This window comes from Pelecanus crispus, chromosome 3 (assembly GCF_030463565.1).
Source record: "Pelecanus crispus isolate bPelCri1 chromosome 3, bPelCri1.pri, whole genome shotgun sequence".
NCBI lineage: Eukaryota > Metazoa > Chordata > Aves > Pelecaniformes > Pelecanidae > Pelecanus > Pelecanus crispus.
In genome coordinates, this window is record NC_134645.1 from 98,992,732 (window position 1) to 99,095,037 (window position 102,306).

General features: G+C 40.2%; 1 protein-coding gene across 1 annotated transcript; it reads left to right on the forward strand.

Moving 5' to 3' along the window:
• The first annotated feature begins 24,720 nt into the window (after positions 1–24,720).
• On the forward strand, positions 24,721–101,803 carry COL9A1 (collagen type IX alpha 1 chain). The gene is made up of 38 exons (XM_075707572.1): positions 24,721–24,734; positions 25,049–25,122; positions 26,519–26,596; positions 26,737–26,869; positions 34,738–35,134; positions 43,849–43,926; positions 44,575–44,595; positions 45,749–45,823; positions 46,408–46,443; positions 46,554–46,616; positions 49,009–49,062; positions 49,673–49,708; positions 61,399–61,422; positions 61,734–61,787; positions 63,833–63,886; positions 65,564–65,596; positions 65,692–65,748; positions 66,461–66,514; positions 67,826–67,879; positions 70,246–70,299; positions 71,735–71,788; positions 72,476–72,529; positions 72,714–72,767; positions 72,905–72,958; positions 73,184–73,237; positions 74,349–74,393; positions 75,171–75,224; positions 75,330–75,383; positions 85,276–85,329; positions 86,093–86,164; positions 90,962–90,997; positions 91,105–91,149; positions 92,844–92,876; positions 94,634–94,780; positions 95,231–95,285; positions 97,346–97,534; positions 100,325–100,402; positions 101,619–101,803. The coding sequence occupies exons 1-38, from the start codon at positions 24,721–24,723 to the stop codon at positions 101,801–101,803; spliced, it is 2,760 nt and encodes a 919-aa protein (XP_075563687.1).
• Positions 101,804–102,306: the final 503 nt, after the last annotated feature.

Sequence of the window (102,306 nt, forward strand, 5' to 3'; positions counted from 1 at the left end):
GCTGTGTTGCAAAACTGAGCTCAGCCATAGAGCAGGTGGACAGATTGGGAGTTCTTGTATTCTTGTAACTCCTCTCTCAAAAGTCTCTGATGGTCATCTGTTCACATAAGGAAAGCTCTTGCCCATTCTTATTGTTTTACTTCATTTATTGATATTGATGGATAATCCTTTCTCCCTGAGTTTCACAGAAGCTGAAATAAGAAGGAAAGCAGCAAAAGACCAGGGGGTTAGTTCAGTTGTTTAGAGCATGGTGCTAATAACGCCAAGGTCACAGGCTCAATCCCTGCTCACTGCAGGGGGGGTTGGGCTCGATGATCTCTCAAGGTCCCTTCCAACCCAAAGCATTCTATGATTCTATGAAAATAGTTTGGAGGAACGCTTCTAATGAAAGCTGTGGAAACGCTACATTCAAAAATTAACAGATAATGTACAGGTGTTCAATGTCAATGTCCTTATATTGTAAGGATTGCATTGTTGAAAAGCTGCAACTGGACAACCATATTTTAGTGAAAGATAGACCATCCTGAATGGCCTTTCATCACAAAACCCCATCATCATGCAAACCACGCTAGGAAAAAGAGGCCATAATGAAACTCACATTTTCTGAAATCATTACAAACTAAATAGTCAAGAGAGAGAACGGATTTGAGGAAAGGATAAATCCTACAAGCAGAGGGGCTGTGTGAAAATATCCTGCTACTTCCGTGATTTTCAGTTCTTTCTCCATGAAGTAAATGAAAGGATGCTTTAGTTCCTGAGGCTGATTTTTTTTAAAGAGAATTAGTGGACAGAAAGATAAATATAGAGGAAAAAAAGATGGGGGAATAGGCCACAGGAGAGGAAGGCAAGAAGGAAGTAATACGTGCTGAGCACAGCTGAACTGAGGTGGAGTTTAAGAAAATGTGAAGGAAGTGGCTGGAAAGCTTTACAACGAACAGTCAGCATAAATTAAAATGGAAACAATGAAAACCAAAAATATCAAATGCCATTCCCACTGTCATGTGGGAGGCTGCTCTTTGTATTTACTCACACACAGTTGAATTTCTGTAGCCCTTGGACTCTGCCATTTTTCCAATACAACCCCATGTGGCATGCACCTTGTGCCCCAGAGCTGGAAGTGCCAGCTGCAAAGACTGTCATGGTTTAGCCCCAGCCAGCAACCAAGCACCACGCAGCCGCTCGCTCACTCCCCCTACCCCGATGGGATGGGGGAGAGAATCGGAGGAGTAAGAGTGAGAAACACTCCTGGGTTGAGATAAGAACAGTTTAATAATTGAAATGAAGTAAGATAGTAATGATAATAATAGCAATACAATAATGATAATGATAATAATAATAATATACAAAGCAAGTGATGCACAATGCAATTGCTCACCACCCGCCGACCGATACCCAGACAGTTCCCAAGCAGCAATTGCTGCTCCCCAGCCAACCCCCACCCCCAGTTTATATACTGAGCATGATGTCATATGGTATGGAATAGCCCTTTGGTCAGTTTGGATCAACTATTCTGGCTGTGCCCCCTCCCGGTTTCTTGTGTGCCTGGCAGAGCATGGGAAGCTGAAAAGTCCTTGACTAGCATAAGCAGTACTTAGCAACAACTAAAAACATCAGCGTGTTATCAACATTCTTCTCCTACTAAATCCAAAACACAGCACTATGCCTGCTACTAGGAAGAAAATTAACTCTATCCCAGCCGAAACCAGGACAGTGGGACTGCCTGCTCCTGCCTAGACCCAGCTTTTCCCATGGCACTGTGAGGTCAAGTCCAATACTGAGTCTGGAGGAAGGAAACAATCTGTGACAGAAGAAAGAGGAGAATCATTTGGGCAAGGGAGTGAGACCATGCAGTGAGACTATGTAGAAGGGGTAGAGAAAAATATGTGTAGTTAAAATCTGGATTAAGAGATGTTCCTCTTCAAGCATCTATGATCAAGTGAGACTGTGTGACCCATCAGAGCTGCTGAGAATGCTTTAGATTGGGGTTTGAAGTATAATAAAATGCTGTGTAAACAAATGCTTGTGATTAAAGCTAATCTAAACCCACGTAGTTTCTGAGGACATAATTCACTGATCTTCTCTATGTCATTCACTTGCTTCTGATGTATGAGAAACACCAGTGAATGTCTTAAATCATTTCTGCAGTAGCAGTAAACTACACTTAGCATCCTGCCATTTCTCCTCTCTACTTAACAGGTACACAGGCTATAGGAATTACAAGTTGCTAAAAAGGAGCTGACCTGGTCTTTCAGCAAGCAGTGTAGACATGATAACAATCAAAATGTTTGCTTCATCCATCTAATCCACTGTGTCCCAAGCTCACCACATCTCAGTTCATAGAGTTTATTCACTGTGGGAAGTCACAATTAAGCTTCATCACCCTTACTGTACTTGACAGAAGTGTTTTTCCTCCTCGGAGTCATGTTGTTGCTAGGCTGACTTTTGCTTGAGGTAGGTTTTATTACAAGATTACCAGACTTTTTAATGAGAAGTATCAGTATGTGTTTTAACTAAGTAGCCCAGTGCTGAGATTTATGCCGTAATTTTTTTTGGTAAAATTTGTCCAAAATTTTAATGAATCTCTTTATTCCTTTCTTTTTCAACTTAAAGATGTCTTCAGCAACTAGCTATAAGCTTTTAAGCTTTACCACTCTTGCCCTTTTTTTCCCAGTATTATATTTGGAAATCACTAACAAATTTACTCAATTACAATCTTTAGGTATCTCTGTTATAAATGTACTTCTAATACCAGTTTTAGAGTGACACTGATCCTCCCAGTTAGGCTTGGGGCACCCACAAGCAACTCCTGCCTCAGGGACCTTAAGCCTTAAACAGACATGATGGAGAAAAGAGGAGAAAACCTTATACAATGTAAAAGGGGAAGGATCTGGCTGTGAATAGAAAATGTCATACTTGTCCTTGGGGGTTTTTTGTCCTCTTTGGGGAATGGAAATTTTAACATATTATAAGGGCTTGAGCTGGAGGTAGAGGATTTAATAATGTGAAAATAAGAAACAGTTTTATTTTTGCATAGAGAAGGGGGATAAAAAGCAAGCACCATGAAGGAAGGGACAAAAGAGGAACGAGAGAGGATGAGGATGTTAGAGTGATCAATCTCTTAGCAGAGAGGAATGTGGAGAAAAACATCTCCTGTCTAGACTGGATGTAAAGTCTGGTGATATGGCTCCTGATCACCGGGGTGCAAAGCACATGCAAGAGCTCCTGTGGCAAAAGTGGGAAGAGGTAGTTTTCTCTGTCAGTGCAGAAGTGAAGGGTTGTGTGGAAACTGCTGCCTTTGGTGTGGGTGTGAGATGCTGCTCCCCTCCCCTGGCATGGTCTGACTGTGCAGCCTGGCCCTCCTTCATACCTGGCTTGCCCTGGCACAGTCACCCCGACTTCCCCGCCTTTGCTTGGGACGAGCTTCACAAGCGCTGCAGGCTGAAATGCTGAGGTTGTTTAGATACCCAGTGATGCGTATCCTGTGGTTGCAGTTGTTAAATACTATCTGGCACATGACTGTTTCTGAACCAAAGAATTGCTCAGATGTTTGAGGATTCAAGAGAGTCTACTCATACAGTGAAAATATATCCGAATTTAAGTAGATGACCATATAGCTAAAGACATTAAGCACAAACCCATACACTAACATTCAAATTGGTATTGGCAGCATTGTAGTTGCTTGTCAAAAGATAAAGATCATATCCTCCAAATGGATTCACTTTGGTCTCAGTTCAGCCAAAAAGTGTCCAATACAGCATCTGCAGTCAATACAGCACAGTAACATGATTTCCATTGACATCTTCCTTCTCTCCATCTCCACATCTACCAAAGTGATTTCACAAAAAAAATCCCAAGACCAACTGACAAAAAACCATTAAGAAAAAGACTATGAAAGTTAATAAAATAGCCTTCATAGAGGCAATACTGCATGCACTTCCTCTTTCAACCTCATCCTACTGGATCAAACAAACATTTATGGGAGAAGAGCTTTCCTCTTCCTTACCTGTCACCTTCCTTTTGCAATACGACTCCAGATCCTGTCTGATGCACAGGCACATGATAAAAGAACAAGAACAATGTGGCCACCCCTTAAAAACAGTTTTATGTTCACAAGTTACTAAGATATCTCCTGACATGTCCTTCAGTGTATTTTTCTGACTAACAATCTTTCAAATTATTCAGGAAGTTAGTGTCTTCAGTACAGAAGCCAGGAGTCCTTGTTTTAAGAAAATAGTAATTTGCATCTTCATAGCATTATTCAATTCGTCAACTTCTTCACAGCCTACATGGGCATGCTATGAATTTGCAAATTACTGTTCTCTTAACTCAAATTGTCAGGACTCTGGTCTTCTGTATTGGCTGTATTGTTGATGCATTGTCTGATCTTTGGTACAGTAATTTCCCTAAGTTTTTCTATCTGTAAAACCAAAATAAAATACATGTCCCTGACACATTATTTCACTGTTGTGGTTTGTTATTGCTTGTAAAATCCCTGCTGGGTCTTAGATGGCAACTGTTGGGTTAATGCTAGACACTGTTGCTTTTCTAGGCTCTTGGATTGTCAAAGGACTTACTGAGTCACCCTCTTCCATTGGATGGTTAATAGCAAAGAAATCAAATGTAATCCTTATCAAGTCAGGATTCAGACTTGCATGTTAATCACCCTTTTATAAAAAAAACTTTATAAAGTTTGTACATTCATTATACATTGTGTCTTTTCAGCTGGATGATTGAATTTGTAGCATTACAGTAAAGAGGGCACCTGATCTGAATAAGAACTTTTAATCAAGTCTAACTTCTAAATGAACATGTATTATACTCAGCATCTCATAATTCTCTCCTTACATTTCTGTTTGGGGCACAGACTGGAAGGACAATAGTTTTAACTGTAAGAAAGATGCTGATGGTGCTATTGATGATGTGTTCTGTTTTTGTTGTATTTGATGTCATCATCAGCTGATGGACTGAAAAACAGCTGTATAAACCCAACCCTGGCTGAAGGATACCAAATGCTTTCAGAACAGTGAGCCCATTTCAAGTCAGGTGGGATGTATATGAAAATTGCTAAAACCTTTGGATTAGTTTTCCATTTTTTATGACCTTTGCCCATTAACATAAAAGTGAACAGAGCAGTTTCATATTCCATAGCAGATGTTGCATTGCAGATGATTTGTTTTGTTACATTTTATTACTGGTAGAGAAGGTGGAAGTGATGTTGTAATGCTATTAGTTAAAAGCTGGTAAGCATCCCTTCTGGAAAGGCCCTGTGGAGTTTAATAGGCAAGCAATCAATAAAGAAGTATTTTATCAGGAAGTGGTAATCTACTGAAATTGATAGAGAATTATCTCTTATTTCTTAATGGATCTTAGCAAGGTCTGCACCACAGTTACTTCTTTCACTATTTTATATAAAAAATTTATAACCATTCTGATTAAAATTCATGCATTAGCTTACAAAGTAATGCAAGCTGGGGTCAGAATCATACAAACTATAAATTATATGTGGCTTCTTCATTTGATATCATTCTTTTTCTTCATTTTTCAATCTAGCTATAATATCTATATGCATAACAATAATGCTTAGTGTAGATACTGTTTTATCTGTTTACAATGTTATATAATTAATTTAAACGAAAAGTACCCACTGGAAATAGAGAATGTGACCTCCCATTATACAAATGTGGAAACTGAAGAGAGGGGGTTTAAATGAACTATCTGAAACAGTCAGAAAGTGTCAGTACCAGGAACAGAAGTCAAGCGTGCCTCAATTCTAATCTAGATTTAACCCGTTACAGCAATGGCAAAGTCCAGAGGGCTGGTAAAAGGCAAAACACTTTAAACAACATGAGCTGTAACCAGTGGAGTGGAAGCATATAGGATATCCTTTTTGACCTTTACGTTGGTTAACTGATTTTTTCTGCTTATAATGTTTTAGAATGTATTTTTTATAAACCCCTAGACCTAACCATTTGATACAATCAATACAGAAAGAATAAATATGCACTAAAAGTGGGTACTAATGATGCCCCATGATAAGCTACATCTGGAAGAGCATTTCAGTTGGCTTATATTCCTTCTCTCTTCCTGTTTTCTGTGGTATGTCTCTATTGCTTATTGTTAGCCTGCCCTTGCTAAAAAAACACCAAAAATAGCATGCATTTATGGCCACTGACTAATACTTTAATGTGGTTCTATGTGCATTGTTTATTTCAGCTGATGATTTCTGTTCAGATTAGTATTATAAAGTTTATTGAAGCATTTATTATTGAGACATCATTTCAAAATTCCAGCTGCCTGTGTTTGCCTGGGAGAAGTCACTTTTTATAAGGACAAGTAAAACCATCATTATTCTTTTTAGTTCTCATCTTCAGCATGATAAGTGTGGACAAGATGACTCTTATACAAGGGCTGGTCATTTTTTTAATGAAAATTTTGCAAAGCTGTTATTGTGTGGTCCAGGCTGAACAATAGCAAAGCATGTTTTTCCTTCTGTTCTGTGGGACATTTACCCAGTACCACTTCACGCATTCTGTTGTAGATGAAACCACATCATTTTATGAAATGCATAAATACTGATGATTCAGATAGATGTAATATTCGTAAACTCTAACTAGCCTTTAACCTGAAAACAGGCACTATTTCCCTTTGTGGTTTTCTTTGAGGAAGTCTTATATGTGCATGCTGAGGTGCAGGGGTTTCCATGGCAACTCTAGGTTTGCAGAATATTCAAGAAATTCCGCAAGTTAAAATTAGCTCAGATGGTCATGCATAGGTGATAAGGGCCTGGGGCTATGCAAGTTTGTGCAAATTGTTTTTGTGAAATTTAGTGGAGGATGTCACAATCCAAACCCGATGTATGGTATGTATCAATGGATACAGCCACAGTGGATCTGGAGTGAATACAGAGCGGTGGCAGACTTTAGGCATCTAAGATAAATGGAGTGGCATTTAAAATACATTTAAAAAGAAAACCTGACTTTGAAATGCATTAGAGAATGAGGAAAAGTTAATTCTGATTAATTAGCATTAATGGAAGTTAAATGGCTCAGGAGCCTTTTTGTTTTCATTAAGTTAAATTGTTCTTACAATCATGCCAGTTTATTTCTGAATATCTTTTCCTTGCCTGGACACTGTTCTCACCCATGGTCCATTGTAAGTTGACTCACTCCATAGCTGCAAAACTCCAAGTTTAAGAGAGACCTCAAAGAGGGCGTGGATTTGTGTCCCCCAGGTCTCCATTTAGAGTACAAATACAGCAGTACAGCAGGAGGCTTGAGATAACATTTCTGTTTTAATGAATCCCTCTTATAATACCGTGGGATCTGTGGCAACTGGAGCAACACTGTAGCTAACTTTTTCAATCTGGGACTGAGCTTGTCGTGTGTCCCAATAAAGATGATTATTTAAAGGTAGTACAATGGTGAAGCTATATTTTTGGAATAGAATAATTTGTGATTATATGCCTTTGTCTTACCTTGCATGATGTGTTGTGCATCTTGACACAGGACACAGTTTCATGTTTTGTGGACACAATATCCTGAGGAAATTAGAGGTAGTATGTTTGGGTGTTTCTCTAAAACAATTCAGGAGATATAAAAATAATTTAAAAGGCATAATCTTACTTCTACTACAGTCAGAAAAAGACTTAGATCTAAGCAAACGTGTTGTGTTTTGTCCAGTCACTGCTTTAGGAGATTAAAACCTACAGCATCAGTTATGTGTGACTACCTGCTTTTTATCTGAACTACATTTTTTAAAATTTATCTTTTATTTTATTACAATTTCAAGAAGAGTATGGGGTAAGTCATCCTTCCTTTCTGTTAATGAAAATGCTCTTTCATTAAATCAGCTAGTTGATTGAAGATGCTGACATTATTACAGAGGAGGAGATCCACAAAATGCTGGGAGGAGAGATATTTCTCATCCTGATTGCATTATTCTGATAATTTTGATAAAGCATGAACTCCAACAAAGTAGAGCTCTCTCAAAAATGTTTTTTTCTTCCACTGTGGTGACTTCTGTATTGCTTCAAAAATACATTCAGGGAACACTAGAATTATACAACTGACAATAAAGCCACCTAGAATTAAGGGGCCATCGTCAATATGGATGCCCTCTTCTGTGGCTGGATATTAAAAAGTTGCCTGCAGTCACAGGCTTGCCTATCATTTCCTATCAACCCAACAAGAAAGACCAACATCTCATTGTGAAGAAAACAAATTGTAGCAAAAGCTGTATCACGCTCACGAGCAGCTAGGCACTGAAAAACAAAGCCATGTTAAAACATAGGAAGAAAAAGCAAATAAGAAGAAAGGCAGCTACTAGTCAAATCAGTGGTGTAGCTTCACCTGCTTACACTGTACTATGCAGATCGATCTACCTCGGAGAGACTGTGCCTTATATAAGCTCAGAAAAGAACGAGAAAAATGATAAAGGTCCAGCAATGTCTCTCTGCACTGAAAGGAGACTGAAAATACTGGCACTGCATATTTTAGCAAGAGGACAAGGGTACATGACAAAAAATATTTCAAAAGCACACGTAAACGGGAGGTATGTCAGGACTTGTCTTGTTGCAATATGGTGAAGGAACAAGAAGACAATTCACTACTTAATTTCCCCCTTTCCAGCCCACCCAAGGGAAAGCAGCAACGCTGGAGTTGCTGCTTAACTTCTTACTCCCTGCCTGTAGGTTTCTCACGCTCTGTTGTGCGTGATAAGGAATTGTAACCAGGCAGACACTTGACAGTAGTGCATTGCCAATAGGGGTAGGTAGAGTTTTCCATCCTCTTAAAGTAACAAAGGAGCCAGGATAAATCCTCCTGCAGAAACAGGAGGAAACGGGGCATCAGTCCTGACCAAATCTCTGTCTGCTCCATTAGTTCTTTAGGATAGTGCAGCTACACACTGACATGCTGTTTCTACATCTTAAATATAAATTATAGCATTTTCTTCTGTCTTATTACATATTGTGCATATGGCATATGGAAACACACAATGCTATTTATTAGAAAGAAGTGGAAGGAGCTGCAGCAAAAAGCTGCATGTTGCAGCGAGTTCTTTGAGAAACAGCTGTTACTGGAGAAAATATGTAATTGTATTAGCTGTGCAAACGTGCAGTATTTTTTCAATTTTAAGTGCTCATTCTAAAACAAGATTGTTTTTGAGCAAAGTGTTATTTTCAGCAAACTGTATCTTGGCCAGATCTAAACTGATTTTCATCACCACATTCATATACTTTTCCTCTTTGAGGGCTATTTTGCTGAAAACCAATTTTCTAGCCAAGCAATTGCAGAACTGCAGCTATTTAAAAGCATACATATATCATATGTACATCTCTGCCCCGCCCCCCAGGATCCAAAATTGCTTTATCTAGTGCTACAGTGACCTCGGTCCAACAGCTAAAAATTTCTGGAAGCAATATATGGAAAAAAGAAGATCATAATGGGAGTGCTACAGCATCTGTCTGAAAATGATTACAGCTAGAATGTTGCTAGTCAAAATGAAGAAAAGCACAACTGGCCATTTTTTCCCCAAATACAGGTTTTTACAACACTAAACAGCAAATTGTCTTGTGGATACTGCCCTATAATAAGCCAAACTATTAAAGCTACAATTAATGACCCTTCACTAGTTGTATTAGGGGTTCTGAACATTGTAGATGTCAGAATGAGAATATCCAATGGAAAATGCATCAGATGCTATTTTAGAACATTTTACTTGAGACAGCCTGCTTGCTTTGGCAAACATAAGGATCTTTTCCTTGCCATATCATATACAGGAACCAAATGACAGACTAAATCCTAACAATTAGGACAATTAAATCTTTATCTTAAAGGGTGGTCTTAGGAGTATGCAAGCTATAGAGCTGCAAGGCAGTCATAAAGCAACCACCGTCTACATTAATAATAATAGTGACTGAAGATGAAATAGGATGTGACCTGTAGCAAGGAAAACGTGTGACATAGGGAAAGTTTCCATGGGAACACTGTAAAAAATTCTAAAATATCTCTGTGTTCAATGAGAAAAAATTTGGGCAGACATAAGCTTGTCTCACAGGGGAGTGAGACTTTGGTAGTTAACGGGCTCACTGAATAGGTGCTGCCCAAACCCTGTTACTATCACTGCTTACGTTCAACCTCGTTGTCTACTGTCTCTGTCTTTCCTCTAGCAGCTCTTACAGTGTCTGCTGTGCAAGCAGCAGGTAGGGCGCACACAGACCAAGCAGGCACACTGAAAGAGTCCATTACTTATTTAGGGGGCTTTCATACCCCATGTCAATCAGCTATTTCGAAATATATGTTCCTGGGCCAGATTCCAGCCTTGTCTACATCTTTGAAAATCAGGACTACTTCCATTGATTTCTGTGGACATCATGGGGACTAACTTGGGAAGAGAATAAGAGAGAGCAGTAGTAAAATGTCTAGCTGTATTCTTTGAAATGCATAAATCTGTATAAATGTTGTAAACTGGATTGGTTTTGCCAGAAACTGATATTTATTCACAGAGCAACTGCAGCAGAAAGACTTCAAAGAGCCTGAATACATATTTTCCTGGCTGAGCTTCAAGTGCTTTACGCTGTCTTCCTCTCATACTTATTGACTTTTATACTCTGGATGGTTTTCTGCTCCTTCCCAAGGTTTCCATGCTGTTCACCTGGGTCTCCTTCTACCCCCTAGCTATTCTTTCAATCTTTCTTGGCATCCTTCAGAGCCTCATTTTGGTCCCCATTGTTTTGTAGGCAACTCATGGACATTACTGTACTGCCCAAGATACTCTTCTAAGACAGTGACCCTAAAATATACAGAGGGGAAGTCTCCACTACAGTCCGGATAGCACACAAACTTCTTAAACTCAAGGTGTCCCACACAGAGTAAATACCCTTTTTTCAGGGCTCTGTTCCCTAGCATGAGTCACATCCTAGGGATCATCTTAATTTCTCTCTCTCTTACTTCTCCCATATTTGCGCTCTCACAAAAATCTAGTTTATTTCTCTAGAAAAAACTGTTCCCTTTAAATCTACCATCTCTTTATCTGACCATTCTTGTGATTCCACTCTTTCAATCTCCTAGTCTTTTTGGTACTAAAATTTACCCTTCTCATCACCATCTGTCCCAGCTGCATGTTTTGTTTTGAGAACACCAGCCCCTTTTGGAGTTACTTCCCCTGGCTGCTTATTGAACTGCATGTCAAGTTAAATCTCCTCCTTCTTCTCCAGGCTTTAAACAAGAAAAAACCCACAAACTCTCAAAAGTTATCACGTACTAAAATGAGTTGGTATAGCCACAGCCGAAGTCCCTCCTAGACAAGCTGTTCCTTGTGGGTAGAGTAGCTTCCATTGCATGTTGCAGTTGTCATTTAGATTTCGGCACCAAGGTTTTCAGGAAGATCTGCTGACTCTGGATATATCATCTGAAAATCTGAGGGCACTAATGGGGCCATACTGTCCCTGCCTGGCCTCCCCTCACCCTGCTTTAGCCCAGGACCCCATGTCAGACCCCTGGGGCCATTGGTCCCTGCCCCAGCAATGCCACAGCAGAGCCAGACCTTGCCCTGCTGCCCCAGGAGACCCCCAGGATGCTGCCAGCCCTCACGACTCCAGACAGATTCCTTCGAAGGCCATGCTCCCTAAACAGTGTCAAGTGGCTGTCCTCTCCAAATCAGATCTATTAAGTTGCAACCTATTAAACACTCAGCACCATCAATCTTTTTCTTCTTTTTTAATCTTAGCCTTTGGGAAAAGGAGTTGCATTTTATATGGTTTCTACAAAGCACTTAGCTTAAACAATAAGTGTAAAATTTGTTCTAGCCCTGACTGTTTAAAGAATAAGAGAAGATATGACTTTCCTCATTCCTGCTGGTACAGAGATGGGCAGATTCCCTAAAGGCAGGGCCCTGCTCTCTCTGGAGACCATAGTCCTCCCATCTACATCTGGCATTCAGCACTCTGGGCTCAGCACTGCAGCCCAAGGTCGCGGTCCAGCATTTAACACATAGCAGTTTCACTTCACTTCCATAAGTGTGTCCAGAGAAAAGGAATTATCAGCTGAATCATGTAATGTTCTGAGTTCTTTGGAACATCTGTTTTAAAGGTGACTGATAATCTTGTAAGGAAGAATGTCCATTGAATTTGCACAGCTGTCCGATGTTTTTGTACGGCTACACGTGTGAAGGATGGAGGTGTACTGGTGCTCAGGGGATTCACATGATATACCTACACTGCGCAGTATGAACACAAACTCATGTGTGATCCTATGTGCCAGCTGTCCGCTTTGTCCAGACCTCCACCATCTTTCTCAATGGTCGAAAAGTGACTTTCAGGAAATACTGGAGAAAACTTATAACCACACTAGTCCTGAGTGCATATTTACCTGCAGCGTAGATGTGCCAAGACGCCACTGGTTTGCTAGGTTGCCCCATATATCCTGCCTGCACTCGTGACGCTTACTGTGGGGCTGAAAGAATGGCCTAGGTCTTTCCCACAAGAGCCTGTGGCATCTTCCTGTAGCAACCAGCAAATCAGGTGGGTTTTGTGGTCAGCCTGAGCACAAAGCTGGCACAGGTCGTTTAAGTGCCTTGTAGCCTAAAAGACACAGGCAGCAACCCCCTGTCCCCTTCTGCAAGTCTAAGGCAAGAAAAGGCTTTGGAGCATCCCCTACTTTTGGTCTATTGTAGGGTGTGTGCTTCCTCTGTCTTCTGTCTTTGTTTCACTGAGATCCAACATAAAAATATGACAACCCTGAAGTATATTTGAAGGTAATTCTTGTTCTACAGCCAGTCCTAGTTCTCACAGCTGCTGCCTTATGCGTGATTTGATTTCACCAGTTCAGCTAAATCCATATTTACCCAACAGGAAAAATATTATGGATCACCATTTTAGAATGTTGGACATCCTTCAGCTATCAGCATGTTATTCCACTGAGTAAGTAATGATGAACCCAACATCCAAATAACCCTGACATTTAGTGTTGAGAGATTATGTAAATATTAGTAAATGCAGTTATAATTTAGTGAAGACAACCTAATTCTAGCTCCTTTTTACTACTTGTAACCACATGCCAGACTATAGCATTTGAATGTGCATACAGCATGGTATGTACTTATTAATTTTCTTGCCTGCAGCATTTACAGTATTTTCTTGGCCTTCTGCTATGAGATACAAATTTCTAGCCAAGTAATATTTTCTTCTTCTGAATGTCAGAGACTCCTAGATTATTACTGCTCTAGAGCATGTGATAATTTACAGACATTTCTACATTTGGCTTCTATCCATTTCAATATACCTGGTTTAAGAGAACACCCACAAAGAAAAAAAACTGCTAAAGCTGCAATTTCTCAACCTCGGTTGCAAAAAGGGAAAGATGTGGTCAGTAATGTATGATGACAGTCAGTTCATTCTTTTCTTTAGCTTTTTTACTGCTTTGTAATAGCTGGTTGAATAAATTTTTAGGATTAATTCAACAGACAGCATTGGTAAAGTCTAGAGGCTCTCTCTTACCTGACTGATGTGTTCCATCAAGCCTGTCTCAGTGTGCTTTCTTTCTTCAACACCAGTTTAATGTATTTGCACAAAATGTAGCACAGGATAATTCTCCCAGGCAATTCCCAGAGTAAATGCCAAGGTTATATAACTACTGAAACACCCAGCAAGTTTTTTAAAAGAAATATGGACCAGACTAAACAAAAGCTTTAAATGTGTGCATACCCAACATTTTAATTTTAGGGCTCTCCTCAGATGGAATTCAGGTCGTAGAATTAGTCACCTACACTTCCTACACAGAGCATAGGGAGAGGTAGGCATACCTTAAGGCCTACACCCCAAAAATAGGGAACCAACAGGAAATGGTAGGTACAGGAATGTGCTTAAAATCCTCACCTAGATCCCAAGCACCTGACTCAAGGCTTCAGGAAGTTTCCTCCCTGCCTCTGGGATCCAGAACATGGAGTCCACTCTGGAGACCAGGTCTTTGCACCTCATCTTTGAAAGAATAATCAGGGCACAACCTTTTCAAATCAACAATAATCAGGATGGTTACAGGTAATGGTACCGCCACACCTATTTGGTATGTAATAACAAACCAGGTTGCACACACGTCCAGCATATGTGAGATCAAGCTTCAATTTCTTCTTCCACCTGTTGGGACTGACTGAAGTCCTGCCATTCCAGGTGTGCTCCTGGCTACACCACCTGCAGAGAGCGACGCAAGATTCATCAGGTCAGGAGAGCATACAGTAAAGGAGCATGACTTAAACATAAGAATTTGGAAATAAACCCCCAAAGGAATGGATCTAGTTTCTGATAAGGCTGGGCAACAGCCATCAGTCCACAGCTCTTCATCCATCCATCCCAGCTCAGTCCATGATCACTCTCCTGGCTGTTGCAGTTGCATTTATTTTTAGGTGTTTTTACAGTTGCAGTAAGAGGATTATTGTGTTGCAAAGTGAATGAAAACTCTGCAGAATGCACAGTGTTAAGCAAATACACAAACAAGAATTCAGCTTATCAAAAATATGGGATCACAATGGGGAAGTTACCAAAATGTCTTTATGTAATTAAATGATATGTCATTGACATATGTATTACAAATTCTACCAAAGATGCAGAGAGTGCAGAAAAGACTGAAAGGTCATTTACATCAGATGAATAACAGGCAACATAACACAAGAATGTAAAGCTTATTAATATTTGATAAAACAAAGTGTTCTGATATTTTTGCAGCCAAGTTCTTTTTAAACAAGGTGTCTGTCTTGTAGGTAATGTTAGAGTGCTTGAAAACAAAAATTTAAAAATCCCATTTCTTGAATATCTGAGCAATATAACTGAAGATAGAAACAGCATTGCTGACTTTGGGTGTCTTAGCAAGCTACATACTACATAAAGATGAAAAACACCAATAACGCATTCACCTATGCATATTTACATCTGGCTTTATCAATATTAAACAGTACTAATACATCGTTAGGACTAATTTAATTTATAATCAATGAACAGCATAGCGTGAGAATCTGAGCATTGGTGATTGTAAAACTCCACCTGTTGGACAGAAAAGTCAGTTCACTAATCGTGTTGCCACAGACAGTTTATTTGTGCCCTCTTCACACTGGGAAAAGATTTCTCAATTTAGATAATTTCCTTCAAATGAAGCTCTGCTTTTCCTGGACTGGCTTATGCCAGTTCAGCAAGTGAAATACACTATGCTGATGAAAGCCCATTTATCTGGTATAATTGTATATATATACTAGGACTTTTGTAGTATAAAAATGTCACAAGAAATCCCACACTGTCATTATTATGCCAGGAAAGGCTTCTCCAATATAGACCTGAAGTCATCCTAAAAAAAAAGTTTCCTATAGGCGCATTAAACAGGATTACAGAGGAGGCTTAAAGACACAGATAGCCTGAAAATAGGAAAGTTCCTGAAAAAAGGTATTGAAATTTCACAGAACTGAAGAACACTGTGTGTCAAATTTGAGCTGCATTACCTTGAAAATTGCGTTCAGTGCCCTGGAGTGTTCTTCCCAATTACATCAAAGCTTCTGCAATACTCTGAGAAATGTCCTAGAGGTACAGGAGACAGCCTGAGTGACAGCATGTGTAGAAAACATTCTCACTTGCATTTATATGCTGATTGTGGCAAGCAGTGTTGCTGGCACTTCTTTGCTCCAGGACTGCTAACTAGTTCAGCTTGAATGCTGTAAATAAGCATATTTACAAACTATCCATGTGAGACAGTAATCGAATGGTGGAACAAGTTGTCCAAAGAGGCTGAGGAATCTCCATCCTTGGAGATAACCAGAACTTGACAGGTCTTCAGCCACCTGAGGTTAGCCCTGCTCTGGGCAGGGGGTTAAACTGGAGGAACTCCAGAAATCTCTGCAAAGCTGAACTAGTATATGGGTCTCTGTCACACTTTCAACAAATTCAGTATGCCTCAACACAAGCAGGATGTTTGTGCTTTTCAGTCCGGTACCTTAATTTTTTTAAGATTTGGCTCAAGAGAATTCATGCCTAAAATGGTCTTGCAAATTCTTACGACAAATCTAAATATTCTTAAGAATTCAAACATAACTATCTGTCTCAAATACTGTTCAGAATGCAGTACAAAACAGTGCTGTTCATATGTACCTGTGTTTTTCAGATGGGTTTACAAGGCCTTGAAAGATATTGGTTTAGCACTCCTGTAAAGTCCTCTGGTTATCCTCAAAATTGCTAGTGTCAGCGAAATAGCTGCTTGCTCATCCTTCCCCACTACCTGGTTTCATCCTTAGCCTGGAAAGGCCTTGGTTAGGGGAGACAAGGTAGTTCATTTTCCATGCCCAATTAGTCCTTGGTTTTCTTACAAGGCTTCCAGAAGGGAGAGTGATTTTGTGGTGGGATGCTTGTCTGCCAAGGGTTGGCCTGTGATCATTAACTCATTTCACACAGACTAGCAGACATGAGGTAGCAACAACTTTTGTTTGGCTCTGAGCAAGGAGCTGACCTAGAAGTGGCAGAAGTCCTCTCCCACTGTTAATCCTTTGCGCCACTGCCTTCCCCTTGAACATGTGTCTTTCCCTCTCAAGTATTTAAAGTATGCTGTAAATCTCTGCAGCAACTGGCTGCTTTCCAGCGAGGCTGCAGCATGCAATGCAGTCTGTATAATCCAGGAGAGATCGCAAATTTTGGGAAGAAATGTGTTTGATATTTCGGAGCATTTTAGTTAGTTTATTTTTATTCCTATTTTTTGTGCGCAGCTCCCATGGGTGGAGATGAGAATCCCATACATAGGAGACATTCCTGTTTGGTTTTCATGGTGAGTCACTTGACTCTTGATTTGTCAGCTGCAATATCAGCCACATTTCCATTATCACCTTCCTAACACTTTTGCAGGGTTTTTTTTTAATTGATGTTGGTTTTACAAAAAAGACCTTCCCTCAGAAAAATGATAGTTGGCTGCCTGTTATAAATGATACAGATTTCTCAATCCATAATTTATAAGGTCATAAGTTCTGGAAATTGACTGTAAAGTACTTAGTTTTAGGAAAGCATATGAACGTGGGTACCTTCTCAGCTGTAAGCAGAAGTGAGAAATCTTGAGGTATATTACAGTAAGTTTTATTGTTAAAAATGCACTGTTCAACTCTACATACAAAAATTTAACCAAAAGAGATCCAGAAAGTATAACTTCTTTGGATGATAAGACTTTTCGAGTTTGTTGTACAAGAAGCCCACTGGTGGCAAAAAACCCAAGGAATAAAAAAATGGTAGTACCAATGGGTGTCTTGGGCAATTCATCTATAGGATGTACAAAAATAAATGAGAAAGCAGCAAAACAAGTTCTGTGACATTTGCAGGAGTGAGTGACTAATTTACACATGACAACAGGAAATATCTAATTGTATCTGATAAGATACACTACAGAGCATTGCATCAGTAACATGGGAGACACAGAAACTTATGCTGCTAGATAATCAACACGGATTTATTCATAGGCATGCTGCATTCCTTCTTAAGTGAGCTGCAGTAAAACATTTACCAATCTTTTATAAAGCCAATCATTAAAAAATAAATCAAGATGGTAAACACTTTCTAGCTCAGCCTTTTTTTTTTTTTGTGGTTTTGTTTCTTAAGAAAAATTCTTCCCGTAGTTTTCCAGAAGAAATATCCCTCAGATATCACTGTAAGATATTTTTCTTTTCTGAATTCATGCAGTCTTGCCCGATGTTGCTCTTAAACTGTCTGAGCACTTGATTTTTCACATTCTTGCAGCACAAATAGCTACTTATAGCTATACAAAATAGATAGAAAGTAACTATCAAATCACTTGTTCCTGGTAGTGAAAGTCCTTCTCACATTCATTCTCAAGGGCAAGAGAGTGAGGAATGAGACCCAGCAGCTCTGAGTGCTAAGAAACGCAGGTACTGAGGTGTTCATAAGTTGTAGCAGCGGAAATTCTACTTGAACAAACAGAAAACTGCCACCACGGTAGTGGCTACACCCTGGTGCAGTCAGCTTGTGTGGTTCTGGAGTCTCTCTCCTTGGAGATACTCAGGTCCCAGCCTGGTAAGGCCCTAAGCAACCTGCTCGGACTCTGACGTATGAGTCTGCCTTGAGAGGAGGTTGGACCAGGTGACCTCCACAGGTCCTCCCTGGTCTAAATTTTTCTGTGCTTCTAGGCTTTTTGGATTCTCTTCTAACGTCCAGTCTGTGAGGTGATCTTTGAGAGTCCTCTCCATGTACAAGAACAAAACTTCCATCCCAGTATCTTGCATTTTGAAAAAATTAGGAAATGGCAGAAAGAAACTCCCTTCCTTCTCAGACGATGGCTGGCTTTGTTTTTAGGAGTGCTGCTAGGTCTAAGTCCTCTGAAATGTGTTCTGGTATTACAAGGGCAGTCTTTCCTTTTTAAATTTTCAGTATTGCAAGTCTTCTAAGTGTTAAAAGATAAGAACAGCTGTATCAGATCTGCTACAGCGTACTTTCTCTGGTCAAGGTATTAATAGCGGATGCCTAGAGAAGTGTATAGGAATAGAACAAGTACATAGGAACACTTCTCCTATGTATTTTCCCAGTCTGCAGTGATTTGTGGCCCGGGAACTTTGTGAGTTGGAGGTAGTCCCTGGTGGATTTTTCCTCCATTAGTCTGCCATGTCTCTTTTTGATCCCATACGACTTTTAGCATTCACAACGTTGAATGCTAAAAGTGGTGGAAAAGAATCCCACTGCTTGCCTACAAGTTGTATGGGGAATTACAATCTGTTGCTTGTTTTGAATACTCTGGCTTCCAGCTTCAGTTGATAATCTTAGTCCTTGTTCTGCAAGAGAGCAACAATTGTTCTTTATTCACTTTTTCCATGCTACTTAGACTTCTCTAGATCTCATTTTTTTCTCAGGGTTGAAGAATCCTCATCTATTTAATTGTTTTTCATACTGAAACCAGTTCAAACCTTTGATCATCCCTGCTGACCATGGTTTATACAGCAGCAGTTTGATGGTTTCTGCTTTGTTCACTATTGTTTTCCTAATTGCTCCTAACATGCAGTTTGCTTTTTGCCCACTACTGAGCACCGAGGTGTATTTTCATAGCTCTTCCTATTGCAGCTGGCAGATACCTTCCTAGAACAGTAGAAGCTACCATAACTTTAGGACTGTTTTTTCATTGCCAGCTATTTCCTCTTTATTTATATGGAATTCCACTTATTCTGTGAAATGCTTACTAGGTATTTTGAGACCTTCCCACATCTTTACACTCTCAGCTTTCAATTTTATTGCTCAGGTAACTTCCTTGTATCTGCAGATGTTACTTCCTCATTATTCACACTCCTTCCAGATCACACTTATGAATATTTTGAACAGTGCAGGCCTTTGCACAAATCTCTGTGGGACTTCGCTAATAAGCCACCTTCTGCTTTGAAAATGATCATTAAATCTACCCTTTGTTTTCTACTCTGTGGTTGTCACTTTGGCAGCACACTGCTCAGAAGCTGCCAGTTTTGGTGTAATGGTGGATTCGCTGAGAGAAAAGGGAAGGAATAATGTTAACAAATTTTTGTTGTGTTAGTTTTGTTAGTTTGAATGAACTTCTGGCCAGAACATTTTTAGCAACCCAGTAGCTCTGCTGAGCTCAATAACCAGGTGGAAGTGGAAGTGCAGAATCAGTGCAATGGAAATGTAGGCCTTGTTATAAATAATTAAATACTTACAAACTGTTAGAATTATACTTCACAGTATTTAATTACTGTGTTATTCTTACATATTTACGTCCTTTATGTTTCTCACAAGAGAGAAAATAACAAGTTTTAAATTTTGGCACAGTTCTTTTGATACAGAACATAACTTGCATGTTAAAATATATATTCTAAATGCCATAAATTCTGTATAGAGGCCTGAGTGTGCCAGCTTTCTGTGGTCCTGGGATCAGTCCTAACATCACTTTGTTGAAACTCACCTTTCATTATAAAACAAAGTGTCTGTCTAAGTCTCCCCATCTCAGAGCTGTTCAGCCAGTACTTGAATAAGCATGAACCTACACAGCGATGCCCTAAGTCTGCAAGAAGCCTGAAATGACTTGGTGAGAGCTGGGGGTCACCGTTCTAGAAAAAAAGCTGCTATAGAAACCTCATGGTCTTCAACAGTGTGAAATTTAGCTTTTTTCCCCAGCTGCCACTAAAATCAGAATAGAAGTTGCTCTTTTGTGGAAACGAGTACATGGGAACTTACTTCAGTTGCTGAGAATCAGCAAAATCAACACGATCAGTAGATGGACACAGATGTAAGTTAAGTGAAATCAGAATCCTAATTTCTGCCAAAACACAACTGTGTTCATTGCAATATTAGCGTAGTTCTGCTTGAAGTCTGCTTAACTTTTCTTTTGATTTTCTCTGCCGTTCCACTAGAAAATAAATTCTGCTGTATTAATTGGATAATTGGAATCACTGACTGTAACGTGGGGATAATCGCTGTCTGGCACCCCTGGAGACAAAGTACAAATCTTCTGACCTAGAAAGAAATGAAAATAGGAAAGATACCACAATCTAGACTTTCATCCAAAGGTAATGGAACTGCAAGCCTCATCCGAAGAAAGAACTGTTATGGCAAGGGGATGTGGAGCCATGGTGCAAGATTGTCTGGCCCCATTATCTCTGTGCTCCGAGAACACTCCAGAGGGATTTGTTGATTTGGAGACTACTTTGGCACAGCCTGGGTGTTCACAAACTTGCTGCAATGACATTACAGTGAGGTTCACCTGGAAAGATAATTGTGCTGAGGAGGTGAGAATCCAGCCCTATGTATTCCCAGGTTTCTTTGAGTGACCTCTCCTAGAAAGAAGGTGCTTGGTCTTTATAACAAATGACATCTGACAGCTTGGAAAGAAAAGCTGTTTTTCTTCCCATGCCAAAACTCATCAAATTTTGGACAGAAAAGTGCATTTTTATGATGAAGGTACGAATTTATTGAATAGTAAATTATTTGTTAAATTCCAATGATGTGTTGGAGCCTGACAAGGATTATAGTTCTGCTGTCAATTCAATTACTGTACACTTGTGGATGCTGGTTTAATTATTTGTTGCTGGTTTAATTAAAAGGCGCTTAAGTCGGTGCAAGTTTTGCCCCTGATGTCAATGAGATCAGTCACAGGTCCAAGTTGTCTTAACGCTTAGAGTGATTACTAAAGAGGAGATCTTTCAGAAACGCCACCACTCACAGCCACACGCAATTAATATTGACCCAGCAGAGCCAAACACAATGTAGCAACAAACTCATACAAGTTAAGTGAGTGGTATGCTCTTATCCTAGAGTCTGCTAAAACACAAACAGCACAGTGACCCTTGTGTTATAGGTGAGAATAAAGAATGCTGAAATGTATAAAGCAGATTTTTGTTATTGTAAACTGATCCGAGAATGTAGCCTTAAGAAGCTGAAGTTAAATGAAAAGACTGAAGGCACAATTTGGACAAGACTGCATAAGACAGAAGTAACTTTCCGGGACATATGAGATAAATAAGAAATGACCTCCCTCCAGTTTTCCCTGCTGCTCCTCTCCCCTCCAGCCATGCATGGAGGAGCAGGGCAGGGCTGGGGCACCAACCACCACTCCTTTGTGAGACCACTCAGGTGGGCAGAGGCCCCACTTAAAGCAAATTGGATTTTGGTTCCTCCAGTTTCCCAAGCCTGTTCCTGAGCCCTCAGTGCCTGCATATATGCTGCAAATACTTTTCAGAGGAAGAACAAACTTGCCTAGTCCCTCCTGCTTGAAAGTGCAAGCCAGTGACACTGAGCTACTTCGAGCCCACTCAAACAATAAATGTCAGGAGATGGCTTAATTTAGCCATCCTAAATTGCTGTCAGCCCAAGCTTGAACTGAGGAACCTTCTTTGTCACATTTAACGTCTCCTTCTGAGCCAAACATTGGTTTCTGTGGTTTGTGTTGGATTGCGCCTTCTGAAAGTCTAACTACATCCATCTCACTGCAACCTTTTTCGTCACTGAGAGCAAGCTTTATATCTGCAAGAGAAGCTGGGTCACCTGGATTTATTTGCTATTTCCCTCCAATCCAGCCGCAGTCTCACCAGACAGCTGTACGAACACATGTTCTCCAACACAAGCTACACAGAAGAACAGGAATATGGAATCAGATATTTGAGGAGAGGAATGTGCAGTCAGATGTGTAAGCAGACTTTAAAATGCTACATAGCTTGTCTTCAGGAGATACTATTTGAACAAAGTCACCATACCTTAGCTAAATAACAGAGATCTTTTGGAGAATCATGTTTTATGTTGTTTAATTAATCTACTTTGAACAGTTTAGCAGGTAGTGCTTAGGCAATGAATCCCCAAGCAAGTGGCTAACAGCTGTCACTGTGCACTGGGATTTGCTAAAAAACCCCTGTATTAGCCCAATTCATAAAAAGAGAAAAATACAAAGTGACCTAGAGACATATTAAAATACTCAGATCATCTCAATGTGAACACTAGTTGGATGGGGACTGTCTCTGTGACCCTCAGCAAGATATATATCTACTCCATCTATCTCAGTTTACATCTGTGTGAAACGGGAATAATATCGACTATGAATCAGCTACCACTACTTTTTCTGCTAACACTTGTCTCGCTCTTTGAAGATAAAGTGATAATTATTAGTACATTAGAACATCTCATCAGGAATTTCATCATAGATTGTGAGTTTTGTTTCAAGATGCAGACATCAAGATGCACACAGGACAATCAGAGCCTATAAGCATATTTTAAAGAGTTTAAAATACTCCAGGCATAAAATAAGTTCCACCCATGAGAATCGACAAAAGAAAACAGATTATAGATTGCTCAGAAACAGAGTATGTGTTCTCCCAGTTTCTCTGAACAAGGCTCCCCCTCTTCAGAGGGCACAATATGTGTGTCAATAACCCCAGACAGAAGCAATGGCAGACATCTTCACATCATGTGTCAAAACCAATTTGTTAATTCACTCAAAGGTGGTACCCCTTAGTTCCGTATCTAACTACTGGGATAGCTTTTTCTTCCTTCATGCTACCACAGATAGTTTGACAGTCAGTCAGACAGTCAGACAGTCAATCAGTCTCAAAGGCAAACTTAATGCCATAAATTATGTATATGATGAAAGAGATGGTTTGGCACCTGGCTATTTTCCATTCCTTCACAAACTTTCTGGTACTCCTTCTAAGCCCTGGGTGCTCTCACTTGTTCCTTCCCATGCCACATCATCCTTCCTTATAGCTTCAGGTGACTTCCAGGTCCCATTCTCCTTCCTGCTCCTTATAGACTCCTCTTGTGCCCTACAGATATCACTGCTTGACAGAACGGTAATATTTGCATGGTGGATAAGTGACTCAAGTGTATGGTGACTTGGGCAAACTGATTGTGAAATCAAATTAATATTTCTCCAACTTTTAATTTTCTTTATTGACAGTGGTTTCATGTGCCAATTCTGGCACAGATATCATATGTTCACCATCGTGATGCTGGACTGCAGGGCTCTGTGAGCGTACTTTTCTCTTGAAGGGGGGAAAAAGTGGTATTACCTAAGATCTGCTTGCTTAGGCATGAAAATGAGATATTATTTGCAGCAAACTGTTCATGTCTATGATCCATTCCTTCCCTTTCTAACAAAAGACATAGAAGTGTGAACAACATTGACACTGGAATTACCAATACTGGGAATGTGAGTTACAGTAAATTGGGATGAATGGGGTCATTCATTACTCAGTTATTGCTTCAGACTCTCAGCAGACAGCAGAGATCATTGCATTTGCTATATCCCGTACTGAAAAAAAAAAAAAAAACCCCTGGAAATTTAAACTACTTCAGAATATTAAGAATCTAGAGAAGATGAAACCTTACAAATGCGATGTATTAGTGCAAACTAGCATAGTTTTCCATACATACATGAATTTTGACTGTAGTAACTATTGGGACCTTCTGGCTGTTCACCTCTTTTCCTTGCAAACAGATTTTAGTCTCTCTCTCTCTCTTTACATTCATGTGAACAAATATGAATGTCTTTGTGTGTCCAAACATACGTAATAGTCTATGGAAAGTAAGTGCTTTATCAATGACAACTGAAGAACAGGAGTCTGCTTAGTAATGCCTTGTGTATTCCTTGAAAAGGTTCAAGTTTAAGCAATGAAAACCCTTTGAAATAATTGGTTTTATTCAGAAGAACCAACTGGGACATCACCAGCTATGCTTCTCCTGAGGCCACCCGATGAGCAAATCAGTGAGAAATAGAAATGCCTTCTTTATAGGACCGGGGTTCTCGTGTTTTCAAAGCTTTTAGTCTTAACACCATGTCAGGGCGACCAGCTTCCTCAGCTCCCCCTGGTACATGTTATTCTTTCATCTCCCTGGCTGAACAGCAGGCCCCACCATTCAGTGACTGGCACTGCTGAACTCACATTTTCTTAATCTCCCTGCCCTGATGCTGGCACAAGCAGCAGCCTTTTCTTTGCTCTCTGCGCTTCTTTATATTCAAGCAGCTCCAGAGATCCGCCCTCAGAGCCCACCAGGACACACATGTCTGTCCAGCCTCCACCTCCTTCCCTTCACAAGATTAAAACAGACCCAGAAGCTTGCGCCTCCCTCCCTGCTGGGTCCTGCGTGGGGCAGGAGGAGCTGTCTGCACCCATTGCCGCTCTCTTCTACAGGACTAATGAGAGGGAAGCAGAGAGTGTGACTATAGACACCACGTATTCACATGAGAGAAGCGAAGAAAGCCAGCAGTGAAGATGAAAAGCAACTGGTAAGAGAACAAGTGGGATTTAGAGAAATCTGTAAATAAGAGATTAGAACAGTTAAAGCTGTCCTTGCCAGATGCCGCCTTTGTTGTTTGGTTTTATGACAGCATTATATGAAGGAAATGGTAATAGCAAGAAGTTTATTGGCATGTTCTATTTTAAGGCAAAGATAAAAAGTTCTCATGTAAAGAAATTGTCTTGTCAAATCTGTTAGTAAATCCTTAACTCAGATTTTTATACATTTAATATGAGGAGAAAGTCAATCACAGAATCTGTCAGAAACTGTACATTCATACTGGAGTTTTCTTTCTGTTTGCAGGAAAATTACAGCTTTCTTTTACGTGTGTAGTTTTCTGTGGTCTTTCATCTCAGCCACCATCCAGCAACAATCAAGTAAGGAGACAGACTTTATCTGCATTTCATCTTTCTGTAATTTTGACTGTCAAGAGTTATTCTGAGCTTATTCAAAATTAAAATCCTTTCTAGCTAGTTGTCACAGAAAGGGAGAACTGTCTATATATATGTATGGATGTATGTATAAGAGAAAGAGGAGAAAAAGCAAGCACTGTGTGTGCTATTTTAAGCTCACTATTAGATATATATTTAAGGTAAGGATTAAAATCTGGATATAAGTGGTAGATACAAGACACAAACCTCTCTGCATCTTTCAGTGCTTCTAGTTAGATATTCTTCTGCGAGCTGTGGCAACAAACTGGTTCCACTTTATTTGCTGGGCATAAAGTGTAAATGGCTGGATGTCAGCCATATGTCTCATCAAATAATATAGAATGAGGCCATTTCCAAGGTGTAACATGTCAACCTGAATGTTCCCTTTAAGTCTATGTTGTCAGAAGGAAACCCACATTTATGGTTGAGCCCCTGCAGCACACAAGAGGCTCTCTGTAGGTTAGAAATGCATCTCCTTCCAACTTGCATGCTTCATTCTTCCCCATCCAGACTCTACTAACATTTTCCAGATTGACCTCATACTGGACTTGTACATGACTCTTAAACTCTTCAAATAAATGTTTATTTTTCCTTCCTCTTTCCTTAAATTAGGGGACTCTGGTAGGTTTTCATGCTCACTACAGGGCTTTTTGACAGATAATATTCTGAAAAACTAGATTTTAAAATTTGGTTTCCTCAGACTAATTTCTTCTACATTCTTGTTTGGGTCAACAAAAAAGGTCTGTAAGTTCTTCTTGCCCCCACCCTATATTTCGTGAATGATCATTCTTTGATCAAATGTGGCACAGAGGAAGGTGGGAACACCTGGAATACCAGAGAGGATGGAAAAGATGCCAACAGTTTCTTAACAACCTCTTTAGTTGGCATGAGGTTTGTTTAAGTTTCCTTGGGACTAGGGAGACTGTTGATTTAGGTAACTGGCTTTTTTTTCAAAGTTTGCTTAAACCACCAAAAGTTCCAACCCCAAAACTGCTTACACAGGCCTTCTTATGCTACAACTATTTCTCCATAGCTCTGCAAGAGAAGAATTATTACAACAGTCTCATTTAAAGGCTTTAAAAAAAAAAAAATCAAATAATCAGTCTACATTTTTCAAATCAATTATTTTAAATTTGGAGCTCTCTAAAAACAGATGTTTATTTTCTTTGACCTCTGACTTCACCAAGTACAGTTTAAATTGATTACTATATACATCTAATTATTATTAATATTTATAGCTCTATTTAATCCATAATATTCTTACAGTTGCTTCACTTAATTTTTTAAGGTGATCTAAGGCAATGTGCAGGCACATGGTTAATAAATCCACCCTTTTTTTCAGGACTACCAGTCATTCTGGGTGCCAGTCAGAGAACTGATCTCTGCCCAACAATCAGGATTGGCCAAGATGACTTACCAGGCAAGTAGCATCCCAACCTTTTCAGGAAAAAGCTGCTGTTCAGAAAATTTACCAGGTTTTATTCAGCTCTGTGACTCCACAATTCTCCAATTAAATTAAAACGAAAGTTACATTCTGGACATGTGTATTTTTTCTTGTAGGCTTTGACCTGATTTCTCAGTTCCAAATAGAAAAAGCTGCTTCCCAAGGAATTATCCAGAGAGTGGCGGGGTCTACTTCTCTACAAGTGGCTTATAAATTGGGACCCAATGTGGACTTCAGGATCCCAACCAGGTAATGCCTTTTGTTGTTTGACTTTAAAATATACATATTTTGCAATATTTAAGGGATAGATCTGCTCCCCAGCTAGATCACCTCATTTGCAAAGCTTTTGGAAGGGGAAAGCGGAGTTCAACTTTTTTTTTCATTGCCGCCACCAGTCCAGACTAATTCTGTAACAGCAATTTCAGGGACTTCCACTTTCCTCTACCAATGATATTGCTCAGGGTGCCTCATAGATTTGCCGATAGAAAGGGATTCACCTCTAGAAAGTGAAGCCAAAAGTTGTTGATGACTTGAAAAGAGGTAGGGAGGCGAAGTAGGAGAGTGAGGAAAGTTTTCTCAAAACATTGACACAAAGGGATGTTTCTGATCATGCAGTCCTCCCTGGCTTCTACCTTCGTAGCCACCAGGTTAAGCTAGTGTACAGCTTAACTGGTTGGTTACATTGGACTCATGACTACTTTCCATCCCAGGGGCAAATCAAGGCTGCTAGTGCATAAATGTGAATCCAACCACAGACGTAAATGGAATCTTCATTTCACTAAAAGCTGGAGATTCTCAGATTTTCAACTCACGCTTCTTAGCTCAGAAACAGTCTATCAAAGCTGTAATATTTTAATTTTTAAGAAAGTTTAGACTTATTGCTATAGATGGCTCTAGCGAGATATATGCTTGATATACACAAGTTATCCCTGATGAAGCCTGTACTAGCTGGGTTAATACACCATGGCATCTGAGCTGACTACTGCCACTGGGCTTGTTGGCTGGGTATGGTGCTGTAGTATCATGAATTTACCACATTCAGGACACTGACTGGTACTTCCAGTCCACACTGTGCTGTTACACTGCAATGCTACCTCATGGTATACCTGAAATTTGGCCTTGGCTCAAACTAAGAAGTCACCTGCACTTGAGGTGAGCATCTTGTCCAAGGAACGGGTTAAGGCTTGAGGCCTGACGGTGCTCTAGTGCATCAGTGTGCTGCTCCTCTGCCACTGAGCCTGATCTTGCTGCTCCATTGCAGTCTTATTTTAGAGAATGCCCCCCTCATGAAGCTGACTCGGAGTGAAGTTGGCAGTAAGTAGCTGAGGCTAACAGCACAGAAGAGGCACATCTTAGGCCGTTTCCAATATTTTTTTAAAAGAAAACAGAACTCTCCACATAATCCTTATAATGTGGCATGGTAGGTGGGTTTTACTGGTACGAATCTGGGATGATGAAATGCCTGAGAAGCATTACAGGAGTTAGCAAGTTATGCAGAGCACCTCAAGCAAGGCTGAGCATTTTTAATGGCATGGGCATAGCTCTGGCTGTCTCAGACCCAGGCATTACAGCAACCCTGAAGTCCTGCTGCATTTCCCTCTGGCCACCCCCCACCCCCCACCCCCCCACCCCCTTTATTCACACGTGGAGTATTTAACGATAATGTAAATATTTCCCTGGGGTACCAGCAGGCAGCAGCTGCATCCTGTGGCTGCAGTGTAGGGGAGAGGAGGGGAAAAGGAGGGAAGGGAAGGAAGGGAAGGGAAGGGAAGGGAAGGGAAGGGAAGGGAAGGGAAGGGAAGGGAAGGGAAGGGAAGGGAAGGGAAGGGAAGGGAAGGGAAGGGAAGGGAAGGGAAGGGAAGGGAAGGGAAGGGAAGGGAAGGGAAGGGAAGGGAAGGGAAGGGAAGGGAAGGGAAGGGAAGGGAAGGGAAGGGAAGGGAAGGGAAGGGAAGGGAAGGGAAGGGAAGGGAAGGGAAGGGAAGGGAAGGGAAGGGAAGGGAAGGGAAGGGAAGGGAAGGGGAGAGCCGCCCCCGGCCCGCGGAGCTGTCCGCGGGAGCGGTGCTGAAAGGCGGCCCCGCCGCGGGCCGCGGGGGGTGGCGGGGGCCGGCGTAGCTGTCGGCGGGCACACCGGGTTCGTGCCTCCATCGCTGTGAGCTCCTGCTTCGCCAAGGGATGGGGGAGGCAAAACTAGAGTGAGCTTGGCAAAAATACACCCGAGCGGGGCGGCTGACACAGGCATGACGGCACAAGTGCTATAGCAGCGCTGGGGGGGGACCCTCAATAAACACATGGGGCAACAGCAGGCTCCACGCCTGCTCTGCTGCGGAGATCTCCTCTCGCACCTTCGTTAATGGGCAGCCATATCAGTACCAGGTAACCTGATGGCCATGGTCAGTGTCTTCTCTTGCCTTATGAAATAGGGAGGGGTCACCCTAAGTAAGCCCGTTCCCTGGCGTAAGGCATTCAAGACTTTTGAGGAAGTGATGGAGAGATGGGTGCACGTGTAGAAATGGCAAGCAGGCCAGTTACAGTCTCAGCACAGAGGACTTGCCTGACTGTCACTGTTCAGTCAGTATTTATCAGGAACAACAAAATAATTTTTTAGACTAGCATATGATCATTATACTAACACAGACAAGCCCATGGTACAGTGGCTATGGCATGGGAATGAGAGCTCAGTTAGATACGCATGGCTCAGCGTATTTATTCAGTCTTTGCTGTAGCAATAGCTTATGCCTTGAAAAGCTTACATAGCCTCCTTAAAACGCTACTAAATTGTAGCTTGGTCTTTTTGCTGCTTAGCATACTTGCCAAGGTCCAGAAGTATATCCCAGAATGAACAGAAATGATTGCACACAAGTCTTGACTTAAGCTTCTCTCATCATCCACATAAATTCCCATCGGCCATCGCTTCTTCTAGTGTAAAATTTGCTGAAGAACCAACACAGTGTTCTTCGTGTAATAAGAACCTGTGAAATTGCCATGACTCATACTCATTGTCTTTGACACAGTGAACCTGTCATTTTTCCATTTAATCTATATCCCTGTTATACATGTCCACCAGTTAGTAAGTACAAAATTAATCCTGGTAATTTGGATAATAATTGTGCTGATTTTTAATTGCAAGCTTTTAAAAAAATATAATAGCACAAAGGAATATGTTCATGTTATATTTTCATGCGGGGGAGAAGGGCTAGCTATCTTTATGCACTGGATGAAATCTTAATCCTTTGACTTCACAAATGCAGCTGTCACATCACAAGGCCCCTGTGTCCACATGGATAAATTAATGCCAGGGAACATTCCAAGGCATTCACACTTGATCATCTATACTGTTAAAATATTATACAAGACCTTGGCATGGTTTGGGCCCAGACTAATTAGCACTCTTGAAACAATTCCTGGGTGTAGCTTGGCAGCTAGCATAGGCCATGCACCATTCCCAATACGCAGCTTGCATATAGTCATCATATTTTGGAAGTAAGCAGGTTTAAACTTTTTCATGCCAGCTGAACTTAGTATCAGAGAACAGTCCTGGGCATACTGAATTTAGTGCATGAAGGTAGCCTTCTAGAACTGTTACCTCTTTGCCTGCATCCTCATCTCAGTAGAAAGCAGAGCAATGTAAAAATGTAAGCTGCTTTTTGAACAGTGTTTATATTTGGGGTAGTGGTGTACTCGTGGACCACTTTAGCAGATGACATGACAAACACAGTATGGTAAGAAATTACAAAATGAAAATTGGAAGTTTATAAAGCTTTATCAGCAAGCTTGGAAGAGCCAGAGAATTTCATAGGCTGATTTCCTGATTTTTCCTTTGGGAATAATGCTTCTCTGTGAAGTAATGCTCCTCAGATGCTTATGCTTATGCTTGAAGGTCTGGCATTTCTACATCCAGCCACCAAAGTTCTTCAGGTCCTTTTCCTTTTGCATTAGAAGTAAGATACCTTACATAGTACCGCTCCATTGATATTGATGATGGCACTGTAATGGAAAAGACAAAATGCAGCTAAGAAGCTAATTAACTCGTAAGAGAAATAATTAGCTCAGAACTGGATGTTTCTGAGGAATAGAGACCAGCTGAGGGTAATGAGTCCTAGCAAATGGTTTCTGGCTAATGACTTAGGACAGTTGCTTTAAAAAATGCTTCACTAGATTTTATTGTTATTGGTTATTTGATGGCTGCCAGATAGTGCCTGCCAGGTCAGCAGTGATTCTAGGAGGCTTCAGAAGGTGCAGACACAAGTGTCTCCAGCTTGAGCAAAGGAACACCCACCCCTGGGTACATGATACTGCGTTATCATGAGGTTGGCCAGAGGAATTTCTACAGCCATGTCTACTGGATTGTACTAACATTTCTAAAATATTCATTTAGCAAGGAGTAAGTTATCTCAGTGGCCAATGGAGCCCCCCTAAGAAATTAACTCTTAAAGAAACAGGTTTAATAAAATAAGCAGTTATTTTGTAGTATTCAAATCAATACATAGTTAACCTTTTAAAATACGTGCTGCTATTGAATCCCGAAGTCAGTGGGACTACTTAGGGCTTCCACCACTCAGCCAGATGACTTATCCTCGTTCTGTTGATGCCTCGGTAGGACTTAGCCTGAAATCTTAAATCTTCCTGGTAAGCACTCAAGCTACAGGATTAATAAGACTCTTAGGTATTTATGAAAAAGATTAAAAGAAAACAGTATTGTTTCAGAACTTTGCTTAGATGAACCGCAAATGTTTCACACCACACAGCCCCCAACTGTTTTTAAAAAATTAAGCAAGGACTCAAATATCTGATAAAATACCTGATCTTGCACTTGATTCACACATAAAGCAGTTAATAATAGTCTGAGTACACAAGGAAAGCAGGATTAGACTGCTATCTTACAAACTGAAGGTACATAAATGAATTAAAAAATTAAAAAATTTAAAAAAATATCCAATGGTTTATATCCCTGGAAATTTTAAGTGGGTAGGAAATGGATCAGGACTGAATTTGGCCTGTGTGCTTGACATAATTTTGCATATTAATTCTTCATTTGCTCATCTGTCTGAGTCTAAATTTGAAAGTGCTTGATTTCCATTCTTAAATTAGTGGAATTGTAAACACGTATGTTAAAAATAATTTACGTAAATATTTTAAGTGCTTATATAGTTATCAGTGGTTCAAGAAGATTACAGAATCCAGCACTCTTCACTTTGCAGTGAGATGGAGGAATAACTTCTTTACAATTATTTATTTAAATATCATTCTAAATTTGCCCTAGTTTCCAAATATTTAGCTTTTTAAGCTACTGACTTATGTATGGTTTTTGCCTGTGTAAAGATCACAGGCTTTGGGAAAAACTGTGTACTGAAATACACTGATACCGCTAAAGCCAATGGAATTGCTTTTCATTACTGTTGGAGCGACTGAGATGAGAATCTGCCTCTGCTTTACTTGTAGAATTATAGGTATAAATCTCACACAGTAACAGTCCCCTGCAGAGTACCTTTCTGGCGATGGGTCATGCTGTGCTTCATTATGTTGGGTCGCATTACTGATACTGAGTCTTTAGTCTAAGGGCAGCAGTTCCTCTGATTGGTTATTAAAAGTTTTTTAAAATGTGAATATTTATCCATGTTTGTGCACTGACTTTTTATCTTTACTGTTCTATACACATTTCTTATAATTTAGTTTTCTTTTACAAATGCCAGAAGCTCTTCCACAATTTCTCTTCTTTGTATATCACTTGAAAAAGTCAACATATTTCTTTTCTATTTTAATTTCTGAAAAAGAAGGAGGATCCATATGATGGCTTGTAAAGGACTAATGCTATAGCTAAATATGATGCAAAGAATCCTTTTGCCAATCTGGTATAAACAGTCTTCTAATCGAAAAGAGTAACTACATTTTCTTACTAGTTTTCTTGTTCGCTTGGTTGGCTTTTTTTTTTTCCAGTATAGTTATATCAGCTGAGGTGGGGTGAGAATGTGTGTGATATTTTAACCAGTATTGCCATGACAGCAAAACTTATCAGTGCAGAGAAAGAATGAAAACCTCTCCTCAGCGGATCTGGGATTAGCAACGTCTCCTTTAGTTGCAGAGCTCAGCACATCAGATCCCCTAGAGTCACTGAACTTGATAGAGAGAAAGTGGAATATCACATGGAGGCTAGTTAAAAAATACCTAACTCTACCACCTTCAATAGGGTAGTAGTAAACCCAGCTCTTGTGCAAGAACAAACAGTGGGATTCAGGAAATGAAGAGATAAATGACTCAGATGAGCCAAGGTTTTAGCAGCAGACGACACTGAAATACTTTTTTAAGAGATATTATGGAGGCAGAAGGAGACAGAGGGCCATAAAAGATGTGTTGAACTGGATCAGGAGCTTAGCAAGAGACTAAAGTGTGTCTGGATAGGGAGAGGGAGTATGTTCCCGGAGCAGGAAAGAATATATAAATATATTGTGTACGCTAGAAGCCTAATAAAAGGATAGGGGACAGTAGCATACACTGGAAAGGGCTCAGAACAGGAGGAAAGGTACAATGTCCACGCATTGACATTTGCATTTAAGATGGCAAGACACAAACGGAAAAAAGAGAACACATGTTAGATAAAATGCTATCAGGCAAAGACAGCTGGGACTACTGCATCTGCAGTCAATAGAGACACAAGTCATAGCAAACCACAGGCAGTTTAAAGATAATGGCAAGGATCCCCCCTCTCCCGCCTTTGTATATCTCCACACTTTGTGTAATGAGATAATCTTCCAGCTAAACATTCCCCTTCCTCACACACCAGCTTTCAGGTGCATGTAAAGGCTCGTGGGGAAAGAGGAGACACACCAGCACTTTGGGTAGTTTATTACTAAGGTGAAGCTGCTGCTGCTGCTGCCAGGCTTGCCCTGGTCCTTGCTGAAATCTTGCTGAGGCTGTGCTGTCGCCTGCTGGAATAGGATTGCACTACAGCTTTGGACACCAACACCAAACTACAAACTGTGGAGACTTTATCTGGAAGTACTCTCTTACTAAATCAGTAGTCATCAAGCACACAGAATAAGAACTAATTTATTCAATTTCCCCATTTCTTCCCCCCCTTAGCTTAAAGCCTGAGGTTCACTAATGCTGGCCAAATTCCTGCTGAGCTAGGATTGACCTGCCACTCAAAAATAATCTTTGTTCAAAATGCCTACTTGCCTGAGAAGTTATTCTAACGAAAGCTGGTGACAAAATAGCTCTGCATGTCTCCATATTTAAGAAATTTATTCAAATACAACTTATTCTTAAATGTGGATACATGGCAAATAATGTATTGATGTCAACCGGATTATGACACTACAGTTTTATGATCCATAGAATATGAAAAGGCATATTTCTTAAATATTCTACCGGACTCACTGACACATTTGAGATAAAAAATGACATTACTCTTTTTCACAGTGACACAGCCAGTAGTACTTGTTTGTGTTTCCAAATCTCACGTTATAGGAGTTGCAAAAGAATGAAACATTTTATATGTGGCAAATCTGTTCCCTGCTACTTGTAATTTTGTAGTTTAATGTCACAGGACATAATACATTTTTACTGTGGGTTCTTACTAAGCATGTATTTGTCAATGAATGATTTGTTGAATGATTTCTGCTGAAGTGATAGCTCATACATTAACAAAGTGGTTATTGTCAGGCTGAACAAGGAAATGCATCTGCAGAAGACATTCCTATGTCTTCAAAACCAAATCAGATCTGCACTGACTACCTACCTGGTCAATTATAAAGTTGCACTATGTTGGTTGACTGATTTTGTAAGTTAAATAGTAGGAAATAGCATAATTTTAGGATATAATTTCTAAGTGTGAAGTACGAGTCTGTTGTTACTCCACCCATTACACTTAGAAAGGGTTATCATAAATATTGTACAATGTTGGAAGAACCCATGTTTCTGAACCAGTTCCTTTTGCCATTAGCAACACTAATGACTCAAAAGGCCATCCCATTTCCGGACTCCGCATGCAGAAGAGTGCTGATAAAAGCATGGTTGAAATATGGTTCCACTGAGTAACTGTTTCTCATTACTCTGTGGTGATATGTGGAGCTTTTCAGAACAAATACACAACAAATATATTGTATTTTGATCCTACACAGTGCCATATACTCCAATGGATTGCCTGATGAATATTCCTTCCTAACTACTTTTCGGATGACGGGGGCCACACTTCAGAAATACTGGACTATTTGGCAGATTCAGGATTCTTCAGGGAAAGAACAAGTTGGAGTGAATCTTAATGGTCAATTGAAAAGTGTTGAGTTTTCTTATAAAGGAGCAGATGGAAGTCTCCAAACTGCATCATTTTTGCATTTGCCTTTCTTGTTTGACTCCCAATGGCACAAGCTTATGATAAGTGTGGAAGCAAACAGTGTCACACTTTTTATTGACTGTATTAAAATAGAATCCTTAAACACAAAACCAAAAGGGAAAATCAGCGTTGATGGCTTTGCTGTGCTTGGAAAACTTAAAAATAATCCTGAAATTTCAGTTCCGGTAAGTTCCAAAATCTTTTATTACTGCAAGAAGTGTTTTATAGCATCTTTACACTTAATATTTTTTTGTGGAATGCATCTTCAAATGTTTTCTGGAAGCAGAAATGGCAGCAAAGAACAACTCCTTGGCAGGTAAGTACTAGCTTTGCTTTTTAAATTTTGCACATAAATATACTGTGTAAGGTCAGAGCTGACCAAGGTTATGTCTAAGTTTCAATAGTGAAATTTCTCAGACATCCACGCTTCTGTCACTGGATTCTGCTCTGTCTGGATGTGTCAGTTGGGTGTTCCTCTGCTTATGTCATATGTGGAGCTTGATCTAGAAGGAAGTCCCAGGATGTGGATTTGTGGGCTGCACCTCACACCAAAGACAGCAAAACATTCATTGAGCAAGAACTGGGACCCCTCTCTCATATGTGTGCACTGGCCATCAGCTAGAGATAATTAAATGTGTCTCTGGCAGAATAAATATTTTAAATCATTAATACAAAGGGAATGTCCCCTGTAAGGGAGACTGACAGCGGTCCTTTTTAATCTACTCTGATGTTCACACAGGAAATCATAGAATAGAATCATAGAATCATAGAATGCTTTGGGTTGGAAGGGACCCATGTTTAAATCTCAGCACTAAATCAGAGATTATCATGAGTACATTATACCCCAGGAGTTCTAATTGTTGTGCTCCTTGGTATGATCATGCTAACAGCCACTTTTTCTCTTTAATTAGCTTGAGTTTTTTGAAAAAGACTGACCTGGAGTAGACTGTGAACTCTTAAAGAAGGTTCTTGTTTATGAATCCTATGAGAGGGAAGTGTAGCATCAGAGACTAGATCCAATCCAAGCGAAGGGCCCAGCACAGCTGAGACATAAAGCCCACCCATCTCCACAATATCTTCTCCTGGCCAGCTCAGGACATCCCACCCCCATATCATGGCTGCTGTGAATCCCTTTGTTAGATACTTAACTTCCCCGGTGCATTGTAGTAGAGACCTGAACTCACTGCGGAGTGCTCCTTTATTCTGTGTAGCCAGGGTAGGCACCGAAATGCTTATTCTATATCCTGTTAGTGGACTTAATGCTGAAAATGTCCTCTTCATGCTACTACATAGCAAGCAGAGTTATTTTGATGGAGAAAATAACATTGGGGGTGACATATGGTAAGTACTGAATGCTTTTGTGTCCTTCGATGAAGCAAACTGGATATGAAAAACTTCAGGGATTTTATTGTTTGATTATTTGATTTAGTTTCTGAGACAAGCGATTAATATAAAACACATACAAAGTGACATACCTGTAATTTCTGACAGAAGAAAAATTGTAGCTGTCACATCTGCATTTTGCCTTTCAGACATCCACAAAAGTGTTTTCTCAGATAGTGTTTTTTCAGCTAATGAGTTATACTGCACTTTATGCTGAATAATGTAATGATTTGGTCCCACGGTGGCACTAAATGACATGTAAGACTTTGGGAAGGCTATTTCTGAATTCACTTTGCAGATTAAAAGGAAATAGTTTCAAAACACAATTGAAAAATTTGCAGAAAACATTGCAAATTTCCATATATTATCCTATTCCTTTTCCAAGGCTCCTCTTTAAGTGTGTTAGGAACATATGAATGGTAAGATACCCATACATATATACATGTGGTACTCATTTCAAAACAAGTTGAACAGCAAAAGAGAATCAGATACTTAATATATTGTAACCATTATCCACATCCGTATACTGAAGTTTTGCATCAACTTTGAAAAAAAAAGAGTGAAGTGAGATATATTCTTTTAACTATACTTCTTGTTGTTTGCAAAAAACGTGGCCACAAGATAACCAGCACTGTATAAACTTGAAGGGGAAATGTTGCAACAAAAGAAGCATCTCATGCTTCATCACCTCTGTATGTATAGGTTACTATATTGCACTGTATAGAAATCAGTTTTACTTGAAAAATCATGACAGAAAGCTGCCCCAGGTGTCTGAAAGTGGCTCTCTATTATGTTGCTATAGATACAGATTAGAAAATATCAATAGCTGAAAAGTTATATTAATTCTGTTGAAAACAAAAGTTAGTCTTCGAAACTGTAATTCAAAAGTAATCAGCTGGAGCTGATAATGTAATGATTAGCTGCATATGTGTCAGCTTTGCTAACTGGTCTGAGGGATACTGGTGGATGAACGGATGGATGAGATGATGAAAACATTATATATTCTATGCATGTTACTGGGATGAAAAAATTCTACCCCAATATCTTATTCCTCTTTGGAAAAGTATTTAGATTAAATGCACAGGGAGCTATAAGTATTAATGTAGTAGTATTACAACACCTAGTATACAGTGCTACAGGAAACCATGCCCTCAAGTTAGACACAGAGTCATTCCATTAAAAATAAGGAGGGTTCCTGATGCCTGTTGAAGTAATGTTTAGAAACGGCAGCCTACAAACGAGGAGAGAGATGTGATATGAAGGTCATCTTGGCAAGAACTTGGACTTCCCCTTCTCTGTTGGTGCTCTGGCTGACCTTTGGCTAGGATTAAAGAAGTCAGGAAAAGCAGCAGAGGAGATTGGGAATTTTATGCCCCTTCCTCTCCAGTCTGTGTTTTGCAGAGACTTGCTCTTGTCAGCAAGGTATACAAATGAGGAACACTGGTTACCCTGGGCTCTTCAGGCATCCAGTGGGGGAAGAGTGTCTAGCATTAAGTTCTGCCTCATCTATGTTTAAGCATGGACATACATCATTACACACTAGTGTGAAGTTACGTTAAGTACGGGACACTCCTCTTCAAGGATGAAAGGACAAAACGGAATTTTGATTTTTACAATTCACCAATTACCATGCAAAATATTTGTTTACACCTTTAGCATGTTTCTGGGAAGATTCAGTTATATTTAGTATATTTTATGAAAAAAAAAATCAAATCTTTGCATAAGGTAGGCCCTAAAACAGAAATATGATGCACATTTTTTGGCAAAAAGAATACTGAAGCACTGGAACAAATTATCAGGGAAAGAAGAAGGTAAGCATCATGTTACATTTTTAAACGAAGTTTGGATGTCTAAAAATACACTTTAATTCAGACAGAACTGTGAGTTTGACACAGGACACACTACATGGCCTGTGCTATGAAGCCAAAACTGACAATGGTAGTGGTCCAACCTGGTATTATAAAAATGTAGATTTAGGAAGACCATATTCTCTGAAATTATGATAAAGAAATTACACAATCTTAATGGACTAGTAATTTTAAAATGGCTGTTTATATTGCTCAAGTTTCTGTTTTAGCCTGTGCATTTAGTTTCTCTTTAAATTGAGTAAATAAATCTATGTTTGGGGATATTCTAGGCTTATCTTTTAACTTGCTTGACTATACTCAGTTTAAAGATCTCACCAGTGTTGGTTATTTAATATCTCAGGCACAATTTCTAATTTATTTCCAGGCATTGTTAAAGTATATTACTTCCAGTAGTATAATTTTTAAAGGACATAAATTATGTGTTTCCTATTCTTCTTGCTTGCAGTATTCTGTGAGTGCTCTATTTATCTTGCAGAATAGGTCAACTTCTTATAGGTGCACTGTAATACACGTCATTTTAAAAGAGATTCTTTATTGCTTGTTGTTACTATGATTGCCTAGGAGAGTAATAGATAAGAGTTCCATTAGAAACTACAGCTTGCCTTTGAGGCTTTACAAAGATTTATTCCAGGATTTCTAGAATGTTTTATGGAGGGCAAATTTTTATACAGGTTTACAGCTGCATTTTATCTTTTTTTTTAGATAAAAAAGAAAATAGTTCTTTTTATCTAAAAGTAATTCAAATAATCCACTATAAACTCTAAGCAATACAAGATATATCATCATTTCAAAACTGGAAAGGAACTTACTCACTAAATCACATGTTTGTTATAGAAAGGTAAGGGCATTCATTTCTTATTGCTCAAAGATTGACTGCTGTGAGATTATATAAATTGCCTTAGTTTCTGTGATTTCAGAGGTATTACCCTGATTTTCTCATAATCGACACTAAACACTTCGCTAGAAGTCACCCTTCATCATTATTTAATTGACATTTAATGCTATTAACTAGTTCAGGGCAGCTGCATGACTTGTAACATCTAAGAGGAAGCTCCTTATCAATATTTGCTGAACAGGGATTAATTTACTGCATAGAACAGATTGTGTGTGTGAATTGTAAAAAGTCACGTCTCGGGTCTTTTTCATCCTGTGAAATCTCATATTCAGAAGGCTGAACCCTTGCTATGGAAGGTCAAATAACACCAGAATTTGCTGTACTGTTCTAAGACTTTGAAAAAAGATGCAAGGGAAGTGAAGCTCTAAAAACCCATTACAGAGATGCAGAAAAATGGATAAAACACATTTAAAATAGCTCTAGAATGAGATATGTTTAAATAAGCGTGGCTTATTCTTGGTCACTTAAATGCACAAGGAGTTGATAGCAGGCTTCCCTTAGAACAAAGATAGATACCATGGACGAAAAATTGTAGAAAACCTTCGCCTGAAAATTGCTTAGGCGAGTTGTACTTCCCCTGAAGGGATGTCTTCCCCTGAATCATCCCCAAGGCAGCAATAGCCCAGCGGGGCACAGGGAGCCAGCTCTCCCAGAAGGGACCTGCAAACGTGCTCTGAATGTCACGGTTTTCCCTAAAGCCTACGGTACCGCTAAATGCTTCCCCGTGACTGACGCTGTACTGAAAATACTACCCTAGGTATATAGCTCTCATTTACATCTTACTTAACCATCATCTCTCTCATCTAAAGCACTAATGAGACAACTGAATTGCATAGCTGATTCTGAGATGTGCAAAGCTGTGGGCATTTGCAGGCATTTCCATAGAATTTAAGAGGACAAAACAGTGAAGAGACACAACTAGTCCAATTATACCTGTGCTGACTAAGAAATTAAGGTGAAACGGAAATCCTGTAGGAATCTTGGGAAATGGATGTCAGAAATATTGACCTATGGGTCTTAAACACCTATGGGTCTTAAAGGATTACATTTTAATAACTTTGCTCTATGATTACCTCTGATTTATCTGAGGTTCATTTCTGAGAACTTTGTACCTGTACTTTATCCTTAATAACACTTTGTATTGATATTGATAGAACATCTACATGAGACATCTTCAAAATAGTGGTGTCCTTTAAATCAGCTTAATATAATCAACAATATCATCGTGAAATACTGGCGAGGGAAAAGGTACCTTGACAGCAAGGCTAGGACATATTTGCCCTTCTCTCACCTCTCCTAAATCAATGGGAGTCCGGTCACACCTTTTACTACCTTGCCAACAGAAGAGCTTTATTTTTCATTTAAAAAAAAAAGTCAAACAGGTTTCATCTCAATTTTTGCTTTATATAGCCTCAAAACAGTAACAAATGCTCTAAGCAGAAGATTTACAGAGCAACCACAGTTTATTTTAAAAAAATAATGCTGCCTGACTAAGCAACTGTGAACTGAGAAATGTCAAATTAAAGCTGCATGTTCAAAATATTTCAACTCCTTTTAAATTCACATTATGGTACGGTGTTCTGTAAATAATGCTAAGCATTTTTTCTGCGTAGGATGCCTGCCTCATTTATTCAGGCTTTTTTGTGTGTGTCTTAAACTCATGAGAGTACCAGGCCTTATTTAATGCTCACCACTCAAATCCCATCTTGAATAAAACAAAGTGATCGGTTTTCTCTTTGGCCATTCAAGAGTGTTGGAAGAAAACATATGAGACACTAAAAGGATTTCCTGGCTCACTGAGTCAAGTTCCCACTGCAGCAAGCAATCACATCTTATAATTTCGTTAGTAAATTTATCTCTATTTTAATATTGATTAAGTTCAAAGTTGAAAAACTGGGTTCAAACTTTAAAAATGTACATGCATTTGCTGGTATTATTCTCTTAAGACACAGATATTGGCACTTGGACAGTCACGCATCAAAGTCTAACACAACCCAGTAATTAGCATTTTATCATCTCATATCTTTCTCACCTTGGTACAGAAGCCAAAACCCAGACAGACACACACACACAAAAAGACAAAAAAGAGGCAATGATTATGTACATAAAAAAACTCGAATGTGCTGATGCAGACATTGGCTGCTGGTGGTATGTCTTAAAAGTTGGTTTTTTGGTGTTTACAGATTTTGTACCATGTTATAAGCTGAAAGCACAGCTCAAGACTATTGATTTCAGTTACAGTTGTTACTGATCAGCCTTTTTGCATAATCTGTACCCAGATACTTCATTTCAGGCATCCAATTCCCTCCTCCCACCCGATGCAGAATGCTCTCTAATGTGGCTATTTTGATTTAAATAATTTGTCATCACTATATAAGAATTATGAAGCAAAAGCAGGTTCATTCAGTGGCATCTGTCTACCTTTTCCACAAAGCCATCCTTTCTTTTATTACCAACTTTTGCCCCATTTACTTCCAAACTTACAGTTTCTGCAGTATGGGAACCATTTCCATGGCCTTGTTCATTTCGTCTTGTGAATGAGGGAAGTGTTCTAAGGAAGTAAGTGTGGAATCACACAATTTCAGATTACGTACAGATGAAATTTGTACAGGCATCCTTAATTATGGTATTTCCTAACTACTGAATGGATGACTTCTTAATTTTAATATTATTTAATATAATTTTAATTTAATATTAGACAGACCAACTGAAAAAGTAGAAATTATGTCACTTAAAACCATGTCTATCAATTTAAATCAGAAATACATTATTATTTAAATCAGAGATAGATTATAAACTGCTTTAGAGCCAGTTATGGACCTCTTTCCCTCTGCAAGTGAGCTTCAGAGGTAAATAATGTAGAGACTTGGGACTCAGAATCGAGTTGTATGGTATGAAAAACATTATCAGACAGGTATAATTTGATCCCATTTTTATGCCTTTTTATAAATCCTCACCTTCAGATTCCAGATACCCTCTTATTTTTACTATTGTGTTGCTGCTTTGTAGTGCTAAATTATAGTATACATTCATTTATTTTATATGTATATTATGACATTCAGTTGTCTATTATTAAGGACTAGGAAAGGTTTAAAATGAGAATTGGATAAAGGAGGTAGAGAATTGACTCAGATAGCGGTGTCAGATAACAGGTAAAAGAAACAAGGGTACTGCCTCTTTTGTGCTCTAGTCTCAGCACTCTGGAAACTGTGATGATTGCACAGTAAACAGAACAGTAGAGATGTGATAGAGAGGATTTCAGGAGCGGCAGCACTGAAGTGAAGGTGAACGCAAAAAAAAAAAAAGCAACTTGTGGATATGTGCGTGTCTTGCAGAGATCTTAAAGGACTTCAGACTCAAAGCACTTACCAAAGCATTTATTAGCTCTAGCAGTCAGTATGCAACGAAGTCAATGTCAGGATGGTGGCAGGAGAGGAGAGCATCTCAGAATGACAGTCTGCCTTCTGCATCAGTTACGGGTTGGGATTGAAGAGAGCAATGAGATATCCCAGAGCAGGCACAGAAGGCAGCCAGGGAGCACCGAGCCATTATGTTGCGGGAGGGATGGTGAGGAGATACTTTAGCTCAACAGAGAAGGAAAGAAATAAGAAGGGAAAGCCCCCGGACACTCACTTTTATTTTCAGCTTCTCAGAAAAAAACAAATCAGAGTTGTCTTCACACCAGGGTTCTATGTTGTAATAAGAACAAAACCCCCCAAACTTTCTTTCCCCCAATTCCTCAGCCATCCATAATGAAAAGAAAGGAATAGGAGCCTCTGAATTTTATCATCAAACTGAGAAGTCTCTGGATAAACCACTCATTAGTGGTGCGTAAGACAAGCTGATACCATGTGTGATGGGAAGGGAAAACAATCCAAGACTTTAAAATCTAGATACAATAAATACGCACAATCTAATGTGCTTCTGGTACTTAAAATTCCACATGATGCATCACGTATCAACGGATATACCTCTGAAGCTGCATCTTTGAGCTATTCAGTAACTTGCAGCAGAGGGTATGTTTTTTAATCTATATAGCATATCAAGCGACTCTGGGTTGCAGTTTCTGAGGTTTGCCTTAATCCAGTGCCAAATACAAATGTCCAAAGAAGACGTGAAATTTCACAGATGTGCATTACCCAGCTGCAGACTGCTGCCAGCGTGCGTATAACCCTGCTTTCGGAACTTCTCACCCTTAGACCACGTTTCTGTCCTCAGCCCTACCATTCTTCACGGGCGCAAGTACCCACTTTAAAGGAAACCTTTTTGTGCGCCTCATAAAACCACCCCAATAGCGTACGGAAAAATGCGTCCTGTGCTTACGAGGAACACGCCACAAAAGCAGACCAGCCGGGTTAGCTCAGTTGGTTGGAACACGGCGCTAATAACGCCAAGGTCGCAGGTTCGATCCCCGCTCACTGCAGGGGCGGGGGGTTGGGCTCGATGATCTCTAAAGGTCCCTTCCGACCCAAAGCATTCTATGATTCTAAAATGACACACGACGGATCTCCCCTCCTCTTTAAATCCCTCGGCAGGTGTATGCCCCCTCTGTGAAAGACCCCCTCAGGTGGGGGCGGGGGGGCTGGGGGCCGGGCCGGCCCCTTGCCGTGTGCCGGGCTGGACGGCGGCGCCTGCGATACAGCCGCAGCTATTACCATTAAATACCTCCCTTTTCAAACACGACCGGTGTCCCTCCCGTTACACCCTCGGCCCCCCCGACCCGCACTAACGCGATCTTTCTCTCTTTTCCCAGTTCGAAATCCAGTGGATGGTGATTCACTGCGACCCGCTGCGACCCCAGCGCGAAGGCTGCGGCGAGCTGCCGGCCCGGGTGAGCCCCCGCCGCGCCACCGCCTCCCTGCCTGCTGCCGCCCGCAGCAGCCGCGTCGTTTGCCTCCCCCTTTCTAGCCCGGCATGCTTGCTTTTACCATATCCGCCTGGAATTTGGTGGCTTTAGAAATCCAGCCCCGCAGAGCAGCGGCAGCCTCATTTTAACCCTTCCGTGACTTACTTTCTTCCCCCCCCCCCGCCCCTACCCCCTGCTTGGGTGGGAGACCTCTGCGCGCTGCGCCTCGCAGCCGGGAGGGATTTTGGCAGCCGCCGCCGCCATAGCGGGCAGCCTGACGGCGGGACAGCGCCGGCGGGGGGGCGGGGAGGGGAGGCGAGGGTCGGTGCCCAAAGCGACAGCGGCAGGGCAAAGGGTTAAGGCGCTGCTGGCGCTCGGTCCTTCCCTTCCCAGCCTTCAGCCTTCCCCCAATCCCCGCGACCCTCCCCAAGGCGGTAGCAGGCAGCCGTGAGGGGCTTGCAGCGGGGCTCACCTTTCGGCTGCCCGCCCCAGCAGCCGCAGGCCGCTCTGCCACCGCCATGGCCCCGGCGCTGCGCCGCCTCCTGCCTCTGGGGCTTTTGCTGCAGGGTGTTTGCCTCTGCCTGGCTCAAGTAAGTTTATTCTGACTTTTGACTCTGTTTTTGTCCCTCGCAGATAAGCCAGACGGTAATCGAGGTAAGTGTGAGGGGAGAGACGGCGCTCCCTGCTGAGGGAAAGGGTGTGGGTGAAGAGAGGCTGAAGGCCGCTCCGTCACGCCCTGGCACCGACCCTCTGGAGGGTTTTATCATAGAATCATTTAGGTCGTCACCCCTTTTCTCCCCCGCAGTAGCTGTAGCTGACCCCGACATGGTGCTGGCAAAGGCGAGTTGACCGCAGGGCGGTGGGTGCCATGTTGTGTGTGCCTACATGGTGCTACCTGGTGGGCATTAGGCAGGCGCCCGGTGACATGGCGGGGCTTGAGCTCCCTCTACAACTACTGCTGGATGGATGATTACTGGCAAGACTGGTGTGAGGAGGAAAGATGTCCAGAGCAGCAGCGCTGTGGGGAGCGAGGGGCCAGGCTCAGGGCTCCAGCAGGGCCTGGGCCAGCCTCCTGACCACAGAGCACCGTTGTGGGGCCGCAGCCGGAGCACGCTCCGAGGAGAACAGAGCCCCCCATTATAGGTACGGAGACCTGTAAAAGCCTTTCTCCAGGTTTCCACAGGCTGGTGGTGCCTCCCGCCTCCCCCTCGGGAGCCTGGAGCTTTGAGAAAGTGCCTCTCCAGATGCTAATGTAATCCTGAGCAACCAGGGGAAACCACCGAGCCCGTCAGCGAAGTAGGGAAAGGGCTGTTTTAAAGTTTCTTTGCTAGCACGACCTCTTAGGAAGACTGTCTCCTTTGTGTTGGCTGAATAAGTCATTAGAGTAGCTTAGTGAATTTCAGCGTTTGATTCACAAAGATCACACTTTTTATTTCTGCCACCCTGTCATTCCTGTGCGGCGTTCAGATCCCGCTGGGTCGGGGAGCCGAGTCCCCTCCGCCTTGCCCTGCCCCTGCCAGCATTGCGGGGCGCAGGAGGGTGGCTGGGCCCGGGGAGGGGGGTTTAACACCTCATCCTCGTTCTGCCACGAGGGGAGCGTTGCCGGTCATTGCAGCGACAGCTAAGATGGGATATAGGGCCTGTGGGTCCTGACACGCGTGGAGGGAGGATGCAGCTCCTCATCACAGCTGTGCTCCCCTGACAAACCCATAGAAGCTGCCTCTTCTTGTGCTGGTCCCCCCAGACTGGCTCTCACAGGTTTGCCGGGATCTAATTCCTCCTTTTTTTGTTTCTTACTCCTTGTCAGAGAGGTCTCCCTGGTCCACCAGGCCCCCCGGGTCCGCCAGGGCCACCAGGAGTTCCTGGTATCGATGGCATCGATGTAAGTGTTTCCCATGCCGTGCCTAGGAAATAAGAAATGCCTGGAGATCTACCTGCATTGTCCTCGCTGTCAGCATTTGGCCCTGAGTAGTTTGAATTTGGCTGGAGGAATTGATGGGTCTCATACTCTGTAGCGGGCTGGGGCGAGGGGAGAAGGCGGCCTTTCAGATTATCTCTGATATGGAAAATACAGGATTATTTATTTTATGTAATCAGCATCATGTGCTATGATTATTTGCCTTAAATGGGGTGTAGGGATTTTATAATTCTAATCTCAAAAGGGATTATGTAGTATCACTAACAGAAAAAAACATTTTGAAAACACTGTTTTCACTAAAGCATGATAAGGATTTGTGGCGTTATTCCTGATAAGAGCTAGTATGTATTTTCCCCCAATTCCTGTCAGAAGTTTCTGTGATTATTTCTGTTAGTCTATAATAGAGATGACGTGGGTTTAATGTTAATTTCCTACAGTAAGAATCAGTTTGGGATTATTCCTGATAATCTGTAAATCAGTGTTTTTCATGAGGGACCATAAAAGGTGGCTGTAGCTCTGACAAGTACCTTCGTTTCGTATATTGTTAGGGGGAGAGAGGTCCGAACGGCCCCCCCGGTCCACCGGTAAGTGATTTCAGCTACTTTGCATTCGCTCCTGCAAGAGAAGAGGTTTTGGGTTTTGTTTCTGCTTCCCTCTCTGAAACATGCTGAACCGTCCCATTTAAATCCTGAAGGGTCCAGATGGGGATGCAGGCAAACCAGGATCCCCTGGCCTGCCTGGAGAGCCGGGAGCTGATGTGAGTACACTTGATTTTCTGGAATTTCCTCTCCTTTTTTTTTTTTTTTTTAAGGAAAATACTTGGTTTTAGTGTATTTCTGTAGAAGCATGACCTCCTTTTGAGGTCCCTGGCTTCCTCACAGCTGCCGGTGAGTGCCAGCGGTGCGCGGGGTGGGCAGAGGCGCTTTTCTCCAAGCTGAAGGGTGCTTTCTTGGAGGAGCACCGCCGGGCTGAGGGCGGCCGGGGCAGCAGCTGAGGAACAGCACCGGGGCCCTTGGGTGCCGGCCACCCCGCTCTGGAGAGGGCACTGGGCGGCGGCGGAGGCCATGCCGCCTCCTCGGGAAGCAGCCTGTGGTCAGCGCACCGCTCCCCGCGGGGCGAAGAGCACGGCAGCAAGGGCGAGAGGGGGGCCCGGACCCGGGCCCGGGCCGGGGCAGGAGGGTCCGCCGTGGCCCAGGGCACCGGCGGCGCCCCAGAGAGCGGGCAGGAGGGCTTGTGCTTGGTAATTTTAGGTCTCGTTGGCTTCTCTTTTCCTAAGCCGGAGAAAATGGGAAGAAAAAAAAAAATCATTTAGATCAGCCCCGTAGGCCTGATGTTAAAAGTGAACCATTCTCTTTTCACTAAATAGAAGCTTAAGAATAAATTTTAACTCGGTTTCTGAGGGAAAAACTGTGATTTCCATATAGCTGTTGCTCCGAACAAAAACCTCCCAGACTTCATCCCCTGCGGAGCCCGTACCTGCTAACTTATCTTCCTTTCTCTGTGGAAAATAATACAGAATAACAGCGTTTCCACTTCATCTTGTGTTGACGGCTGGTTAGGTTGTATCTCTTGAGTAAGTTAGCGGCAATAAAAACCACCTTCATACGTTTTTGGGAAACTCTTTCTATCTCTCCCAAGAGCAGTGTTTGAAAGCATTTCTTGCTATGAAGGAAGATTGTTGCATTAGTACTTAGATCTTGTGCCAGGAGGCAGGCAAGCTTATGTTTAACTTCAGTAAGTGGTAGAATACTTCTATAATTTAAAACATCACAAATAGAATTCTATACAACAAACTAGTATCTTAGAGAATATGGCAAATTATAGAAATGAAAAAGCCTAATATTAATTGAAGATTGCAACACTGTTAGAGGTTAATTTTTAATTTGCTTTTGAAAAGAGATTTAGTGGATGGAGCTGAAACAGTCTTTAGTTAAACTGTTGAAATTTCAGGTCTCTGGCTTGCCATGAGTGGTATCTCATACCACTTCATTTTTTCCTGAAAGCAGTACAGGACCACAACCCATTTGTACATGTCAAAAACCCATAAGCAGATTTTAAAAATCATTGGCTCTTACAATTTTCGCTTAAGGCATGGTTTTGTTTTCATTGCCAGAATTCATGGTAACACAGTCAGGTGAAACAGAACATTGTAAACTCAGCTCAGCTTTTGATATTTGTTTGCATATTCCCTAGTATTAGTGGATGAGTGAAACTGTAGTACTAGAATACTCTGTTCTGAAATGGTGAACCTTTTTTGTTTTCACTTGAAGACAAGACATGGGACCTTACTGTGCTCCTACTGTGCATTCAACTTTTAATTGGGGTTTTAGGTTTATAATACCTTCTTCCGTGTTTAATTGGTGAGGCAGTTCTGACTTTTTAAATCTTGTTTTTCTTTCACAAACTCTTTCAGTGTCAGGTTTAATAGACTGAGTAAAGGTACTGTACAGTAATTGCCTGTAATGATCACATAAGCTTTCGAAAGCAAATTATTAGAGAAAACATCCTTTGGGTGAACACTGAATTGCTGGAAGTGTACCAAAAAAGAAATGTCTTGGACAAACGTAAAAGCCAGGCTTTTCTTACGGGTATCTGGAAATTTCCAAGCCATATCAGTTGGTTAAAAATTTGGAAACAAAAGAAAGCAGAAGAACTCCAAATGAATTCATGGTTATATCATGATTGCTTTTTCATTTTAGTCAGGTAGACAAGTGTGGTTCAAAGACTAACCTCAAATCTAGCCTGGCAGCTTTGTTTTTTTTTTTTTTTTGGTCAATGAATGGTTTATTTGAAATGGTAAACACTGACAGTTTTTGTTTTTAACCTGAGCCATGAACTAAATTAATCAATCTCCCATTGAGAGGAAATAAGATCATGTGAGATCACGTGTTTAGTTTAATTGTGATTTAACGGAATAAATTATAAATTTTGAAGAACACATATCACAGGCGCTGATGTTTGTCACTAGAAGCTAGTATTTTGAACTTGGGCAGTTCTATCTGTACATGTCAATAGGCATTTGAATTGTAAGAATCCTGCAGTTACTTATCTCCTTTAATAGCTTCATTATTCTGTTTTAGAATGTTTTCTGTTGTGATTAAGAAAACCATATAACCTTTGCATTAACGTCGTATACATTGCTTCCAAAGGGATTCACAGGACCTGATGGCTCACATGGAGCCACAGGACCAAAAGGACAGAAGGTAAGAACACAATTATGCATGAAATTTTGGTTTGGTTTTTTTTTTAAAGCAGGTTTTTTTGTTTGTCTCTATGCAACTAATGAGGTGCTGCAGCCTTTCTTACAATATTAAAATGTCTATAGAATACGGACCCATTGGGGCCTTTTCACACAGTGCAAAGCAACTTCCATTCCCCCCAGCCAGCAGTAAGGAATGGTGGCATTACATTGATGACATTAAGGTTGAGCATCTTCAGTAATGGTGAGGCTCCTTCCATCTTGTAGTACTGTAACTATTTTATAGTAATACGCAGTGGGAACCCAAACAGTGAAACCTGACTTCATCAGCAATCAGACAAATGAAAGCTACATCAGAAGTCAGAGTAACCAGCATGTTTGAATTATTTTTTTTTGGGGGGGGAAGGCCTAAGGCTGTATCTTTTTAATATTAAGAAAGTCTTTCCTTTCTATCAAGTCTTACTGAAACCAGCATAGTGTTAATGAAGTGAGTAATACTTGCAGAATATGTCCACTAAATGATACCCTCCAAAAAGTGAGAGCATCTTCTTACGTGTTGTTTACAAAACTTTATGCTAATGCCTCTTGAAAAACTCAATTTTTATCTTTTAAAGGGTGAGCCAGGACTGCCAGGTGCTCGCGGACTTCCGGTAAGTAATATCTTTAGTATACGAAGAGGCTTTTTTAGATCTTAAGTATCAATATGAAGGATTCTTACCATTAAATGTAGTGAAGAAAAGCCAGAAACTATTTCTGAAGTTTCAAAGAACTCATAAGATATTATAGTAGTACATTAAGGAACCTTTTTGTCTTTATATCAAAGTGTGCAGATACTACTGAAAGGACATGTTTGGTTTGTATGCTGTAGAAAAGAAAGGAGCATGTGTGATATGGTCACAAGTTTTGGACGCATACTGGTGTTTTCCAGCTCTTTGTGAAAATGCTGTAGAGACCGAAGAGCCCATGTTTTATTTACATAGATTAGTCTACAGTTATTCCTGTTGCAGCTCCTTGCCATGTGTTTGAATGGGATCACTGAAGTGCAAATGCTGTATGGGACTTCCTGTGCTGTTCCATATGAAAATGACAAAATATAGAAGGGACACGTGAAGAGCACTGTTCCAGTTGGCATGCAGATGGATTTAACATCTGTCTTTGGGGGCAGAGAATAATTGTGAATTTTGGGAATTTTATAGGGTTGAAGAAGTGAATGATGGTCGGCATATAGAAACTTAGATTGTATAGGAAACCGGGAAAAACCTCAAGGAGAATGGGTAATGGAACAAGATGACTGGCATGAAATTGTAATAGGGCTGCACATGATTTAAATTTAATTAAAAATTAGATTAATTTTGGAGAAGTTATTGGAATTAAATAGAAGGGGCATTGTATTCTGATATAGCACTCCTTGCTGTGAAATTCTGTATCTTTGACTTATCTTTGTATTTTTGTCCCATTAACTTTCATTAAATTTATATTAAACAATCATTTTGATATTTGGCCACAGAGGAAATTATAATGTTATTCTTGAAGGTGTTACATTATAGACATGTTCAAACTTAAGATGAATCATTCTGTGTGGACATTTGCGTTTAATTTTCATGGATGCTTTTTCTTACCTGAAAATCTGGAAAATACGTAATACTTTTATAACAGCTGGTCAATCTGTAGACTCAATATATGAGCTAAATTTAGTCACAGAAAATACCAGAACTGAGGTAGCTTCTAGGTAGACTGAAAGCCCTCCATTTTGCTGTTAGGGGTTTGCAGTTTTTTTGCTTATTTTCATTTTTTCCTGTCAAGTAGATGGGGAAATAATTTCTGGGTTGTTTGCAATGCATTTTAAAATGTGTAGCTGGAATGAAGAGATAGATAGCTTAACTTTGTCAGATATGTTACTCAGATGATATGGGAAAAAAGTGTACATGAAAAGAACTACTATGGGAGAGGAAAAAATGGGGAATTAAAACTGAATTACTGAAATACTAGGTTAAAATACTGTACTATTCTAGCCTATCAGCTGAAATAAAAACTGGCTTGGGGAAAATATGCATGGTTTTACCTCACCATTAACAGTCTAATGTGAGAATGAATAATTTAGGAGCCTTCAGAAAAAGTGGGTATATAAAATATACATAAAGAGGGTTAATCTCGGCTTAGAAGTGGAGATGTTACTGTGGGAAAGCAGCAAACTGGACCAAATTGTCAAGGTAGAATGCTGATCCTGTTCAGAGCAGCACTTACCTGATGCAGGTCTTTTGTGACCATGTTTTGAGACTGTAAAAGCAATAAATCTGAAGAGATTTTGGACCATTGTTCAAAGTTTAGCTATTTTTGTTTGCCCTGAGACTTTCAGTCTTAAGGTGCTTACACTTCAGTGAACCTCAGCAGGGATTGCTTTGGAGTTGTTCTGCTTCTGCTTAATAAGCAGCCGGATCTTGTATTTAAAAGTGAATCTGCAGGAATATTTATAATGACGAAATGATAATTCTTAGTTATTTAAAGTAAAGAAAAGATGGATAAACTTAGTCACCTCATGTCATTACCCTTGTAATTATTAAGGTTAAGGTTAATCCTTAGACCTCACATTTTAGGAAGAAGCCTAGTGTTTGATTTTGTAGCTCCCTGGTTGTTAACCTGTATGTGCTGAATCCATATGGAAAGATTAATGCTCAGAATAAATCTCTTGGGAAAATTCCATTTATACAGCCTTTCCTTTTGATGAATGGCTTTAAGATGCTGAAGAAACAGAGCAGTTAGTGGAAGTTTCTCAAAATGGCCAACACCAGTCATCTCACCTTTAGTGAGTACTTAAGAATACTGAAACGTAATTAAAAAAAAGGGTAGAAGTGGTAGTGCTGGAGTGCGATGGTCTAATTCTCAGATTCAGAGACTTTTTGAGAAGCTGTTACCACAAGCATGAAGTGATGGGGCTGTTTAACCTTTGCAGGTCTTTGGTTTGATCCATGAGACCTTGTTTACTAGAAACATAGTGAGCACGCTTATGAGACTGCATACTGCTTACATGATCGAGTATTTATGTGTAATTATGCACTGCTTTTAATTCAGTCAGTGGCCTTTTGCAAGTGGAGTAGTCTCTGGATGGTTATCCAAAGACTTCATTTCTCACAAAAACCCCTTGCTTAAGTTGTTAAATTGCTTAGTGCAAACAGAAAGTTAGAAGCCTTGGCTACAACATTAATTAGTTTTAAATTATTATCACTGTTTTTCAAGCTCATCCAGTGGATTTATTGGCCAAGTTAGGACTTCAGGGTAACTGAAAGAAAGAATATTAAGTATCTAAAGTTTTATACACAGTACTTCCTTTTCTGCTTTTGTCACCTTTTCTTCCCCAGAATGTATCCTGGTATCTTCAGTTATCATCTTCTGTTCTCTCTTTCCTCTGTTTTTTCCTGCTTCATCATTTAGTTTTAATTTATTCTCCTTGTCTCATCTCTTTTGCGGATAGTCTCTCAAATGTCAGATTTACAAAATTAGTAGAATACTTATGATTAATTCAAGTACTTTACCATCAAATATGCTGATGTGTCTGATTTGGCCCTGGTAAATGGACCTGGGGCTGCTACATTCAGTGCATGTATTGCACCCTTCAGTCCATTCTCTTTGTTAAGTTCCCTCTAACTTTTCTATTAGCTGATATATTGCTAGTGTTTTACAGATCTGACATATGGGTAGAATTGTGTGTATTTCGTGATAGAGAAATTGAAAATATTTTAAGGTCTACTAAAGCACAGCTTCTGGCACAGGGTACACATACAAATACTGGTATGTGACTCTTCATGGTGGATTGCCATCCATTGCAACTCCATTGCAGGCCCGAGCTGACGATGTGGAGGTACTTACCCGATCTATGGGGTGAGTATCTCTGAGCCAGGTGATTACAGACTGTGGGTTACTGCCCACGCCCATGCACTGCCTGTGCTCCACGGGTCAGATAAGCACCTCCAAAGCAGGTGGCAGGCATCTGGGGATGTAAGGCCACGGCCCCAGGCTGCGTGGAGAGGCTTCTCCTTTAGGACACAGGCAGAGGCAGGAACATGGGCAGCAGGCTGGTATCATTAACTGCTCTGTGTAGGTCCCTACTGGCTGATTGCCCTGGAGCTCTCAACTCCCCAACTTGGTCTGCTTGCAGGGAGTTCATGGCCAGAAGGGTGGAGTAGCTTGGCGAGGGGGAAGCACGGATTGCTGGGGGACAGCCCCTGTTTCTGGGAGTCCTAATTAGGTGGGTGAGGAGATGCAATGGAGTGGGCAGGAGCGGGGGGATTGGCTTCTCCTGGGCCTGTGTGTGGGCTGGACACAGTAGCTGTAGCTCTTCTTTTGGTATTACGGACTTTCCCTGCCACTGTTAGGGGTGCATTAGCAAGGGGTACTCCAGTTGGAACCTGCAAGTAGTTGGTTTCCTTTTTTCAGAGGCAGGTGATATTTTAATATCAGATATGTGATGCAGTGAAAGTTTGAATTGTATAGTCAGATATAGGCATGTATAATATAATGAATTGCAGCAGTGGAGTGTTAAGTAATAGCAAAGGAATTATGTAGGTTGTGCAAGATGAAAAAGTTTACTTTCTGCTGTGTTTTAAATGGTTAAAACGGAATGACTCTGATAAATATTTGAAATTCTCCCTGTGTACCAAGTTTTCTGAAGACAACCTTGCAAATGCAATCCTGGTATGATATTATGTGGCTTTTAAACTCCACTCAGCCCAGGTGCCTTATTATGTCAAATCTCCTGAAGATTTAAGTATGTTTGTGATTTTATATGCCAGTGTTTCATACACATCATTGACACTGTTCTCCATAAAATTATCCATTTGCTTTAGTAATGCAAGACTGAGGGATCTGTTTTCTTAGAGGGAGTATATTGTCCAAATAGGCAGAACGACATTTGTATCTTGGACACTTCTCATTAAAATGATTCAGAGCAATACTGATAGAAAATGTAAATGAGCAGTTTGGTGTTCTTTCTGCTTACCAAAAAGCACTAGTTTAATGGATTTAGACCTTGGGGAAGCACTGGCAAAAAAAAAAAAAAAAATTTCTCTTTTATTGTCAATGTAAATGCACTGTTAGAAGGAAATGATTGCAGCATAGATGTGTTTATCATATTACTTGATAATTAGCTAAACCCAAAGGCTTTAATGTCTTTATTTCTTTGTGGAAGTGTATGTGTTTGTAAATACGTGTAAAGAAAGGTTACTGCAAGGCAACTTAATCAATAATTTAATTTTTCTCCTGATATTGATTAACTAATAATTAAATTGATATTTAACATTAATTAAACAAGTTTTCAAAATGATTTTGCAGAATCAAGCATCATTTTTTTTTGTACCTTTTTATCCCAAATACTCTGTTCTTGGCAGTTTGACTAGGTGTGGAACCCTCCCCACATTTGTGACTGTCCTGGTTTCGGCTGGGATAGAGTTAATTTTCTTCCTAGCAGCAGGCATAGTGCTGTGTTTTGGATTTAGTAGGAGAAGAATGTTGATAACATGCTGATGTTTTTAGTTGTTGCTGAGTACTGCTTATGCTAGTCAAGGACTTTTTCAGCTTCCCATGCTCTGCCAGGCGCACAAGAAACTGGGAGGGGGCACAGCCAGAATAGTTGATCCAAACTGACCAAAGGGCTATTCCATACCATATGACGTCATGCTCAGTATATAAACTGGGGGGGGTTGGCCGGGGAGCAGCGATCGCTGCTCGGGAACTGTCTGGGTATCGGTCGGCGGGTGGTGAGCAATTGCATTGTGCATCACTTGCTTCGTGTATCATTATTATTATTATCATTATTATACTGTTACTATTAGCATTACTATTTTACTTTATTTCAATTATTAAACTGTTCTTATCTCAGCCCAGGAGTGTTTCTCACTCTTACTCCTCCGATTCTCTCCCCCATCCCATCGGGGTAGGGGGAGTGAGCGAGCGGCTGCGTGGTGCTTAGTTGCTGGCTGGGGCTAAACCACGACAGTCCTTTTTGGCGCCCAACGTGGGGCACGAAGGGTTTGAGATAACAACAGATTAACCAGAGTGTATTAAGGAGTCTGTTAACAGTTGCCGGTCACGATATTAGTTCTTCTGATCTGCACCATGTTCTTTTTTTTGCAGCACGCGTTAAAGCTTGCTGTCAGTTTGTGTAGTGTGCTATGCTCTGCAGTGATTCATGATCTTTTGCTTGGGAGGCTCCTTATCAAAACCCTGACCTTCAGCATTCTTTGGTATTTGGGTTTCATACAGAAGTCACTACTGTACTTCGGGTACTACCTCATAGAGAGAGTTAGCAATTATACTTCTTACTCTGAGAGGCTTGTTGTGGAGGAAATACAGAATGGCACCTTTGCTGCTTTCTTCTATGATGTTTCCTCCTTCATTACAACAACTTTCCTGTATCTTGAACACCCCTGGGCAGTTAAGATACTTCTATTGATAATTCTTGGGAATGTTGTTTCCGTTTTGATAAAGGTCAGTAAGCAGTTTAAAAATACCATCCAGAGATCTACCCCAAGGCTGGATAGTTATGAGTGGCAGGGTGTGTGGGAACGTATGCGCAAGTACCTAGGGCAGTGGGGACCTCCAGTGTTTTGGAACTTCACCCCTGAACAAGTGCAGAATCCTGAAGAATTAGTAAAGTATTTGGAAGAAGTATGTTGTCACCCTGGTAGCTCCAGAGAGACACAAATCATTGCAACATGCTGGGGACTGGCCCATGCCTATCGAGCCGTGGTCAACGCTAATCAGTACCCTCAAAAGAAAGAGAAGGTCTCTGGATCTGATGACAAAACAACAAGCACTGTGGCTACTCAAACCCCCACTACAGGCCCTGCGGCTACTCCAACCCCCACTACAGGCCTTGCAGCTACTCAAACCCCTGCCCCAGGCACTGTGGCTACTCCAGCCACAGCCATGAGCACTGCGGCTACTCAAACCCCAGTGACAGACACTGCGGCTAAACCAGAGAACCAACCTGCGCCGGTATCAGTTGCCCCTATACAGAAGAAAAAATACACGAGGAAATCAGTTTGTTTAGTAAGGGATGAAGATGAACCAGGGCCATCACGAGAACCAGAGGAGGAAGAACCCATAAATGAGATGGTGACCACCCGATCCCTATCCCTGAGTGAGCTGCGAGATATGCGAAAAGATTTCGGTCGTCATCCAGGTGAGCACATCATCACCTGGCTGCTCCGATGCTGGGATAACGGGGCCAGTAGCCTGGATTTAGAGGGTAGGGAAGCCACGCAGCTGGGATCCCTTTCCAGGGAAGGAGGCATTGACAAAGCAATTGGAAAAGGGGCAAAACCGCTCAGCCTCTGGAGGCGACTCCTGTCAAGCGTGAAGGAAAGGTATCCCTTCAAGGAGGATGTTTTATACCGCCCAAGCAAATGGACCACCGTAGAGAAAGGTATCCAGTACCTGAGGGAATTAGGCGTGCTGGAGGTGATTTACAGTGACCTGAATGATGAGCGGTTAACCAAAGACCCAGATGAAGTCAGGTGCACACAATCCATGTGGCGGAAGGTGGTACGGAGCGCACCAGCATCGTATTCCAACTCGTTGGCAATACTAGCCTGGAAAGACGACGAGGCACCAACGGTGGATGAAGTGGCTAGACAACTCCGGGACTACGAAGAAAAGCTCTCTTCCTCCCTACAGGCCTGTGTCTCAGCTGTGGAAAAACTGTGCCAAGAGTTCCAACAACTCAGAGAAGATCTGTCCTACTCCCCACCTGCACGGACCAGTGTCTCAGCCATTAGGAGTCAACGTCGCTATGCTCAAGAGAGAGGATATAGAGGATACACACCACGGGGCACCCTGTGGTTTTGCCTGCGTGATTATGGAGAGGACATGAGAAAGTGGGATGGAAAACCCACCTCAACCTTAGAGGCACGGGTGCGTGAGTTGCAAGGAAAAACTATTAGAAAAGGCGGTTCTCCCAGGAAAATTGCAGCTCCAGTTTCCAGTGAGCAGTTCCCGAGACAGAGTAAGAGGGCTAATTTTACTTCCGACCTTGATCAGGGGACTTTTGATTCACATTTACAGGAAGTGAACAGCGAATACTGTGACCAGTGTTAGAGGGGCCCTGCCTCCAGCCAGGTGGAGGAAAGGGACAACCGGGTTTACTGGACTGTGTGGATTCGATGGCCTGGAACGTCAGACCCACAGGAGTATAAGGCTCTAGTGGACACTGGTGCACAGTGCACGCTAATGCCATCAAACTATAGAGGGGCAGAACCCATTTGTATTTCTGGAGTGACAGGGGGATCCCAACAGCTAACTGTACTGGAAGCTGAAGTGAGCCTAACTGGGAATGAGTGGCAAAAGCACCCCATTGTGACTGGCCCAGACGCTCCGTGCATCCTTGGCATAGACTACCTCAGGAGAGGGTATTTCAAGGACCCAAAAGGGTACCGGTGGGCTTTTGGTATAGCTGCTTTGGAGACAGAGGAAATTAAACAGTTGTCCACTTTGCCCGGTCTCTCAGAGGACCCTTCGATTGTAGGGTTGCTGAAGGTTGAGGAACAACAGGTGCCGATCGCTACCACAACTGTGCACAGGCGGCAATATCGCACCAACCGAGACTCCCTGATTCCCATCCATAACCTGATTCGTCGACTGGAGAGCCAGGGAGTGATCAGCAAGACTCGCTCACCCTTTAACAGTCCCATATGGCCAGTGCGAAAGTCTAATGGGGAGTGGAGACTAACAGTGGACTATCGTGGCCTGAACGAAGTTACACCGCCGCTGAGTGCTGCCGTGCCAGACATGCTAGAACTTCAATATGAACTGGAGTCAAAGGCAGCTAAGTGGTATGCCACAATTGATATTGCTAATGCATTTTTCTCCATCCCTTTAGCAGCAGAGTGCAGACCCCAGTTTGCTTTTACCTGGAGGGGTGTTCAGTACACCTGGAACCGACTGCCCCAGGGGTGGAAGCACAGCCCCACCATTTGCCATGGACTGATCCAGACAGCACTGGAACAGGGTGAAGCTCCAGAACATCTGCAGTACATTGATGACATCATTGTGTGGGGCAACACAGCAGAAGACGTTTTTGAGAAGGGAAAGAAAATAGTCCAAATCCTTCTGAAGGCTGGTTTTGCCATAAAACAGAGTAAGGTCAAGGGACCTGCACAAGAGATCCAGTTTTTAGGAATAAAATGGCAAGATGGACGTCGTCAGATCCCAATGGATGTGATCAACAAAATAACAGCTATGTCCCCACCAACTAGCAAAAAGGAAACACAAGCTTTCTTAGGCGTTGTGGGTTTTTGGAGAATGCATATTCCAAATTACAGCCAGATCGTAAGCCCTCTCTATCAAGTGACCCGGAAGAAGAATGAATTCAAATGGGGCCCTGAGCAACAACAAGCCTTTGAACAAATTAAACGGGAGATAGTTCATGCAGTAGCCCTTGGGCCAGTCCGGGCAGGGCAGGATATTAAAAATGTGCTCTACACTGCAGCCGGGGAGAATGGCCCTACCTGGAGCCTCTGGCAGAAAGCACCAGGGGAGACTCGAGGTCGACCCCTAGGGTTTTGGAGTCGGGGATACAGAGGATCCGAAGCCCGCTATACTCCAACTGAGAAGGAGATACTGGCAGCATATGAAGGGGTCCGAGCTGCTTCAGAAGTGGTTGGTACTGAAGCACAGCTCCTGCTGGCACCCCGACTGCCGGTGTTGGGCTGGATGTTCAAAGGGAGGGTCCCCTCTACACATCATGCAACTGATGCTACATGGAGTAAGTGGGTCGCATTGATCACACAACGGGCTCGAATAGGAAACCCCAGTCGCCCAGGAATCTTGGAAGTGATCATGGACTGGCCAGAAGGAAAAAACCTTAGAATATCACCAGAGGAGGAGGTGGCACGTGCTGAAGAGGCCCCACTGTATAATAAATTGCCAGAAAATGAAAAGCAATATGCCCTGTTCACTGATGGGTCCTGTCGTCTTGTGGGAAAGCATCGGAGGTGGAAAGCTGCTGTATGGAGTCCTATACGACAAGTCGCAGAAACTGCTGAAGGAGAAGGGGAGTCGAGTCAGTTTGCAGAGGTGAAAGCCATCCAGCTGGCTTTAGATATTGCTGAAAGAGAAAAGTGGCCAATCCTTTATCTCTATACTGACTCATGGATGGTGGCAAATGCCCTGTGGGGGTGGCTGCAGCAATGGAAGCAGAGCAACTGGCAGCGCAGAGGCAAACCAATCTGGGCTGCCGCATTGTGGCAAGATATTGCTGCCCGGGTAGAGAACCTGGTTGTAAAAGTTCGTCATGTAGATGCTCATGTACCTAAGAGTCGGGCCACTGAAGAACATCAAAACAACCAGCAAGTAGATCAGGCTGCTAAGATTGAAGTGGCTCAGGTGGATTTGGACTGGCAACATAAGGGTGAATTATTTATAGCTCGGTGGGCCCATGACGCCTCAGGCCATCAAGGAAGGGATGCAACGTATAAATGGGCTCGTGATCGAGGGGTGGACTTAACTATGGACAGTATTGCACAGGTTATTCATGAGTGTGAAACATGCGCTGCAATCAAGCAAGCCAAGCAGTTCAAGCCCCTTGGGTATAGTGAACGATGGCTGAAATATAAATATGGGGAGGCCTGGCAGATTGATTACATCACGCTCCCACAGACCCGCCAAGGCAAGCGCTATGTGCTCACCATGGTGGAAGCAACCACTGGGTGGTTGGAAACATATCCCGTGCCCCATGCCACCGCCCGGAACACCATCCTGGGCCTTGAAAAGCAAGTCCTGTGGCGACATGGCACCCCAGAAAGAATTGAGTCAGACAACGGGACTCATTTCCGAAACAACCTCATAGACACCTGGGCCAAAGAGCACGGCATTGAGTGGGTGTATCACATCCCTTACCATGCACCAGCCTCCGGGAAAATTGAGCGATACAATGGATTGTTAAAGACTACCCTGAGAGCAATGGGTGGTGGGACGTTTAAACATTGGGATACGCATTTAGCAAAAGCCACCTGGTTAGTCAACACCAGGGGATCTGCCAATCGAGCTGGCCCTGCCCAATCAAAACTTTTACGTACTGTAGAAGGAGATAAAGTTCCTGTAGTGCACATGAAAAATATGCTGGGGAAGACAGTCTGGGTTACTTCCCCCTCTGGCAAAGGCAAACCCATTCGTGGGATTGCTTTTGCTCAAGGACCTGGGTGCACTTGGTGGGTGATGCGAAAGGATGGGGAAGCCCAATGTGTACCTCAAGGGAATTTGATTTTGGGTGAAAATAGCCAATGAACTGAATTGTATAATATTAATTGCTTTATAATACTGTATGTTATCTCTTAACTATATGTTATCTCTTAACTGCATGTTAATATAATAATATAGTAGGTTAATATTAAGTATATAATACTATATATTATGATTGCTATATGCCGCATCAATGGTATTGCAGTAAGAATTGCCCAGCTTAATGAAAATGAACTTTGATGAAACCATGTTGGAATGAGAACTGACTTCAGCATGCAACAGTCCAACACTGCACACCACCTGTCCTGCTCTGAAAGACTGTGATAACAGATGGAACCCAAAGTCATGGGCTAAATGAACTCAATGGACATTTTAGAGGGATGGGCCATAGACGAAGGGAATGATATCTGTGTGTATATCAAGATAGGGAAAGCGGTGGTGATTAATTGGAACACATTGGAAAGGGGAGGGCCTGTGCATGACGTAGATGGTATAGAATAAGGGGTGGATACTGTCCTGGTTTCGGCTGGGATAGAGTTAATTTTCTTCCTAGCAGCAGGCATAGTGCTGTGTTTTGGATTTAGTAGGAGAAGAATGTTGATAACATGCTGATGTTTTTAGTTGTTGCTGAGTACTGCTTATGCTAGTCAAGGACTTTTTCAGCTTCCCATGCTCTGCCAGGCGCACAAGAAACTGGGAGGGGGCACAGCCAGAATAGTTGATCCAAACTGACCAAAGGGCTATTCCATACCATATGACGTCATGCTCAGTATATAAACTGGGGGGGGTTGGCCGGGGAGCAGCGATCGCTGCTCGGGAACTGTCTGGGTATCGGTCGGCGGGTGGTGAGCAATTGCATTGTGCATCACTTGCTTCGTGTATCATTATTATTATTATCATTATTATACTGTTACTATTAGCATTACTATTTTACTTTATTTCAATTATTAAACTGTTCTTATCTCAGCCCAGGAGTGTTTCTCACTCTTACTCCTCCGATTCTCTCCCCCATCCCATCGGGGTAGGGGGAGTGAGCGAGCGGCTGCGTGGTGCTTAGTTGCTGGCTGGGGCTAAACCACGACAGTGACCTTTTTTTCATATTTCACAGGGCAAGGGGCTTCTTGGACCACCTGTAAGTATCATTTTTGCAATTCATAAATATACTGTTTAATGAATCTGTTTAAATATTCAATAAAGCTGTTAATACTGTAATAAAAAGTAGTTCAGTGAAAAAAGAAACTGTTTTAATCCTGATGTTCTATGTATATTATGTATGCTTTCTTCAGCTACTGCTGAGGTTGCTTAGGTCTATGGTATATGGGGCAAGAGTACTGGTGTCTGAAGGCATAGTTTGTTTGAGAGAATTACATGCTCTCCCTCCTTGGATGCTTGTTATAGAGGTATTGCATGGTCTAAAAATACTGTTTAACTTTGTTGTTATAGGGTCCAGCTGGTGCAGCAGGACTTCCTGGGGAAGTAGGTCGTGCTGGTCCACCTGTAAGTACTACTGTGTTTGCTGAAAATTTAGGTTTATTCAATTGCTAAAAGGTACTTATAGTACTCTCTCTCTCTACAACTACCTGAAAGGAGGTTGTAGTGAGGTGGGTGTTGGTCTCTTCTCCCAAGTAGTTAATGATAGGACAAGTGGAAATGGGCTCAAGCTGCACCAGGGGAGGTTTAGGCTGGATATTAGGAAAACTTTCTTCACAGAAAGGGTAGTCAAGCATTGGAACAGGCTGCCCAGAGAGGTGGTGGAGTCACCATCCCTGGAAGCATTCAACAAACGGGTAGATGTGGCACTTTGGGACATGGTTTAGTCTAGCCTACCCTTGATTGGTTTAGTGTGGACTTGGTAGTGTAGGTTAATGGTTGGACTGGATGATCTTAAAGGTCTTTTCCAACCTAAACGATTCTATGATTCTATGAAAAAATGAATAATTACTGTGCCATCTAAACACTCTTTGGGTTAGTTATAACCCAAAGCACTTGAAAACATATTTTTTTTCCTCTACAGCGATCACTGGTAAAGATTGTGTTTGAAGCTCATCAGAAATAAGGAACAATTAATAGCACAAAGTCAGGGCCACCTGTTAGATTATAATTAAATGTTTCGTATAGTGTCCCGCACTCCACTTCTCCTCTTATTCAAGGAAAGCTAAAATCAAAAAGCAAACCTGCCAGAAATATAGGAAATGTAAAACTTAACATTACATGCAGACCTTTAGCTTTACTCCTGTCTTCTCATGTACATGTTATGGCCCATGACCACATACTATTTCTGTTTTCCATTTGATATCAGTGAAGATGGCAATTCAGTATTTCTTCTTAGTCTCATTTTAAGTGTGACTCCATCTACTGACCTTACTGCTAAACTGTGCACTCAGTTTCAGCACACTGTCATAGTTTGACTCCATACTTTACCACTGAAATGCAAATTGGAACCAATTGTTAATTTTTTTAGTTGACATCTGAAATAGCATTAAAATTTTGTTTAACGAAGCCTATTTTTTTAATGCATACCTCTCCCTGTGTTTTGCACTCAGTCATATAAATGAATATAAAAAAAGACTATTAAAAACTGCCAGTTTGTTTCAGAAGATGATCTATTTAGCTCACTGTCTTGTCTGTAGCAAGGGTAATAATGGATACCTAGGGAAGTGTACAGGCTATTTGTAAAATGACATTTTTCTGTCATACTGTCCCACATTCTGGCAGCTGGCAGTTCAGAGACTGCCTGAATCAGAAATTGCATCTGTGCTGCGTTTTTCAAAAGCTATATATGAGCCTATCCTCCATTAATGCAGTCAGTCCCTTTTCGAATCCATTTATATCATGGGCCTCCACAAGACATTGTGATAATGAGTCCCACAATGTAATTATACATTGTGTGCAAAAGAAATATTCCTTTTTAGTGTTTTTAAACCTATGGCTCTATAGCTCATGCATTGTGAGAATTAGTGAATAATTCCTCTATATTAATCTTGTTAATTTCATTTATGATTTAATAACATATCAAACATACTATTGAAATGAGAGTATTAAGTTAAAAGGCGGTCCCTGTCAGCATATTAGATTTATTTCAATTAAAAGCATTCAGGTAAAATAATTTGCAGAGGTTCTGTGTTGTCTTTACTTCTGAAAGCACTGCACATCAAAACTTCACAAACAAGAGAAGATTCTAACTTGGTAAATTCATCTTGGGCATTTTTCCCAGTTACTACAATTCTTTTAATTCAGTGCTCAGTTAGCAGTTATGAGATAGAGGGGTGCCTAGATGATCCTGTGGTCAGATGTTTCAGCTTTCTAAAGCAGCTGCAAATTAATTATTTTTTGCGACTCCTATTCCACAACGTGGCTCCCATTCTACTAAGAAAACGGTTTTCCCATTCTATTATGGGAGCCATGTTGTGGGTTTAGGTTTTAATTGGCTACCTAGCCTGTCGTTCTGTAGCTACTTCATTTCTCACTGTTGTTGTGTGGTATGAATATGTAACTGCTGGTTGTCGTTATTACTGTGAGTCAAGAAAATTACCCTTTTTTAGGGAGATCCAGGAAAAAGAGGGCCACCGGGGCCACCAGGACCACCAGGCCCTCGGGTAAGTAATTGCCTTTAATATGTGCTAATGTCTGAATTATGTGTTGTTGCTGCTTGAACAAAACTTCTTCTCAAGTCCTACAGCTGAATACCAACTTCAGGATTTCAGCAGGCTATATTAATTCATAATGTCTGGATGCTTGTGTTCAAAGCCTGAGATACAACTCATTTAATCATATCAGCATTTGATCTTTCATTTAGAAAGCAAGTTCGTAGTCTTTATGGTTATAAAAGATAGTTTGAAATGCAAACTGTGTAACTTCTGTCATGATGTCTTCCCATTTATGCAAATGGTCTTAAACTGTAACTCTTCCAGGTTTTAAACTTCCCTGTGCATTCTAGTATTAGTGTAAATGTAGTCTTTGTTGGGTCTCACTAGTGGTACTTCAGCAGAGGTAGACTTTTCTCTGTTAGGAGGAGAAAAATCTAATATTTGGCACATGAGCCAGAAATATATGCTCCCAGGTGGGTTAATTTCTAATGGCTTTCTTGCAAGCAGGCCTGCTACTTGCAAGGGATATAAGAAAGCTTTACACCAGTGCTTTGCCTCTCTAGGGGAATGGTTATCTTCTTTAAGCCTCTTGGGAGGAGGGATGTGTGTTATGCCTTTGTCTTGCGGCTATTTACCTGCCCAGAGAGAGAAAACTGAATGTCTGGCAGACGCGTTGGAGGCTGGGTGCTGTGAAATGTAAACTGCTGGGAAATGTGTTAGTCATACTAATGTCTTTTTAAAAGCTGTACTGTTCCTCTGCTGGACAGAACCTAAATCCATATGCTTTATTTATGCCATCTTTCTTGTTTTCATTAAAGTTGCCAGAGAGTTGACAGAGGCATTGTAAAAAATGTGAATGGTAAAGTGGAGAAGAATATTTAGGAAACAAGTAAAAACAAATTTGGCGTATGCTGCTTCTATTCCTTGACATTTTTGTCCTTTTTAGATTCCTGAAGTGCCACAATCCCACTCCAGCTTTTTTTAAATCCTTCTGTATGAAAGGAGACCCACTCATTTCTTAAACTCCCCTGTGCTTTTCTCTGAAACAGTGTGCTCCCTCCCACTGGGCTTTAAAAAAATCTAGCTGCTGCTGTGAAATCATATTTCTCCCTGTTATGCCTCATAAGCCTCCCGTTAGCTTCCATCAAGTATTTGATGTAATATGAGGAATGACTTTCCTCCCACTGAGTCCATGTTGTAGTACACTGATCTCTAGTTTATTGCAATTCCACTAACTGCCAGGCATCTCACTCATCTACTTTTTGGGAAGATTATTTTCTCTGTAAAGATGTGAATCTTTTGCTGAATGGTTGTATGTTGGAAAAGGAAAAGTTATCCTTATTACAGAAATTGTCTTGGGTTCTGTTGGAAATTCATGGGGTTTGGATATATGTGCTCTATGTTTAATAAAAATATGTTTTAGGCAGCTTAAAAAGCAAAAGAAATACTTGGTTTTTCAGAAAAGTTGATCTAAGTTAGAGGACAGGATTTTGCAGGTACCTGCAATCCCACAATAAAATCCTGCAGTTTAGGTGCTTTTCATGTTGGAGATCCTTTGTTTGATTATACTTCCGATTCCAGCTTTAGATAGTAGTATTTTCTGTTTTGTCTAATGACTATATTGTCTAATGAGTCAAGTCTGGTTATTTCTCTTTTACTGGCTTTGATTAATTTCATCTAATTTAGGGAACAATTGGCCTGCAAGATGGTGATCCATTGGTAAGATAGTTGTCCACATTTTTTTTTTTTTTTTTAATAATTTCCGACAACCTTATTCAACCTATGTGGTACTAACTATGTGGATGCTTTTCCAGTGTCCCAATGCTTGTCCACCTGGCCGCCCAGGGCATGCTGGCTTAATGGGAATGAAGGTAAGAGAATCCGTTTGTTCAAGCATTCCTTACAGAGATACTGTCTCAGAGCACTAGGGAGAGTAACTACTGGCTTGACGGAAGGACAGTTCACTGTTAATTTCAAAAAACATTGCATCAGTGTAGATGCTTAGAGTTATTTCAGCTCCTTACTGCCAGAATAACCTCTTGTTCTTGAAATCTCTTACTGCTGCTGTAATCTTCATGGTCAAGTTTATGAGTGGTCCTGAAAGGATTAGAGTATGTGAAGGATTGCTTTATTTACTTTGCAGACCAGTAGTTTGATGACTGCAGAAACTAAATATTGTCCCAAATCCTTAGTCTTTTTTCCTTTTTTTTCTCTTCATGGGAGATCTGTAACATACTAAATTGAAATGAACATTTTTTGAGTCTCATTTTATCTAAGATTTTTTTAATGTATTCTTTGCTGGTTTCTGGGAATACTGTTGGCCTGAGGAAATTGTTATGGGGTAACCTAAGAAGAAATACTAACCTGCCTGGAAACGTGTCTAAGAACCCTGCCAAATTCAGGAACAGATCTTTTTGAACATGGTGCTTAATATGTGGTGTTAACTGGATAGGTGAGGAGGCCTTTGAGTTGCAGAGGGAACAGCAAGATAGTCCTGAGAAGTCTCTGTCTGCTTTGCAAAACTCTGTATTTTAATTTTTAATAAACTCTAATTATTTATTTTGGTTTTTAAATTTATTTTAGGGACAGAAAGGTTCAAAAGGAGAGTCTGGTGAACCAGGAAAACAAGGTTATAAGGTAAAAAAAAACAAAAAGAAAAGAGGAAAAACTGCTGCTGTTGATAGCAAGCTAAAAGTAGTTTTACCTTGTCTTCAAACACAGTATTAGATTTTGTTAGAACTATTAACTGTTTTACCAGGGTGCATGAAGAGATACTACATACCGTAATATGCCGGAGTAACCAAAGGCATATCTCTATTCTTCATTCACCTGTACTCCATATTTTTTATTATGCAGAAGTCAGTGCTGCCATACTCCTCTGCTTTTTATTTTGATCATTTAATTTAATTATTATGGAACTCACGGCAAAAACTGAAGTCAAATTTATTAATTGGAAAACTTCCAAACATTTAAATGCAGAAGTATTCTGTGGATTTACCAGGTAAATTGTTCTGTGGCACAGCTGTGTAGTAACAGGAACAGGAAGAATGAGAGGGAAAAATGTATTTGAGAGAGAAAGGACACAGTACAAGTTCATAGGCAAAGAAAGATTATAACTACACTAAAGGGGCCAAGTCTGATTCAGCTTGAAGACTGAAATGTGAACTCTTTTTAGGTGTTTCATTTGAATTAACCTTGTTTAATATTGAAATATTTGTAAAAAAAGTTGAGGAGTTTTCCACTGCCTTGGTCTATGCTTCAATGCTAGGAGAAAAAAAATCTGAGAAAAATGTTTTGTTTTGTTTAAAAAACCCCCACCATACCCTGCTCTCTATTCCTAAGCATACTGAAAAGTATATTAACTTATTAGAAACAGCTCCCCTATATTTTTCCTGTTGTCTTATGCTCCAAAATCTGGTTTTGCAAGTTAAACTGGGAGTAAATACTGTCGTTCCACGAATGTGCACTGTCATTGTATGAGAGAGGTTATTATCTAATCAAATTGGGATTTGACCAGATAAAGCATTTTACTTTAATCTTCAAAAAAATTCTGAAGCGCAGTGTGTTATTGTGATGCAGAGCTATTAGCGTATCCAATCCATTCACATATATGAGTATAACTTCATTACACTTTTAATCTGAAAGAACATGAAAACCTAAAGAGACTAACGTCAAGAAAAAAAGGAATGACAGATTAGGAGTAAAATACTATTACTCTTCTTTATACTGGGGTTGCTTTGAAATTACCCTTTTGGCTAATAGTTGGATGGAATGCGAACCTAAATGAGTATCTGTCTATATTCTGAGGAAGTAGTGTGACTTCATTTGGATTTCCTTCAAGCAGGACATGCTGACAGAAAACAGTAAGTAGTAATTGTACCTCCTACGGTGAGGGAGTAATATGCATGGCAGGGATTAGCTATAGATGTATTCATTTTGCTTTTCCAGGGTGAAGAAGGGGACCAAGGACCCAGTGGTGAAGTGGGAGCTCAAGGCCCTCCAGTAAAGTATTTCCTATTAAATAGTGTAACCCATTTGCTTTATTAGGTTGTATCTTTTTTCTTCTTATTGTAAGAAAACAGATATAAAAATGCCACACACCTTTCTCTTTATTCTGCCATATAGTCTATAAGTGAAGGCAGAATTAAATATTTAAGTCCCTCCAAAAAGGTACATTATTGCATGGCACAGAGCTCTAAATATTTCTATGGAAAGGCTTATTTTTACAAGTATTTCATGTCCTAAATTTTGTGTTGTGTTTAGGTTTTTTCCTGGCCTTCCTTTCCACAGTATTGATGACTCCAGCCTTGCAAAACTAGTGTTTATGTTTAAAACATGTTTAACTGTGAAACTGAGGCTTAACTAAGAATTGAGGATGAAGTAGCAGCCACTGAAGTACAGACCTTTTCTTTTTTTTTCCCCCCTTCAGTTTTTTGCCTTTTTGCATGCCAAGGAAGCTGCCTTCAATCACACCTATGATTTTGGAATTGTTTTCTTGTCCTGCTTCACCTGACTTCTTTGTTTTGGCACATACCTCCTCAGCTTGTTTCCTTGTGAGGAGCTACTCTTACAGTTACCACAGCTGAACAGGCAATAGCAAACAGAATGAAGGTGTCACTCTAAGTAAGAGAAATAGGCATAGAGGTTAGGCATAATATATTTAATTTCTGTAGTTTATTTTTTGATGGGGTCTTGTGCTTTTTTTCTAGGTGTGAAACTATTTCTTTAATGCCATTGGTGTCCAGGTGTGATATTATACAGGATCTTACCTTGATGCATGACATCCAAATCCTAAATTACAGAATTCTCTATAAACATAAGACAACATAAATCTCTGAATTAGGACTAGAGAAGGAATAGAGACTAAATAAAGGAAAGGCTATAATCCTTCTGATACTCAGTGCTGAAAAAAGTATCCCTGGGCCCTTGTGCAGAAGAAGTACTTGTGTAAGATGCCGCTTCTGCTGTCTGAAGGGCCAAACCCAGTTTGATAATGTTCTTATATCACTGTGAAATAACACAGTGGAATTAAATACCAATTAGAGATTGACTTTCCTTTCCTTTTTTTTTTTTTTTTTTTAAATGCATTACTCATTTCACTTCACTGTTTCACCAGTGAAAGCTTACAGATAAGCTTTAAAATAATTGTTTTGTATTAAAATGTAGGATTCATAATATGCAGACAGTAATGTCAGATAGACAACCTATGGAAAAGAGGATAGACAATGCTTTAGAGGGGCAGATGGAAAGGCTGTAGACTGTTGTATTTTCTTCTGTTTCTTGCATAAACGAATATAAGGCTCAAATTGATAGAAGGGATTAGGAATTCGGTCTCCACAGCAGCACCTGCAATCTAACACTTTTATGTAATGCATTGACAAGATGACTTGCATAAAATAGCCACCTCTGGGAGAGGTGTTGCTTTTGATAGAAAGCAGTGGGTACCACAGTGTGCCTGCTTCCATCTCTGATCTTGGAGCAAGGATTAGACTGTGGGTCTCTCCCTTCTTGGGCTGCTGTAGTCACTGTTGCATTATCATGCTTTTTCTCATGTTTTGGGCTGACAAAGCTTTAAATGTTCTGTGCAAGATTCCATCTAGCTTCATTAGGAGCAAGTAAAAGGGCTGCCCATCAGGAGTCGGATCAAGGAATAGGTTTGCCTATGCTGCATTGAAGTGCCTGTAACTGTTTCATTAACACAGTTGTAGTGCATTCTTCATGCAGGACAAACACGTTATGGCTGAGGGTTTGGTCTCTCTGCAGAGAGGAGACATATCATGTAGTTTCAGTCTCTTAGGAAGAGGAAAAAATTGAAGCCGTTATTTCCCATGAGACTGTGTGCAAGGATGTCTACTCAGTCCAGCCTCTCAGGTGTGGTGGACATATGAACTTAGCACTTATATTGCCAAAAACCTTGCCCAATTTTGTCTGCCTCTAGAGTTCTATAAAGTCTGATGGTGCCTTTCTCCTGCATCTGTCCTATACCTCACTTAAGACAACTTAGCACTTTTGCACATCTGGCCTTCATGTGTTCCTCTCACACAGGCTGCACAGGGAGAATGCTTCAACTCTGTGGTAATAAAGAGAAATCAGTGGGTTTTTTCAGTCCTTAAGGCATATTTGTGGTTGTAGCATTCAACCTGATAGTTTTGTTACTCTTCTAAAAAGTCTTAAATTAGTAAAATACCAAATTACCATATAAATTAAATATTCTAATGGAGAAGTAGCTGGATTTTTCCTTTTATACTAAGAAAGTAGTAAAATAAGCATGAAGAAAGCATGTAGAACTCTTGAGTCTTCTGTCTGAAAACTAGGACAGTTCTGATTAAAAGATTTAAGCATAATTTGAATATACTTTTCATTTTTAGGGCATCCTAGGTATCAGAGGTATAACTGGTATAATGGGACCTAAAGGTACCAAAGTGAGTATTAACCTTTCTTTCCATAAAATGGCCTGGATAAAAAAAAAATGTACACCCCTGAATCTTTTTAAAGCTTATTAAAATTCTCCTTTTCCCCCCTGCATTTTCTCACTCCTGCCAGCTCTATTTCCATAGCTACTGTACTTCTGGCTAGGAAGTAAGGCAGCTTGGTCCTTCTGATTAATGAAGTGCACGTACTCTTCACACCTTTCCCTCTGATCCTTGGATTTATAGGAGTTTGGCATGTGTGCAAGTATGTAGTTAGCGAGATAGCAAGTTACAGCAGCTATAAACTATAGCATGTTTTATTTAAAGCTAAAATGTATTAAGTAGTCCCTCCTGTGATTTGCATCGTCCTGAAGTCTTTTGCTTCCACTGTCCCAGTTTTTGTCAGAGTTTTTTATTGAGAGTTTGTTCGTTCTCCATTCTTTCTGTCTCTTGCATCTTTTGTGTCTTAAATCGCTTCCAGTGGGATTCATGTTTATATGGGCTCTGACTTTGCTGGGTAATTTCCCTGCTGTTCATCAAAGAGTTTTTAACTGTTATTTCAAAACTGACTGTTACATTTCTATTCTTACGATCTTGCTAAATCTATATGGTAAAAATTTCTGGAAGGAATAAAATGTAGCAATCATGCCATTGTCTCCTTCTCCAGAAATGAAATCATGGCAACCTTATTCTGTGATCATGTATGTTCAGAAACAACATTAAATTTGTCCTGGTTATGAATCTTCTCATGGGTGATCCTTCCTAACCTCTCAGACACATTTGTGAAGCTATTACTGTCTTACTTTGCTTTTCTGGCCTTCTTTATATCTTCTAATTCTTCATAGTTATTTGCCTACATTTATTTTTGTGCTGTTTTGTCTGTTTGAAATGTTTACTACATCTATTTGACAAAGGAGTTCCTTATTCTCTGTAAATCTTTTTGAAAACATTTTTTTTTTCCCTCTTCTTTAAAATTACTTTCAGGGTAGTGATTGCATTGTTTCCTTGAAACATATGTGATAAAAATAGCTGTGCTGCACTTGATGATTTCTATTCACACTTTGGTGCTATTCCTATTATGTGGTGAAATTTATAGTATTATTAAGGACGACACAGACATTTTCTGAAGTAACATGAAAAGGTCTAAAGGTCTACCTCTTCACTGTCTGGTATGATTTTTTTTTTGAGAATGAACTGAATGTCATTTTTTGAATGACATTTTTCCATAGTTAAAAAATACTGGCTTTTGTAACTCCACAACAAACTAAGACAGAGTAAAAAACAAAGTTTGCCAAAATTCTTGTTTTTTTGTTTTTTTTTTTTAAAGTTAGAACTATAAAAAACCTCAGCTGTAAAGTTGCATCTCCCAGCAAACCAGGAGGCAGCACAAGTTCTTAGAGATTCAGCACTTTTTCTTAATGTCTTGTGTTATCTACTTGTTACGTAGGGAGCTCGTGGACCTGATGGTGAGCCTGGTCCCCAGGGTCTTCCTGGTGCACCTGTAAGTAAAGTGTGTGTTAGCCAAACCCTTCCCAGGGTCTACCCAGTTAGATACCAAGTCCTGAAATTTTGTGTCTGTGAATCAGAAAAACCTTTGATTAATCCAATTCCATTGATTCCCCTCAGATGAATAAATGATGACAGTGGTCAAGTCCAGAATCTCTTACTGTCCCCAAGGAATTATGGGGTAGATGAACACATTTTAGCCTCTTTAGTATGTTATGGTTACCTCTTAATTCTGAGTGCTACTGTGCATTAGGGTGGCTTGGAATTTTTCAGGTTTTAAACTGGAAAATATTCATTCATTAGAACAAAACCTGTACACGGCAATTGACAATTGCCTCCTTTTTTTTTAATTCTTCCCTGCTCCCTGCCCACACCACCACCACCACCCCCCCCCAGCTGGAATTTATGTTTGGAATAGCCAGTAACTGTATGGATTGAAGAAGTGAGTGCAACATCTTTTGCTTAGACATCCTTAGGGGATGGCTTGAGCTGTGTTTTTTAAAATGTAGCTGCCAGCTGCAGTTTTAAGAAACTGCATTTTTAAACATAGTATGAGTCTAAGATATCTGCTTTAACCAACTGTGAATTGTACTGTTGTTGATTTACTGCAGGTTTTAGCTAATAATGCAAGTAAGTTTATTCTGGTTTTATTGCTAAAATAATTTTTTTTTTTTTTTTTTAGGGGGATCAAGGACAAAGAGGCTCGCTGGGAGAGGCAGGTCCGAAGGGAGAAAGGGTGAGCACAGACAAATTTCAATTTATGTAGACTTGAAAACATTGGTTACTTAATAGCATATAAACATACAGCATAATTGGTACTCTCAAAGCAATGCATATCTGAATGAGTATGTGTTGACATTCTTTGCATCTGTCATTTCAATGTGTTTATTTTCATTTTTTTAAATTATTATTATTCTTAGGGCCCTCAAGGTACAAGAGGAATAAATGGTCTCCCTGGGCCTAAAGGAGAGTCTGTATGTATATTTCATTTCTTCATTTGCTTCATGTCATGATAATTTGTATATCAGAGTGCTTGGGTGAAATCTCTCCAACAATATTTTTTTTTCTTTTTCTTTTTTCTTTTTATATTTTTTTTTTTATTTCTTTCAAGGGCTTACCAGGAGTTGATGGCCGGGAAGGGATCCCTGGAATGCCTGGAGCAAAAGTAAGGCACAGTTGGCATATATCTAAGCTTTGGTAGTGCCCTAGATTCGTTCACTCATTTGTGGCTTTTTATTGTGCTGCTGCCCGTGGCTTTATGCACATTATCAGGGTAATTGAATGAACTGTCCTGTCCTACAGATCGAAAAGTACTCCAGGTCTGTGTTCCAGAAATAACATTTTCCCTTCTGTTTGATTTGCATAAATTACAACTTAAAATGTTTTTCAGGGTGAACCAGGAAAACCCGGAGCTCCAGGTGATGCAGGGCTTCAGGGACTGCCAGTAAGTATCTGATATTTTACCTTTGAAAGTTAGGCTCAGTTCAAACCACAGAAAGGCTATATGTCGGTTAGTTTGATGCCGATGTTGGAGTAATTAAGTGAAAACCTAAGCAAAAGGCCCAGGAAGAGTATTTGTAATGCAAGGGGAAATTCTGCTATGTGTATCCAAAACTTTTGCACAAAAGCCTAAATCTCCTCATGGTACCGTAGTGAGGGACTCGGTCTTACAAAACGTCTGTGGCCAGTGTGCAGTTCTTTCAGGGTTTCTTATATCTGAGACCCTGTGGATATCATGGTGTGACCCCACAATTAGAGCTGGTCTCGTTGTATTGACTGGGGCCAAACCTATTCCCAGGGTGAGCTGGAAGAGCTGACCTGCTAGTCTAACATACCTTAGATGAACAATCATCTCCTTTTGGTATTCTGCTGGCTCAGAACATCTGGAATGCATCACACTCATACTTCTTTCTGCGGGGGGCAGGGGGAGGGGGCAGTTTTCTAGTGTATTGCCTGTGGTGAAGTTATAGGGAATCAGCAGTGCTTTATAGACTCTTTTAGAACGTAATCCTCGCACATTAACTGAGTGAGTTTGAAAACTGTGCCAATTGTCAAAAGTGAAATAGAAACTTCTTATGCTATAGGAGTAATTGCTGTGAGGATATAATGAAAGAGCTGTATTAAAACAGAACTGGAAGTAAATTTGTAATGTGAAGTGAGCTCTTAAGCTTGGAAGAAAATTTGGTAAAACCATACTTGCTATCAGCTGTTGCACAGAAATGAGTAGGGGATGAAATGTATACAAAAAGTATCCGTTAAACTGTCTATCTCCAGTCTCAGAATACTGGGACTAAGAATCTATTTCTAGTCTAAGCCAGAAAAAGCCACAGCTCCTCACTTTTCCCTCCTCCTTTTGCCAGTTTATAAAGTAGGAATAATGCTCTTATCTGTTACTTTGTAAATAGAAAGAATTCAAGCTTGGTATGTTATTGGATAAAAGTGCTTCAGTATCAAGTAAAAGGACTGGAAATACTTTACCAGGAGAAAGATGGTTTTTAACACCATTTCCAATCCCCTTAACAACAAATAAACTCTGTAAATGTTATTTCTTTCAGGGATTACCAGGCTCTCCAGGTGTGAAAGGCATTCCTGGCCCAAAGGTAAATAATCTTGAGTATTGACTTTCTTATAATATTGTATTTGCGCTTATCAAGTTCTAAACTATTCAGTGAAATTATATTAACTTTCCGTTGTGGTAAGAGACAAGCCTTTCGCTTTGAGTCTACTCCTGTGCTTTTTCATGATTTTTTTGCTACATGATGTGGTTTTCCTGATTCCAGGCATTAAATAAGACCTAAAAAAGGCCATTTTCTTTTACATTTGTGGAATTCATTCCTAGAGGAGGCATGTGACATGGGTATCTCACTACAGTTTGAAATGAGGGATCTCATAATAAGAATAATCTTATAGCTGCCCTAAGTTGATTGAATCACAGGTTGACATCTCTATTTAAGTACCACCAAATTGCAGCACTAATTCCAATTAAGTTTGAAAAAGTATTATATGATTGGGATTATGGAAAGTTTCAGACAATAATGTTTGAGTTTTGTTTTAAGTAATTGAAAAAAAAACACTAGGTTGAGATGTGGATTTCTTCTGAAATTACACCGAGTGATACCATTCTGTGATATGAGAGCAGCAATCAAGTCTACTTGGGATTTGTCAGTATGTAAACAACAAAAGAACTGAAATTTGACTTTTGAAAAATTAGATAGAAGGAATTAGGTGAAAGTTAAATGAAAACCAGAATAAAAGTGGAAGTTAAAAAATGAATACGGGCTGATTTTTATAGACCTTATTGATTTCCTTATATTTTATTTTAAAATGGAACAGTAAACCATTGGCTTGGCTAATATTTTTCGTCTTTTGTCCAACAGGGTAATAGAGGTCGCCCTGGGGTGCCAGGTTTGATGGGAAATTCTGGTAAACCGGTAAGATCATTAATCTTATTCAAAAGATCTAGAAAAATGCAAAATCTTGCATTGTGCAAAAAATCACTTTTCAAATTTATTATATTTTTTCTATCCCCAAAACAGGGGGAACAGGGGCCAGAGGGAGAAGCAGGTCCAACAGGACCCCGGGGACCACCAGTAAGTATTGAATAAATTTCTAACTGAGCGTATGTTATATTGCAGTGTCTCAAGTTATGGTTGCTGAAGCTAACCATGAGGTAAAAGTATTATTCAGCACAAGTGCTAATTTTTAAGGTAAATACTAGGTGTCCTTTAACCCCTTTCTGTACCAGCTGGATGTGTATCATGACATAGAGAAATCCAGAAGCACATGTCCTGTGACTGTTTCTGGCTTTGGTGATAAACTTTAAACCTTTTTTTATATTCTTCTGGTCTTTGTTTTTAAATATGCTGAGTAAAATCCCAGACACAGGGAATGAGGGTGGTTTGTGACAAAAAGCTGGAACCAAACTCCTGTTCTTCCACTGCAACAGTCAACTCCCACAACTGGTGTTGAAAAGCTTAAATTCACTAGCTGTCAGTAGATCACTTGCTCTTTCCTTTAACTGTTTCAGCCTCTTAAAGAAGCTTGTTCTGTATATTAGAAAGCTTAGCTGTATATTACGAGGTTTTGAAATTTGGACTAAGCATTCAGAACATGAATCTTTTTGGCTAAGACCTATTTCTAACACACGCCAATGTGAACAGTGAGGCAAGGTATGAAGGAAAGGTAGTTTACTGTCTGTCCTGCCTAGTAAAGAAAATGGCTAGAGACTGTCCTCAGCCCCCTTGGTCAACTGGCATGGCGTGGTTTGTCTCCATACTGCTAAACTCCCTTAACACCCGCTCATGTCTAAGAGCAGGCTGGGTGCAGTCAAGTTGCATATTGGGAACAGTCTCTTGCCTGTGTTCCCAAAACTGTTCTTGGGCATTATCTAGGAAACTCCAGTTCTCCTGAGACAAAAGCATGCTAACCATTTATTGTGGATGATGGTGGGATGCTGCTCGGGCCTGTGCCTTGGCCCTTTCTTGTTGGTATTATGAATGTAGCTATAGTGATGTGAAGTGTAGCATTTACTTGGGAACATTGATGTTGTAGTTTCTTTCACTGGAGATTTGCCTTAACATTAGAAAGATTCGGAATACTGGAGGAATCGTTGCTGGGCACGCAGCTTGCTGCAGGAAATAAATGTGCTGAGGAAAGTAAACTGATGGCCTTTGCTAAGGCTCAGTGTTGAAGACAAAGGACAACTGTTCCTGAGGCATGCTTGGGGTACTAGAGAGTCTGCTGGGTACAGATTTCTGATTCCCTCTAGAGTGGACCTGGCATGCATTGAAGTTACATAAGGCTAATCCAATTTCCCTTTGCTCTTAATCCTTCTGTGAGGGATGAGAGGGTCAGTGACTTGAAGAAACTTTTCATATACCAAAATTCAGTCTGACGACATTGACAATGCTCCAGGCTCTGTAACCAATTGCTTTTGCAAGCTTCTGTGTTGCCACTGATACCCTAGGGATACTTTCCTGGAATTTTCTGAGCTTCTGCTATCAGACAGTGACATAACAGTTTTACTCATGCAGTTGTAGGGTTATCCTCATACAGGGCTTAGAGAGTTTCTGATAGGGATATATTTGTAAGGGTATTTCACAGGTCAGGAATATCTTCTCTGAATTAACTCTTAAATATAAGCAGCAGTCAGCCAAGTAACAGGTTTAATTTTCTTCTGTTTTCTTCTATGGTTTGCATTATCATGTGCTAGATGCATTAATTCATGAGATCATGTTTATTTTAGACTGAATCTTTGTATGAGTGCTGTGTCCGCAGCTGCCTATGAATGATATAAAAAGGGGATTATATGAGCATATACTTACTAGGATGGAATACAGGTATCTTCAGCCTCCCATATATCCAGCTGGCAAACATTTATTTTTGTCATTTGTGTTTAAAAGTGTTGGGTGCACTAGAAAAAGTTTTCAGCCCTGTTCTTCTTGAGATGATATTTTGTATACTTTTAACAGGAATAAAACTTATAATTGAATCAGACCACAGTAATTGCCCACTCTGATAATGCACTGTGATCTGCTAAACTATGCTTTTAATCCTTTCAATGTGAACATGAATTTACAAAATCAGCAGTCCATAGAACAGGAGTTGACACGCAAGGTTAATTATTAGTAACCCTGTAGTCGGACAGAAATACTTAATGCAGATTAAATACAATGATTTTTTTGTTTATCACTCTAGAGACCAGCAAGACATCTGGATATCTTACCTTTATTTTCTCTGTCTTTCCAAAGTGAACTCATTTTGGAAAACATGTGAACACTAGAACAAAAGCATAGAAAGAAAAAACTTTCAATGCAAAATACAAAATGGAGAAATAAAAAAAATGGTCAATATAAAATGGCGAAAGGAAATAAATTATTGATAATAAAGTAAGTTTGCATTAAACAGTAATCTACTTCTTATCTGTAGTTCCTTTAAAGCTATAAAGAGCCTTGAAAAACAACTATGTTTATCTTCCTTCTGCTCAAGACTACAGGCAGCATATCACTGTAATGGCTTTCTGTTTTCTTTTTGGGAACAGTGGAAAAAACATCACTTCTACACAAAAAACTGGAATCATCAGGATTTTTTGTTCAGGAAGGACACAGGATTGGATTATTGAACCTCAGTGAGCTTTGGTCCAAGTTGAGTTTGTATTTATTTTCAGGGCAGAATAAAGAATGTTTTCTCTTTCTTCTGCAGCATGTACATGTAGTAGACATATTTAAGCCTCAGCTTTTAGGACTGCCCTTACATTTCCAGGAAAAAGAATTCTGCCAATTAAATAATTCTACATGCCATGATTTTCAAACTTCTAAAACTAGAAATTTTGAAAATACGTTGAGAAAATCTTTCATAATTGCTCTAAAGAGAATTTTTTGTGTGAATATTTTTGTATTTTTTCAGATTTTGGAATTTTCTCACAACTTTAACATTTGGTAGTTTTTGACCAAAGTTTTATAACCAAACACTTTTGAAACCTGAGGATTTTATGGTTACTATTCAGGTATTTTTCTTGTCCTTTTCCTTTCTATTTTGAATTACCCTCTTCAGCACTCACCTCAGCATTTTCTTTCTTCTTTACCCTTTGTTCCATTTCCCTCTTGGTAATAGAAGACTGAGATAGAAGTCAAGAGGGGCTGGGCTTCTTCCTTGGAGTTGGAAAAAACTTTGATGTTTTGCAGGATATGGAGAACTTCAGTCCCTTAATGTATTGTTGAATGGCAGCAGCCACATGAGAGATCCTCTTCACTTTCCCATTTCACTTACCCCTGTCCTTCACATCACTACTGGGGAAAGACAGCGTGGCTGCTAGCTCCAGGAGGGCCAGAACTGTAGAGGAAAGGACCCCCAGTGATGCTTTGTGGGGGGATAACAAGGCTGACTCTGCTAATATGGGCAGCAGGCTGGTATCTGCATTAGGGAAAAATAACATGCCCACATTTGTCTTATATTAAAAAATTGCCTGACTTTTTTCAGCTTTAGCTTCTTGCAAAAGACATCTCTTTGCGAGAAACACCTGGGGGCGTTGGTCGACAGCCGGCTGAACATGAGCCAGCAGTGTGCCCAGGTGGCCAAGAAGGCCAACAGCATCCTGGCTTGTATCAGGAATAGTGTGGCCAGCAGGAGCAGGGAGGTGATTGTCCCCCTGTACTCGGCGCTGGTGAGGCCACACCTGGAATCCTGTGTCCAGTTTTGGGCCCCTCACTACAAGAAAGACATTGAGGTGCTGGAGCGTGTCCAGAGAAGGGCAACAAGGCTGGTGAAGGGTGTGGAGCACAGGCCTTATGAGGAGCGGCTGAGGGAACTGGGGTTGTTTAGCCTGGAGAAGAGGAGGCTGAAGGGAGACCTTATCGCTCTCTACAGCTACCTGAAAGGAGGTTGTAGTGAGGTGGGTGTTGGTCTCTTCTCCCAAGTACTTAATGATAGGACAAGAGGAAATGGGCTCATGCTGCGCCAGGGGAGGTTTAGGTTGGATATTAGGAAAAATGTCTTCATGGAAAGGGTGGTCAAGCATTGGAACAGGCTGCCCAGAGGGGTGGTGGAGTCACCATCCCTGGAAGTGTTCAAAAAACGGGTAGCTGTGGCACTTCGGGACATGGTTTAGTCTAGCCTACCCTTAATTGGTTTAGTGTGGACTTGGTGGTGTAGGTTAATGGTTGGACTGGATGATCTTAAAGGTCTTTTCCAACCTAAACAATTCTATGATTCTATGAAAATTTTCACTTCAACCAGTGTATAGTTTTTTGAGGCATTACACAATGGAGTGCTATTAAGCAATCATCAGTGACTCTGTGGGACAAATTAATACTTCTATACTGTTTACCAAATAGCCTGTAGCGTCCTCTGGCATAAACCATGTTATTTCAATATTATTTTCATTATTAAGCAACTCTTGGAATGTAGTTGGAACGGTATTGTTACTAAGCAGCAGACTCAAATTTTGGCCTTTTGCGAGTCTAAACATTTACAGTTTCACAGGAAAGATATTAAATGGTTGAAAACAAAATAACTAGCTCTAATTAAAAATAGGCAGACTCATGTGTTGGCAGACTCTTACCTCACTGTTGACAGAGTTCCCTAGGAGAAAATTACTTTCAAAAGTACTACTTTGGTCTATCATGCTTTTTCTTAAAAAACTTAAGTTGGCACCTGAGTGGGGAAAAAAAAAATTACTTTTGTTTATTTAGTTCACTATTCATCTGTTCAATAAAACAGAAAAAACAACTGGAGCAACATGGAAATTATGTCTTTTGTTTCTAAATCAAACATATTCCCATTCCACTCTAATTGTTTTGTCGGTTAACCTTATGTTTGCTTCATGTTATGCTAGGCAATCCAAGTAATTACCAAACTCATTTGTGATTTAAACCTTTCTAAACCAGTCATCATGGCAGGTGGTCCAAAGGAAGCAATTCTCAAACATCAGAGTGTCATTCCTAATCAGTGGAATTTAGCCATGCTCCCTAAGCTGCTTAACCATTTTCTTTCGTATTTGCTGAGATTTAGTAAGATTTAATTTTTCATATTGTGTCTGCAGAAAATACTGACCCCTTCCCCTGCTTTTTTCATCCCTTGCTTTTATTCAGCTATTTAACCTTTAAATTGCTAACATTTGGAGAACATGTATCCCATCCTGTGGTTTTGCAGGGAAAAGAGAGCTTGGAACATTTAAGTGACAATTTAATTTGAAGTTCACTACTTGCATAGCAAATGGAGCAAACTTGATTTATATGTATGCCAGCATGTATGTGTTGTTAAGGATTTAGGATGCAATACATGTTTTCCTAATATTAGTAATGGAGGTTAAGTATCTAGCTGCCTAAGATTTGATACCGTAGCCCCCTCTGAGAGACTTCTGAGGGGCCCCGCTTGGTTGGGCTGACTTGCTCTTTGGAGGTGACTCTGCTCATTATAAAGAGGGAGCCTGGAGAGTACCTTGGATTTGGTACCAAAATGTCAGGCAACCAGAAGTTAGATGAGAATACTGTTTTCAGCATCTTAAATTACTTTGGGCTAAATAACTTTCTGAGTCTTTAAAGATATTTTTGTCTTACCTACCCTGAAATATATCTTTGATTACAGTTATAACTAAAATCTAGCTTTTCTATCATATTCTTTTTACATGACTCCAACTGAAATAATGGGTCATTTTCCATAGTTGATATTGGTGTAGTGGTATTGGTGGTGTTGTAGGATGAAATGTCCTTGCCTCAGTTTATATGATATGTTTAGGTATTAGTGTGCATGTTTTGTGTATATAGTTTCAGAGGTGTTCCACAAGTGGTGAGTCATAGTTTACATTTAAGCTACAGCTAAAGAGGTTAGCATTGCACAGTCTATAGCAGAATCGAAAGAACAAAGTGGATTTCCATCCTGCCAGGTATACTTTTTATCCAGTAAACCTAGGCATCTAGGTGGATGTGACTAAACTTTCTGACCTTGCACAATTCTGCGGCATGCAGTGTACGGGGTAGCACTTTCTCCTCTCTCACTCACAGTCTACACATCCCAGCCAAACCTGATTAGTATCTCCAAGCCTCTCCAGTTCTCATACTATCCATCCCTGTCTTTCCAAACCGCATGGTCAGATTCCTGTCTGCTATGTCACTCTTTACCCCTCCACCTCCAACAACAGCTTCCTTTGACTTTGGGCATTCTAGACCTCTGGATGTCAGCAGATATTCCAAAGTTGGCTTCTTCTAAGCAGTGTAGACAGTAACCTGGGTAAAAAATGCACTTGTTGTGGAGTTAGTGTCCTAAAGCTGTCCTAGACTTCAGTTAACACTATAGATGCAGCCAGTATGAAAGGTCTGTGTCCTTTATACTTGGCCACAGTATCACCCTTGATGAGAATGGCAGCTATTGGGCTGCTGCTTGTGCCCAAGGCATGACACCGTTAAGAGGAAGGTACATTTCATACTACAGCTATCTCTTACCATTATCCCAAGCCATACAATTTATTACTCTGAGAAAGGTGCAAAGGTGCATTTAAAATCTCAGAGAAAGTTTGCTGTATATTTACTCTTCATTCCAAAATGTACTTTTTTATTCTTTTATATTCTGCACAGATTTAATTCTCTATGGCACTGCTATTGAATATACTAAAATTGGTATGACGTATTATAAAAACAAAGTTCTTAAGTAGAGGAGAGTTTATTACCGTATACACTGTGAATTACCTGTCAAGAGATTCTAATTAGTGTTTTGATCATCTAGGCAGCTAAGCAAGATGCAAATTACCTGGGGAATATTTGCATTCTTATTATTGTTCCACTCAGTTGGTCAACAGGAAATCAATAAATCAGTGAAAGAAACTGTTTTAGCATGAGAATGCATTCTGTAACTGCTTGTGGGAATACTAGAAAAGAATCAAATCTTCAAAATGTCAGTGAGGATGAAAACTATCCCAGACAACCTAAAGGAAGGTCTACTGTAAATCCTGTAATGTCCCCTTATGTATGTTACATTCAAAGGCTAAATATAGAACTGTGAGAGAGACATTAAATCTTCATTTAAATGTATTGAGTGGTCTAGCAATCCTGCTTTGGAACGAAGGGAAGGTAGATTCTGTTGCAGCCACGGTCTAGCACATCAGCTGTGGCAGGGCTGCATTGTGGTATTGCGGTGCTGTACTACCATTTCACACCCTACAATTTCACATGTGCCTTGCCGTCCTTTGGGAGAATGACCCTGTCCTCAGCAGTACTCACATGCTAAGCAAAAGTATACTTAACAGAAATCAATTATCTATACTGTTAAAGTACTGGAGCAGTTCTGGACATGCTTTTGGTCTGCACTGTCTAACATCATTGAAACAATCTCTGGGCAGTGGCCAAGCTTTGGAGTTCTTCAGAGGCCATTTTCAGTGGTAGTCTGCACATTGCCTCCCTTCATTGTAGGCCAGGAAAGTCTATGAGCATGGGTGCAAGCTGATCTGTCCCAGCTCACTCTAAAAGAGAGTAGCTACTTTCCCTCTTCAAGTGTTCCACCTCTAGGAAAAGTAGGAATTTTGAAGTGTGTCAAAAATGCATAAAACATAGAGATTCTGGTCCTTTTTTTGTTAAAACCAGTGCAACATGCCTATTGATTTGTGAGTGGCCTGCAACTATGGACTGTGTTATATATAGGGCCGCTGTGTAAGAAAGGTAGGCTGAGGACATGGCCAAACTGCTTTCTGTCCTGATTATTGCCTATGAGTAACTTAGAGCACAGAGGAAGGTTTCATCTGACCAAGTACAGATGTCAACAGCTGAACCAGTTATTACAAAAACCCTCTTATAGGCTGTGGGGAGAATGTAGATGCTTCTAGGACATGACTCGGGATGTATTTTAAATGTTTACATGAGGACATTTCAAGATGCCTTTTTTTCTTCATCCCCTATGAAGGGAACCAAGAATAGCTAGCTCAATGTGAATCCTATCCCAGGGCCATTTCAGTCAGGTATAACTTGGAGGAACCTTTACAGTCTTTTAAGTTATGCCATGGGCCAGTGGGATTCCTGATTGTTCTTTGGGTTACAGTTCCCCTCTTACTTGCTAAAACACAACTCCTGCAGATCTTGCAGTGGTGGCCCTTAGTTTGAAGTAGTCTGTCCTTACAGACATAATGTTAATGATTATGGGAAACACTATCCTTTTGTATTCCAGTCTTCTGTAGGCTAACCTTCTTTTTACCACCTTAGAAAAGCATTGGTGTTTGAAAAAGTGACTGTAGTGTATATTTGACAAAATAATTTTTTGCATTTAAAATGGAATGGAAGATTTTTCTTGCATTCTGTATGACCAGCAGAACTTTTGATGTGCTTAGGAGATTTATTATATGATTTTAACTCCATGGAAGGTGACATTGCTTTTGTTTTATAGCTATATAGCAATCAGACGTGAATGCTATGACATATGCGAGGAGACGAGTTTCTAATACTGATCAGAATTTTAATCCTTCTCTTTCCTGCATCAGAAATGTAGTAGTATTCCAGGTCAGAGATGTAGTACAGAATCATGTGATTAAATAACAGATTTTCAGAAAGGTTAATGCATCTTCTGGGTTGTAAGATGAAGGTGATTTGGGGGGCTTTTTTCTTTTTTTATTTTTTTAACATAAAAAAGCTTTGAGAAATTACGCAAAGTGCTTTAAAGAATAGTAATTTTAACACCGTAGGATATTTTGAAGGAAATGAATGGGAAAGTCTGTTTATGATTGGTTCTCTGATCTCTCCAGGATACCTAATTATTTTCTGAATTGTAGAGTTAGTTTTCCTAAGCTTGTGTGAGAAGTTGTCGTTGCATTTATGACCTAGTGTAAAAGGCCATGTCTGCCATCTCCTTTTGTTGTTCAGTATGTCACAGTATTTCACAGCATTTTTCTTGTTATGAAGAAAATGTCTATATTTAAAATTACCCATTGTATACAGCACTAGAATGCTTAGACCTGCTTTTATCCAAAATTGTCTAAGGTATATATAACAGGTTATCTACTTACATATTTAATAACTTCAATTCTTGATATTTTATGATCTTAAATGCTATATCATGCTTTTATAGCAAGTACCCCTTATGGATTCACACAGTGGAAGTAAGAAAAGTATCTCAAGTGAGACTTAGGCTTGTGTTGGGAAAGTGTTTCAATTTATCTGTACAGGTATATATCTGTACAGGTGAGAGTAAATGTATAAAAGTTACTGAGCTGTTCTGAAAGGTTTAATCGTAAGAGACAAAACCCTTTAGAGAAAGGTACTTTAGTTCAAAAATTGTTTAAAATTTTTGAATATTTGACTCAATGTCAGGCTTACCCAGAGTCTATGTTCAAATGGCTGCATTAAGAGATGGAGTTATAACACTAATGTGAATATGGTGATCTGAATGGATAAACCTATCTGAAGTGAATATATAAAGAAAACATCCAGTAAAAAGCATATTTATACTTATCACTATTATGAAAGGGGATTTTTAAAGGTTACCCTTCTCTTCAACAGCCTAGACTTTTTTTTAACCTAAATGGGTTTGTTAAGCATGACTTCTGCACACACTTTTCACATTTGTCCACTGCCAGTGTGGGATCATGGGCTTTTAGGTATGTGGTCATGTGGGAGTTCAGTTGATGAAACTAAGCAAAAGCTTAAAGCTAGGCATGCGCATCAGAGTTGTCTTAGTGAAGTAAATGTGTTCGTAATGGGTAACTCTCAGGTGCGATCCCATGAAGGAGACTTGATTGTGCATAACCACTCAGCAGAATGAATTACTTGAATCATATCATGCCAACTATATATTGTATACCATTGTTAACTAAAAATACTTATATTTCTCAGGAAGTTTCACTGTTTTTAATGCATGTGATATTTTTGCACTAATAAACAGAAGTCCTGATTAAAGCCAACTTCTAAGTAGTGTAATTCACTAAATATTAAGAAAAAAAAATCATTATTTATTCCCTGTTCACAGGAAATATTTCAGGAAGTAATGGTGTCCTTCTATTTCCTGTAGGGTAGCAGAGGGGAGCCAGGTCCTGTGGGTCCTCCAGGTTTACCAGGAAAATGGGTAAGCAGTTTATTTCCATATTCAGTGCTCATGTTTACTTTCAAGGAGCTATGGTATCACCTGGAACGACACTTACCCATTTAACCATGCAGGGAACTCAAAATAACATAGAAACAAGGGATTGTTGAGTTTCTTTTTCAGTCCTCTGTGACTGTGCTAATATTAGCAAATGCTGTTCTGAAATATATAGAGATGTGTGGGACTTTTTCTTCTGTTTAAAAAAACATAAATCCTGTGATGTGCAAAGTTGGGTAGCACACTCCTGTGTGGGCTGCGTGTACTTGGGGAACCGGAGCAGTGAAAGACCGTCTTTCTGCTAACAGCTACGTGAAACTAATGAATGGAGCAGATTATGAATGCCACCTTTTACCAGTGCTCCAGGAGTATTTACACAGTAACAGTCAGAAGCATAGCTGGGGAGTTTTTGGCTGAAAGAGCCTGCTGTTACAGAGGAATGTGCAAATCACAGAGTGCAAGATCTTAGGAAGTATTTTTAAGAGAACCATACTGTTGTCGACGGACCGGAGGGTGGAAAGCTCTGTAAGCCATTTCTGTTGTGTTTGTCAGCAATGAAGTCATAGTAAGAAGCTGTTTAAAGGCCTGTATTTTGGATCAGCTCTATTTTCGTCAGATAATCCTCTTTCATCAAGTTAGGACTATTCTGGGAATAAGATTCTGTCCCATGTGGTTGTCAGGGTATGACCCTTAGTTGTTCGTTCTAAAACAGATTGGGTAAGTTTACACCATTGATTTATTTTCACAGGGTCCCCAGGGTGATATTGGACTTCCTGGACTGCCAGGTCCTCCAGGCCTACCTGGTGGTAAGGGTGATCGGGTAAGAAATGCACTCATACATACAGACTGCAGTTTGACAGCAGGAGTAAATACAATAATTTGAGCATTTTTTTGCAGTTGTTACATGAATTAATGTCTGGTTTCTTGTTTTGTATGTAGATCTGTTAACTGCTTGAAAGCAGTGCTCTAGGTGCCCATTAACTACTTGTAGCTCATAAAATACACAGGAAAAGCCTTGACAGTGTTATTTGAGGGACTGAAATAAGATTACTGGCGTAAATGCTTCGTTTTTTTGGAGTTCTAATCATTTAAAGGCCTAAAGCATATTGCAAATCATTGACTCGGCCAGATCTGAAATTGTAAGTCAGGGTCTCTGATCACTAAAGAGCTTTGGAACTTCAGCCCTGGTCTACAGTAGATACAATGCCTTTTACATACATCTTAGGACCTGCTATGGAAATGCACAGGCTAATGCAGCTGTTGAGACACCTGTGCATACATGCACAATTACAGGATATAAGTACCTCTTCTAGTATTTTGTTAGGAGGGAAGGACTGGACCCCTGTGGAACTCACATACATGCAGAAGATATCTTGCTTTGCTGAATAAATGTCAGTGAAGACTATATTTATAAAAAAAAAAAAGTTCCTTGTCTTCTGTTGCTTATAGGAGGCTGTAGAGGATGGAATTCACTGACCAAACTTCAGATGTCTTTGTTACGGAAATAGTTCTACACTGTTTCATCCTTCTTACTTGAGACATCTACTTCAGTATTAAATGAATTGCACTTTTGAAGTGCCTCTTACTTTCCACTGACAATCAAGGAAGTATGGAACTGTTAGTGAGACATAGGTATCACTGCTGTAGATGTCTCTAGTTGAACAGAGGAATCCTGCCCCTGGTATGCTCCCAGTATACATTATAGGGTGGCTAGATAGGGCTTGCAGTTGTTTTTGGCAGTTCTTAAAAGCTGCTCAGGTACTTAAAAAACAAGTTTCTAAGACAGTCTTTGTTGAGGTATTTCTCATGTGTTTGGTTTTCATTTTTTTTAATGCTGAGATCAGGAACGTATGTTTCTAGCCAAATGTAAGTAATGACATAAAGAGGTCTCTTTTTATTATATTGGTAATGATTCATACTTTAGACTTCTCCAGAGGGAGACTGAAGGTACCTTAGGAAACAAATTTGGAAGGAAAATAACTAGTATTTGTTGCAGTGCTGACAATCTCCCTCCAAAGATACCTGATTTTCCTCATTTACTGTATAAATGGTCTGGACCTCTAGGATGAGAGCAGAATGTAGATGCTGTAAGCAGACCCAGTGAGATTTGGGCTACACCCAGGAGGTTTCTGTTGATATAACTGGCAGATGAGAGTATCTTATGCCTGGATTTTTTTTTTTTTTTTAAATCCTAGGGTCAATTTAATGCCCTCTGCAAATACCTTAAAGTCCAAAAAGCTATGCTAACAATTATCTCATCCTGCGATTGCTTTTTAGCTTTTCTGTTTTGAGACAAGTGTCAACTGGATCCACTTGTATCCTTAATTCATTTTTTTTTCTTCAGTCGCATAGAGGCTGGAGTGAATTTTCTGGGACAGGCTTAACACGGTTACAGCTTTGCCAGTGGCATTGATCTGCAGTATGTATTCCAAGTCACAAGCCTGGAGAGCCTTGTGCTACTCTATCCTTTCTCTACCCTGTTCATCTTGCAACTGCATCTTACACAGAGCTAAACAGCCTTGTCAGGGTTTGGAAATAGGTATCTTTGTGGCCTGTTTAGTCTTTAGGTCAATGACTGGTATCAATAAGTTCCAGACTAAAGTAACCTTTCTTCCCTTCCTGATTTCAAAACATCATGGTTCTGTACACAGGGATCCTATAAAGTTCTGTTGTGAAGCCCATATATGCATGATAAGACTTGATGTAAACAGCAACCAGAAGCCAAGCAGAATTCACAAAAAAAATGTATTTCAGTAGTCATTCTTAATCCCAAAGCTGTTAGATATTGGGTACCATCTGCTGGCACCTTGTCACATGTGGGTGATTTTGACCGCTTAAAGAACCACCGCCAAAGATATCAGCAAAAGTGTTTTTATTGAAGTAAGATGTTGTAAAAGTGAGACTTAACAAGTTTGATGGCAAGGTTCCCTCTATTACTTACTGCAGAGGATATAATAATGATTCAAAGTTACCAACACAAAATCTTAGTGCGCTATAATGCAAGGTTATGCGCGATATCGGTCACTTACCAAAGATCTGCAGCTGGTAAGGGGTCTCTTGGCCTTAAGGAGTAACCTTGAGAGGTGTCCCAGCTCAAGGGGAGATCACCACCATGCAGCCAACTGCGTAGCAGGGAGAGCTTGAAAAAGGCTCACACAGTCTGTCATATTTATGGAATAAAGTGGTTGGCTCATACTCAAATGGATGTGATGGAAAAGGTAAGCATGAGACTCCTTGGACTCACAACTTTGTTCCTTGACAAATGAGCCTTGGAAGAACCACCTGCTGTTCATGTGTTAATTGCGTGGTCAGTGTTCCAATTTCCAAGCCCATATGCATCAGTGCTCGCTGCATCACCCTGTTCCAGCCTGCTCTCTGAAAACCCACACAGGAAGTAGAGAAGGAGGTAGTAGTGAGGTGGGTGTTGGTCTCTTCTCCCAAGTAGCTAGCGATAGGACGAGAGGAAATGGGCTCAAGCTGCGCCAGGGGAGGTTTAGGCTGGAAATTAGGAAAAATTTCTTTACGGAAAGGGGGGTCAAGCATTGGAAGAGGCTGCCCAGAGAGGTGGTGGAGTCACCATCCCTGGAAGTGTTCAAAAAACAGGCAGACGTGGCACTTTGGGATATGGTTTAGTCTAGTCTACCCTTGATTGGTTTAGGTGGGCTTGGTAGTGTAGGTTAATGGTTGGACTGGATGATCTTAAAGGTCTTTTCCAACCTAGACGATTCTATGATTCTATGATTCTATGAAGTTCTTGGCCTGGTTACGGCCTTTAATTCTTTTGGAGCCTGAACCAGACTGCCACTAGTTTGGTCAAGGAGTCGGCTGCATCTGTCACACACCTGACGTATCATAGCAGAGATAGCAATACCAAACAGTGTTACAACAATGAATCAGGCTTCAGTGAACCTTACAGACTGGTTATGCAGGTATTTTACAGAAATGCCCAAAGCCCAGTATTCACCACTTACACTGTTTCACATATTTTGAATTGCTTTCAGACACTCTGGTTCTGTCTATTTTAGTTTTATTAGACAGCACCAGGCCAAGACCCAGACCTTGGCACTGGAACACAATCCTTTATACTGGTAAGTAGTTAGTGTAGCCCCTGGTATAGTTTCAGCTAATGCTGACTGGCAGTGTCGCAAACAATTCTTGGACATGGTTCGAGAGGGATGTTTACAAATAGATAAGCAGTATGTCAAAAAAGTGGATATTCTCATATCTTGTCATCTTACCCTGTTGTCTCCATTGAAATTTTGGGAGTCAACGTAGAATAGATTCAGATAGTTTCAGCTGTGATTTTTATGTTTGCTAATACAAACATTACAGGCCAAGTTTCACAAAAGCAAAAGCTTCTCCCTTCTCAACCTTATCTATTGGCAGTTTTGTTGCTCTAAAGAAGAGTAAGTGGAGATAAAGAATCCCCAAAATGTTAGGTTGGAAATCAACGTCTTTTTGTGTAAGTAATTGGAAAACCTTAATAAGGCGTGATTTTGAGAACACTTCAGACAAGATAGTTTCAGTGTTGTTTGACAAAGTTGGAATGTTAAATAGGTCTGTGATTTCCACTGCTTAGCTTTGTGGATAATTTAGCATTGACTCTTTGCCCTCAGGAACATGAGAATAAATCTGAATTCATTAAATTGTAGATGCTGCACCAGTTTGTGTGCCTTATCTTATGTGAATTAAATGGATCTCCGAAATGGGAGAGAAAATGCTGTATCTCTGTCTGTTTTAGAATTTTTTTTTTATGCACAATTACAGTTCTTTTGGAATGTATATGTTTGAATGTGCACAGTCTGCAAAGAACATTTAAGGATGGTGTGATTGGTTTTCTAACGAAACACAAATACTAAGATTTTCTTAAATAGTACACTGTTCTACAAATTAAATACTTTTACTCTAGAAAGAAATTACATATTTTTGAAATTAATCAGGTCATTAATTTATTCCTCTTTGGTTCCTGTCTGTCCACACAGGTATGTTTTGTTAGGGGATTCTAAGATGAAAAATAATATTATTTATTTTTTTAAAAAAAGGAATTATCAACTCTTAAGATACAAGCCATTCAGCTTTGACTGTAATGATCAAAACTCTAGAAACGAGATCAAAATGCTGAAAATGTTGAGAGTTAAACAGCAAGCAAAACCAGATTGTGACTGAACCTGTGCATGTCTCGGTGTGCTTATCCCACATTAGCAGGGCTGGTATGGCCTGCAGCAATACAGAATACTTAATAGGGCTAGAAAAAGTGATACACTTACTGGATTTTTTACTTATAACTTCTAAGCAATTTGCAGAGCAGAGCTGTAGCAGCTGCAAGAGCATCTGCCAGGTAAAGGGGAGATCTACTGTTTGACAGTGAGAATCTGTACCATCCAGTGTGGCAGTGGATTGTATGTTCCATGCTAGTACTTGCCTTCAGTCTGTCACCTTAATTATATAGTAAGATTTAAGTGCTTTGATTGTCATTCTTAAAAATTTGCAGCTTTAAAGGTCTCTTGCATTAATGCTAGATGGTGGGGAGGATTGAAGATAGTTTAGTATGCTTTTGAACCTGCAGTTTCAAATTCTGATTTTTTTTTTTTTTTTTTTTTAATCTTTAACCTTTTAGGGTTCAGTGGGTGAACCAGGACCTAAGGGTGAACAAGTAAGTCGTGTTACAGGTTGTGGTACTTTCAAGTCACACTACCAAATGCTGCAGCACATTATGTTGACTAAATCCGAAGGCTGATAGTATGTCTTTTTTTGATATAGGGTGCACCTGGAGCAGAAGGAGATGGAGGAGAAAAGGGTGACTTGGTAAGGCATTATTTTCTGTTCACCTTATCTAATATTTTGTTGTTGTAAATTAAAACTTTGAAGTATTGTTGGAGTGCTTCAAGCATATGGTTTGATAATTGAAAGTCACATTTCAGTTTTATAGTAACTGGGCATTGTGGAGCACAGTAGTTCTGTTAGCCCGGTCACACCGTTCCTGCTGTTTTGAAAACACTCTGAAATACGTATGTTCTATTAGGTGTATAGTATAGTACAGGCTGCCTATATATAGATAGATACATATGTAGAGATATACCAAGCATTTGTGTGTATATATATATATATATATTTTCAGGTGAAACAGGAGCACAGATAGTAAATATCCTTAATAACTCAGACTTGTTAGAAATATCTTTGGCAATAAGATGTAGCAACCGGCTGTTAGAGAGAGGGAGAATGGTCTGGGAAGAGGCTGTGGCACTGTGATATTGCTGGAGGAAGGTGTATATACTGCAGGAGTGTGGCATGTTGTGAGTTCACATGGGTAATGCCTGGGTTGTGTGCCCTTGGGTAAAGAAGATCTGTTTTCCTGCAGAAAGAGAAATGTGCTAGGCCAGTGGCTCCTACGGGGCCCCATCCAGCAAAGCCAGAACTTGCTCTTTCAAAAGGAAGTAAACTGCTCCCTATTTAAAAAATGGTAGCCAGGTTATGTGCTGGAAATGAGCACTTTTTTCCTCCACTTTGCAATTCTGAAAGGCTTTAAAAGTTAATTAACAGCCCTAGTGAGCTAGATGTCCAGTAACACAGCTTTACCATCACTATACGGATTCCCAGGAAGCAATACTATGGGTTGTTTAAGTGTGCTGCCAGTTAGTCTGTTTTTAAACCAGTAACGGTTGTTATTCCTACTTCACTTATGGCATATGCATTAACAAAGTGGCCTTTCTGACCTTTAGAAACCAATTATTGCACCAATGACATTTAGGAACTGGGAAAATACACTTTTCAGAAATCTCTCCAAGAGTAGTATGAAAATACTGAAGAAGATAAGTTAAATCTATCTCATAGGTGACTACAAGATTTTTAAACTTTTTCCACCCCCCACCTCCCCCACCCCCAATTCAAAGAGAAAACTAAAAAATTCTGAATAGTTGGACTGCTATACAGAGTCAAGCAGTAGAGGGATCTCAGGGTTGTTCAAGCCATGAGCCAGGTTGCTGGGAACAGGAACTTCTAGGGGTTTGGCTTCTTCACAGAACACTGGGTAGACACCTGCCTGCTTTCTGCTGCAGTTTTGTCAGGGCTAATACAACACTGTAAAATATCTGTAATTCTGTCAAACTAGAAAATCCTGATTACATAATGCTTCCTCTAAAGGTTTCCAAGCAATCTGCTAAGATTGTCCTGTGCTGTAACTGTGGTTTGAGAGGTTAGGGCCACATGTCTAATTCTAAGATAAGCAATACAGATCCAATTAAAATAAATATGCTTTCTTATTTGTACCTTACAGAAATGTCTCTGAGAAAGGAATTTTTGCAAAAAAAAGTCTGAAACTTAAGGTTTATTTCCAAATGAATTGTAATTCATTTGAGGTGCAATTTTGCATAAGTCAACTAAATATGTGTGGGTTTTTTTACAGTGGGGGGAAAAGAAAAATCACGTCAAGTTAACTGCATTTGTAATGTCTGTGATAATGGATACTCTCTTCTAATATAGTTTGTCTTATTTTTGCTTAGGGTGATATGGGACTACCAGGAGCAAAGGGAGCTGTAAGTATAATGAATAGCATTGTTACAGAAATAGGAAGATCTAGTAGATCAGATAGATGGTTTTCTGATTTAAGAAAGACAATACAAATAACGAGCTGAGCTCTTTATCACAGTTAAATTGAATGAGTTCCAACAGTGTTTCTTCTGTTTAAATTTTGAATACAGTTGATATTAAAATGAATTAGCTTCATAAAAGAGAAGCATTATTCAACAGCAGTTTTCTGGCCAACTAATTTTTTTTTTTTTTTAAAGGAAATGAATGCACTCTTTGTACAGTAGGTGTTGTATAGAAAGGAGGCCCAGTGCAGTGGCTGCGTGCAGCCTGTAATCTTTACACTGTGAGAAAGCTGGCAGCAGGACTGTGATGTCTGTGAAAGCAGAAGTATTTATGGCCCAGATTCCTTTTCTCTTTTTATTTTTTTAGAAATAACAAAATGATAGGTTTGATGTGGAAGGTGAGCAGAAGCTTGTATATCACGTAAGAAAAAGTGTTTGAGGGCTGAACGCATTCTGTTATTCCAAGATCACTGAAGAGTGGGATTGTTACAGCAGCTGACAGTTTGGGCTATGATACTAACATATCAACAGTTCTGCCTATAGGGAACGGAGGTTGAATGTAACAAAAAGAGCTATGCTTGTGTTCTCAGTGGCCTGCGTGACTTTGGCGCTAAGCAAATGCAAGCTAGGGAGTGTTTACTGCTGATCAAGATCTTACAGGAAGGACATGAGGAAGAGATAGAGGAGAAATCTGTAGTTTTATTCCCCTAGATTTTTAAAATCCTCTTCTCTTGATTGGACCTTAGAGTGTTTGTCATACTAGTGAGTACATACACAAGGATGAATAAGCCATCAGGGAACCTGATAACTCACCAGACTGGGCAGCAAAGAAATGATGGCTTCCTGGTTGTATAGTCCACAAAGGGAATTTTGCTGTCGTCTTAATATATCTGTTGAAGTGTGTTCTTTGGGTTTTCTTCTGACAGGGACAGCAATTAGCTGTCCAAGATGCAGCACAGATGGACCAGAAATGGCTCCATCTTGTGGATTTAACTGATACCACAGTTGAGTAATTTGCCGTGTTGTTGAGCATCTCTTTCAGCAGGTGTTGGTTTTTTTTTTTCCCCAGTAGATGTGGGAAGGCATAAGTATGTAGGATTTTTTTTCCTGTTTGTTTTGGTTCAGGGGTTGGATTTTGTTGTGGTTTTGGGGGTTGGTTTGTTTTTTGGTTGGGTTTTTTTTCCTTTTTTAGTACTACTATTGTTTAATAGTAGTACAGTAACTTGTATTGAAAGTAACTTGGAGGTGCCTGTTGGCATACTATCTATAAAAGGGAATGAAAGGCATTTGGAACAAGCAGGGAGCTGGAATTTGTGTAACTTAAGGAGCACTTAATGTCTAGAAAAGTTGCATGTGACATGCACAAGGGGAGAAGTAGAAACCAAGTACAGGAGATCTGTTCTTTGACAAAAAACCAATGTATTGTACATGTCACTACGGATGCCCTTTTGTGTCTTTTGACAGAATATCTTTTTTTTCATTTCTCCCCTTTAAGGGAGGAATACAGACCTCTTTTTAAGCTTATAAATCACACAACCACTGACTCCAGTCAGTTATTTAAAAAGAAGCTGTTCAACAACTCTACATCCCAGTGTTCATTGCTTTGCATTTGTGAATAGCTCCTGCCACCATTTTGATACGTCAGAATGAGTCTAACACTAGTATAGCAGTCCATTGAAAATCTTCTCTTTCATTGCCAGGTTGGTAATCCTGGAGAGCCTGGTTCCCGTGGCCCTGAGGGAAGTCGGGGACTGCCTGGCATGGAAGGGCCACGAGGCTCACCTGGGCCGCGAGGCTTGCAGGGTGAACAGGGTGCCCCAGGTCTGCCTGGCAGCCAAGGTCCAGCTGTAAGTACTGTTTTAATGGGACTGGTATCTTTTGAATGCTTAGCTGTCACTCACACCACTCCTTTTCTTGCACCAGGAGCTATGTATGCATGCAAAACCCAAGTGCCACAGTAGAGTATGAAATGCACGGTACCTCAGAACAGACACATTTGTGCACCAGAGAAATCATAGGGTTGTATACAGTTAGGTCTTTGGGTCCTTGGCTTTCAGTTCGGTTCCATTTTCTTACGCCTGTCCCACTGCTGTAGTCCGCATGTACCATGTTTGATACATGGGTGTATAACACATAGTATCCACCTTGCTAGTCCAATTGACTTCAGCTGGAATAGTTGCACTTGCAGGGACTGGAACAACTTTTATTGACCAGCCAACATTTTTTCCATCAGGCGCACTTATAAAATGTACTGTGATGTCAACTGTTTTTTTAAACTATTACTTTTTTAATCCTAGGGAAAAGAACCAACTGATCAGCACATTAAGCAGGTTTGCATGAGAGTCATGCAAGGTAAATATTCTAAAAAGTATTTGATGTTTCTTGTGCATTTAAATCAGGATAAGCTACTGCTGTGGAGGCACACGAGATTTTCCCACTCTTATCCAGAACAAATAGTGTGGCCTCAGTAGGGGACCTGGCAGAAAAATCTTCCCACATGTAAATGGGGACACAATATGAGAGAATATGAGAAAGAAGTCCCCTTTTTTATATATACTTTGCAGCCTCATTGAAATACCTGTGGATTCCACACTATTACTGTAGTAACCAGGTGATAGACCAGAGTGTTTTTATGAAATATATATATTTTGTGTAGAAATCACTTGCTATTTTTACATATGTAAAAGTACATGGCTTCACTGGAAGCTTGTTTTTTCATTTGTACTCATGCACTATTAGATTACAGCAAACAAACTATGTGCAAAATAGGTAAAAAAAAAAAAGAGCAGTGCAGAGAGGTATCTTACCATAAAATGAAAGCAATAGGTAGATGTTCAAAACCCTAATTATATTTGCTCAGTTCTTCTTGATACGCACAGAAATCTGGAGCTTTTTTAATACAGTTGGGTGCATTGGGTTTACCAAGTTTAAAAACTTATGCTGCCCTGTAAGCACAAAAGATATTTTTCAGTACTTACTCTTGAAGAAGCCCTTAGGGATATTATGCCTTTGTAAAGTTAAGTGTTTACCAGAATGAAATTGCTGCTAATGAGTTAATCTAAAAACTATCAGTAGCCATCGCTGTTCTTGATACTGCCCAACAGGGTATTTTTTTTTTTTTTTTTAAACTTTATATAAATAGGATGAAAAGGCCTTTTAAAGTGATCTCTTGAAAGACACAGTAATATTGAGGAGGATTATAGTGAAATCAGATATGATGCTTGCATTTATTCATAACCACCAGAATTAGCAGTGAAGAGAAGGATATGGGAAAAATCTAGACTGTCTTCATTGCATCCCTCTTGAGAGCCCCTATAATTGTCAGTGCTGTCATGCTATTAAAAAAAAAAAAAGACAAAAAAAAAAAAACCAATCCAAGTGGGTCCCTGGAACCTTGTCAGCTTAAAGACAAAAGTAACTGAAGGTTAGCTCCTGAGTAGGCTTTGCCTGCAGATTGCTATCCCCAGTCTTCCTCAAGTATCTGCTAGCCATAGTTCCTGCTTTATTTCAGATCCTTTGCACCACCCGACCCCCATCTTAATTTTTCTTGGTTGTGGACACAAAATAACTTGTCTTGCCAAGTCATGCAGACTTTATAACAAATGTCATAGGGAGTTCTGTGTGGCTGTATCCAGAGAAAGTTATTTCTGAGGCATGCTTGGAAGATGGATTTGACGTCTGGAATAGAAACTTTAAGCAAAGAGAAGACTGCTCTCATGTTGTTACAGCAGTGGTCTGAAAGGGGGATGAGGAAAAGGGAACAGCTATATTAGGCCATTCCAAGGAATGGCAAGCTGATCCTATGCCTAATGAAGAGCAAAGCTGCTGCTGATTTACCTTAAAAAAAAAAAAGCAGCATAAAATGTTCAATTATTTATCAAACTTGAGCTCATGAGCACCCATTTGAGGGGTTTCTTTCATCTGAAAAAGGCAGCCTACACTTACTTTGCAGGCCAATGTAGATGAATGCCCTCATGTTTTTCAGCTGTTCCTTCTTGCAAAGATGGATCTTAATAAGGATTAACAAGTAGTAATGAAGTTGCTCTTTTAAGAGACAGCAATTGCATGAGTAAGTTTTCTTGCTAGATGATTGAAATTTAAATGACATAGAAAATTATAAGGACATTTCTAAATAAACTGTATACATTTAAGTAATTTCAGCTTGCAAGCATTAAATGTTTAAGATGTAGGCTTCAGAGTGACCAGCTTCACAGTATGCTTATGCAATTTCCCTCTGGTAGTACTAATATCTTGTGTAACAAACTTTGTAAATAGCATTGTACATAAGGAAGGTGCTGTACTGTTATCTGTCGGTTTCTTTGGTAGAGAATACAGATTCTTCTTCAGTGAACATAAGAATCTCTCCATTCAGATCCACTTACTGCTTAATTCTGTCTTCCTGTTCATTGCAGAACAACTAGCTCAGCTGGCAGCCAGTCTTAGGAGGCCAGAATTTGGTGCTCCAGGTCTTCCTGGCCGACCAGGGCCACCAGGTGCTCCAGGACCTGCTGGTGAAAATGGCTTCCCCGGACAGCTTGGACCCCGTGGCTTGCCTGGCCTTAAAGGTCCCCCTGGTGAGATCGGTCGTAAAGGTCCTAAAGGTAAGAAATTCTGTAACTGGCTTTCAGTTGTTGACTGCTCCGTTTTTTTGTGGGGTCTTTTTTTTGGGGCGGGGGTACAGATTGTGGATGTACATTGTACACATGTAAAGTCCAAAAAGATCCTGAATTAGCAACCTAAGCTATTTCCTGTAACTGTTGCCTCAATTGCCCCAGTGATTAAAGGGCATATTGGCTTGGCCTCAGCAAGACGTGTTTATAAATCCATTTTTTTGTCATCAAATCACTTACATAGTATAAAAAAGGACAGGCATCTGCCTTGAACTAGAAGTAAGCAGCTGAGTTGGATTCCTAATACTAATTTTCCCTCTCATGGACTCTTGAGGTTTGTGTTTTTCATATGCTGAAAAGTTCCAGTAGTGATTCTCTCTTTCCTCCACTCAGTTTGGTTGTGGACCTCACTTCTGCAAGACTTTTGGTCCCAAAAGCTAACGTAAACGGTCACATTCATTCGCTAATGTCTAGCCTACTTTTCTAAGTCTGTCCAGTTTCTCCATTACAAGTGATTGATAACAGTCTGCCTCTTTTGTTTGGGTGTAATACTTGAGCCAGGTAACATCATTGCACCATGTACCACAATCTATTAATTCTTTGGAAAGAATAAATCCGTAATAAAATTGACTAACCTTACACTTTACAAAAAAGCTTTATCTATCTAAGTTAATCTCTTTTGTTCCTGCCTGAGAGGGTTTATACACCTCCAAAGGATTATATAGTAGAATTTTCTGCAAAGTCTCATGACCATTATGTATGTATTAGTTTCTATTCAGCAGTGGTTTCAATTTGTTTTCTTGAAGGAAGGTTTATTTAAAAATCGTATTTCAGACCTGCACAAAGCTGGTCTGTCTAGAGCATTTACTTTTGTCTCAAGTTTTATCTGAAAGTTAAATTGGGAAAACCTTTGAGAGAAGGAATAGAACACAAACAAAGCAAACCTTAACAGCATTGTTGCTGGAGCTCTGTTACTGTTTTCATTTAATGTAATGTCATTGGTATTCGCAGAAGCAACAAAAACTGGAGATACAAAGGTGATCTGATAGGCTGAATTTGATTCATCACACACCAGGCTGCACTGTGTTAATATGAAAAAAAAAAAAAAAATCTACAGAGCATTAAAAAAAAAAGCCCAAACAAGCAAAATGCTTTGTTTCCTATCATAATTTTCATCAAATTCCAAGTTACCTTATGGTAAACCTTGAAATACAATTACAGATACAAGAGAAATGGTGAATGCTCTAATGTGCAAGAGCTATCATGATGGTACGTGGCAGGCACTCTGAAAAAAAAAATCTTAATGCTTCACTCCTGGTAGTTCCTAGAGTTTCACAGGGGTCACAGAGATGAACTGACTTTCCCCATTCATTTGGGGAGTTGTCCAAGATGGGAGTGAGAGGACATGGGTATGTAGGAGTGAGAGGAAAAGGACACGTGATAAAAATGGAAAGGAGGAGGATGTTGAGAATGGTTTAGAAGGGCATGATAAAGAGGAAAGAGAAACGCAAGAATGGGTTAACATGAGATAGAGCAGAAGATACAAATGTACAGTGATTTTAACAGCATCAACAACAGCAGAGTCAAAAAGAGCTGGCTCAAGGAAAGAGGCTATAGTGACTTTTTAATGAGCAGTCTGGGGTAGTGAAGGAGGGAGAATCAGAAATAAGAGGTTGGAGAAGTTCGGGGTAACCAGCAGTAAACACTATTCCAAAGTGTTCAGTAGCTGGAAATAGCAGAAGTATATATGGGTAACCTGATAGCAGTGCTTCCAGTAGCCGTATTTACAAAAGGAGGCTAATGTCCATGTTGACTAGGCTGTCTGAAGCGTAGAGATAAGATTCCTCCTCTAGTACCCTGTGTGCATCTTTTATTGAAATTTGGACTTTTGTACTGACTCCTGTGTTCCTTTACATAGCTTCCTTGTTTTCTGCTGTGCCATTTCTAGGCAAGCCCTAAACTTAAGTCTGCTCCAGTTCTCCTTACTGCAGTACAAGAAAGTATGGAAGTATAAAATAAAGCTCACTCAAACATTATTAGGCATATACTTGAGACTTTTGACTTGCAGTAAAAAAAAAAAATAAAGTCAAGAGTTTACATAGGGTATTCATGAGTGATAAGTATATGTACTTTCATGGCATATGTCCAGTGAACAGAATTTGAACTTCACAACCAAAACAGCAAAAAAGCTTCCTTGGACTAAGATGCTTCTTGTTTGGAGTAACATCTGAGTTTGAAAAAATAAGTTGAGCGCCCACCAAAGAAAAGTCTCCGTAATACCAGTATACGAGAACAAAGTCCTTTGTTTTACTTTTATGAATGTCTTATGTGGATGTCAGCAGAATACTGTAATGTGCGCAAGCCAGCTTCTCTTTTCTTCTCTGCACTAGCTAGTTCAAGGACCAGCACTTGAGAATTTTTGCTTATTAGCAGAGTCATATGGTCTTGCAAAAGCTATTTGCTAATACCCTCAGTCTGTGTTCCAAAATAGCCTATGTAGTTCTGTGAGTTTGGTTTATTTCTGTTACATAGACTATGGTATATTTCCTGTGGTACTTACTGTCCAGCCCCAGGTGGGTTTTTTTTTTCCCTCCAACATGTCTACTTCTGAGTATAGCTCAAATGGGGGGAAAAGTCCAAACAGACCCCAAACCTCTTACAAGGACATGTGTCAGGACATCATTCAAAGATGCTAAGAATATATACAACCACCCGAATTCTTTGCTTATTAGCCATTCACCTCTGAGAGGCTGTAACTAATATTTCATTTATTTGCTTTAGGTGAACCAGGAGAAAGAGGAGATAGAGGATTTCCAGGCAGAGGACTGAAAGGTTACCCTGGACCAAGAGGTCTTCCAGGTAAATATAACAAGGATGAGGATAAAGAGGAAAAGATATAGTAAAAATTTATTCAGAACTGATATCTCAAGCTGTCTTGAAAAGGTAAAAGGTGTCCATTAAGCAATAAGCTTCCAAATAACAGTACTTCATAATTTTTACTTCATAGGTAGTAATACAGTCACAAATCAGAACTAAAAGCTCTTTTAGTAAAGAGCTACCACCCTATATCTATATCGGTGTAGAAAGATTAGGAAAAATGTATACAAAGCATTAAAAAAAAAAAAAAAGGCAATCACACTTGTGTACATATATATAGGTGTGATTGCCTCTTTTTTTTTGTATAAATACTAATTTATATATAAAATAAAACAAAAAAAAGGCCACAAACCCCAGATTGTCTCACTGGCAGCCACAGCAGTCTTCAAAATCTCCATTCATAATTTAGGACATTCAAAATACAATTCTCCTTTATTTTTGTGGTAATTAATTAGTGTTATATAATAGGGGTCCAGGACAGATTCTTGCTGATAAGTGCAGCACAACTGGCCTCTAGTGGCCAGTGAATGAAAAAAAACATGTTATTTCCATTGGTATCTCTCTACAGTGCGTTTCTGCGTGTACATATAGACAGAACCTACTGGAATTTGTTCTCTTTGTAAAAAGGAGAAAAAAGAAAATCAGTGGACTATATACTGATACCTAGGATATCTGTGAAACCCAGAGTTGGCTTCTTCAGAAATGTATCATTGGAAGAGACTTACTAAAATCACTGTATTTCATCCCTTCATTGAAGATTTAGAAGTAAAAAGATACTTTATGCTCAGCAGTTCCACGCTATAGATCTATTTCCCCAACACATCTGAGTGGAGAATAAAAATAAATTCTTGCTACGTCTCTTTTTGGAGTGCTCACATAACTTAAGTAGTGAGTAGCACTACACCTCCATCCACATTGCCAACAGGGTTGTCTGCAGTGCTGCAATCAGTTGTACCACATGGCTTCTTATAGCAGCAGATCTGCTCAAGTATAACTGGAGAGGGCTGGGCCTGAAATTCATTGCTGTAGATGTGTAAACACAGCCTGGTTGTCTATTAGAGGAAAACTGTCCCTCTCTACTGAGATCAGTAGAAAGCCATCTTCATACAGCTTTTAAGAACAGGATATTCAGTAAAGCTACATGTATACTAAGCAAGTCATATGCTGCCAATTTTTAGACCTACATCCACTTTTCCAGGTGAACCAGGCAAACCCAGCTATGGCAGGGAAGGCCGTGATGGTGAACGAGGTCTCCCTGGGGTGGCCGGTCAGCCTGGGGTTCCTGGTCCTCCTGGCCCTCCCGGCCCTCCTGGGTACTGTGAGCCGTCGTCTTGCAGAATGCAGGCTGGACAGAGAGCTGGTAAGAACATGAAAGGGCCATGAGCAGGCAACGCAAGTGCCACGAAGTGTTGGCATCAATTTACTTCCTGCACAGACAGCTGAGAAAAAATAAGGAACGAAGGAGAAATCCAAACAAGGAGAAACCTTTCAACCAAGGTTTCGGTAAGGCATTTTTAACGCAGTGGTTGTACATTCTTTCTAAAGGTGTACTTAGCAACACAAGCTGGAACAATGGTGCTTACAGAAATACACAGGTGACACCTTTCTGGCTCTTTCTCCCTTTGGGGAGGAAAAAAGGCACTTGTCTATTTTTATTTTGTTTTTTAATAAAGAGTTTCTGTGATTTCTCCTCCTCCCCTGCTAAACTCTTACATATGATGTACAGTGAAATAATGTGTCTGCAGCCATCAAATAAAAAAGGAACAGTTTATTTACTTCAGTTGTAGCTATTCTTTTATGCTTCAAAAATAAATTCCAGAGCACTCCCAAGCAAATGACATCACTTCATGCACAGTCATTTCATTGTATGTATGTACTGTACCAGA

Excerpts from the sequence above, each read along its gene's own strand:
- COL9A1 (XM_075707572.1), top strand. Across the intron at positions 92,877-94,633 it reads TACCAGGAGCAAAGGGAGCT|GTTGGTAATCCTGGAGAGCC; the intron begins GTAAGTATAATG and ends TTTCATTGCCAG. Across the intron at positions 97,535-100,324 it reads CGGTCGTAAAGGTCCTAAAG|GTGAACCAGGAGAAAGAGGA; the intron begins GTAAGAAATTCT and ends TATTTGCTTTAG.